The sequence below is a fragment of the Staurois parvus genome, unplaced genomic scaffold, assembly GCF_062004578.1.
Source record: "Staurois parvus isolate SC_StPar_1 unplaced genomic scaffold, SC_StPar_1.0 ptg000512l, whole genome shotgun sequence".
In the NCBI taxonomy this organism is placed as follows: domain Eukaryota; kingdom Metazoa; phylum Chordata; class Amphibia; order Anura; family Ranidae; genus Staurois; species Staurois parvus.
This window is the reverse complement of record NW_028318308.1, coordinates 142803-274396: the sequence shown is the minus strand read 5'-3', so window position 1 is coordinate 274396 and position 131594 is coordinate 142803. Positions and strand designations below refer to the sequence as shown.

Sequence of the window (131594 nt, the reverse complement as noted above, 5' to 3'; positions counted from 1 at the left end):
TCATCCCCCATAGTAATTCATCCCCCATATAGTAATTCATCCCCCATATAGTAATTAATCCCCCATAGTAATTCATCCCCCATATAGTAATTCATCCCCCATATAGTAATTCATCCCCCATAGTAATTCATCCCCCATATAGTAATTCATCCCCCATAGTAATTCATCCCCCATATAGTAATTCATTCCCCATATAGTAATTCATCCCCCATAGTAATTCATCCCCCATATAGTAATTCATCCCCCATATAGTAATTAATCCCCCATAGTAATTCATCCCCCATATAGTAATTCATCCCCCATAGTAATTCATCCCCCATATAGTAATTCATCCCCCAAAGTAATTCATCCCCCATATAGTAATTCATTTCCCATATAGTAATTCATCCCCCATAGTAATTCATCCCCCATATAGTAATTCATCCCCCATATAGTAATTCATCCCCCATAGTAATTCACCCCCCATAGTAAGCATAGTAATTCATCCCCCATATAGTAATTCATCCCCGATAGTAAATCATCCCCCATAGTAATTCATCCCCCATAGTAATTCATCCCCCATATAGTAATTCATCCCCCATAGTAATTCATCCCCCATATAGTAATTCATCCCCCATAGTAATTCATCCCCCATATAGTAATTCATCCCCCATAGTAATTCATCCCCCCATATAGTAATTCATCCCCCATATAGTAATTCATCCCCCATATAGTAATTCATCCCCCATAGTAATTCATCCCCCATATAGTAATTCAACCCCCATAGTAATTCATCCCCCATATAGTAATTCATCCCCCATATTAATTCATCCCCCGTATAGTAATTCATCCCCCATATAGTAATTCATCCCCCATAGTAATTCATCCCCCATAGTAATTCATCCCCCATATAGTAATTCATCCCCCATAGTAATTCATTCCCCATATAGTAATTCATCCCCCATAGTAATTCATCCCCCATATAGTAATTCATCCCCCATAGTAATTCATCCCCCATATAGTAATTCATCCCCCATATAGTAATTCATCCCCCATATAGTAATTTATCCCCCATATAGTAATTCATCCCCCATATAGTAGTTCATCCCCCATATAGTAATTCATTCCCCATATTAATTCATCCCCCATATTAATTCATCCCTCATATAGTATTTCATCCCCCACAGTACTATTCCCCCCCAAGTAGTAAGCCAAGTCCCCCCTGTGTCAATTCACTTACCTTTGCTCCGCGCGTTCCTCTCGCCGTGTTCCCGCGCCGTTCCGGTCTTCAGGGCGGACTGTGAGAGGAGCCTAGCTCCCCTCACGTTCGTCACGCTGCCCCGCCTACACACATCCTGACAGCCAATGTATCACGCTCCGCGGGTCGGATTAAAAGGTCCGCCGGGCCGTATACGGCCCGCGGGCCTTAATTTGCCCATTGCTGGCCTAGGCCCAGGAAACCCAACCAGGGAGAGACCAAACACACAGTTCTTAATGTTGTCATTTATCTCCTATATTGTATACAGGTTAGCAGTAACCCACATGGAAGAAAAATGTATTTGAAATATATTTTAAAAATATTCTTCCCTAATATATTGACATATATTTGGGAAGAATACAACTTTGTCCATATTCAATATATTTAAAAAAATATATATATATATATATAAAAATATATATACTGTATGATGGAATGCATTGTTATCACATAACATATGAAAAATATTTTTAAAAATACATTTCAAATATACTGTATGTCTTTAAAAATACAAATCTACATTTTTGGAGCACATTTACAAATATATGTAAAAATATATGTTAAAATTACTTTTTCATATGTTAAAAAAAATCTGAAGTATATATTTAAAAAAAAATATATATATAAAAAAATAATATTTTTAAAATATATTCTACATATTATATAAAAAAGTAATTTGAACATATATTTTTACATATATTTGTAAATGCATTCCAAAAATGTCGATTTGTATTTTTAAAGACACAGTATATTTAAAATTTATTTTTTAAAATATTTTTCATATATTTTGTAATAAAAATGCATTTCAACATACAATATATGTGTGTGTGTGTAATATATATATATATATGTATAATATGGCCAAAATTGTAGCATTTCAAATATATATCAATATATTTGGGAATAATATTTTTAAAATATATTTATCTTCAATATGGGAATGAGTAAAGATAGTTTTTGAAATATAGCTTCTGCTGGAAGGATGGCAGTTTGCTGTGTACCAGAAAAGCATTATGATGCTGCTGGGAAGATCCCCACATTACTGGTCAGGATAGTTGGATGTTTCCTCAAGACAGGCATTGTCCCTGAGCTGACTCTACTCGCCAAGAACCTTTGCCCACGCTATCCACTGTCCTTCATCAAAGGGGTCTCTGTCCCTGACCTGCCACTCTCTCCAGGTACCCTGTTATATAATGTTTCACATTAACAAGGCCCCCAGAGATCTTGAGAGGTTGCAGCATCCAATCAGACAGTTGGCTCTTCTGAGATATTGGGGGGCAATTCCCCAAATAGACTCCACTCCATCTATAATAATAGCACAGTGCCACTTACAGAATGGAAGGGGACATGCTCCTCCCTACACTCCCCCCTCTTAATGGATGCAGTCCTCGGCATTGCTAAAGTTCACACAGGAAGAGCACATGGTAAATCACCTAAACAACAAAAACATCACACATTGTAATCAGAGTATTTAACAGGCAATTGTCCTCTAGTAACCCTAGTAGGGTGACATCCTTTGCCATTGTCCAAAGAGTCAGCAAGAGGATCATCTACAGAAGATTGTTCTAGAGGCCTCAGGTGGCAGCAGGTTGTCACTGATGGGTAGACCATCCTCACCTAAACCCTTGGAATATCCACAGTCTGTAAAGCTGAATCAGATGTAACCTCCACGTTCAAAGGTTGCGTTTCAATAGGAGGTCACATCCCTTGAATCTTGACTGTCAAGATTCCTGGAGGGCAACACAGAGGAACTCATGCAAGGCCTTGGTAGCATTTCTTGGTACCTGGTTGATCCTCTGCTATACCATCGTATACCTATGAGTTTGGCATAGTTTGTTTTTCAGCACAAGAGGGACAAGGCTCCCACCAGGGCTCCAGCTTGGTGCCCCTCTCATACTTTGTATTCCTGATAAGCATCTTATCTCAGTCTCAGAGGCAGCAAGTCAACTGCAGCCTCCTTTGCTAAATTTTGATGTCATCGTAAAACTACTTGTTTAGCTTTCTCCATGATGATTCCACTGCTCGAGACAAATCATTTGGTGTATGCAGAGCCGCCGCTAGAAACCCCCTACCCCTGACAAGCCCCCCCCCAAGAAAAAATTATAAAAACAATAGTATCACAACCCCCCCCCCCACAAAATTCCTGCTAAATCTAAAAGATAAAAACTGTAATAAATAAAGCTCTATGTGTATAAATGAGGTCTAGGGGTTCATTCACATGGGCACTGTGGCCCACAGAGTGTGAATCAGTATTTATTTTTGAATGTGGCTATTGCTCCCAGCATTATGTCTTAGCGTAAATCCCTCCCCCTAAAAAAACCTGTACTAATCAGCACATCCCCCCTAAGCATAACTTTAATCTGCAAGTCCAAATTCTCCCCAAACAAATATGCAAATATTCCCCCTCCCAGCTCCAATCCCACCCCAATTTTCTCCTCCTATCAGAAATCTCCTTCACCCCAAAAATTCACCTGCCTAGCCCACATCCTCTTTCTTCTCAAATTCTCCATCCTAGCACAAATCTTCTCCCTCCCCAAATCCCCCCAATCCCTCCTCCTAGCACAAATCCCCCCCAATTCTTCCTCCCAGCACAATTTCCCCCAATCCCTCCTCCTAGGACAACCCCAACCCCCATTTCCCCATCCCAGCAAAAATTCCCCCAATCCCTCCTCCTAGCAGAAATCCCTCCCCCAATTCCCCAACCCAGCACAAATTCCCCAGTTTCCTCCTCCTAGCACAAATTACCCCTCCCAGCACAAATTCCCCCAATCCCTCCTCCTAGCACAAATACCCGAAAACAAATTCCACCACCCAGCACAAATTCTCCTAATCCCCCCTCCTAGCATAAATCCCCCCAATTCCCCTTCCCAACACAAATTCCCACCAACTCCCCCCCAGCACAAATTCCACCAATCCCTCCTCCAATCACAAATTCCCCAATTCCCTCCTCCTAGCACAACCCCCCCCTCCCAATTCCCCCTCCCAGCACAAATTCCCCCATTTCCTTTTCCTAGCACAAATCCCACCCAATTCCCCCTCCCTGCACAAATTTTCCCAATCCTTCCTCCTAGCACAAATTCCACCCAATCCCCCCTCCCAATGCAAATCCAACCCCAATCCTCCCTCCCAGCGCAAATTCCCCCACCTAACAAAAATCCCATTCAATCCCCCTTCCCAGCACAATTCACCCCAATCCCTCCTCCTAGTAGGAATCCTCCACAATACCTACACAAATCTACAAACCTCTCCCAATTAACCTTCCCAGCACAAATTCTTCCTCCCTACCCAAATCCCCCCCCCCCCCCCAACACAAATATTCCTCCCAATCCCCCTCCTGGCTCATATCCCTCATTCCCTCTTCCTAACACGATCCCCCCAAATTCCCATTACACTTCTCTGCACAGACAGATAGCTGCTCATCCCCCCTCCTGCATAAACATCCCACGCACTAACTATTATTCCCCTCCCCCCTCATTGTGCAAAATTTTCATGTAAGTTTGACCCCCCCTCAATCTACAAGAGGAAACCACTACAAAGCTGGGAAGAGGTGAGCTGTGTTGTCCTCTCCAGGCTCTCCTTCTTGTCAGAAAAGCCCTCCTCCATGCAGCACATTAGACAGGATCACTCTCAGATCACTGCGGACTGTACACACACACACAGTATGATTACCACCCCCCATCTCCTCCAAGGGCGATAATTGGGGAACCACAATCTGGTAGATGTCTCATCGCTCAGTAAGAATACAAGCTCACTGCTACAATACTTCATCCCATATCTCTAGGTGGTCCCATTAGTGAATCATCTGTCACCTCAAGGATGAAAGCTGAATGCATCCCCTATAGGTGGGCTTCTTACTCCTGGAAAGGAATCGCCACATTCATGAGACTCATCGTTGTAAGTTTGCCAATTTCTTCAAATTGTGTATTTCAGCTACTTACTGGGGTAGTTACTGAATCTGCATATCTGGCGTGTTCCATCTTTCCACCTGTTGTACATGAAAGGGAACCACTTCAGATTCCTCTTAACATTAATCAACATCTCCTTGAGGCTGTTCCAGGGGATAGCGAGACAAAGAATCCACATTGATGTATATGTTGTAGTTTTCCTGGCCTGTGTGGACTGTGTAGTTGAAACAAGTCAAATGAGCCACCCAACGCTGCTCCATTGATCTCAGTCTGGCAGTTTCCAGGTAAGCAAGGGGGGTATTGTCAGTATAAATGTCCCCATGCCATTTTATCAGTTATTCAGCAATGGCCCAGACCAATGCCAACAGTTCCAACCTAAAGCAGCTGTGGAGGTTATGTTCCTTTGGTCACAGGCTGTAGCTGGTGCAAGCAATAACACCCCCAACTGTATCTTGGAGGAGCGGGTGGTCAACTTTATCAAATGCAAAAGAAAGACCTAATATCCAGCTCTATGACACACACCGAATCTCCTGTGCTTGGGAGTGGGCTCAAAGAACACGGGTTTGGATATGGCTCCATCCTTGCTTTCATGGATAGCCCTTGCCTTGCTGCCCTCAAAGGAGTAGAAAAGTCAGAAAACACTGCAACCAAAGAACAAAAAATAGGGCACACTGGCCTAGTGCAATATCATTCAAACAAAAATGTTTACTTGTGTAAAAGTGGTAAATATTGTACTCACAAAGGAAGAATAAAACAAAGGCGCCGGACAAAGCACTCGGGACAAAATGTATGTGAAATGGTTTGATACAGGAATGTAATACTATCACATTTTAGTGTATTTAGTGAATGTCACATTTTTACATTTAATTTCCTGCCGGTTTCGTCCCCCGTACGTCCCGACGCTCGCACGGACCGGAACCTGGAAGACAAATGCCGGCATCCGCCGGAGGACATGGCCGGTGACGCTGCAGGTGACATGGCCGGTGACATCGCGGGAGCACAGGACAAGGTAAGTGCAAGAGGGATCCCTGAGCAACACTGCAGGGTATTCCCGAATGTAGTCCGGGGGGGTTACTGCTTCTGGTACTGAAAGTAAACCCCAAGTTACACTGGGGAATACCTCCGGGGGGGTTAATCATCCTTTGTGAGTATAAAAATGTAACACTTTACACAAACACCATTTTTTGCTTGAAGGATGATGCAGTAGACCATTGCGCCCTCTTTTTTTTGCTTTTTGGTAGAAAAGCCTAATAGTATGAGTAAGGAGTGGTGACCATTGGGGTTAAAGTGTAAGCAAAGGCAACATTTTTTTTTTTAGTTTTGAATACAGTGGTGAGGGATTAGAACATAGTTTCTATCGCTGTCTGTGCCCCCATCAGGGAGATTTACACTCTGTCTGTTGTGTTTACCATCATAGTTAAAAGTGATAGTGTAAGAAAATCCCAAATTTTGAGTTGACTTCAAAACACTAATAGATGGGAAATCTTCCAGTGAGGAACCTAGTTCTGGTGACCTTGGTGATACACCGGAATTGCCTTACTTTGGAGGGATTTAATTTCTCTTCCTGTTTTGGCCATGGGGTAGGAAGCAAAGGGAAATCTCCCTAATGGGACACAGGTGGCAAAAAAAAACTGATGGGGGTTATAACCCTTCATTAAGGTATCCAAAATGTTTAAAAAATTGCCTTAAGTTACACTTAAAAGGTTAGTAAGTCAATTTTTGTAGGACTGTTTCAGTGGAATGTTGAAGTCAGACTGTAAGTGGTCAGGGACATAGTTATCAGTGAGGTAGCAGCTCAGATGGTTATAGACAAGGCATTCTAGAAGACTGGAGGCAAATAGGAGCAGAGATTTTGATCTTAAATTTTTCAAACTGGTGCGGTCCAGTGAGGGTTTTTTAAGCATAGGGGTAGCCAGTGCATATTTGAGAGGGGTGGGGACAATACCTATGGAGGGTGAGAGGTTAAAGGTGTGAGTTAACCTCCCTGGCGGTATGATTATTTCAGATTTTTGGTGCTGAAAGCGGTACCATTATTTTGCATGGAAATATGTAGTTTTTTTTATTGTAGGCTGTAATTTTTAGGAATAACTCACTGAAATCTGTCCGAACAAAAGTCTATTAAACATCCCGGGTAGGATAAAACTTGAAACACGAAATCATAAATTATAATTTAATAAATAATCATAAAAAATAATAATATAATAATTAGAGATGAGCGAATCGAACTTGGCGAAGTGGAATTCGTTTCGAATTTTAGGAAAAATTCGATTCGCATCGAATCCGAATTTTAGCAAACTTCGGATGCACGAATCGAATTTTCCCCGATCAGCCGGCAAAGGTGTCACTGCAGGGAGCTCCGCTATTTCTGACAGTTCTCTGACAGTTCATTTACAGCGGTTGAAACATTGTATCTATTTGTTTCCATTTAGGATACAGATGTTTTTATTCGGAAATAAATAGATACAATGTTTCAACCGCTGTAAATGAACTGTCAGAACTGTCAGAGAACTGTCAGAAATAGCGGAGCTCTCTGCAGATACACTTTTTGCTGTACTGGAATTCTTCTTCTTTTCATTCTTCTTCTTCTTCTTCTTTTCATTCTTCTTCTTCTTCTTTTCATTCTTCTTTTCATTCTTCTTCTTCTTCTTTTCATTCTTCTTCTTCTTCTTTTCATTCTTCTTCTCATTCTTCTTCTTCTTCTTTTCATTCTTCTTCTTCTTCTTTTCATTCTTCTTTTCATTCTTCTTCTTCTTCTTTTCATTCTTCTTTTCATTCTTCTTCTTCTTCTTTTCATTCTTCTTTTCATTCTTCTTCTTCTTCTTTTCATTCTTCTTTTCATTCTTCTTCTTCTTCTTTTCATTCTTCTTCTACTTCTTTTCATTCTTCTTCTTCTTCTTTTCATTCTTCTTTTCATTCTTCTTCTTCTTCTTTTCATTCTTCTTCTTCTTCTTTTCATTCTTCTTTTCATTCTTCTTTTCATTCTTTTCATTCTTCTTTTCATTCTTCTTCTTCTTCTTTTCATTCTTCTTCTTTTCATTCTTCTTTTCATTCTTCTTCTTCTTCTTTTCATTCTTCTTTTCATTCTTCTCATTCTTCTTTTCATTCTTCTTTTCATTCTTCTTCTTCTTCTTTTCATTCTTCTTTTCATTCTTCTCATTCTTCTTTTAATTCTTCTTTTCATTCTTCTTCTCATTCTTCTTTTCATTCTTCTTCTTTTCATTCTTCTTCTTCTTTTCATTCTTCTTCTTTTCATTCTTCTTTTCATTCTTCTTCTTCTTCTTTTCATTCTTCTTCTTCTTCTTTTCATTCTTCTTTTCATTCTTCTTCTTCTTCTTTTCATTCTTCTTCTTCTTTTCATTCTTCTTTTCATTCTTCTTCTTCTTTTCATTCTTCTTCTTCTTCTTCTTTTCATTCTTCTTTTCATTCTTCTTCTTCTTCGTTTCATTCTTCTTTTCATTCTTCTTCTTCTTCTTTTCATTCTTCTTTTCATTCTTCTCATTCTTCTTTTAATTCTTCTTTTCATTCTTCTTCTCATTCTTCTTTTCATTCTTCTTCTTTTCATTCTTCTTCTTCTTCTTTTCATTCTTCTTTTCATTCTTCTTCTTCTTCTTTTCATTCTTCTTCTTCTTTTCATTCTTCTTCTTCTTCTTTTCATTCTTCTTTTCATTCTTCTTCTTCTTCTTCTTTTCATTCTTCTTTTCATTCTTCTTCTTCTTCTTTTCATTCTTCTTCTTCTTTTCATTCTTCTTTTCATTCTTCTTCTTCTTCTTCTTTTCATTCTTCTTCTTCTTCTTCTTTTCATTCTTCTTTTCATTCTTCTTCTTCTTCGTTTCATTCTTCTTTTCATTCTTCTTCTTCTTCTTTTCATTCTTCTTTTCATTCTTCTCATTCTTCTTTTAATTCTTCTTTTCATTCTTCTCTCATTCTTCTTTTCATTCTTCTTCTTTTCATTCTTCTTCTTCTTCTTTTCATTCTTCTTTTCATTCTTCTTCTTCTTTTCATTCTTCTTCTTCTTTTCATTCTTCTTCTTCTTCTTTTCATTCTTCTTTTCATTCTTCTTCTTCTTCTTCTTTTCATTCTTCTTTTCATTCTTCTTCTTCTTCTTTTCATTCTTCTTCTTCTTTTCATTCTTCTTTTCATTCTTCTTCTTCTTCTTCTTTTCATTCTTCTTCTTCTTCTTCTTCTTCTTCTTCGTCGTGCCCCGTGACTGCCCAAATGAGTGAAGTGTGCGGTGATTCTAAGATCGACGGCACTCATCTGCATGTCATACTGACTGACAGTATTATTTCTCTTCCCCAGCAGACTCCAAGGGCATTTAAATTAAAGGTACAGTGTTCTGCACTAATATAAAGGCTCTCTGAAGCCTAGAAACCCTTTTAATAAGTTAAATTTGCGGCAAATAAATTTGCATCAAATCGAATTTCTCCCGCAAATTCGGCAAATCAGCCGAATCGAATTTTTGAATAATTCGCTCATCTCTAATAATAATAATACATTTAATTCAATAATATAATCAAACCAAAAACACTGAAATGTGAAATATAGCGCCAAGTTGGCACATCGCTGAGCAAAGTCGCAAAATCGTTTTCACTGTCTGATGAGGAATTTCCCCCACCAATCATTATCACTCAATTCTGCAAGTGGTTCTGATTTACTATCGCTGTTCTCTAGCCGATCTAAAACCGCTTTTGACCTAAAGGGACACTTTTTGGACGCCATGGATTTTTCTAAGTTTCCAGGCAGAAAGACAGACAAAATGTAGGCAGGGCGCCGGACAAAGCACTAGGGACAATATGTATGTGAAATGGGTTGAAACAGCAATGCTTTACTGTGAAAAATGTGTTTTGAAAAAAATGACATTTTTTAAAATTTTCAAATTTCCCGCCGCCGCCGCCCGTACGTCCCGACGTCACGGGGATCGGAACACAGAAGCCGGATGCCGGCATCGGCCGGAGGAGATGGCCGGGGACGCTTCAGGGGACACATCGCGGGAGCGAAAGACAAGGTAAGTGCTGCAGGGACTCCCTATGCAGCGCCGCATGGTAAGCCCGAGTGTAGCTCGGGGTTACCGCTTTTGGTACTAAAACTCTACCCCGAGCTACACTCGGGAATACCGCCAGGGAGGTTAAAGAGCATATAATAAAGCAGGATAATGGCCATAGTAATTCTGAAAGAACAGGATCCAAGGGGCAGATGGTTAGGTCAGCTTCCAAAAACATTTAATGCCTTTCTTAGTGGTAATAGGATCAGAAGGGGAAAGTTACAGCTTTGAACTTAGGTTCAGCTCAAACATAAAGCCCATCACTATTAGCCAGGAGCCAGGATAAGCCTTTAAGAGTAACTGAGCCTGCCCAGCAGCAGGGGAGTTCAAGTGGAAGATGGAGAGGAAGTGAGTCTGGAGATCCTGGAAGGGGGCCCAGATGGAGAGGGGCTCACCTCCAGGCAGGAAGCTTGGAAGGAGGAAAGCTTGGGACTTCATCAGCTCCCAGAGGGATGACCACCTGTGTAGCAGGGAAGGAGTGGCCCAGCTAGAAGGGCTGGTAGCAGCCACTAACCCAAGAGCAACACAGAAGATGGACAGAGTGAGTAGATAGGTGAAGTAGCACTCTGGTGGGAAACCAGATTAGCAACTATCCAGAACTGTCTTCCGTTAAAGCGACAGGCACTAGATCCCCTGCTCAGGGATTCACCCAGATTGGCTGGATTAGGAGAATCTAGGGTCTGGGGTGGTACAACCGGAGATGCAGGCTAGTTTTCCAAGAAGAGGATTTCTACTGTATATAGTTTCAGGAAGTTGTCCTCGGTTTCACAGTTCCATTGAGCATTTCGTACATCCCTAACCCAATCCCAGTTCAAATCCACTAATAAAACTTCAAAACAAAGCTCAAGGAATGGTTACTGTCTCCTGGATGCAAGTTAATGTGGAAATGCGTGTTGCCTGGCTGTGAAGGACTATAGGGGAACCAAAACTACTGCAACTCCTAAGGTGATAGTGCTACACAGGGATGAGGGTGTTGCCAGCACAGTGAATAGGAGTATGTGTTGATTGCATTAGGCCAAATGAGGTCAAGGTTGAGTAGAAGAGAGTTAGCAGGGCTGTTAACGTTAACCTGAATGGTAAAGTCACTGAGGATGATGGTGACCAGGGGCGGACTGACCATTGGAGCACTCAGGCACTGCCCGAGGGCCCGGGGTCAGTAGGGGGCCCCATGAGATGCCCCTGGTACCTTTCATTGGCTTTTTCATAGTCTTTTTTGGGTGTTGGTGAGGACACAGGGGCCCCATGATCCCCTATTGCCTGGGGGCCCCATGAGTTGTCAGTCTGCCCCTGATGGTATTTCAGAGGAGAGAACATAGTATTTAGGCAGAGAAATTACTGAAGAAAACATGACACCAGTCCAAAAGGCCAACACAGCATTGCAATTTTAAGAGAAACAGGAGAAAATAGATGAATACAGTGAGCTTCAAAGGAGGAGAATGATAAGGAGGGAGATGGTGGAAGAACATGAAAGGTGGTTTTTGATCAAAAGAGAGGTCAAACTCCACCACCTTTTTTCCACTGGCTCTGGGTAAGTGATTCCAATGAATGCCATAATTGAAAAAAGCAGCTGGATAGGCAGAGTCAGATTCCTGAGGTCAGGTTTTAGCAACAACAAAGGAGTTGAAGATACAAAGGTCATGAACAGAGGTGAGTTTGATACAGACTGAGAAAACATAAAAAGAAGGGGCTGGCTTACAGAATCTTAGGAACTAAAAAGGGAGTGTGAGGTATGTAGCTGCTACCAGAGGAAGGGGGTGATGGTTCTAGATGTGAAAGTTAGATGGTGGAGGGCCAGGGTTAGGTTCAATACTCCCAGAAATTAGGAGAAGCAGGAGGATAACGGAGGTGAGATGGGAGAGATATTTATATGCCCCCAGTGTCTTGGAGGTTATGGCATTGTGTGTGCTCAGAAAGAGGAGAAGGTGATGAGTACAAAGATAGTAGGAGGGCAGGAATTGGGGGGTGATTTGTGCAGACAATGGGGTGGTGAGGAAGGGTAAAGGATTGAGAGGTTGAGGAGAGAAAGCCCTATTGTGAGAAGGAAGGTCAATGGGAGCAGATTGGAGGGTGAGGAGAATGGGAAGCAGGCTGTGAGAGAGAAAGAGTTAGATGGAAAAATACAAGTGCACTTGCAGACTGCTTGGAATGGAGCACTGATGTTTGTACTTTCCTTCGTTGTTGTACCTTAGTTAAAGTGCCGTGATAAACTTGCCACACACTTATAGCAGAAAAAGGCACTTTATACAGAAATGACCATGACTACCCCCCTTATCAATGTCATCCCAGGAAATGATTGAAGTCAGTGGTTACCAAAGGCAACAGCAAGGCGGATATCATCCTTAGTCATGTGCAGTAGATTAGTGTTGGAGAAATGAGTGAAGTCAGTGGTTACTTAAAGGAACAGAGTAGAGAAGACACAACGACAAACCATAAGAGGGTGATGATGTATCTCTGTGTTAAAGGTGCTGGCCACCTAAAGAAGAAAATGGCTTTTTAGGCCATGCCTGACCCCCCCCCCCCCCCCCACTGATCAGTTGGCTCTTGGTCTGCTTGCAGAAGGGACTAGTGGCCAACCCTCACTATGTTCCTTCAGCACTCACTAGAGCATGAGGCTGGGGTGGGGGTAGGTGCAGCTGAAGTCCCCACTCTGCCACAACCTGAAAGGTAGAGCCAGCTGTCAATCAGGCAGCTGGTTCCATCAATATTGTTGGCATCCTTCCTGAACTTGGTACGGCTCTGTCCCTTGACTATGTGACGTGTCTTGACTGCGTGCTACGAGTCGTAGTCAAGGGGCACGTATAGTCAAGAGTTGGCTACTTTGTGAGGACATTCATATTTTAACCACTTGCCCTCCTGAGGATTTCCCCCCCTTCATGAGATTTCCCCCCCTTCCTGACCAGGCCATTTTTTGTGGTACGGTGCTGCGTTACTTTAACTGACAATTGCGCGGTTGTGCAATGCTGCACCCAAATTAAATTTATGTCTTTTTTTCCCAAAAAACCTGAGCTTTCTTTTGGTGATATTTGATCGCCTGTGCGTTTTTATTTTTTGCGCTATAACCAAAAAAAAATTCCGACAGTTTTGAGAAAAAAACAATATTTTGGACTTTTTGTTATTAAACATGTCCAGTAAAAAAAAATTAAAAAATCAAATTTCGTCATAAATTTTGGCCAAAATGTAATCAGCTCCGTGTCTTCGCTGAAAAATAATTCCAATACGTGTAAATTAATTGGTTTACATGAAAATTATAGCGTCTACAAATGGCGGTATAGATACTGGGATTTTTTTTGCTAGTAGTAATGGTGGCTATCAGAGACTTTAACCGTACTGCGGTGGACATTCTGACATGGGTGGGGGGAAGTAAATTGGTGTCACTGACACACCAGTGACACCAATACAGTGATCAGTGCTAAAAAAAGGAGTGACATTGTACTAAAGGCACTGGGCAGGAAGAGGCTAATGTTTTGGGTGATCAAAGGGGTAACTGTGTGCTGGGAGTGTTTTACTAGGGGGCGGGGGGTGTGTGCTTCACTGTAAGTAGACTGATCAGGATGGCTGTACTGCACACAGCCATCCCGACCAGTGTGATCGAGCTGACAGGGAGGAAGACGGTTTGTAAACAAAACAATCTTCCTCCCTGTCAGAGATTCTCAAAAAAATCACTGGGCACCAGCGCATAATTACTGGCTGGGATCAGGTGATTGACATCCGCAGTTGCAAACGGCGGCTCGCATAGGATGCGCACGTGACTCACATGCTCCTCCTACTCAGAAATGCGAAATGATGTGTATAAATACGTGATTCTGTGCACAGGTGCCGCTCTGTTGCAGTATATCTGCTATAGGGCGGTCCTTAAATGGTTAAAAACAAAGAAACTGGTTATACAATATATCAGTCTGTAAGTTGTCAGGTTCTGTGGCTGGAGGTATACTTCTCTTCTCCATCTACACCTCCTCCCTGGGCCAACTCATACACTCTCACGGCTTCAACTACCACCTCTATGCCGACGACACACAAATCTATCTCTCCACCCCCCACCTCACCCCCTCAGTCTCCGCCCGAATCACACACCTACTGAGTGACATATCAGACTGGATGTCGCTCCACTTCCTTAAACTGAACCTCTCCAAAACCGAGCTCCTAGTCTTCCCCCCAGCCCAGACACCACCCCCCAGTGACTTCTCCATCATGTCCAACAACGCCACCATCAGGCCCACCCCACAAGCCAGAGTACTTGGTGTCGTTCTAGACTCCAACCTATCCTTCCAGCCCCAAGTCCAATCACTAACAAACTCGTGCAGACTCCACCTCCGCAACATCGCCAAAATCCACCCTTTCCTAACCCCAGAAACCACTAAACAGCTCATCCACTCCCTCATCATATCACGACTCGACTACTGAAACTCCCTCCTCACTGGCCTGCCTCGCCACAGGCTATCCCCGCTTCAGTGTATCCAGACTCATCCACCTTGCCAACTGCTCCGTTTCCGCCACCCCCTTCTGCCAATCCCTCCACTGGCTTCCGATTGCGCAACGGATCAAATTCAAAATCCTAACACTGACGTACAAAGCCGTCCACCATACTGCCCCGAACTTCATCATCGACCTAATATCCAAGTACCACCCAACACACACTCTCCGCTCCTCACAAGACCTCCTTCCCTCTAGTTCCCTGGTCTCCTCCTCCCATGCCTGCCTCCAGGACTTCTCCAGGGTGTCACCCATCCTCTGGAACTCCCTACCCCAATCCATCAGACTATCACCTACTCTCCTCTCCTTTAGGCGCACCCTGAAAACCCATCTCTTCAGGGAAGCCTACCCCACCCCCTGCTAATTGCCAATCTCCTCCACTCCTCCTACCACTCCATCCCCCTACTGCTTTCCCTCCCGTACCACTATACCCTCCCTCTTAGACTGTAAGCTCCAAGGATCAGGGCCCTCAAACCTCTCACGTATCGTATTGTATTGTCATTGTACTGTCTCATGTATTGTCTCCCATTATAATGTACAGCGCTGAGCGAACTATTGGCGCTATATAAATACTGTATAATAATAATAATAATATTAGGATTTTTATTGGTTGATTACAGCCCCTGGAACCCAATACTGGAAAATGCCAAATATCTTCTTTAAAATGTTCATACTTCTTTGGCATCATACTGTACGGTAGGTCTCAAATCCTGGTCATTTTTGGGGTCCCTGTAATCAGGACAAATAGGAGAATATTGTTTAGTTAAAATATTTGGATCAGTATAACAAAATACACGACACATTATGAAAGGCCCGTCAGTGCAAGAATAAACAGAAAGTAATGTTGGTTGGCATAATACTTAACTTATTTTATGACCTTCCTTGTGGAATCTTGATCTCATTAATGGAGAACAAGGAAGAGATTTAAAAGGAAGATTTACTGTATGTTTGCCTTCTCGGGAATTTCCCAGTCTGTAGTTCTGTTGGGGTGTTTATTAGTAGATATCCAGCTATTTAATTGAGGAACCAGAGAGAAGATTAGATTGGTTGTCCCTAAGATTATATTACACATTGCGTAACTTTTTACTTCTGTTCAGGGGCGGACTGACAACTCATGGGGCCCCCGGGCAATAGGGGATCATCAGGCCCCTGTGTCCTTGCCCACACTCAAAGCACACCCAAAAAAGCCTATAAAAGGTACTAGGGGCATTTCATGGGGCCCCCTACTGACCCCAGGCCCTCAGGCAGTGCCCAAGTGCTCGAATGGTCAGTCTGCCCCTGCTTCTGTTCTTGTGTTGGACTATTGCTACGCTTGTTATGTAATTTAATGTCTTTTAAATGGCGATCTCATTGATGGAGGAGGAGTTATGAATGCGTTATAGAGACATTAAAACACCCTTCCATCCTCTCGTCTCGCCATTGCTTAGGTGGATCTTCAGTGGGCTGAGACTGGACAAAAAGAGAAAGTTTCAACCAGAACCAACAACACCGTACTCAGAGATCGCAGGTAACGCACAAATCTGGGGAAGTTGAATATGTTTGATTGTCCCGGATAAGTGTGAAGATGATAAAAATCAGAAATCCTACTAATTCATGATTCTGGTCAGTGACCAACAACATTAAATTTGGAGGATCAGTCAGGAACTCAACACCTTTAGAAGGAAGTAATAATAATAATCAGCAAACTTAGATAAGTAAATAAACAAAAATATAAAGTCCCATAAACCTAAAGTCCAAAGTAAAGTCCAAGTGTCAAAAAAATCTTTGCAAGTGATTTCCCAATAAATCTTTATCCCCGGATCAGATTGGTGGTATATTCCAGAAAATCTTCCAATACCTCAAAGAAAAAATCTCAACATAGTATATTACCCCAAATATTAGAATAAAGTGCCACACGTGTCACATGCAGGTACAAAACCAAAAAGTGCCACAGCAATCGTGAGATCTTAGAGTTAATAATTCAATTAGTAACTCCACTGCACACAATAAAAAATGCATAATTACCCCAACATAGATAAAATCAGCATAGAATCCATAGTATAGATGAGAATGCCTCCAAACATAGTTCTAATATCTTCTCCAGCCATTGCCCATAGACCTCATAACCAGACCCAAAATGGCCGCCACGGCACTTCTGGAAAAAACGTCACCACGTCACGTGCCCCGGACGCGTTTTGTCACATCCGGACTTTTTCAACAGGGATCCCTTTTGATCCCTGTTGAAAAAGTCCGGATGTGACGAAACGCGTCCGGGGCACGTGACGTGGTGACGTATTTTTTTCCGGAAGTGCCGTGGCGGCCATTTTGGGTTCTGGAACACGCGGTTGTTCCAACCCTGGAAACTTCCATGTGTGCCTGGCTTTCCTTCTGAGGTGATAAGTGGCTTTAAATAAGAGTTACTGTCAAGGAGTGGGGTTTGTCTGGACTATCTCACTACAGGAAGCTGTTCTCATCAAATTTTAATGTAAGTTGCTACAATAAAATATGTTTATCTTTTAATACATATACTGATCCCTGGTCTGGTTATGAGGTCTATGGGCAATGGCTGGAGAAGATATTAGAACTATGTTTGGAGGCATTCTCATCTATACTATGGATTCTATGCTGATTTTATCTATGTTGGGGTAATTATGCATTTTTTATTGTGTGCAGTGGAGTTACTAATTGAATTATTAACTCTAAGATCTCACGATTGCTGTGGCACTTTTTGGTTTTGTACCTGCATGTGACACGTGTGGCACTTTATTCTAATATTTGGGGTAATATACTATGTTGAGATTTATTCTTTGAGGTATTGGAAGATTTTCTGGAATATACCACCAATCTGATCCGGGGATAAAGATTTATTGGGAAATCACTTGCAAAGATTTTTTGGACACTTGGACTTTACTTTGGGCTTTAGGTTTATGGGACTTTATAATTTTGTTTATTTACTTATCTAAGTTTGCTGATTATTATTATTACTATTTTTGTACTTCAGGGGAAGGAATGTTAAGCAACTTATTGGGGTTTTGGTAAAGAAAGTGAGTGCTATTTTTTATATTACCTTTAGAAGGAAGGTCACCACTGAGCTCAGCCACTGCTGGGATAGGAGAAGGACGGCTGGCTTTTATAGCAGGCAAGCTCCCTCCTGTGATGGTAAGGGAGGGGTCCAATATCTGCCGTGTCTTGGAAATAAGTCAGGATGTAGGAAAGCAAACATTGGGAGTATTTCATCCAGGCTTCATAGGTGAAGAAAAAGGTTTCCTTAGCCCAGGGGCGGACTGACAACTCATGGGGCCCCTGGGCAATAGGGGATCATGAGGCCCCTGTGTCCTCGCCCAAACCTAAAAAAGCCTATGAAAAAGCCAATGAAAGGTACCAGGGGCATCTCATGGGGCACCCCACTGAGCCCAGGCCCTCGGGCAGTGCCCGAGTGCTCAAATGGTCAGTCCGCTCCTGCCTTTGCCCATGACATTTATCAATATCGAACTCTTACTGACCACTGCACCATCTCATCACTCCCTATTAGTGGAGTCATCCCAGCAGGGCAGACATTTGAAGATCATTCTAGTCTCAGAGATGGTGTCCTGTAATGGTGCCAGTCGGTGGGCCCTTCACTACGATGATTCCTCTGTCAGTGTGACGAACCGTGTTTGTTGATGTAGAATGTACATCTGTCCAGGTATACATCTGAGTCTGCAAAGCCATTTCCACTCATTGAAGGGGATGTCCAGGTACCTTTGGCCATAAAGTCCCATTCTTTGTCTACTAAACAAATGCTGAATTATTGCTCAGTAGTGATGGGCCGAACACCCCCCCTGTTCGGTTAACGGTCGAACATTTGAACCTAATGAAAGTTTGACCGCAAAACCAGGGGACAATTCACTAAGCGGTATCTTACAGCATCTGAGCATTGGCAAAAAATTGGCATTCGCTAAAAAATGCTACTAACATACGGCATGAGTTATGTTAAGTCATGAGGTATTTTAGCAGTGAAAACATTCTTTAATGTTTCAGCTGTCAGTGGGATTCTCCGCTGACAGCTGAATGTAAAAAGAATTGCTGACAAATAAAAATTTAGCAAAAAAATGGCATGGGGTTCCCCCTCATCCATACCAAGCCCTTTGGGTATGGTATGGATTTTGAGGGGAACCCTCATGCCAAATTTAAAAAAAAAATGTCATGGGGACCTACCAAAATCCATACCAGACCCTTATCCGAGCATGAAGCCCAGCAGGTCAGGAAAGGGGGGGACGAGTGAGCACCCCCCTCCTGAACCATACCAGGCTAAATGCCCTCAACATGGGGGGGTGCTTTGAGGTAAGGGGGCTCCCCCCCAAAGTGCCTTGTCCCCATGTTGATGGGCACAAGGGCCTCTTCCCCACAACCCTGGCCTGTGGTTGTGGGGGTCTGCGGGCGGGGGGCTTATTTGAATCTGGAAGACCCCTTTAACAAGGGTGCCCCCAGATCCCGCCCCCCCATGTGATTGAGTATGAGGTACATGGTGTGACGTTTGCGGCATCAGATCCCTGACCTTCTCACAAAATTTGTGACCAAAGGACCAGCCAATCTAAAACCGCGATGTCACGTTCATAACAATGCCATGCCCAGCTACACCCTGCACAAAGATTTTCCAGCTAATGGACCACAATCGATGTACCGGCAGCCTGGGCGATTGTTACTGGGTCAAGTTAATTACACAATTAACCCTTCACACTGCCATCACTGCCTTTTTGTACAGAGAAAGAGGAAACTCGGCAATACCAGCAATAACACTATAATGATTGAGATAATCATCTGTATACCACTGTCACCGCAGACAGGTTATACAGAGGGTTAAACACACATAGTAGCACTCTTCAGCTGCAGGAATTCGTAAGTTGCATTGACGAGCTATAGAAACAGTTCAACACTTTCAGAAGAAAAGATTTATTACTAAAAGGTCAAAAGGATGCAATGAAAATATTTACAGAAAAAAGATGTATATATTTACAAAGAACAACAGCACAGCAAAGAGGTAACAGAAAGGAGGTTAAAGGGTTAAAGTACTTGCCAATCAGCCTTGGGTTAAGCAGATCAAGTTTCAGAGCAAAAGGGCACGGTCTCCCAGGTTGGTTCTGATGTTAAATGGGAGAATTCTTCAACTTTCACTCTTAGGCCTGACAGCCTATTTTGTAGTCCCCCAGCAGGGGGTGTCTCTGAAGCCAAGGACCAATGCCTCATTTGGGGAGCGGTGTCTGGGTGGAGACCCAAACTAGAACCAAAATCTCTCCTAGCTCATATTTTGGCTCATAACTTTTCCTAGGCACAAGTAACATTCCACCCACGGGTAGATTAATATGCAGACACATCTGAGGAACGGTTAGATATGAAATATAAAATACATACTTGAATGGTTCAAGAGATGAAATTTTCTGCTTTCCTATATATTCCAGCCAAGGAGAGTGACATATCAAACTGTTTGTCTTCTCGTTGCCAATCTGAAGTATTCCAAGATATGAGACACAGGGGAAAAATGGATTTTAAAAGTGTTATCTATTTTCTTACTCCTCTGGAATGTCTTTGAACTCAGGGGAAGGCTTGGGTTATCCACCTTGAGGTGCCAGATTGCACAGGTTTTTTAGACAGGAGGCCCCAGCTCCCTTGGGGGTTTTATAGCTCGGAGCGCCCTGCTGTGCTCTGGCCTTCTGTGACACTCCTCATCACTCAGGCCACATGTCACTGTAAATGAACAGAGAGGGAGGGGGATGATGGGACAACATGGGGAATTCTTAACAAAATGGAGGGCTGGAGCAAAATGGTTGAACTGCTTGCTACACATAGTACCGCTACTCATTCACAAAAAAAAGTGTCAGGCTCAGCCCAACGGGATCTCTAGTGGTCCACAGCACGGGGTTTCCCAGGACGCGGAGTCTAAGTCCCAGTCTGCCTTTTCACCAGGGCCCCTGATGGTGGGGATGGACTTGGTGCAAGACTGGAACCAGGTCGCGTCCCTGGGCACCCCCGGCGGTGGCAGAGGGGTCCCGCTGAGGGTATGTGCCCGGGATGAGCCTGCTGTGAAGGGGATGACAGACCCCGATCCGAGCGGGATGGATGGGATGACAGATCCCGATCCGAGCGGGATGGATGGGCGACTGCTAGGGGTGAGCGAGGTCAGACTAGCCGGGTCGGTATAGTGCGGGCAGCGTGGTACAGGGGGAGCAAGCGGAGAATGGTCGGGGTCACAAGCCAGGTTCAGCAGGTAGCGGGCAGCGTGGTACCGAGGGTCAGGCAGAGGGATGGTCAGGAACGAGCCGGGGTCAGAGCAGGAGAGGGTCAGCGTAATCAGAACAGGCAGAGTTTGGCAACAAGGAAACGTACTAGCAGGGACACAGGAACAGGAACAAGACCTTGCGGCAATTTGGAAATGCACAGGGCAGATTTAAATAGGGCGCCCTGTGTTTCCATTGGTGCGGCCGCGATTGCTACTGCGCATGCGCGGCCGCCGCCACGATCTCTGTGTTCGCCGGCCAGGAAGAATCGGCGATCTGCGCATGCGCGCGACGCTGAGCGGCCGGGATCCCTGACAAAAAGTGTAGTGTAAAAAACGACAGGAGACAGTCTCTGACAAGTCCTTTATTTAAAAAAAAAATGGTTCCATCTTTGTAATCCATCGTCAATCATGGCGGCCAGCGTTGTCACGAAGAAACTGACTTGCCGAAATGTTTAAAAAATGACGCCCACAGACCCATTTGCATGCGCCGAGCACTCGCCACATCTGACATTTGCCAGTCAGATGTAAACAATTGAGTGGCGCTAACAATGACGTCACCGCTAGCTCCTACCAATTGTGCTATGATTGGCCAAAGCATCAGGTGCATTGCTTTGGCCAATCATAATGCACTGTCAGAGTGTCGAATGCTCTGAAGGTTCGTGTGTTCACAGAATATGTTCGACTGGAACGTCAAGGACATCTCTATTGCTTAGCAGTGATTAATTATAATTAATAATTATTTTCTTTAATTTTGTAGGTCATTCAAGGAGATGGAGCTGAGTGTGCTGGTGGTGTTGCTGTTGGTGGTCCCCGCGTCTCTTGCACTTGAAGGTAGGTGGTAGAACCTGCATATACCAACTGCTAGTGGAAACCAGTGATGCATAAAATTCCATCTTCTCTGCTGTTCAAATGCTCCTCTTGCTTTTCCATTTCGACTTTGTTTAAAGAGGTTCAACAAGAAAGAGCTCAGCTACTTCCATTTACTCACCGAAAGATCTGAATTATAGTCCTTAGATCACCGAGTTCCATAGGAGAGCCAGGGGGGCTGGGTGAGGTCTGAGCCATGACCTGAGTTCAGCTCTACAGACACAGATGACTTGTTAGGGGTGGAGCTGTACAGATGCCCATTTGGATCACTCAGCACATAGTCTGAGTGGAGTGATGGGCTGGGATTGGACACTTCTGTCCTGTTTAGCAGTTCTCTGCGAGGACCTTTTTGGAAGCAGAGACAACTTATAAAGATAAAATTCCCCCAAAATGTCCTTCAGGTGTTTTATTAGAACTTTTTTTTCTAGTTTTGGATGGATTGTGGAATGGTTATAAGAAAATCGTACGAAAAATTTCACGGAACCACGATTTTCTCTTCGTTGATGAGCAGGATGTTTTAACCGATAACGATATTGTGAACGAAAAAATCCGGTTGAAAAACAGTGAAAAATGTTGTCGTTTCGCATACAAACGACTGATTTTCTATGCGGTGGTATGACGGTCGTACGAAAAATATCTATCAAGAGCCATCACGCATGAGCGGAAACAGGAGATGACCCGGATGGTGATGTCCAAGGAATTTTGGTAAACACGAATGAAAAATCCAAATGTTAAAAGTAATGAGATCATGAAGCCAGAATTCTGCAGATTATATTTTATGTATCACTCATTATGTATATAGATCATGTAATAAACAATATTATACTCATTGCTGGTAATTGTATATCGCTCGTTCTGGCCGGACGGGCGTGGCTACAAGGTCAAAAGCACACCGCATCACTTTCACTTGTACGGAAGACGTCAACACTATGTATTGCCCAACGAACAATTTTTTTAGATTGGTTAATGTGAGCCACGGTTTCGACCAATGAACGAACGCCTCTTGGTCGTCGGATGACCGATCGGTCGATTTTCTGATCATGTATTCCCACCTTTAGACCCTATGTCATGTTTATGTTGCTGTTTGTATCCCCTCATATGATCTGGAGACATCACAGGCCCTATTTATGTTTTTTTGGTAACAGTGTGTTACTCCAATACTTTGCTCATGTATTGTCCGGCACTGGATTGGATAATATTGAGTTACCACCAAGAGGAGGTCTGTTTTGCGTCCAGAGCTTTATGACTTATTTATTTATTTTTACGTGTAGTGCAACTAATTGTTTTTTTTTTTTTGGCAAAAGGAGAATTGAACTTTAGAACGATCACATTACATCTTACTCAATGTGCTTTATCTGGTAATGGTTTTACAATGTTTGATAAAGAAACTTTTCAAATGATCCTGGAGGTTCCGATTATCTTACAATTGGACTACCATGCAAAGGAGCCCAAAGATTGCACTGGTACTTATAAGACTGAGGGGGACAATCTCTTACAATCTTTGAGACAAGTCCCCATGTGTCATTCTCCGCATGTTTCTTTCCAAAATTTTTTAGATTGCTAAGATTGGTGGTGTCCAGTGAGGTCTTTTTAAGTATGGGGGTGACTGGCGTATATTTTAGAGAGTTGGGGAAGATGCCAGTAGAAAGGGAGAGATTGAAGATATGAGTTCAAGAGTGAAGGATAGAGCCAGAGGGTGACCAGAGTACTTGAACAGGGTCCAGGGGGCAGGTGGTTAGGTGGGCTTTAGAAAACAGTTTACCAACCTCCTCTATAGTAGCTGGATTACACAAGGGAAGTATAGATTGTGCAGGTGGACAAGGGGTGTAGGGTGAGGGAGATGTCTGGTGGACAAAGAGTGTAGGGTGAGGGAGATGTCTGGTGGACAAGGAGTGTAGGGTGGAGGGAGATGTCTGGTGGACAAGGAGTGTAGGGTGAGGGAGATGTCTGGTGGACAAGGAGTGTAGGGTGAGGGAGATGTCTGGTGGACAAGGAGTGTAGGGTGAGGGAGATGTCTGGTGGACAAGGAGTGTAGGGTGAGGGAGATGTCTGGTGGACAAAGAGTGCAGGGTGAGGGAGATGTCTGGTGGACAAGGAGTGTAGGGTGGAGGGAGATGTCTGGTGGGCAAGGAGTGCAGGGTGAGGGAGATGTCTGGTGGACAAGGAGTGTAGGGTGAGGGAGATATCTGTACAGTAGAGATCTTGTCACGAATTGTATCAATCTTATTTGTGAAGTGATTTGCGATCTCCTAGGCAGTGAGTGAGTTAGTGGGTGGAGTTAGAGAAGGACGAAGTAGGGGATTGTGTGAGAGGGTGTTAATGAGAGGGATAAAATAGGTCTGTTTGGCAATGTGGAGACAAGTATTGTATTTTTGAAGGGCAGATTTATATTGGTCTGTCACGGAGTGCCTGCTCCTCTTCCAGACCCCCCCCTCATTCTGTCATGGCCCTTTGAAGCCGGGCCGCACAGGATGAGAGGTGTGACTCTCATCTTCCCCTGTCACTCATCTTCCCCCATCTGGAGCAGCTGGAGGGAAGAAGATGGTCCCCTGCAGTGAGATTCGCACCTCTCCGGCCATGCGGCCAGAGAGGGGCAAGTCTCCCGCAGGGATGTTCCGGGCCACGACAGTCAGCCTGACGCCGCACGGCCCTGGCGACTTCAGCGCGGGCACAGGAGATTCCCGCGCCTGCACTCGCCGACAGACAAAGGCCGCACACTCGAGAGTGCGGCTCATGTCAAGGGGGCGTGCCTCGTTGCCCGGAAACACAGCGTTGGGCCGGCCATTGTCGGGGCTACCGGGAAGCGTCCTGGGCAGCCTAAAATGGCCGGTGCAGGACCCAACGCCCATCCATGACTGTGTGTGTGCTCGATCCCCGCTCGGGACAGTGTACTGTGCGGGGTCTGCTCTGAGGCCAGACCCCACAGCCAAGAGTCTGCCAAGCCCCTGAAGCCTGCTGTGTTCCTATCTGCAAGCCTGCTGTGTTGATCTGCGCTCAGGAGAAGTGTTGTGTGGGGTCTGAGCTGAGGCCAGACCCCACAGCCAGGACTCCCGCTGCTGTCCCTGGAAAGTTGACCGCTGTGAGGGCCCCTGCCTGCTGATCGCTGTTGTCCCTGGAAAGCTGACTGCTGTGAGGGCCCCTGTCTCAACCTGACCACTGTGACGGCCGCTGCTCGCTGCTGTCCCTGGAAAGCTGACCACTGTGAGGGCCCTGTCCACTGATCGCTGTTGTCCCTGGAAAGCTGACTGCTGGGAGGGTCCCTGTCCACTGACCGCTGTGAGTGTCCCTACAAGCCACCTGCTGCTGAGTGTCTGCAAGCCGCCTCCCGTGAGTGTCCCTACAATCTGCCTGCTGCTGAGTGTCTGCAAGCTGCCTACCGTGAGTGTCCCTACAAGCCGCCTGCTGCTGAGTGTCTGCAAGCTGCCTCCCGTGAGTGTCTGTCAGGGATCCCCGCGGCGCTGGTCCCGGCGCAGGCGCAGTGCGCCGCTCTCTGCAGGGACGTGGGCACCAGTTCCTGGCCGACCGCGGCATTCAGGCTTGCGCATGCGCAGTAGGAACCGCGGTCGCGCGCCGGGCACCAATGACAACGCAGGGCGCGATATTTAAACGGCCCTGAGCTGTCATTCAGTGCCTTCTGGTCTCTTCTGCATACCTGTACCTGTGATCCTGTTTCCTATAAGTTGCTGACCCGGATTGGACCTGACCCTTGCTGTATTCTCCCACTCTGACCCCTGGCTTGCCTGACCTCTCTCCTGGATGTCCCTTACTAGATCTGACCTCCTGTTGCTGACCTGGCGTGTGACCCGACTATTCTCTGCCCGCTGCTTTGTACCGCACCGACCCCACTGTTACCGACCCGGCTTGTCTGACCTTGCACCTGCTCATCCATCCATCCCACCGGGGCCTCCCGACCTCCTCACATCAGGCTCTTCCCCGTGGGAGCCCCTGGCGAATACCCCTACCACTGACAGGCGTGCTCAGGAGCCACGACCTGGTCTCAGGGTACTCCAAGTCCATCCCCACCATCAGGGGCTCTGGTGAACAAGTACCCTGGGGCTAAGACTCCGTGCCCTGGGAGCGCCTAATCAGTGGAGCGCTAGTGGTACCGCCGGGCGGTCCCTTACAGTGTCCCTACAAGTCGCATGTTGTGGAGTGTCCTGAACTAACCCCATTGTGTGCCCAGATTACCCTTGCCATGAACTGTCCCATTGTGTGCTCAGACTACCCTTGCTTGAACTGACCCTATTGTGTGCTCGGATTACCCTTACCTGAACTGCCCCATTGCGTACCCGGATTATCGCTATCTGGACTGCCCCCCTGAGTACTTGAGCCATCGCTACCCGAATCGGATTCCCCAGCCAAGATCCCGCTGAGTCCCCTTGAGTCAGGTGTTGTCCCTAGAGAGCTGTGTGGGAGTTGTGCTGAGGTCAGACCCCACAGCCAAGATCCCGCTGAGTCCCCTTGAGTCAGGTGTTGTCCCTAGAGAGCTGTGTGGGAGTTGTGCTGAGGTCAGACCCCACAGCCAAGATTCCGCTGAGTCCCCTTGAGTCAGGTGTTGTCCCTAGAGAGCTGTGTGGGAGTTGTGCTGAGGTCAGACACCGCAGCCAAGGTCCCTCTGAGTCCCCATGAGCCCACTTACCGTGAGTGTCCCTACAAGCCATATGTTGCAGAGTGCCATGAACTGCCCTGATTGAGTGTCTTCCATAGTTCAATAAAGCTTTGTGTGTTTACCATCGTCTTTGTGTGTTCTGTCCTGCCTACGCTTCTGTCACATGGTCAAAGTCTTTCTGGGCCTTAGTCTTGCACCATAAACGCTCCAGAGCACAGCTACATTTTTTGAGGCATCTGGGATTGTCTGTTTGCCAGAGCTGTAGTGGTTGGGGACTAATTCTGTGTGTAGTGAGGGGGGCCAATGTGTCGACGGAGGATGACAGTGAACTGTTGTAGACATAAGTGGCCAGGTTGGGGCAGGACAGGGCTGAGATTTTGTCATAGAGACAATCTGCTGCCAAAAAAAAGAGAGGGGTTAAGATAACAAAGGTTTCTATGGGTAACTGTTTGGTAGTTGGAAGACAAGGAGGAGGAAGCCAAGGAGAGAGTGAAGCTAATAAGGGAGTGATCAGAGAGAGGAAGAGGAAAGTTGGTGAGGTTGCAAGGAGTGCATAGGTAGGAGAATACAAGGTTGAGGCAGTTACCATTGGAGTGAGTAGAAGCATGCGCCCATTGTTTTAGGTCAAAAGAAGTGGTTAGGCTCAGAAGTTTAGAGGTAGCAGGAGTGTTAAGAGTAACAGAGATGTTGAAGTCACCGAGAATGATTGCGGGAATTTCAGAAGAGAGAAAGTAGGGCAGCCAGGCAGAGAAGTCATCAAGGAAGCTTGATACCGGTCCAGGAGGATGACAGATCACAGCAATTAATAAATACACTGGAGAGAACAGATGAATAGAGTGAGCTTAAAATGAGGAAAGGGACAGAAAGGGAGGTGAATGAAAGACCTTAAAAGTGCTTTGAGGGGATAGGAGGATTCCAACTCCACCTCCTTTCCCTCCGCTAGACCTGGGAGAGTCCAGAAGAGACCACCATGGGAGAGGGCAGCAGGAGAGGGAAAGTCAGATTCATGAAGCCAGGTTTCCGTAATTGCAAGCAAGTTTGTAGGAGTTTGTGACAAAAAGGTGGTGGACAGAGGTGAGATTGTTACAGACAGAGCGGCATTTCAGAGGACACAGGAAAAGTGGAGGCTGGTTCTAGGAAGAAGAGGAATAGTAACTAGATTGTGTGGATTGCGGCTGCTGTTGGAGGATAGGGGGTGCCGGGTGTGTTGATCAAAGGAAAAAGATGGCAGCTCAGGATTTGGGGAAATGTCTCCAGATGTCAGGAGAAGCAGAAGGGTGAGGGAGGTAATATGGGAGTATGACTTATATGGAGGGACAGGCTCCAGTGTCCTGGTGGTTTTATTAGTATGTGGGTTCAGAATTATCAGTTGATGAGTACAGTAATACGGTGAAGAAAGGAGTGAGGGTGATATATATAAGCTGAGTGGTGAAGGAGAGAGAGTTTGAAGAGAGGATACAATTGTGAGAAGGAGGAGTGGGGGGGTGCATGTTAGATTAGTGAGATGAAGAAGCAGACTAGGTAAGAGATGAAAGAGCTGGATGGGTAAACTGGTCACCTGCAGTCTGATTAGTATTTGAAGTTGTCGGCTTCTCGCTTTGTGCATTTGCTGAAATGCAGAGCCGAGCAAAGCTCAATACTTAATCCAAGATCAATACTTTATTCAAGATGATAGTCGCCAATGCTACTCCTGCCTAGTTTAGAGTTGCAGAGGAGGTCTAGCGCTGGAATTATCGCTCTCACTCTAACGTGTGTGGTGCGAACTCCGTTTACATACTGTATGCATGCGCAACTTATGCGTTTGTTTATACACATGAGCACAGAGGAATGTGGTGCTTTAAATTTTATCATTATTATTATGTGTTTTACTTTTTATATATTTGTTATTTTAAATTGTCCCTTTAATTTTGTTTTTTTATTCCTATCACAAGAAATGTAAACATCCTTTGTGATAGAAATATGGAGTGACAGGTCCCTTTTTATGGAGACATCTTGGGTCTAAAAGAACTCAGACCTCTCCTCTACTCTTGAAAGCATCAAATAAAAAAAAAATTGTTAACATTCACCCTAAACCAGAAGAGACGTCACTCCTGACCTTCTAGATCATAGAGGTGAGGAAAGATGATCTGGTCTCTCCTCACCTCTATGGCCAGCTGCATGGACCACCAGATCGTATCTCAGCCTCTCCTGCTGCTTCTGAAAGCGATACAGTGGCTAATTGGCCACTCAGATTGCTTTTATCAGAAACAATCGCCAGCTAAAAAAAAAAAGGGGTTATGGCTGTCAGCTTCAGCCATAGCCCTGGTAAACCACTTCAAAGCTGCAACATATATATACTGATTGCAGTGTTGAAGTTGATACCAGGGGCGGACTGACGACTCATAGGGCCCCCGGGCAATAGGGGATCATGGGGCCCCTGTGTCCTTGCCCAAACTCAAAAAAGCCTATGAAAAAGGTACCAGGGGCATCTCATGGGGCCCCCTACTGACCCCGGGCCCTCGGGCAGTGCCCGAGTTCCCAAATGGTCAGTCCGCCCCTGGTGGATACTCCCTGGCAGGTTTTGACCCTCCTCCCCCAAGCAGTTTTTTTTTCCTTAAGAATAATGCATTTTTAATGTTGCCCTTTCAGAATTACAGTGGTCAGGTCACTGATCCCCACAAAACTGTATTTATTTCCATTTTTATGCAGGCATATGTCCTCTGGGGCAGTTCCCAGCCCCCCACATGCACTTTCTGTTGGCCAAACCCTTGGCTATTCACCTGAAAAAAGAGAGAAATTTGAGTTGACAGATTTAGCTTCCATTAACTTCATTGGGGTTTGGATTTGGCATCTGAGCTTTTGATATGTTCAGCGGAACCTCCAAGGATTAAACTAGAATGTTTCAGCTCAGCCCTGCGAGCAAGAAACTTCAACTTGTATGATATACAGCACATAGCACTAAAACAATACTGAAGCAGAGTGTCATCTTATGGAGTACTCTACTGAATAGAAAAAATACATGATTGTCACATTTGTCCAATTGTTTGCATGGTACAAGGAAACAATCCTTTAACAGTTGTTTATTGTGGAGAGAACTGAACTTTCTCCTCATTTTATTTTATGGAAAGCACCTTTGTCCACAGAACTTTATGATAGAACATTTGTCCTTGCAGTCCCAGGATAATACTTCTGCTATAGCTTTTCTATGATAAGACCTTCAGATGTGGCTGGGGTTCCTTGAGCAGTGGCTGATTGACCTACCTTCTGGTGGTGCCTATATAGTTCCAGGGCCAATGTCACTTGGAAGAGACTACACACAGAAAATCGGTTTTCAGCTTGCACACTAAAGAACCTTATCCCAGCATCCCATCATAAAATCATCAAGAAGGGCTGCACACGCTGACAGGAGGGACACCGATGTATCTACATCTAGAAGGAAAGTTGTGCACACTGTGAGACCAACGTTGTATCTACATCCAGAGAGAGAGAGTGCTATGCAGAGTGATAGAGGAAGTGCGGAGGTCTCTGGAGGGGATTCTCATAGTGGTCACCTTGGTTTGGATTAAGATCACTGCTTTTCTACTCCTCCCCAGCCATTTCTCAGGTGAGTGTCTGAGATAGTGATCCTCCAATATCTCCCCAACCTTGCACACCATACAATCTTGTCACTGAGATTTCTATGCAAAGTCAGCAATATAGATTTTATAGGATTGCGATGAACACACAATCCACTGACAGTCTATGTTGCCCCACTACCATCATCTATATCCGGTCGGTGTCTCTTCCAACATCACCCATGTCCAGCTTTTGTGCCCCCACTACCACTACCTATGTCCTGTCTGGTCTGGGTCCTTCCACTGTCATCTGTGCCTGGTCTTTGCCTCCCCACCTTCACCACTTACAGTATGTCTGGTGTGTGTCCCTCACCACTTGTGTCCAGTCTGTCTTTCCAACAATCAGTACCTGATCTGGGTCATACAATACCACCAATGGTGTCTGATTTCCCCTCCATTGCCACCACGTGTATCCTTTATATGTTCTCCCCAACACCAACGTTGCCCATCCTATGTCTCCCAACCACCTTCTCTGGTTTGTGTCCTTTGCCATCACCATAACCATCATCTGAGGCTAGTCTGTGTCCACCCCTACTGCCACCACCTATGTCTGGTCCGTGTCCCCCCTACTGCAACAACCTGTGTTTGGTCTATGTCCCCCCACCTCCATCAGCTATGCCTGGTCTATTCTCCCCAACCTGTGTTTGGTCTTTCCCCCTACTGTTAGCTGTGTCCTTTGTGTATCTTCCCCACCACCACCTTTTTCTGGTCTTTATCCCCCTACCATCTCCATCATCGTTGTCTGGTTTGTGCCCCCTCATCATCTCCACCTGTGTCTGATTTGTGTTGTTCAGCAAATTGGCACTGATAACGAACTATCTGAGAACCATGATGATCCATGAAATACTAAGTGTTCTGCGCCTACTGACTGTGGAAAGCCGTGTCCTCAGGATGATACAGTTTAATGAGTAAGGTAAAGATTTTGCAGATGCTGAGTGCAGGAAGAAAGACTTCTATAAATTGTAGTGTATTGTACGGCTTGCCAGTTCCAATTACCTGTGTCATGTGGATTCCTACAGTCAATAAAATTGAGAACGTTCACTTGTTTATTTTTCATATAATTTAATTTCTATGTTGAGGGTCCCCCAAACTTGATGTGCCCCCCCAAGGTCTAAATCCGGCACTGCCTATATCTGATATGCGCCCCCACTCACCAGTGCCACCTACACCTGGTCTGTGTGTGTCCCATCACTACCACCTGTGTCCAGTTTGTCCCTCCACCACCACCTTTGCTTGGTCTGTGTTCCCACCACCACCATCATCACTATCACCTTTATCTGGTCTGTGTTCCCACCACCACCACCACCTTTGCTTGGTCTGTGTTCCCACCACCACCATCATCACTATCACCTTTTTCTGGTCTGTGTTCCCACCACCACCATCATCACTATCACCTTTTTCTGGTCTGTGTTCCCACCACCACCATCATCACTATCACCTTTATCTGGTCTGTGTTCCCACCACCACCATCATCACTATCACCTTTATCTGGTCTGTGTTCCCACCACCACCACCTTTGCTTGGTCTGTGTTCCCACCACCACCATCATCACTATCACCTTTTTCTGGTCTGTGTTCCCACCACCACCATCATCACTATCACCTTTTTCTGGTCTGTGTTCCCACCACCACCATCATCACTATCACCTTTATCTGGTCTGTGTTCCCACCACCACCATCATCACTATCACCTTTATCTGGTCTGTGTTCCCACCACCACCACCTTTGCTTGGTCTGTGTTCCCACCACCACCATCATCACTATCACCTTTATCTGGTCTGTGTTCCCACCACCACCATCATCACTATCACCTTTATCTGGTATGTGTTCCCACCACCATCATCACTATCACCTTTATCTGGTATGTGTTCCCACCACCATCATCACTATCACCTTTATCTGGTCTGTGTTCCCACCACCACCACCTTTGCTTGGTCTGTGTTCCCACCACCACCATCATCACTATCACCTTTATCTGGTCTGTGTTCCCACCACCACCACCTTTGCTTGGTCTGTGTTCCCACCACCACCATCATCACTATCACCTTTTTCTGGTCTGTGTTCCCACCACCACCATCATCACTATCACCTTTATCTGGTCTGTGTTCCCACCACCACCACCTTTGCTTGGTCTGTGTTCCCACCACCACCATCATCACTATCACCTTTATCTGGTCTGTGTTCCCACCACCACCACCTTTGCTTGGTCTGTGTTCCCACCACCACCATCATCACTATCACCTTTATCTGGTCTGTGTTCCCACCACCACCATCATCACTATCACCTTTATCTGGTCTGTGTTCCCACCACCACCATTATCACTATCACCTTTATCTGGTATGTGTTCCCACCACTATCATCACTATCACCTTTATCTGGTCTGTGTTCCCACCACCATCATCACTATCACCTTTATCTGGTCTGTGTTCCCACCACCACCACCTTTGGTTTGTGTTGCCACCACCACCAACATCATCACCACCACCTCTGTCTGTTGAGTGTCGGTACGTTGTCCTGTGTCACCACTGCCAGTATACTGCTCTGTCAGTTAGTGATACATTATATCACGGCTCTCCAGTAAATACTTCATTCCAGAGATGGCTAGATGAAATTTTCTGGAATCTCTCATCCAGTGTGCGATCTTCACTTGGAAATGTACATTGTGTCTGTGTATCAGTATGCGTTACATTACCTGTTCACCTCTGAATTAGCAGTTGAAACAGTCTGTCAGTAAAAGTCCAAGGGAATATTTACACATATTGTGACCTCTGAAGATGATCTGTGTGATCACTTTTTAGAGGTTATTTGACAGGTGGTGAGGAGGCATTATGTCGGCTCCTCACCTCCTCCTCCTTCTTGCAGCGCACCATCTGTCTGTGTTCTGAGTCTCTAGACCAGGATTTGTCAATCAGGGTTCCTCCAGAGGTTACTAGAGGTTCCTTAAGCAATGAACAATTTCTGCCTCCCGCATCACCTTTGTAGCTATCTGTAAGAGGGGAATTCTTCCCACTAACCACAAATATAAGGAGCATTCTTCCCACTGACCATCACACTAATATACTGTGAGCTGTAGATATAATAAAGATTAGTAGGCATTCCTAAAAAAGCCAAAAAGTTATTTCAAGGGTTCCTCCATGTTTTTTTTTAAAAGAATATTTATTGGGTTTTAACACGGTAAAACAAGAACAAAATGATGAGGCAGTTATGACACCAATGTTTTTTGTTCCATAATGACACCAATGTTACATCATTTCTAGTCAGAGAGATAATGTTGCGGCAAATAAAATGTCCTTAGCGTGATGATAGCAGTTACGAAAAGGCATTGATATGATACTAAGGTATAAAGTTTGCGTAGATGAATAGCGAAGAAAGTGATGTGAGGAAGTGGTAGGCAAGAAGTTTGTGTGTAGAAATAATAGCCAGTAGGAATTATGCATTCAAGACTTGATATGATGTTGTGATTTGCCAGTAGATGATGTTGAATGGTTAAGATGTACACAGATGTCATCTGTTACCTACCAATAACATGTCAAAAGAAGGTAGAGAGAAAGGAAATATCTGAGAGTTTGGGAGTTGGGAGTAGGTGAAAAGGATAAAAGAGAAGTAAGAAAAGAGAAAGTTGGAGAGGGGGGGGGATTATGAACAGATGAAGTAATCGGCTTGGATGAGATTGTTGAAGAATGATGATAGGAACCTTATGGAAGCTGGAGTAAAGGAATATAGAGGAGTAGGGACTTGACTCGAACCTCTCCTTCCAACCGCATGTCAAATCACTCACAAACACATGCAGGCTCCATCTTCGCAACATCGCCAAGATACGTACCTTCCTCACCCCAGACACCACCAAACTTCTAGTACACTCCCTCATCATCTCACGCCTTGACTACTGTAATTCTCTTCTCACCGGCCTACCCAAGTGCAGGCTCTCCCCGCTCCAGACCATCCTGAACTCAGCGGCTAGACTCATCCACCTCACCACCCGCTCCACCTCTGCCACCCCCCTCTGCCTCTCCCTCCACTGGCTCCCGATTGCCCAACGCATCAAATTTAAACTCCTAACCCTGACCTACAAAGCCGTTCACAACACTGCCCCTGACTACCTCACCAACCTGATCACCAAGTACCGCCCTACCCGTACCCTTCGCTCCTCACAGGACCTCCTTCTATCCTGCTCCCTGGTCTCCTCCTCCCATGCACGACTGCAGGACTTCTCCAGGTCCTCCCCCATCCTCTGGAACTCACTGCCCCAATCCATCAGACTGTCGCCTTCCCTCCCCACATTCAGGCGCTCCCTCAAAACCCATCTCTTCAGGGAAGCCTACCCCACCCTCACCTAACAGCCATTCTCCCTCTTTCTTCCCACCCCTCATTCCCCTCAGCCACTTCCTACTGTACCTCTACCCCCTCCCTCCTAGATTGTAAGCTCGAAAGAGTAGGGCCCTCTTACCCCTCGTACGTTGTTTGTTGTTGTTGTACTGTGCCATGTATTGTCCCCCCTATTGTACAGCGCTGAGCAAACCCTTTGGCGCTATATAAACTCCATGTAATAATAATAATAATAATAATAATAATAATAATAGGGAGAATTGTACCTAGGTAGATTGAAGAGAGATGAAAGAATGAGGGAGAAGAAGAAAAGGGAGATGAAAGTCAGTGATTAGTAGTTGAGGGGTTCCACCATGAGTAATGTGGAAGAAGTGTCACCCTCCAATTGACTGGTGTGGGTCTATGTTGTGATGATAGTGTCGAGTGGGTATATAAGCCTAAATTAAGAGATTAAATAGTGGGTCAAGATACAGTTGAGGTGAGGATGGAGAGGGAGTAAAAGAGAAGAGGAGAAGGTCAGTGAAAGTAAAACATTGCACTTTACCAACTTAGTAATTGAATCTAAAGTCAACTAGTCAAATAGATGATAGTTCCGATACCACCGGCTTCGTGGGAGGGTTTCATTGGACGAGTTAAAATGTTAGAATTCTGGATAAAGGAGGCCTGCTCCTGTACGGATAGCGATCCTGTAAGATAGGAGCCGGGGAGGTGATTAGATTGAGTCTATCCAGACGTAGAAGGTAGTTGAGTTCTTGTTTGATGTCCGTCATAGTTGGATGGCAGTTGGAGACCCATTTTTGGAGAATGACCCATCTTGCTATTAGGAGGCATGTTGATATCCAAGATTTATTATTTCTGAAGGATGACGTTTGACAGGAGAAGAGACCAATGACTGGCTGTTCCATATAGCGGAAGAGTAATGGTAGCGGGTGGATGGGTAGCCGGAAGGTAGTGATAACGGATATGAAATTTACCACTTGATTCCAGAATGTGGAAATAGCAGAGCAGAGCCAGAATCTATATTGTATTGACGGTTTTTGAGTTCTACATAAAGGGCAGGTAGACAGAGCTGGGTCAGTCTTGGAGTAGAGACAGGGCATGTAGGCACGGTGTAGAATCTTAAGTTGTTGCTTATGCCAGAATTCATTGTGATTGAAGGCAAATGTGGAATTGAAGCCTGATAGTAATTGGTCAGCTGTGAATGCGTTATTGAAATCTTTGAACCAGGATTTCACAGCATTGAATGTCTCAAAAGGTTTGGCATATAGAAGGTTCAGCGGTCTATATATGTTTGAAAAGTATTTTCGAGAGTTCGCCAAGACATCAATAAATGTCGACTGAAATCTGGTAGATTTAATAAGTGCAACGGAGTTGACAAAGTTCCTTACTTGAAGCATATAGAAAAAGTGATGTGCTGGAAGTCCGTAGGTTTGTAGGACACTGTTGAGAGATTTTGGGGAATCCGTAGAGGTGTCGTATAATTGTTGTACCAAAGTTAGGTTTTGAACTCTCCAAGTGTCATAAGCATCATGGGATTGTGGGGGAGGAAAGGAAGGGTTTTGGTGAATAGGAAGAAAGCGTGAGAGCCACGGGGAGACCCCTAGTTTACGCCTGACTTCCCTCCATGTAATAAGGGTATCACGGATGAGGAGGTTATGTTTTAGGCGGGGTGGTAGTGACATTGGAGTGTAATAAGGCTGAGAGATCATAGGGATGTGCTAGTGCAAATTCAATGCGGTAATTGGAATATTTGGAGGATTGGGTGAGCCAGTCTAGGCCTATACGAAGCAGGCATGAGAGATTATAAATTTGAACGTTTAGGAGGCCGGAGCCTCCCTCGCATCTTGGTAGGAATAATTTAGCAAGTGCTATGCGGGGACGTTTGCCTTTCCATAAAAATGTTGATATTGCCCGATTTAGCCTCGTTATGGCACTGTGTTTAAGGAGAAGAGGTATGGTTTGAAGCGGGTAGAGAAGTTTCGGAAAACTTACCACCTTAAAAAGGTGGGATCTGCCCAGGAGAGAAAGCGGTAAGTCCTTCCACATTTCCAATCCCCCAATAATTTTAGCGATTGTGGGCGTATAGTTTAGCGTATATAAAGATGAAGCTAGTTTCCCTATCTTTATGCCTAAATAAGTGATATATTTAGTAGCGATTTTAAAGGTCGAGTTTTGCTTCCATACCGGGAGGCGGGAGTGAAACAATGGAAGCACCTCACTTTTAGAGAAATTTATGCGGAGCCCTGAGCAAAAGTGGAAGGAGGAGAAAATATGTTGAATATACGGTAGGTCGAGGTAAAAATTAGAATGTCATCTGCAAACAAGACAAGCATCAACTCCTGTTGCCTGATTGTGATGCCATGAAGGTCAGAGTGAAATAAGAGGAAGCGTGCTAATGGTTCTAGGGCCAAGTTAAAAAGTAAAGGGGACAAAGGGCACCCCTGTCTAGTGCCCTTGTGGAGTTGAATAGGGTTGGATATGTGACCTGCTGCCATAACTCGGGCTGTTGGGGATGAATACATGGTTTGGATCAGATGCATAAAAGGGCCTTCAAATCCAAACTTCTTTAGTGCTAAGAAAAGCCATTCAAAATTGACGTTGTCAAATGCCTTTTCAGCGTCTAATGAGATTATTGCTGCGTCTAGGAGTGTGCTGTTAGAAGCTTGACTCAGGGCGGATATCACCTTCTGAATATTCAAAGCTGCTGAACGTCCCTGCACAAAACCCGCTTGGGAAGGATGAATAGGTGGGTAGAATAGTTGCTAGGCGAGAGGCGATAATTTTTGACAGGAGTTTTGCATCGAGATTCAGCAGTGATATTGGACGGTACAATCCAGGTTCCATCGGGTCTTTATCTTTTTTGGCAATCAGTTTAATGTGGCCTTGGAATCCGGAGGGAAGGTAGTCCCCTCCTGCCTGAATTGATTGGAACACTGATTGTAAGGTAGGGGAAAGGGTTTTGGCCATGAAATTGTAAAATTTGGCTGTATAGCCATCAAGCCCCGAGGCTTTACTGTTCGTGAGTGATTTAATAGCTAGCGATACATCCGCCTGAGTAATGGGAGCGTTTAAAGCCTGGAGTGAGGTTGGGTCTAACTGTGGCAAAGTTATAAGGTTCATGAAGGAGGTGGCTTTAGTAGTGTTGTCAGTATCCATCGTGGCGCGGCTCTGCGCAGGCGCGGTGCGCTGATTTGCACTGGCATGCGGGCGCTGGGTCCTGGGCGGCCGCGATGGCGACTGCACTCGCGCATGCTTACTCAGGATCGTGGGCGCGCGCCTGGCATCAATGACAGTGCAGGGCACGCTATTTAAATCTGCTCTGCACTGACACAGGTTGCCGTATGGTCTAATCTCCCTGTTCCTGCTTCTGTGTACCTGTTATTGATTGCTGCTGACCCTGCTTTGATCCTGGAACCTCAAATCAGGATACCTCAAAAAAATATAAACTCAATATAGTGCATTATCATTACAACAGAAAAAAGCACTCGTGAAACTAAAAGTGATTCCTCCTAAACTCCCACCCGTGACAAATCAACACTCCAAAAATGTGATTTAGTGCAACACTCCACAACCAGTGTCACCATCCAAATGTACTAAATACCATTACCCTCTCATGGAAGATCACATGCATCAAAATGAAATAGTGCCATCTCTCTTGTGATATAAAATACCATTACCCTCTTCCAATGCAGACCAAGCAAAAACTCCTTCAAGGCAGTCCAAAATTTCCCCCTCTCCGGAAGCTTCCTGCTGCTTCCAATCCACCTTCCCCGTTCCTCAAAGGGGCAGATAATACAAGACTCAGTGGAGTATATAAAAAGGAATTCACAAATTTATTCACAGCTTACATAGAGAACGCCAGCGTCCATCCTCTCCCACAGTCCATATAGCTGAACTCCAGTATCCAAGATGGCCGTGCCGCTCCTTCCGGTTTGAAGTTGTAGTGTTACGTCCTTACGTCCCCAACGTTTGAAAAAGCACTATATATTGAAAAAGCACTATATATGGACTCATATGTGGACATTTGCTGATATATGTTGTTGCACTGTTGGGGGTGGTAGAGGGAGCATCGAAAAGATATTATTTATATTTTGTTTACACTTTCAAGGGTGAGAGTGATACTTTTCGTAGGGATATTTAGAGTTTGTATTATATCTGCTTTGATCCTGACCTCTGCTGACTTCTCCTGCCCTGACCCCTGGCCTGTTTTGACTTCTCTTTTGGATACCCGTATTGGATCTGACCTCCTGTTACTGACCCAGCGAGTGACCCGACTACTCTGCGCCTGCTGCCTTGTACCACGCTGTCCCCACCGTTACCGACCCAGCCTGTCTGACCACGCTTCTACTTCACCATCCATCCATCCTGCACGGACCTATCCGCCTCTTCACGTCAGGCTCTTCCCCAGTATATACCTCTGGCGGATCCCTCTACCAGGGTGGTTTGTTCTCAGGGGCCGTGACCTGGTCTCTCTCTGCTCCGAGTCCATCCCCACCATCAGGGGCCCTGGTGAACAAGCAGACTGGGACTTAGACTCCGCGCTCTTGGGAATCCTATCCCGTGGGTTGCTAGAGGTGCCGCCAGGCGGTACATTACAAGTGTCTATAGGATCTGAGCCATATAGAGTTTGGTAGAAGTTTTCTAAAATGGAAATAATGTCTAGAGGATTGTTTTTCAATGTTCCCTGTGCATCTCTCAAAGATGTAAAGAGAGTAGGTGTGAAAGTTTTTTTACATAGTCGTGCTAGTCCTCCATGTTAAAAAGCGTGGGAAGGCTTCTCTAGAACATTTTGGCCAATTCTCTTTCATTAAAACAGTTCTGCTGTTGGCAGGGGCATATTTACCACAAGGCAAACTAGGGTGGCATTTTTCAGGGGGGCAGCTCCTCCTCCCCAGAAGAAGGTATGAAAGAAGGGACACGCATGCCATGGGGACCAGGTGGGATCCGAGAGAGGTTGCTTGATGGTGTATGCAGAGCCTGACTCTCGTTCCCTGGGGTGTCCGGAGCTGTGAAGATGAGTGTCTTTCTCTCTATTGCCGGGGGGGGGGGTAGTGGAAGGCTCTCCGAGGTGGGGGGCAGGGGTGTTGTTGGTCAATGTCAGGTTTTCTCTGCAGGAGGGGGAAGGGGGGGTTTGGTCATTGTCCGTGGGGGCAGATTTTTGTGTTGCCTAGGGCAGCACAAAACTTAAGTACACCACTGGCTGTTGGCCCAGTTTACACTGCTGTGTCCTCTGCAGGGTCTTCATTCTTGTAGCCCAGGATGGACTCTTTGTCTCCAGTAGATGTGGGCCTAGCCGTACTATTCAAAGTTGTCTTGCTGCTGGACAGTTTTGCATTGCTGTGTTATCTGCAGTCTTCTAAATATAATAAAACTGTATTTTGTCTCTAGTGTACTTTTGGCCAACTCTATTTCAATCAAAATGTCCCGCTGCTTTCCTAAATCATTAGTATTACTGTTATTTAGGATTTCTATAGAAAACAGTTTTCGTATAGCTTTATAGAGAGAAAACAGGCGGCGCACACACCTAGTGCATTATCCAAGGTTTATTGTAGGAATGAGATAATAAAAACATACTCACAGACAAAGCATGGATCTAAAAAGCATAGAAAAATGACGATGGCCACAACGGCAGGCAAGGTGTTCTCACTGTCAGTGCGGTCAAATGGCTGACGCATTTCGGGGACAAATCCCTTTCCTCAGAGCTGATGACCAACCTCTGATGCAGATGTATGATGTATGGACAGAAAGAGCCTCGCTGTTGATGCCTCAATCGTATCGCTTTACACTGAAAAGGGAGACAATACAGTTACAGTGCAAAATTACTAGAATTATTAGAAGGCTAGATGGGTAACTGTGAAAAGCTATCAGTTGGCCCAGGGAGAAGGTGTAGATAGAGAATCAGTGACAGAACTACTAGGGTCGCAAAGGTCGCACACTTTGGGGGAGCCCCAGGCCATCTCACTCCCCTGACAGGTCACTTTCAAATTTACGGGAAAGGCACCAAGTGGCAAAATGTCTCCACGCACTTGACTAGCAGACCAGAATGCTCAGTTCTGGAGCTGGTCAATTAGTAATCGTCTGACCTTGGCTCGGTCTCGGCTGGACAGAGCTCAGGCTGCTGGTCAGGTGGATTTCAATGCGAGAGGTCAGGAGAGAGGAAACAGTGGGGCCAGGAGAGAGGAAACAGTGGGGCTGGGAGAGATCAAAGCAGGGTCATTAGAGAGGAAACATCATGGCAGGGAGAGAGGAAACAGTGGGGAGAGGAGAGATCAAAGCAGGGTCAGGAGAGAGGAAACAGTGGGGTCAGGAGAGATCAAAGCAGGGTCAGGAGAGAGGAAACAGTGGGGACGGGAGATATCAACGCAGGGTCAGGAGAGAGGAAACAGTGGGGCTGGGAGTTATCAAAGCAGGGTCAGGAGAGAGGAAACAGCGAGGTTGGGAGAGAGGAAACAGCGGGGTTGGGAGAGATCAAAGCAGGGTCAGGAGAGAGGAAACAGCGGGGTTGGGAGAGATCAAAGCAGGGTCAGGAGAGAGGAAACAGCAAGGTTGGGAGAGAGGAAACAGCGGGGTTGGGAGAGATCAAAGCAGGGTCAGGAGAGAGGAAACAGTGGGGTTGGGAGAGATCAAAGCAGGGTCAGGAGAGAGGAAACAGCGGGGTTGGGAGAGATCAAAGCAGGGTCAGGAGAGAGGAAACAGCGGGGTTGGGAGAGATCAAAGCAGAGTCAGGAGACAGGAAACATTGTGGCTGGGAGAGAGGAAGCAGCGTAGTCAGGTGAGATGAAAGCAGGGTCAGGAGAGAGGAAATAGGGGGACCAGGAGAGAGGAAACAGTGGGGTTGGGAGAGAGGAAACAGTGGGGTCAGGAGAGATCAAAGCAGGGTCAGGAGAGAGGAAACAGTGGGGTTGGGAGAGAGGAAACAGCGGGGTCAGGAGAGAACAAAGCAGGGTCAGGAGAGAGAAAACAGCGGGATCAGGAGAGATCAAAGCAGGGTCAGGAGAGAGGAAACAGCGGGGTCGGGAGAGATCAAAGCAGAGTCAGGAGAGAGGAAACAGCGGGGTCGGGAGAGAGGAAACAGCGGGGTCGGGAGAGATCAAAGCAGGGTGGCTCGTTTTGACAGGACGACATATGATGCCCAGTCACAATGGCAAATGCCCCGCCCGGCCATCAATCTGCTATAGGTGTTAAAGATATTCTGTTTTTTTCTTTTCTATTCTATTGTAGTTTATGCTATTCTATTCTTTTATTTTCTATTATTTTATATTTTTTATTTTATTTTTTATTTTTTTTCTACTCTATTCCATTGTTTTTTGTTCTATTCGGTTTCATTTCTATCATTTGTATTCTATTTTAGTCTGTTCTGTTTTATTATTTTCTATTCTTTTCAAATTTTCATTTCTATTTTGCTCTATTCAAATATATTCTGTCTTTTTTTCTCTTTTATTTATTTCTATTATATTGTTTTTTTTCCTATTCTTTTATTTTCTATTATATTATTTTCTGTTATTTTCTATTTTTGATTTTCTATTATATTCTTTTCTACTCTATTCCATTGTTTTTGTTCTATTCGGTTACATTTCTTTATTTTGTGTTCTATTTTATTCTAATCTGTTTTATTCTATTCTATTCTTTTTAAAATTTGCATTTCTATTTTATTCAATTCAAATATATTCTGTTTTTTTTTCTCTTTTATTTTTTTCTATTCTATTGCATTTTATTCTATTTTATTTTCTATTTTATTTTTTTTCTATTATTTTCTATTGTTTTATTCTATCCTATTATTTTTGAATTTCGGAAAATGGCTATATTCTTTCTATTCCATTCAAATACAGTGCATTCAGTTATTTTTTTCTATTCTATTCCTTTCTATTCTTTTATTTTCTGTTTTATTCTATTATTGTGAATTTCGGAAGATGTATCTATTCTAATGCCAACACACACTTTGAAGGAGATCAGCAATATGTTTATATTTCAAATCTGTTTTCTAATTTGATTTCATTTTTTAATGCAATTCAAATTCAATCCGAATTTCAAACAAAATTGAGTTTTGTTATTACGGATTCCATGAAATTTATTACTATTGTTATTCCGGAATTCGGATTGGTCTGAATCACCGAAAATTGCGTCCGAATTTCGATTCGGAACAACACGAGCCGCACACGCTGATCACATGCTATAAGGAAACCTAGGAGTGGATTTACTAAAGGCAAATAGATTGGGCACCTTGCGAGTGCAGTTGCTCGAGAGCTCAGTAAATGAGGTGCAGCCCTACTGACTTCCACTGTCCAATCCCGTGCATCGTGTTTTGTCATCTGTTTTGGGGTGTCATTCATTTATCATTGACACCGGCACCAGATGGCACGAACGCGATGTGATTGCAATCCGGTGTGGGAAATGCACAGGATTCACAACGTTTCCCGCACCCCATTGGTGTAAACCGGGTCTACATGAATTTGGAGGATCTGCAGCCTTGAACCCTGTTATGTCTTTCAGCTCAGAAGAGGATCTTTGAAGCTATAAAGTGGAAAAAGCCCCCCGTCTGTGCCAAACATTGGATATGCAAGGTGAGCTTTCTCCCTCCATATCTCCCCCCATTGTGGGAGGGGCAGAGACACAAACTACTATAGGGAATCTCCCCATTGTGGGAGGGGCAGAGATACAAACTACTACAGGGAATCTCCCCATTGTGGGAGGGGCAGAGACAAAAACTACTGCAGGGAAATCTCCCCATTGTGGGAGGGGCAGAGACAAAAACTACTGCAGGGAAATCTCCCCATTGTGGGAGGGGCAGAGACAAAAACTATGGCAGGGAAATCTCCCCATTGTGGGAGGGGCAGAAACAAAAACTACGGCAGGGAAATCTCCCCATTGTGGGAGGGGCAGAGACACAAACTACTGCAGGGAAATCTCCCCATTGTGGAAGGGGCAGAGACATAAACTACTGCAGGGAAATCTCCCCATTGTGGGAGGGGCAGAGACACAAACTACTGCAGGGAGATCTCCCCATTGTGGGAGAAGCAGAGACAAACTATTGCATGGAAATCTCCCCATTGTGGGAGGGGCAGAGACACAAACTACTGCAGGGAGATCTCCCCATTGTGGGAGGGGCAGAGACACAAACTACGGCAGGGAGATCTCCCCATTGTGGGAGGGGCAGAGACACACACTACTGCAGGGAAATCTCCCCATTGTGGGAGGGGCAGAGACATAAACTACTGCAGGGAAATCTCCCCATTGTGGGAGGGGCAGAGACACAAACTACTGCAGGGAGATCTCCCCATTGTGGGAGAAGCAGAGACAAACTATTGCATGGAAATCTCCCCATTGTGGGAGGGGCAGAGACACAAACTACTGCAGGGAGATCTCCCCATTGTGGGAGGGGCAGAGACATAAACTACTGCAGGGAAATCTCCCCATTGTGGGAGGGGCAGAGACATAAACTACTGCAGGGAAATCTCCCCATTGTGGGAGGGGCAGAGACACAAACTACTGCAGGGAGATCTCCCCATTGTGGGAGAAGCAGAGACAAACTACTGCAGGGAGATCTCCCCATTGTGGGAGGGGCAGAGACACACACTACTGCAGGGAGATCTCCCCATTGTGGGAGGGGCAGAGACACACACTACTGCAGGGAGATCTCCCCATTGTGGGAGGGGCAGAGACACAAACTACTTGGGGAAATCTCATCATTGTTATCTGAGTGATCAAAGTAGACCGCAGGTGATTGAACCACATGTGGCATCTGGTAAAACAATTTTCTGTTTCTTCCCCTCTATAGATGTTCAGACACAGAAACTCTGAGAGCCCTGAATCACCCTCAAATTTAGACGTCAAATCACCCTCCTTCACATCCCCCTCTTTCCTTTCACCCACCTCCCATCAGGAAAAAAGTGACTTTGCCTTGACGTGTCTCATCAGTGACCGAGACCTGCACCTGTTGGAGCACCTTGGGGAGGGCTGCTTTGGAGTGGTCTGCAGAGGGGAATGGAGGACTCCCAATGGAAGGACAGTTAGTACCTCCTTACATTGTCTGCCAGTTCCCTGAGCTTTTGGCTCCATACCATGTCCTGTCACTCTGCAGCGGTCTCATTCACCTGCTTTGTCTTTCCAGGTGAATGTTGCAGTGAAAACCCTCCGTTCAGATGCTGACACCGATCCTAAAATTCTTCAGGATTTCCTGCATGAAGTGAATGCCATGTACGCCCTGGATCATCCACACCTTATCCGTCTCTATGGGGTGGTTCTGACCCAGCCAATGAAAATGGTGAGCAATTAGTTCTCAATGGAATGATTTAGGCAACAGTACTGTACATTTCATGCATAGCAAGTAAACATAAAAAAGGTCTGAGTCTCTTCTTATTCCACCAGGAAGGCCCAATGGAACCTCTGAATCTGTCCATCCTCCACCAAGGTGGCACAGTCTTCCCCCTTCACCGGGGTTATAAAAAAGGGTCCCTAGGTCTACCCAATCTCTGGCAGTGTGATTTGTGTATCTTAATAATTACTGCCTCTTATCTTTCTTTCTTACATCTCAGATCACAGAGCTGGCACCTCTCGGATCCTTACGGGATGCTCTGCGTTCTAACTATGGTGAATATCCTCTGAAGCTCTTGTGGTTGTACTGCATCCAGATTGCCTCAGGGATGAGCTACCTCGAGAGCCACAAGTTCATCCACAGGGACCTGGCAACACGGAATGTCTTGCTGGTGAGCGAAGAAATGGTAAAGATCGGTGATTTTGGCCTGACAAGGGTACTGACTGCGAATGATGAATATTACCTCATGTCTGCTCAAAGCAGGATACCCTTTCCATGGTGAGGATAGAAGGCAGCAATATGGGAGATCAAGAATGCTAATCAAAATTAAACTTGGGTGATAACCGGGAATCCCAGATCACTAGATGACCAATTATCTGTCTTTTTTGTGACAGGTGTTCACCAGAAAGCTTGAGAATGGGCACCTTCTCACTCCCATCGGATGTCTGGATGTTTGGGGTCACCATGTGGGAGATGTTTACCTATGGACAGATACCCTGGCGAGGCCTGAGTGGGGAACAGGTAACCTGAAGCTCTCATAAAGAGTCATTTTCACCATTCATCAGAACCAAAACTGTATAACTGTGTTCATGTCTCCAGATTTTAATGAAGATTGACCGAGAGGATGAACGGCTGGAATGTCCAGATGATTGTCCTCCTGCTTTGTACAATATCATGATGAAGTGTTGGGCACACACACCTGAACAGAGGCCAAAGTTTGCTACTCTCATCAGACTTCTGCAGAATGTGAGTGAATCCAATATTCAATATCACCCTTACTGTCCTCTGGAGACCTTTGTCTGACATCACCTTTATTGTCATCTACAAACTCTTTTATAGATATGTTTCTGATTGTGTACACGATACAGCCAAAAATATATGGGCAAATCAGTGAAAGGTACTGTTAATGCGACAACATACAAAGACATTGTAAACATTTGTGCTCTTCCAATTTTGTGACAACAGTTTGGTGAAGACCCTTTTCTGTTCGACCATGACTGTGCCCTGTGTACAAAGCCATCTCCATAAAGACATGGAGGACCAGATTGGTGTGGAGGGACTTGAGTGTCCTGCACAGAGGCCTGACCTCAACTCTACTAAATATCTTTGGAATGAACTGGTAAAACTTGTGGAAAGCCTTCCCAGAGAAGTGGAGATCATGGTTTTGGAATGAGCTGTTAAACAAACTCCAAGCCCTGACCTCAACCCTTATGAACACCTTTGGAACACTGATTGTGAGCCAGGTTTTCTAGTTCAATATCAGTACCTGACCTCACCATTGTGTACAATTCCCAGACACCCTTGATAATCTTGTGTAATGTCTCACCAGAAGAGTGGAGGCTGTTGAGGCTGCAAAGATGGGGGACAACTCCATATTAATGCCGAGTGTTTTTGAATCACCTGCCCAACAGGAACACAGATGTCACGTTCAGGTGTCCAAAACATTTAGCTATATAGTGCACCTCCAATTAATTCTGGAGATCTATCTCTCTTTAAAGTTTTATCATCTGACTAGCTATTTACTCTTTCTTCAGGTGAAGCCACTAGAGATTCAGATTCTTCATGAAGTGAACAATCCCTCCTGGCTGCCTCTGGATGCTGGGGACTTTGTCACAGTCATTGATGTTGGGTAAGAAGGAATTTAACTCATTCCCATGTACCTTCATCATCCATCGTTTATCTCCTGTACTTCATCATTTATCTCCTATCAACAAAAGTTTGTTATTGTAAATTCAAACTTCTATTAGGATGGAAATAACTACACGGCTAAATTATTGTAGCGCTATAATACGGTAAGGTTCTAGATAGGAAATGTGACAGTAGGCAGGTGAGATCACCTGGTTGTGTCCTGGATGGACGATATATTTGTCCGAGGTTCAGGCTTTATGGGGATTTGTACCACTAGAGGGAAGTGCTAAGTCCTTCAGCACTGAGGTAATGAGCCCAGCTGAAGGTAGTCGGCTCATTAACACCTGTATAAAACTTCCCAGAGTGCTCAGGGAGTTGCTCCAACCTGGAACCAGATCTGTGCCTGAACTGTCTGGGGAGTTGACCTGTTATCTGTGTGCAGAGAGACCAAAGCCTGTGTGGCCGGCCTCCAGTACTAGCAACTAGGTATAGCAGCAGGCTGTACCTAGTGGGTAGCTAGGGAAAGCTGTTGTTGCAGTAAGTAGCCAAGTTGGCCAGGATTTATTTTGATGTTTCTTTTTGGTTTACCATTTTTCTGTACATATTGTAAATAAATTGCACCTGTTTGTTTTCACCTCCACTGTTGTTGTGCTGTGCCTGTCTTTTTGTGTTGTGCACCCTTCCAGGGGGTCACACACACCCGCTGCCGAGCTAACCCCGTTCCAGAAAGAACATTCTGAAATTGGACTTTACATTATAGCACTCAAGAATGCATCTCAGGAAAGCATTTCCTATACAAACTACAGTATAAATATTCATAATTTTCATTAACTAACAATAGTTATTCATATAAAACATTCAATTGAATCAAGGTACAAAAAGTGTGCTTGAGGCATTGATTTGACCATATACACCATGTGCCCACTGTGATATCCTGGGATTCAGATCACCAGCCAGCTGACTTTTAAAAAGCAGTCTTTTTTTTTCCCAATACAAGTGAACAAAATGGCTTTTTTCAGTACACAGAAAAAACATATAGCATCCCGTGAAGCATCTACCTCAAGGGTAGATCACTTAGGCGTAGTGGGACATACAGACAGATGGGCGCCAGTCACTTTTAGGTAAAAACACAAAAAGGATTTTATTGCTCTCAGTCCATGGGAGAGAGGGTTATGATTGCACATGCTCAAGACATCAGCAGAGCTCCATCACTTCACTTAGCACAAGACAGGAAAAGACCCTTTAAGTCAAGCCCATCAGTCCTGTGTTACAAACCTTTAGCAATCATTATTGGCAACAACATCCTTTTTCTCCAGGAGAATCAGCCAACCGCTATGGAACTAAACCAACCTCCATGGGACTCCATCATGTCTCCATTATTATCCAGGAGAGTCAGACAATCTCCATAAGACTCCATCTTGTCTCCAATCTTCTATAGGGGAGTCAACCAACCTCCATGGGACTCCACCCTGTCTCCAATCTTCTGCAGGAGAGACAACCAACCTCCATGGGACTCCATCATGTCTCCATTATTATCCAGGAGTGTCAAACAATCTCCATGGCACTCCATCTTGTCTCTAATATTCTGCAGGAGAGTTAGCCACCCTCCGTGGCACTCCATCCTGTCTCCCATATTCTTTAAGAGAGTCAGCCAATCTTCATGTGACTCCATTCTGTTTCCAATCTTATGCAGTAGAGTCAGCCAGCCTCCATGGGACTCCATCCTGTCCCCAATATTCTCCAGGAGTTTCAGCCAAACTTCATGACACTCCATCCTGTCTCCACTCTTCTTCAGTCAGCTTCCATAGGACTCATCCAGTCTCCAATTTTCTGCAGCAGAGTCAGCCAGCCTCAATGGGACTCCATCCTGTCTCCAATATTCTGCAGCAGAGTCAGCCAGCCTCCATGGCACTCCATCCTGTCTCCAATCTTCTGCAGGAGAGTCAGCCAGCCTCCATGGGACTCCATTCTGCCTCCAGTGAGTATCAGTAGCACCAGGTCTTAGTTTTAAGCCTAATCACATCCCAAGCCCCTCATGCATGAAAGGCCTAAAGAAGAAGCTCCATCACATGCAATCACCTCAGGCCAGAGCTTGGGAGAAAGGGAGCTTGCATCAGCCAGCCCCAAATATTTACCCTGTTTTTAATCTTCTGCAGCAGTCAGACAACCTCCTTTGGACTCCATCTTATCTCCAATATTCTCCAGAAGAGTCATCCAACTTTCATGGGACTCCATCCTGTTTCCAATCTTCTACAGGAGAGTCAGCCAGCCTCCATGGGACTTCATCCTGTCTTCAACATTCTGCAGGAGAGTCAACCAACTAATGGCATTGCAACCTGCCTGAAGTGAAGATCAACAGCACCAGGCCTTATCACATCCCAGGCCCCTTCAGGCATGACAGGCCTAAAGAAGCAGCTCCATCACATGCAACTTCCCCAGACAAGAGCCTAAGAGGAAGAGAGCTTGCATCCGCCAGCCCAAATATTTATACCTCTTCCCACAATGCACCACTGGCACGGGAAACTCCTAGTGTTGGGCTAGGAAAAGATATTCATATTCATAATCCAGATCTACTTTGTGATTTCACTCTAATACTACTACACTATCTCAAGCACTCCAGAGCTGCAGCCTGGAACTCTCATCAGTTTTCAGTGCTTTTATCACCACCTTGCCTACTGCCACCCCACTATTCAGAAGCTGTTTTGGTCATGTCAGCCTTGTTTAGTGACAACTCTAAGGATGAGTCAATTTCATGGTGCCACTAATATTGCTGTGAGCATTTGCACTGGTGTTACCTATGATATGGATATTCTGACATTTATATTATTTTGAGATTGTGTATCTATGACCTTGATGCTGTTCTACAACTGAAACAACTGCTGTAACAACTGAATCAAATAATAACACTGCCACTTTGTGTGCATTTCCTCCATCTTTGGTACCCACCAACTGGCCCCACCCACAAGCAGATTAATAAACACAGAGTTCTATTTTCCTGGCCACATACCTCACCACCTTCCAAAAGATTCCAAAGTATTGCAAGGCAAGCTTGCAGATAAAATCCCACCAGCTTGGTTTGGGTTTGTCCTGGAGCCTCCTGGCAGTTCAGTATGTTTAAAAGTGGGTGGTAATCATAGATCACATGGCTCTGACTTTCTTCCCCTAGGTCGGACTCTCAGCCCTGGAGAGGACAGAATCAGCAGACTCTTAAGATTGGACCATTCCCTTCTGCCGTCATATCTCCGGAGGACTTAGTGCATGCCCGTAGCTCTGTACACATGTCGGGCAGTTTTAGAAAAAAAATCTGTTCTGTGGATGCAGAGAAGGAGTAAGTGCTTTATTGCCTGTGAAGCATAGAGATAATAATCCACATCACCTCAAGCCCCATACTTGTGAGCCTTGTTGTTTATTTCAGCAAGAGAATCAGAGGAAGAGGAGGTCAAATAAGTGAAGGGGGAGCCAGTGCCAGTGGAGATGGAAGGATGCATCTTCTACGTAAGTGTCTCCTAGTAGCAAACATCACCCTCATCCTTTCCCTTTAACTTTCACTTTTCCTTTTTCCTTTCTTCTTTTCTTCCTATCCTTGCTTTCATAATTAATCAGGCTGAAAACCGATACATGTTTATCAATTGTCCACATTCATCCTCTTCTTACCTTGATCCTCTCTTTATTTTCACCACCTCCACTGTCCTTTCTCTCTTTTTAACATAGTATTGTATTTCTTAATTTTTCCCAAGTTTCCCCAATCTCTCCTCCATGTCTTCCTTCTCACCGTCTCTGACTACTTCCACCCACAGGTCTGTGTTTGGGTTTAAAACTCCTTTTAGACTTAGATGAGCAGATACAAAGCCACCACACCAGGCAAGATGAGAACGATCTGGAGGACCCTGGGGATCAGTTAATCACTCCTCCTACAGTGGATCACCCCAGTCAGCAGATAAGTAACAATAACAAAGCTACATTCTCAACTTCTCCAGACCTGGTTCCAGAAGAAAAACACCCCATCCCTTTTCTGACACCACAAAGTAAATCTGCAGGGTTCACAGTCAGCGATGACTGTTATCATCAAAAGAAAATTACCCAGGTAAGGAGCCTGAGAGGGCTATGTATTAGCAGACAGATCAGACGGTGTAGACTTATGGTGGTCAGAACTCATTTGCATTATAATGTCCCAAAAACTTCCCTCTCCATCACTCTTCAGGTCCACTGGCTAGTATGTTGCAAAGGCTTTCTGTATACTTTTTGTTGAGACCCAAGACCATCAGGAGTGGCTGGAGGAGATCTATAATGGGATGTACTGTTCATGGTAGCAAACAAATTTAGATTGCTGGTCATATCCACTCACATGCCCCTCACCCAAGACTCAGAGCCATGTCACTAAGGGTATTTCTCTTCATAAAAGACACCCTGATTGGCTCTATAGATGATGATTCATTTTCTGATTACTGAGAACTATGGCTCTCTGGAACTACTATTAAAGCTAATGTAGCACCACCCCTGCTGTTGGTTTCTCTGTTCATACCGTGACCTTGGCAAGTTCTCCAGCACCATTGCCATCTTGGCTATGAATAATAACAGAAGTAAACTAGTGATATTTGTTAAAACCTTAGGGTCACCCTAAAATGAAACTCAAGATCTTGAAGTAAATAAAGTATATTGTCAAATAATGCTCATATAAGCAGAGTATAGCATCTAGGATTTGTGCAGCATATACTACAACAGGACTTGACTTAACGTGGAGCTCCAGCCTCCTCTACAAAAAATAAAAGTCAACAGCGACAAAAACTGTCGCTGCTGACTTTTAAAAAAAACTTGCCTGTCCCTCGATCTAGCAGTGTGCTCACCGCGTCCAGAATCACCGGCCATCCTCTGTGCCCGACCCCGACATCTTATGTGTGGGCACCCAGCTGTGACAACTTGCAGCATCACAGCTGGGTTCCCACTGCACATTGGAGAGCAGTGTTGAGCCTTGTGAATGGTCCCACTGTCTTCTGTGACCTATCACGTGTCCCAGAAGACTGCAGGAGGGAGAAGAACTCTGAGCAGAAGCTGGAGCGGGTATTTGTCAAAATTGGGTACCTACAACCCCCCCCCCCCACACACACACACACACACTCCTCAAAGGTGCCAATCCTTAATGGAGTTTGGGGGACAAGTCCTTAAAGCAGAACTTCCCCTTTTGGGTGGAGCTCTGCTTTAATGTGATTAGGGAATTACCATACAATTAGACATACCAGCATTCTCCTCACAAAATTAGCAGCACAAGGCAAACACAAACTGATACCATCAAAGATCAAAACCAAGGTGCCTATGGACTTCTGGTTTGAGGGAATTAAGCCTAGTCCTTTGCAAAAGAGAGTTGGTAATGTGCTGAAAAGTGCACTCAGTCACAGGTAAATTATGTAAGTCTCTAAGTTTTGGTCTTCTGTCGGCTACGTTGGGGCCCTTAAAGAACAATAAATGTTCCTAACAGATATGCATGGAGCCAACAAAAGGTCACTTATGGGTCAATGACCTGCTCACCAGCTCCAACGTGTCTGCAGCACTTTCTTCCAAGAGAGGGGGCCCCGTTTAAGATTATATTGGTTCCAGTTGGCTTACTGCAGTAAATCAAAATATTCAAAATATATGAGCGCTGAGTAATATGGTAAAAAGCAGCCAGCATCCAGAGGAAACCTCAAATACCTCCAATATGAAAAACAAATACACAAATATATGATGCGGCGCTAAGAGGGTTCACATGAATTATCGTGGTAAAGTTCTTACATTAGGAAAATAAGTCCTTGAAAAAAAAACCTATAGGTGCAGCGTGACAATGGTGATGAGAACAGCATGAAGATAGTGACTTTCGTGGCTGTCGTGGCTTATAGCAAATGAATGTACATTGTACTAACCAGATAGCACAAGTAATTGTGCATTGGAGTAAATAAGACCTACTCCACGGTGCTCAGGATTTGGGAACTCTGTGTGAGGATGAAGTCAACAGGCAGGAATCAACCACCAGGTGTCATCTATCCAGGACAGGTTACCACTCTCAAATATCTCCACATCAGGCAGACCAGGTATAGCAGTATCCAGCAATATCTGTCTTGACCACCAGAGGGATCTCACAAGCAGGCATGAATCCGAGATAACAGAGCACCTTAAGGGAAGGGGGCTCAAAATTGCCAATAATGAGCCCAAAAGAAAAATTGCTCCAATAGTATAGTATTTTAATTCATATGTATGAAGTATTTAGCAGAAATCTCCTCCAATTAATTCTAGGGTTACATCTCTAATATTGTCCTTTTTGTGGATATTAGACTAATTCAATCATGGTAGTATCTGAGGTCACGGAGAAGTCTCTATTACTGCCATCTCTATGGTTCTAGACCAGCCTTTTTCAACCAAGGTGCCCAGGGGAGCAGGGGACAAGCCCTTAAAGTGGAACTTCCCCTTGTGGGTGGAGCTCCACTTTAATGTGGTTAGGGTATTACCATAAAATCAGACCCGACCAGTATAAACTGTACCTCTCCTCACAAAATGAGCAGCACAAGGCAAAAACAAAAATTGGTACCAACAAAGATCAGGACCAAGTTGCTCATTGGCTTCTGGAATGAGGGAGTAAAGCCTAGTCCTTTACAAAAGAGAGCTGGTTAATGTACTGAAAGTTGCACTCAATAGCAGGTAAACTATGTAAGTCTCTAAGTTTGGTTTTCTGCCGGATACGTTGGGGCCCTTGAAGACATTGGCATGCTGATGGTGGATATCCCTGCACTCTGTTATCATATTCTATGAAACAATGGGCTCTTCGGAACACTGATGTGGTAGGGGACAGATGAAGGTTAGAGTTCTGTGGTATAAATATAGATGTATACTCTGACCAACAGAACTAACGGTGCTCAGTAGCAAACAGCGAGAAGTAACAGAAGAGGCAAAGGGCAATCAATCCTACTAACAAATATGGAGCCAACAAACCGGTCACTAATAGGTCAGTGACTCAACCTAGAATTATTCAACCAAGGTGCCCAGGTACCCTGGTGTTCCTTCAGGTTTCTTCAGGGGTTGACTTGGCAAAATGCAAAAAAAAAAAATTTCCCCAAAACTTTACAAGCCAGAGTTTGGATTAATCCTGCCTTTTAGTTACACAAAGCGTGAGGCTTTCATTGTGCACCATTACAACCTTCTAGCCGCTGGCATCCTAACATCCAACGGCGTCATCAATTGATAAGCAGGAACGTCAGGCGCCTGCACAGCATCCTTGGTTTTCCTTTCCCCTGTCCCTTTCCATCATGACTGGGGTCACATTAGATGAGTGAGGGAGAAGAGAAACTTTGGAATACTGGTCAGTACCATTATGGAAATTGTATTGGCTTTGGAAGAATAAATCATCTCGAACTTTAAGGGTTCTACGTGTGTGAATGTTACTGTTATGTAAAACGATTAGTTTAGTTTTTTACATTTTAGAATGGGGTGCCTCAAGATTGTGCAAAAGGGTGCCTTGACTGGAAAAAGTTTGAGAAACACTTCTCTATTCCTCTTATATGCCCATATTTTATGACCTCCTAATTTCTTAATTCCTCATATGATGGGACATTTCTTCCTTCTGCAGTTAAAATCAGTAGATGTTCCAGTTCTTCAGGAAGTGAACAATTCTTCTGGACTGCCTTCGGAGGACGAGGACATTGTCACTGCCATAGAACCTGGGTAAGAAGGAATCTAAGTTATGCCCATAGAACTTCATCATCTACAGCACATATGTCAAACACAAGGCCCGTGGGTCGAATCCGGTCCTGCAGACTATTTTATGAGGCCTTGCACATCTACTGTAGCTGCGGCACCCCCTCATCTCTGCCCCCAACTTGTTTCAGCAGTCGAAAGCAGAAAGGAGGACAGACCTCCTCCTACAGATCCCTCACCTTTCTGTGCAGCCACAGCACCCCCTCGTGTTCACCTCCCCTGGTCTCAGCATTCAACAGACTCTGGCAGCTGACTCCAGCCCTCCTCTGGTTCTCCTCTGCACCCTGCACTTTCTGCTTCCCAGTTCTGTCCCCAGCTTCTTCCTGGCAGCAGCATAAGGTGAGGGGGGTGCACTGTTATGTGAGGGAGGGTGGGGGGCTCTTGACTTCTGATGCTGGGGAGACTCTTCACATCTGATGTAAGGGGAGATGGGGTGCTCTGGACATATAGTCTTATGGTTGCCCTCAAAGGGCCGATTGTATCTATAAGGCTGATGTGGGCTACGATGAAACAGAGTTTGACACCCCTGATCTACAGTATCATTTTATCTCCTGTAATGAGTTCTTTATCTCCTACCAACAATAGTTCATGGCCATTTATAGGACTAGAAGTCAGTCATTCTTGACTGACAATATATCCACCATTCACCATTGTTATACATAATTTTAGGAAGTTCATGGGGGCAGCAGGCTAATAAACCCAGAATTCAACTTTCCTGGCCACATAGGCCAGCCCTTAATAAAGGATTCCAAAGAGTTTCAAACAAGATGGCAGAAAATAAAATCCATAAGGTTTGTATTGGGTTTGCTCTGAAACCTCTTGCTGGTTCATTACATTTGGAGGTGGGAGTAATCCAGGTGACATCTATGTATAATACCCAGGCAAATGTTGCAATCTTGAGTTGGGACAAATGGCTCATTTATTCACAGTTTCATCTACTTGGCATTCATAGATCAGTTGGCTCTGATTTTTCTCTTCTAGGTCCAACTCTCAGCCCTGTAGAGGACAGAATCCGAGAAGTGTTAGGATTAGACCGATCTTCGCTGCCAACATCTCTCCGGAGGACATGACATGTGACCCTAGTCCTGTGCACTCATCAGGTAGTCTGAGAAGAAAAGTCTCTTTTATGGAAGCAGAGAATAAGTAAGCTTCTAACTGCCCCTGGAACACTGAGATAATAGTACATGTCACCCCCAACCACATACTCATCAGCTCTTGTTTCTTTCAGTAAGAAAATCCAAGCAAAAGAAGGTCAAGGGTCGGCAGGGGTCACCCGGGCTGATAGCATCAGAGCAGAAGAGGGGATGAGACGTATGAAAAGTAAGTGTTTCCTGGTAGCAAACATCACCCACATCCTTTCCCTTTCCTATTTTTCTTTTTATTCTCTTGTCATCCATCCTTTTTCCTTCTCCCTTCTTTCATAGTTAAGCAATCTGAAAATGGACACGTGGCACATGCTTTGTGTGTTTTTTATGCTTATGTGACGCTTTAGAGATGCTTTTTTGAAGCTTGGCAGGCGCCCTCTGTGTGTTGATTTCTATTTGTTTTAAAGGGACCCAGTAATACCCCAGATTAGCAGTACCCCACTCAGCAGATCCTCAGCTCATTAGTACCCCTGTACAACAGATCCTTAGCTCCTTAATATCCCTGTTCAGCAGATCGCCAGCTTATTAGTACCCTCATTTAGTGGATCCCGTTCTCAGTAGTATCCTCAGCTTTGCTGATGCCCCACTCGGTCGTACCCTCAAGGTTTGCTGATCCCTGCTCAATAGTAACCCACAGCTCTGCTGATCCCTCACTTAGTAGTAGCCCCCAGCTCTGCTACTCCTCTGATTTGATGATCCTCTTCTCTCTGTGGTCCCTGCTCACCTTCCACTATACTGCTTCCACACTGAGTGACATTGCTAGTTTCTCTTGCTCCAGTCTACCAGATCTGCTAGTTGCTCCGTTCCGGACCCCGCTCACCTTCCTGCTGCTCCACGCTGTACACCAGATGTGACATCTGCACCAGACACTCCCAGAATATACAGTATACACGTGAACTGGAAGTGACTGCTGATGATGTCTTTTTGGTTTGCTTGTTGGTTTCCCAGTGCATCCTGGGATATCTCATATCTGAAATACCTTCAGAACAAAGCACAGTTAACTCTCAAAAGCTGCAGGTGCTGTTAGTGTGCGTTGTCATAGACTTCTATGGAGGCTTTGGAGACACTCTGAAGCACCAAGAAAGTGACATGGGACATCATTTGTGAAGTAAAGCAAACACAGCAGTGTGAACAGGACTGTAAGCTCACAATTACTTAGAGACAGTGGCTTTGATTGGCATTTAGAGTGCTGTAAAAAGCTTGTCCAATTCCATGTTTTAAAGCAAGTCTAAATGAGGCCTTACTCAGTGTAAAGGATAAGTTTGCTGGTTAAAAAAATAATTATGCTTATGATTGTGCAGGTGAAATTTATTTATTTTATTTTTTTTACTGGAGCCTGCAGAACATTGCACCCACGATGAGAAGATCACAGTTGCAATGTCAGGCTCCTGCAAAGTCTTCCTCCAGCTTTGTGCCTGCATCTCCATTTGGGCTTTCTGTTCCAAAGCTAGAGGAAGAATAAATGAACTACATTGGGCAGACAGGATTTGTATTTTCTTTATCATTTGCAGATTTCTGAATGAATGTGTGGGTGGAGTCCTGCACATCCGTGCTGTTTTTAAAAAGTGACAGTGGGGCAGGCAAAGGAATCCCTATCAACTGTCATGAGGGTGGGAGGCGGGGGGGGGGGGGGTGCTTAACAGGAACATGTTACATGTTACACCCTAGATACAGATATAACCTGCTACATGTTACCAAAGGTGAACTTATCCTTTTAAGACTGAGCCACAGTCCAACTTCATTGTGTTGTTATGTACATATCTTCTTCAGAAGCCCTATCTTAAACAGTTTCTTCCCAATACTACGTTCACCATTCAAAGATGTGTATATTGCAACTATATATCCTTTTAAGCATCTCTTCTCCAGGAAGAACACGTTTTATTGTTTGTAGATGTTCCCCATAGTTGAGGTTCCTCATCCTCATAACTGAAATCCTCCATCCCCCATAACTGAGGTCCTCCTTTCTCTATAACTGAGGTCCTCCATTCTCCATAACTGAGGTCCTCAATCTTTATAACTGAGGTCCTCAAGCCCTTTCAACTGAGGTCCTTCGTTGCCAATAATTGAGGTCCTCCATCCCCCATAACTGAGGTCCTCCATCCACCATAACTGAGGTCATCCATTCTTACAACTGAGATCATCCGGCCCCCCTTATTAGTTTTGTTGCCCTTCCCTGGACTCTCTCCTTTTCCGGCACATCCTTCCTGAGGACTGGTGGCCAGAACTGGATGCCATACTCTAGATGTGGCCAAACCAAAGTTTTATAAAATTGTAGTCTTATATCTTGAGTAAATGCCCTATTTAATGCATGCTAGTAGTCTGTCGGCCTTGCTTGCTGTATCTTGGCATTTCATGCTGTTGCTGAGTCTGTCATTTCCTAGCACCCCCCTTTTCCATCCTTTATCCCCCCTTATGATCTCTTCCTGTGGAACAACTTGCATAATTACTTAACTTTGTATTTTTTAATTTTACCAGTTTTCTTAGTCTCTCTATATTGCTGTTGTCTCATCCATTCTTACATCTACCCACAGCTCTGTCTACAAGTTTGCAATCCCTCTCTGACTTGGACTCAGATAGCAAGCCACAAAGTCTCCACTCAATTAAACAACATTGGCGAGTTCTAGAGAGCAGAGCACCACCACCTCTGGAGCCAATCCGAAGAAGAATAAGTGACCGCCCCCTGCATGGAAGGGTCCGCCCAGCACCTCCTTTAAAACCCAAAATACCAGCCCCTAAGGATCATTTCCTCACCCCACCCACAGTTGATAACACCATTCAGCAGGTAAGCCACAGTAATAAAGATAAATTCCCTTCTCCTAACTTGGATCTTGGAGAATTGCACCCGTTACCTTCTTTGATGCCAGAAAGTAAATCTTCAGGGATCAGAGTCATCAGTGCAGTGGGTTCTCTTCAAAGGAATGTAGCGCTACCCTCTTGAGAGCCGCTGGTTTTGGGTCCCCCTATTTTCCTGTATAGATAGGCAACATGCATTTTCTGCTCCTGCATTCAAAATCAGTAATACGTCCATGAGCTTGTTTTTTGTTGTTTTATTAGGAGTTAACAACTTGGATGGGGTCTAGGGGTATACGGGATGCCCAATGGAACTGAAACAACTTGGAGGATAAACTTCCTATGTACAAAGAGCAAAACATGTGATCCTGGACTTTCTACTCCCTCTGAAGTGGCTCTTGTCTCTTAATGGATCAGCTCACAGTCCTTACCAGGAGCACTCATTCCCCTTAAATGAAACTCTTCAGACCCCAGAAGAAAATCTCCTCATCCACCTGGCTGTTGTAAGAGTATCTCAGGCCAAGATATTCAGAGACAGATAAGTGTACTGTTCCAGGGAGTGACTGCCCTCTCCCTTGTAGGCACAGGGGGTGTAGAGGTACTGTCCTATTCATGTAGCTTTAAAAGGTGAAGCTGCTTTCAGGCCTTACACTGGGCTAGTTTCTTCCCCTGCTGACATGCTGTCCTTTCCTGTAGAGTGGAACAGTGGAGGTCCCTCTTTCCAGCTCCCAGCATGTAGGAAGACCCCCTTTCTCAGTGGACCCCTCCCAGGCTCCACACCAGCAGCACTTCCTAACTGGCCCTCCAGCCCTAACCTAGAGTAACCTTGCTGAATCATACCCTGGCTTCTAGCAAGCCTGTAACTGCAAAGAATCTATACTAGAGGGCATTATAGGAAGATTAAAGAGATGAGGAACCTGAGAGGTTTGTGTTTTAGTGAAGAACTAATGCAGTGTATGCTGATAGTGGTCTGAACTCATTTTCATTCTAATTTCCAGATAACTTCCCCCTCCATCACTCCATGGGGCTACTGGCTGTTCTTTGGCTGGTGTGTTGAATGTCTTTCTGTTTATTTTTGACTTACAAGTGTTGCACCCTCTGAGTTAGCTAAGTATAGCTAGACTACAATTTTTAGACAGGGCCTGAATAGCAGCCCAGGTGTAATAGCCAGAGTGGGTCCAAATTGTGGTCAGAGCTGAGAGGATTTGTAGACTGGCTCTCTGAGACTTCCCCCTGCATTAGAACTTTGGAGAAAGATCTAGAAGCAGTGTGCGGAGGTAAGGAGTGGTTGGTCTGTACTCTTAGAGGATCCTGGCCTAATCCCCAAAAGGAGGCTTGGCAAGGGGCTGGAACAGCCTTTAAGAGTACTTGAGCCTGCTCAGTGAGGAGGAGAGTGTGGGTGGAAGATGGAGAAATAGGCTGGAGAGCAGGAGCCTGGGAGAGGGCCAAATGGGAGAAGGGCTCATCTCCAGGCAAGGAGTCTTGGAAGGAAAAAGCTTGGACCCTCACTGGCCCCCTGAGAGAAGACCACCTGTGCAGCAGAAGAGGAGCGGTCCAGCTAGAAGGCCTGGTAGCAGCCACCTTATCAACAGCAGAGCAGGAGAGGGACAAGCGAGTAAACCTGCACCCCCTGGGCCACATAGGGGAAATAGCACAACTATCTGGGACTATTGTCTTTTAAAGGGACAAGCACTGGACTTCCCTGCTCAGGGATTCCCCCAGCACAGCTAGATAAAGGAGTATATGAGGTCTGGGGTGGTACTGACTAGCTCTCCAAAGAAGAGGATTTTTTTTCAGCAAAAATTTGTAAATAGTTATAGGAAGTTCCAATTCCCTCGGGCATTCCATAAACCCCTTACCCTATCCCCATTCAAATCCCCTAATAGAACCTCAAAACAGAGCTCAAGGATTGATTACTGTCTCCTAGATGTAAGTCTGTATGGAAAATGTATGTTGGTTGGCTGTGCAGGATTATAGGGGAACCCAAAACTATTGCAACTCCTAAGGGGGTAGTGCTACAGAAGCAAGACCATCAGTAGTGACTGAAGGAGAATTATAGTGGAATGTAGTGTTTATGGTAGCAATGGAGATCTTATGGCCAGATCCACTCACCTGCCTCTCATCCGAGGCCCAGAGCTATGTCAGTTGGGTGGTATTACTCACCACAAAATAGACCATGATTGGCTTGATAGCTAATAACTCATCTTCTGATTATTGAGAAACATGGCTTTCAGGATCTGCTTTTAAAACAAATCTGGTTGTCACCTTTTAATTCACCTACATTTCCATTCATACCTGGATTAAAGATATATCCAGTTGCTGTAAGAGGTCAGGAAGGCTTTGGGTTTTTTTTTGGCATGTTGATACAGATTGGACTTTGTTTATAATTTTATTTCTGCCTTCCTCTGGATTGGTTGGAGTGTAATGGGGTGTAGGCCTCTCCAGTTTTTTTCTTTGAGGATGACCTTGATGGAAACAAAGTATTTTCCAAGTGTAAGAGTCTGTATATATGGGTTCCAGGCTCAGAGGCAAGTCAAAGGCAACTTTCTCCCAGGTTCTTTCAGGGAATTGTGGAATGCAATTGAAATGCTTCCTGAGATGCTTGAAAAGCCTTTGTTGCCTTCCTAATGACCTGTATATGGCAATAAACATACCCCAGACATAGTAGAACTGGTTGCGCCACATTAACAATAACACAAAGTGCAACACAATCACACATTTCCACAAGTGGTCAAAAATAAAGACTCCTCAGATGCCTCAATGAATGATATCTTCATCAATGTGGTGGCATTGATGGATGGTGCTAGTTGGGACAGAAGCTGGCTTGTCCAGCTCCGTGTAGACTACAGAAATATGGCACCAGTCTGCACTCAGAGCTGGAACAGTGTAAACAAGTTGGTATATCCAGCTGTAGGTATAAAAGGCTACAGCTCTCGCCCACCACCCATGGGAGAATCCAATAACATGTTTCACCCTTCTTAATCATAGAGACCATTGTGACAAAGTCCCACATGGGCAAAACATATTAAAGGATTCTCCCACGGGTGGGGATGTGAGCTGAAGCTTTTTATACCTACACTTAGATTTACCAACAGTCCACACATTTCCACAGACACACGCAATCTGGAAAGCCTTCTAGGAAGAGTTGGAACTTTTATTGCTGTAAAGGTGGAAGGGGGGAGGATGCAACTCCATTTCAACTGCTTCCTGTCCTCCCAAAACCTATAAATGGCAAAAGGGAAGCAGTGCCGGTGCGGGCTGGTGTACCTGTATGTCAACCTTCATCAGCGGCTCCTGCACAGCTCACAAAGCGAGCACCAAGGAGCCCAGTGTGTCACCCGGACACAGTGGATCACATTACTGCTGTGTCTGGGTGTTTTACCTTGTGATGGTTGCATGCAATCACAGAAAGTAATTGAAACCAAATGGAAATATCTGCTGTGAGAGCAGAGAGGACTGTTGCTGCAGCCAGTGAGTGTACAGAATCATGTTACAGTGCATGTACACTCACAGACTGTAGTGCCAGCTGTAACAATCATTCACACAGGGAGAGGCATGGTTCTCCATTTTGCTCCAAACTTCTGCATTTTGGTATTTCTCTTAAACTTCTATGCAACCACCTGAGGGGGGAGGTGTAGCAATCGTGCACACAAGAGCCAGGCACGGCCCTCATTTTGTTAAGATTCTTTATGTATCCCCTCATTCCCCCTCCCTCAGGAATGCGTTCAGTGTACCTTGCTAAGGGGGTGTCTATACAATCCTCTTCCCAAATAAGGTATTGGCTTGTCTGTTGTAAGAAGATGCCAATTGATTTTTGTAGAAATAGGCTGTTATGCTTTGGGTGTAAGAGAGAGAAGTGAGGATCTCCTGCGTTTTAATATCTCGCAGAGAGAGAGAGAAGAGGATCTCTCTGCCTTAACATTGAAACTAGCAGTGGGAGATCAAACCATCCTTTTGGTCATGAAACTTGAAGCTGCTTAAAACCAAGGCTGACTGGCAAGTACTTTAACCCTTTAAACTCCTTTATGTTATCTCTTTGCTGTGCTATTGTTCTCTGTATATTTATATATATATATATATATATATATATATACTGTATATTTATTGGTTACATCTTTCTTCTGTAAATATTTCTACTGCACCCTTTTGACCTTTTAGTAATAAATCTTACTTTCTGAAAGTGTTGAACTGTTTCTATAGCTCTTTAATGTAACTTATGAATCCCTGACGCTGAAGAGCGCTACTATGAGTGTTTAACCCTCTGTATAACCTGTCTGCGGAGATAGCGGTATACCGACGATTAACCAATCATCCTAGTGTATTGCTGGAGTTTCCTCTTTCTCTGTACAAAAAGGAGGTGGTGGCAGTGTGAAGGATTAATTGTGTAATTAACCTGACCCAGTAACAAACGCTTCCAGGCTGCAGGTACATCGATTGTGGTCCAATTAGCTGGTAAATCATTGTGCAGGGTGCAGCTGGGCGTGGCATTGTTACGCACGTGACATTGCGGTTTCTGATTGGCTAGTCCTTCGGTCACGAGTTTGGTGAGAAGGTCAGGGGTCTGACCGCAATCGTCACACCAGCCACCCCAGTGTCCCTGATCACTGCCCCAGTGTAATGCCAATAAACAATGCAGCCAGCCCTTGTCACCTGTCCCAATGCTCACAATAACACCATCATACACCATACCAATGTCCTGATCACCACCATATGCCATACCAGCACCCTGATCACTACCATATGCCATACCAGTGCCCTGTTCACCACCATACACCCTTCCAGTGCCCCGATGAACGTCATACACCATACCAGTGCTCTGATAACCACCATACACCATACCAATGTCCTGGGGACAAATCTCCTGCTGGATCTCTATACTGATATGGACGGGGTGATGTGTGAGGAATGTAAGGACGCCCCATTGTTTGATGGAAATTAAAATTATCAACCTACAGAGGACTGAATTCAAATACACCTTGAAAATCAAAGTGAAAAAATTATGTGACAGGCTTGTCCATTTTGCTGAAATTTCAATGCAGCAACTCAAAATGGTATTCAGTAGTTTGTATGGCACCCAATAAACATTAAACCTGCCATGTAGTTGCAATGCATTATTTCTAGTCAGGGCATCTACCAATTGGCACTTGAAGTTATCCTGTCAGACATTTAAGAAATGACGGGTCTTTAATGAGTGAGCTGTTCCTTCTGCCCAGTCAATGCCCTACCTCGTTACCATTTCTACCTGTGACAGGAGAACAGACTCCTCCTCATCCTTCATGTTAAGGTGCCTGTAACATACCCCCAATATCAAGTTCCCATTTGTTCCTATTCCTTTGAAGCTCCACCCACAGAGACTCTACCTCCTCCCTTGTCCCATTTGTAATGTCATCCTTCACATTCACCAATAAATCATTCTTGATATACAGGCAAGCCCCTCCTCCTCTTATACCCTCTCTGTCCCTCTGATACAAGGAATACCCCTGGATAGTTGACAGCCAGTAATGTGAGCTGTCAAACCAAGTTTTTGATATTCCCACAAAGTCAGAATCTATCTCATGCATCAGCAGCTCCAGTTTGTCTACTTTAGTTGTTCTGTGTGTAACATAAATGTAAGATTCGAGTAGCTGAGATGTGACGTGATCAGTAGAAATACGTCATTGTATATCTAGTTTAGTTCCATGTTATTGAAGATAAGTGATTAGTATTCAGTCAGAGACATGTGTTCACCAATTAGCATCCGAAAGGACAGAGCAGCTTCTAGGCTGGAGGTGACACCTAGATGCCAATAAAACGTTGTCACCTATGTAGACAGAGTTTGCCACCTTCTTGAAATCTAAAAGAAGAGCTCCAGCCTTTTTGGCTTCGGGAAGCAACAGGAGACCAGGAGAGGACTCTGATCTGTCTGCCAGCTCTGACTTATACCCACAGATCAGAAGGAAGTATTTTCATCTCTCTGCAACTAATATTTTAGCTTTTATGAAAGATGAAATAGATTCCTTTTATCTGACTTGGTGATTCAAACCATTCCTGGTCCAATCGACTTTGGGCACCTCAGAACCCAGAATGTCCTGTGGGCTGGTACAGGAACACCCCCCAGGGTTGATTGGCCAAAGGCTAATGTCCAGCCTACGTCCATATTTCAATAAATTGAGGACCTGAAATATGGACGGTGTGATTCGTACGGAGTCTGTTCTATTTGACTGGCGAATCACAGACTTTCTCTGACTTGCTCCAGTCGCAGGATAACTCGTGGTAAAATTTTTATTTCTGTTTTTATTCCCTTTTATTTTATAGTGAATAGCCAATTGTGTGTCTTTTTGTATATTCTGTAACTCTTTATACTTTGTACATATTTTATGCACTGCCCACTTTCGGGATATTAAATCATAAAATTAATAAGTGACTTCTGGGTACTAAGCTCGGGCTCATATCTCCGGAGAGATAGTTGTATTGAAGTGTCTTTATATTCTCGGTCAAGCTCATTGCCAATCTGTATGTAATTGCACTGTGTGTTGGAAGATTGCATGCAGATTGTAAAGTAGCGGTTCTGCCAGATGGAGATCTGTGTGTGTGTGGTGGCCCAGCAGACCAGTCTGCAGATAAACTGTTGGGTGGTGGCAAGCTACCGTTTGTGGTGTGTCTGGTGTGGGGGTGTGTGGACAGTGGAAGAGTGATTAACACCGAGGTTCTAGCTTGTAGGATAGCTGGAGGAATTCTAGAAGGGTGTGCCAATTACTAGACTGCTCCCCAACCCTTAGAGTGCACCATATTGTATATAAGATTCGTATCTGCCTGTGTGTGGTCAGCCAGCTGGATTGGAGTGGAGTCTCCCTCTAGTGGTAGCCAGAGGCAGTGCGGGCTGTGAAAGTGTATCACAGCCAGTCTTATATGTTCAAAGTAAGTCCCCCTCATTCCCTCTTTACCCCAAGCCTCGGTTAGCTAGTCGCCATGGACGTGCATGTGTGGATCCGTGACACTGTGGCTGTAATTTTGTCCTGACAAACTACTAACCCAGTGTTTAGGTGTTATGGTTATACTACCGCTAATGCCTCCATTAGCACCCTCTGACCTTCGCTCACTGCTGGCTACACTGTTCAACAAATTTTTATTTTTTGCCAGTTTTGGAAACAAAAGGATCCATTTCTTAATGAATTTCACATTCTGAGTTCAAATATAACAATGAAATTTGTCAATTGGCTCTAGTTTTTCTGTAAACGGAAAGTTTTCTACTATAGGCGTAATGACTACATAATGCACAATAATTATATAGATAGATGTCTTTCCACAAATATAAAGCAAGTGATATGACTACATAACAAAGCCTAAATGGCAGAATATATTGCATAGGATTACCAAGAAAAATGATAGCCATAAGCTAAGTTGAATCATTTTAATACTTAGGATTCTCACTAGTTTTGTCTTCAGTTTGTGTCGGTTTTGCTTCTCTTGGCTTTTCTCTTGTATTCGAGGAAAGGGCTATCTCTTACAACTGCACGTGACTACACGCTTCAGGTTCTTCCTCACTTGACTCAACCACGAAGGATTCTGGTGCTTTAGGAATTGGTAGCCCCTCTCCATGAGGAACTGGACGTATTGCCGATGGAATATTTGGATAGTGCACAGATAACTTTTTCTTCTTATTTAGCCCTTTTACAATTGGAGGCACCATACAAAAGTAACAATTACTAACATGATCTGTTGGCTCTCTCCAAATCATTGGCACAGCGAGAGGCATAGATGCCTTTTTTCCATTCAACCATTGCTCCAGTGCCGTCCCACAAGAATTGCAGCATATATGTGGTGCCCAGCTCTTGTCCTGGTCTCCTATCTTGCAGCCAAAATACAAGTTGTAGGCTTTCTTAATCATTCCTGTTATCCTCCTTTTTTGTGAGATAAAAGTTATTTCACCGCAGATATTGCAGAAATTATCTGCTTTATTCACACAAGTTCGAGGCATTACTGAGTAGCCTATATAAGCAGAAAACGAAATGTAAAGACGAACTCCAATCAGCTACAGATACTGCAGCTTTTATGCAGTGAAGTGATGCAATTAAAGGCTAATATTGCATCATCTCAGTATACATGACATTTTCTATTGGTCACCAGTATCAATTGCGCAATATGCAGCTGAAGTTGCATCATCATTTTGAATGGCTTACGTCATTAGATGGGTGAATATATCATGGAAACTAGAGCCAATCAACATTTTTTAGGGTCATTTTCGTTTTCAGCACCCCAAAATTATGTAACATTAGCTAATTTTATGCCCAAAACCTTTTACCTGTTGAACAGTGATCGCTTCCTCTGATCCCTCCCCCCGACACCTAGTTTAAGGATCTGCTTATAAAAATAGTATATCAGACTAATCTGGATGTCACCTTTTAATATACTTACATTTCCATACCTGGAATAAAGGTGTATCCAGCTGCTTTTAGAGGTCAGGGAGGAAGGAGGGTTTTATGGCATGTTGAACTTTGTTTATAAATTTCTCTGCCTTCCTCTGAATTGGTTGGAGTCTAATAGCGTGTTTTCAGTTTTTTCTTTTGAAGAAGACCTTAATTTAAAACAAAAAAAAGTATTCTATAATTGTGTCTTTGTAAATGGGCATCAGGCTCAGAAGCAAGTCAAATTAAACTTTTTTCCAGGTTCTTTAAGGGAAATGTTGGATGCAATTGAAATGCTTCTAAGATGCTTGAGAAGCTGTTTTTGGTTTCCTAATGACCTGTGTAGCGCTCACCACCCGAAGGAGCCACTGAATACTGGGATCCCTTTTCCCTGTACAGCCAGTCAACACACATTTTCAGACTTCCACTCAGAGACCAGTCCATGAACTTGTTTTGCTGTTTCATTTAGGGGATAAACAACTTGGATAGGGTTTAGGGACAAAAACTTCCTAATTCTGTACAACGAAGGTAGATCCTGATCTTTCTACTCCAGCCAGAGTGGCACAGTTACTTAACTAATCAATAGCACAGTCTGTGTGAGGAGCACTTGATCTCCTCTAAGGGAACTCTCTTCAGATCCCAACTTAGGAAATGCCCATCCACCTGGCAGTCTCTTGAAGAGTACCCTGGAGCAAGAGATTCCAAGACAGGCATGCAGCACTATCTCAGGGACAACTGGTTAAGTATTGCACCCAGAAACCCTGTCTCCTATTGGCCCCATGGATGTAGAGGTACTCATACTGTCCTTGTGTCCTGTAGCTATGGGTAGACTGCGTTCAGACCTCTCACTGAGCCTGTACTGTAAGGCAGTAGAGCTCCCTCAGTAAGCTTCTTGTTTTCCAGTTGGCAGCCTGAAGGCTGGCCCCCTTTTCTGGTTTTCCTTCCCAGGCAACACAGCAGCACCTTCAGTAATCCATCTTCCACTCGACTCTACACCCCTGTTGAGATGGCTACCACACTACCAAAACCTCAAGCCTGGGATTGGTCAGACTCCTATGAATATGCAGATTCAGGTCTCACTGCTCTGCCCACTAGCTTCTGGAAGGTTCCATGGACCTCCAGAACCAGGTGGAAGCAATAGAGGCACAACCTGCTGAGTCATCGAGCCTAACCTGGACTGACCTGGACTTGACCCCACTGAGACATGCTCACTCCAACTACTGAGTGAGCCATTAAATTCAACTAATTCTCTTGCGCCACTAGAGGGTGCTACATCTGTATATGGCAATAAACATAATCCAGACAAAGCAGGGCTGCTTGTGCCACATCAACAATAACACAATATAAAGTGTCATGTCATCACAAACCTCCATAGACACACTCCAAAGTCATGTGGAAAGTCTTCCCAGAGGAGTTGGAGCTTTGGAATTATGCTTACAAAGGTGGCAGACAAATCCAAATGAATGCCCGTGGTATGGGAATGGGATGCCCAAAAAGATCATATAAGTGTTATGGTCAGGTGTAGAGATGAGCGAATTATTCAAAAATTCGATTCGGCTGATTCGCCGAATTTGCGGGAGAAATTCGATTTGATGCGAATTTATTCACTGCAAATTTAACTTATTAAAAGGGTTTCTAGGCTTCAGAGAGCCTTTATATTAGTGCAGAACACTGTACCTTTAATTTAAATGCCCTTGGAGTCTGCTGGGGAAGAGAAATAATACTGTCAGTCAGTATGACATGCAGATGAGTGCCGTCCATCTTAGAATCACCGCACACTTCACTCATTTGGGCAGTCACGGGGCACGACGAAGAAGAAGAAGAAGAAGAATGAAAAGAAGAAGAAGAAGAATGAAAAGAAGAAGAAGAAGAATGAAAAGAAGAAGAAGAAGAAGAAGAAGAAGAATGAAAAGAAGAATGAAAAGAAGAATGAAAAGAAGATGAAAAGAAGAAGAAGAAGAATGAAAAGAAGAAGAAGAAGAAGAATGAGAAGAAGAATGAGAAGAAGAATGAAAAGAAGAATGAGAAGAATGAAAAGAAGAATGAGAAGAATGAAAAGAAGAAAGAGAAGAATGAAAAGAAGAATGAAAAGAAGAAGAAGAAGAATGAAAAGAAGAAGAAGAATGAAAAGAAGAATGAAAAGAAGAAGAAGAAGAATGAAAAGAAGAATGAAAAGAAGAAGAAGAAGAATGAAAAGAAGAAGAATGAAAAGAAGAAGAAGAAGAAGAATGAAAAGAAGAAGAAGAAGAAAAATGAAAAGAAGAAGAAGAATGAAAAGAAGAAGAAGAATGAAAAGAAGAATGAAAAGAAGAAGAAGAAGGATGAAAAGAAGAATGAAAAGAAGAAGAAGAAGAATGAAAAGAAGAAGAATGAAAAGAAGAATGAAAAGAAGAAGAAGAATGAAAAGAAGAAGAAGAAGAATGAAAAGAAGAATGAAAAGAAGAAGAAGAAGAATGAAAAGAAGAATGAAAAGAAGAAGAAGAAGAATGAAAAGAAGAAGAAGAAGAATGAAAAGAAGAATGAAAAGAAGAAGGAAAAGAAGAATGAAAAGAAGAAGAAGAAGAATGAAAAGAAGAATGAAAAGAAGAAGAAGAATGAAAAGAAGAAGAAGAATGAAAAAAAGAAGAAGAATGAAAAGAAGAAGAATGAAAAGAAGAATGAAAAGAAGAAGAAGAATAAGAATGAAAAGAAGAAGAAGAATAAGAATGAAAAGAAGAAGAAGAAGAATGAAAAGAAGAATGAAAAGAAGAAGAAGAATGAAAAGAAGAATGAAAAGAAGAAGAAGAAGAATGAAAAGAAGAAGAAGAAGAATGAAAAGAAGAATGAGAAGAAGAATGAAAAGAAGAATGAGAAGAATGAAAAGAAGAATGAAAAGAAGAAGAAGAAGAAGAATGAAAAGAAGAAGAAGAATGAAAAGAAGAATGAAAAGAAGAAGAAGAAGAAGAAGAATGAAAAGAAGAAGAAGAATGAAAAGAAGAATGAAAAGAAGAAGAAGAATGAAAAGAAGAAGAAGAAGAATGAAAAGAAGAAGAAGAAGAATGAAAAGAAGAATGAGAAGAAGAATGAAAAGGAGAATGAAAAGAAGAATGAGAAGAATGAAAAGAAGAATGAAAAGAAGAAGAAGAAGAAGATGAAAAGAAGAATGAAAAGAAGAAGAATGAAAAGAAGAAGAAGAATGAAAAGAAGAATGAAAAGAAGAAGAAGAATGAAAAGAAGAAGAATGAAAAGAAGAAGAAGAAGAATGAAAAGAAGAAGAAGAATGAAAAGAAGAAGAAGAAGAAGAAGAAGAAGAAGAAGAAGAAGAAGAAGAAGAAGAAGAAGAATGAAAAGAAGAAGAAGAATGAAATGAAGAAGAATTCCAGTACAGCAAAAAGTGTCCCTGCAGAGAGCTCCGCTATTTCTGACAGTTCTCTGACAGTTCCTTCACATTTACAGCGGTTGAAACATTGTATCTATTTGTTTCCGAATAAAAACATCTGTATCCTAAATGGAAACAAATAGATACAATGTTTCAACCGCTGTAAATGTGAAGGAACTGTCAGAGAACTGTCAGAAATAGCGGAGCTCTCTGCAGGGACACTTTTTGCCGGCTGATCGGGGAAAATTCGATTCGTGCATCCGAAGTTTGCTAAAATTCGGATTCGGTGCGAATCTAATTTTTCCTAATATTCGAAACGAATTCCACTTCGCCAAGTTCGATTCGCTCATCTCTAGTCAGGTGTCCAAAAGATTTGGCCATGTAATGCATCTCCATCACTGTCACCTCCAATGAATTCCAGAGATCTATCTCCAATAAAGCCTTCTTTTTGAATATTTTAAAAAATCTCATGCTTGCATCTGAGAACACTCCTATTACTATCATCTCTACACCTTCACATTCCTCCACTTTGTCTATCTCTTATGACCTATCTTCTTCTTAGTGCATCATCTGACTGGCAATGTATTCCTTGTTGTAAATCACTACAGATACAAATTCCTGAGGAAGTGAACAATTCCTCCTGGCTGCCTCCAAAGGCTATGGACATCGACACTGTTGTTGATTTTCGGTAAGAAGAAATTTAACTTGTGTCCCACCAGCAATAGTTCATGATCTGTCTTCTGTTATTTTTTTTTTCGATCATTTAAGACTGACCATTCATCCTATGTTGCACGATGGGGTGGCAGTTAAAGTTCATTCAGCTTTTTTGAGGTTTGTTCTGTAGCCTCCTGCCAGCTTAATATGCCTGGTGGTGAGCGTCTCCCAGGGGGCATCTATGTACAGTACTCAGTGAATCAGAAAAAGACAAAGTGGTTCATTTTTAATACTCTTTAATCTGCTTGGTAGTCACAGATCACATGGCTCTGATTTTTCTCCTATAGGTCCAACTCTCTGCCCCGGAGAAGACAGAATCAGCAGACTTTTAAGACTGGACCAATACCCAAACCCCTCATCTCTCTTGAAGATTTGACACATGCCCAGAGAAATCTGCGCTTGGTAGGAAATAAGTCTTTTGAGAATGCTGATAATGAGTAAGTGCCTTGCTGCTTCTGGAACGTGGGGATCATAGCCAACTTCACCTCCCACCACATACTTGTGAGCCTTTTTTCTTTCAGCAAGAAAGATGGAGCCAGAGAAGGTCAGTTGAGCAGAGTGGGAAGAATCACTGTTGGTGGAATAAGAGGAGAGGAGATGAGGAATCGTACGCTACATAAAGGTCTCCTTAGAGCAAACTTAAGCCACATCCTTTTTCTTTTCCTTTCACCTTTGTTTTTCCTTCTCCTTACTTTCCTAGTTAGTTGGGCTACAAACTGCCACAACTATGGATTGTCCACAATCATCTTCTCTTTATTTTATTCCTCTCCTTTATTTAATCAACTCTGTCCTTTCCCTTTTTTTTACATTGGTTATTTTTTTCAGTCTCTCTTCTCACCGGCCCTGACTTCCACCCACAGGTCTCTCTGGAAGTTTTCATTGCCTTTCTAACTTGCCACAAAGCCACCATGCACCCAAGCAACTTGGTCAAGATCTGGAGACCAAAGCATCGACACCTTGTGCACCAACCCCAAGAAGTATGAATGACCTTTCCCAGCAGCATCGCCTGGTCAACCTCCGCCCTGTAGCTCACCCCTTTCAGCAGATGAGCCACCATAAGATAGATAAATTCCCATCTTCTCTTCAAGAAGTGCACCCAACCCCTCTTCTGACACAGGAAAGTAAATCTGTGGAGTTCAGAGCTGTCACTGAGGACAATTATCTTCAAAACAAGATTAAAAAGGTGAGGATATCAAGAGGTCTGTTTTTTAGTGAAGAACTCAAAGTATGCCCATAATGGTCCGAACTCACGAACTTCCTCTCCATCACTTTTTGGGGACACTGGCTGTTTTTGTTCTCTCGTTGGTATGTGCTTGAGCTCCCTGTATGCTTTAGTCCTAGATCCCAGACCAGGGGTTTCCAAACTTTCTAAGCAGAGGGCCAGTTTACTGTCCTTTAAGGGGGCCAGGCTTTGGCCAATGGGAGAAGAAAATGCCCCGGCATCAGTGCCCCATCATTGGTTTTAATGGGAGGAACAGTGCTCCATTGTTGGTGTCAGTAGTGGTAATGGTGGCCATCATTGGTGTCAATTGGTGCAATAGTGCCCCAAGGGACAAATAAAGGCAAGAAAAGGGCCACATCCAGCCCCCAGACCGCAGTTTGGAGACCACTGTCCTAGACCATCAGGAGTGGTTGGGGAAGAAATTGAGTTGTATGTGCTGTGTACATTATAATTGAGGGAGCCCGAGATCACCAGCCAGCCATTTTGGTAAAAGCACAACAGTCCTTTTATTTTCAAAAAAACAGGCAAACCGAAGGTAACTTATCCTCACCATGGGAAAAAATAAACAAGAGTCCATCAGTTTTTGGTATACAACAAAGTCTCAGCTCACCACCTGTAATCCCTAAACAGGATTCTTTTTTTAATATGTTTATTAAATATTTGATGAAAGTTAAAAGGGATACAACAAAAAATGCTTATCAACAATGTATCAGTATCAGTAATGACCGTGACCGGTATACATCTCAACAAGTCTAACATACAGAAAGATTACACCCAGTTTATGAGGTGCAATATAGGACCCTGTACATATTGACTAATCTTTAACAGGCATGTGACTAGTCTATCAGAACTATTAGAAGAAGATCCCAATCTTAGCTAGAGGCTTGGACATGTATCCCGGTCACTGGTCAGATAGATATGTAAGGTGGCTAAACCTTAAGCACATAAATTGCAATAGCGGGATAAGAAACAATATAAATAGAGGCTTACCATTGTAATATTTCCATTGTTTGCCATTACTCACTAGAGGCAAATAACCAAACTCAAGCAGGAGTGATATTTCCCTGATATAACAGATAACTAAACCAGAAACCAAATAACTTGACCTGATACTTGTAACATTGCCAAGATACGTACCTTCCTCACCCTTGACACCACCAAACGTCTAGTACACTCCCTCATCATCTCACGCCTTGACTACTGTAATTCTCTTCTCACCGGCCTACCCCAGTGCAGGCTCTCCCCGCTCCAGACCATCCTGAACTCAGCGGCTAGACTCATCCACCTCACCACCCGCTCCACCTCTGCCACCCCCCTCTGCCTCTCCCTCCACTGGCTCCCGATTGCCCAACGCATCAAATTTAAACTTCTAACCCTGACCTACAAAGCCGTTCACAACACTGCCCCTGACTACCTCACCAACCTGATCCCCAAGTACCGCCCTACCCGTACCCTTCGCTCCTCACTGGACCTCCTTCTATCCTGCTCCCTGGTCTCCTCCTCCCATGCACGACTGCAGGACTTCTTCAGGTCCTCCCCCATCCTCTGATACTCACTGCCCCAATCCATCAGACTGTCGCCTTCCCTCTTCACATTCAGGCGCTCCGTCAAAACCCATCTCTTCAGGGAAGCCTACACCACCCTCACCTAACGGCCATTCTCCCTCTTTCCTCCCACCCCTCATTCCCCTCAGCCACTTCCTACTGTACATTTACCCCCTCCCTCCTAGATTGTAAGCTCGAAAGAGTAGGGCCCTCTTACCCCTCGTACGTTGTTTGTTATTGTTGTACTGTGCCATGTATTGTCCCCCCTATTGTACAGCGCTGAGCAAACCCTTTGGCGCTATATAAACTCGATGTAATAATAATAATAATTTCTGTAAAAAGAGGTTCAATGAACTTTCAGTTTACTAAGACAGTTGGAGAGATTGGCCTTAAGGTACCATTCTGTATAACGGAAGGAGAACATCAGCATTGTTAGTTCAGACGGTGACAAGGTGTTTTCAATTAACCACTTGCCTACCAGGCACTTATACCCCCTTCCTTACCAGGCCAATTTTCAGCTTTCAGCGCTGCCGCACTTTGATTGACAATTGCGCCGTCATGCAACATTGTACCCATATGAAATTTTGATCATTTTTTTCTCACAAATAGAGCTTTCTTTTGGTGGTATTTAATCGCCACTGGGCACTTTACTTTTTGCGCTATAAATTAAAAAAAGTGCAAAAAATTTGAAAAAAAAAAAAAAGTTTATTTGTTTCTTTTATAAAATTTTTCAAACAGGTATTTTTTCTTCTTCACTGATTTGCGTTGATGAGGCGGCACTGATGGGCACTGATAGGCGGCACTGATGGGCACTGATAGGCAGCACTAAAGGGCACTGATAGGCAGTACTAATGAGGTGGCACGGATAGGCGGCACTGATAGACAGCACTAATTAGGGGTCACGGATAGGCGGCACTGATATGCAGCACTGATAGGCGGCACTGATAGGTGACACTGATTATGGGTACTGATAGAGGGCACTGACTGGCATCACTTCTGGGCACTGACTGGCGGCACTGACTGGCACAACCCCTGGGCACTGACTGGTGGCACTGACTGGCAGCACTGCTGGGCTGCACTGGTGGGCGGCACTGGTGGGCACCACTGGTGGGTGGGCACAGGTAGGTGGCACTGGTGGGCACAGGTGGGTGGCACTGGTGGGCACAGGTGGGTGGGCACAGGTGGGTGGCACTGCTGGCACATGTAGGTGGCACTTCTGGGCACAGGTAGGTGGCACTGCAGAGTGGCACAGGTGGGGGCACTGCTGGGCACAGGTGGGGGCACTGCTGGGCATGGGTGGGCGGGGCTAGTGGGCGCACTGCTGGGAGGAACTTGCGGGGGTCACTGCTGGGCACCGATCATCAGGGCACTGATCATCAGTGCCCTGATGATCGGTGCCGATCCCCGCTCTGACAACTGCCGGTTCTCGGCAGTACTTTCCTCACGATCTGACAGCGTGAGGAAAGTGCAGCCGAGAACCGGCACTTGCATTTTCCTGTGATCAGCGTGTCATTGGACACCGCTGATCACGTGGTAAAAGGCCGGTGGGATCGGCCTTTCACCACATCTCGTGATCAGCTGTGTCCGTAGGACACAGCGATCACGGAGATCGCCGGGTGCGCGCCCCCTGAGGCGCGCAGGAGAGCGCGTTCTGGGAGGACGTCATATGACGTCCACCCAGAACTAGCCGGCCGCGGTGCAGCCGTCATTCGGCTATGCGCGGTCGGCAAGTGGTTAAAGATCGCCATCTCTGTAAGAAGTGTTTGGCATTGGCATAATTTTGTAGCTCTGCATCTACACTCATGGGCCACTTTATTAGGGACACCTTGCTAGTGCCAAGAAAAGCTACCCCATTCCATTACACCACCACCAGCCTAAGCCATTGATACAAGGCAGGATGGATCCATGCTTTCATGTAATTTACGCTAAATTCTGACCCTACCATCTGAATGTCACAACTGAACCAGTCTGCCCATTCTCCTCTGACCTCTAGAATCAACAAGACATTTTCCTCCACACAACTGCCACTCACTGGATATTTTCTCTTTTTTGGACCATTCTCTGTAAACCCTAGAGATGGTTGTGCCTGAAAATTCCAGTAGATCAGCAGTTTTTATAATACTCAGACCAGCCTGTCTGGCACCAACAACCATGCCATGTTCAAAGTCAATTAAATCCCCATTCTTCCCCATTCTGATGCTCGGTTTGAACTTCAGCACGGCGTTTGCCATGTGATTGGCTTATTAGCAATTTGTGTTACCAAGCAACTGAACAGGAGGACCTAATAAAATGGTCAGTGAATGTAATTTCTCTTTGTAATGCAGATTTGTAAGGATGATATCACAGGTCACCTTGTAAAACTCCATTGAGTAGCTGTCAGGGCCAGGGGCTTTGCCATTAGCTGATTGTTTAGTAGCCCTAATTATTCTGAACTGATAGGGGCATTTAATTTTGATAAATAATCCTGAAACATGGCAGGGAATTGGAGCGGAGCTAAAAAGGATTCCGCAGCAGCCTGATCTATTGCATCAACAGAGTAAAATTTCTCATAATAGGATTCTAAAATATTTAAAATTTTGTGGAGTGAATTTTGTCTCTTGAGCATCCCTCAAGGCTGAAATGTGGGTCGGTGAGTGGGGGCCTTTACATAAGCGCGCTAGAATTTTCTCCATTTTAGTTCCGAATTTTTGGAGTTGAAGGTCAAAATACGATCATTGAAATTGTTCCTGTCATTCTGCCCAGTGGTCGAATGCATGTTTGGCCTCATGCTAGGCTGTCTTATGAGCTGTCTTAGGGGGGGGGGAAGAGAGTTGTACATGAGAAACTCGTAGCATGTCTCTGGCTTTCCGACATTTAACTATAGAATACTTTTTAAGTGTAGAGACGTAGGCTATGACTTTACCGCGAAGATAAGCTTTACCCACCTCCCAGGACAATTGGACATGTTCTTTATTGCCAGATTCATAATCCCACCAGGCTGATCGTAAATCATGGAGTAAATCTTCCTTCCTACTAAGGTACGCTGGGAATTGCCATAATTTTGTGTGGTCTGAGGGGTCAAGTCAAGCAACGTTAAGGAAGTGGGGCTATGCTCTGAAAAGACCAAATCATGGATAGTGGTATCTCAAGCACAAGGGGGAAGGGAAGCTGTGCAGAGAAGGTAATCAAGTCTAGCATAAGGGTCATGGCATGGAGAAAAAAAGGGTATTCCCTGTAGAGACAAACGCCATACATCTACCATATTTAGAGCCTCATTCATAAGAGAGAGAGGTTTAGGGGAGAGGACCTAAGAGTGGGTTGTAGGTTTGACTTTCGGTCTTCAGTTGATTGAATCACTAAATGAAAGTCCCCCCATCTATGTGAGATGTATGGGGGTTTCTGTACAATCCAGGCAGGGGTGTCTGCAAAATAAGTAGTGCCCGGAGTGTTCCGAGTGTATATGTTGGCTGACTGAATAGTACAGGACGCAAAGTGCAAGCATAGTGAGAATCTACGACCCATGTCATCTTTGTTTAACTCTATGGAGTAAGATAGCCACTCCCACTTTGCAACCTACGGCAGGGGAACCAAAAACCTCACCCAGCCATAATTTATGCATACGGTGAAAGTCTGCCTCTGCCTAATGCGTTTCTTGTAGCAGAGCAATATCTGACCCAAGTCATTTTAAGTGAAGGAGAACCATCATGCATTTCACGGGGAACACAACCTTTTGATGTTCCAAGAAACAATTTTTATGTTATACTAGAAGGGAAAAATATGGGCTTACACCAGCGAGAAATGATAAGAAATAGGAGCTCTCCTCCCATACAAAATAGTACATGATAGATACCAGTCCATATATCATAGTCCCCTAAGCAATTAGTGTAGACAAGAGTTAGGGTGAAGGGGATGGCAAACTTAATAGAGAACCATAAACTCAAACTAAGTAACATGTACATAATTGGAAGCAGCAAGAACTTCACTTTTTTCTGCATAGATGCCAAAAAGTGTCACAAGCACCCAACAAGCCTGAGTTCAAAGCAGCATAGAAAATGTATGGCAACAGAAGCCCTGGGAAGGTTAGCTCCCTAGATTGTAAGAGACCCAATTGCTGTTCCTTCCTGGCACCCTGAAATTATCAGCCTGCCATATAACATAACGGAAACAGACATGATGTGCTCTGCCAAGGCCAACCCAGAAGCAGGAAGGAGCTCGGTGTTACATGGCAGAGATAAAAAGACAACTTAGAATCAAAGTAATAAATGGTCCACAGTGAATACTTCAATGCCACAGCCATGGCTCATAAGGAACAGAGAAATGTCAAGTTCTGACATAAGCTCAGGGTAATGCAGTAGTAGAAGCTTCCGGAATAGAGTGCATTCTATAGCGGATCCTTAGGAGCTTCTGTTCCTGGGCTAAGATGCACTTTGCGGGAGAGAAAGGCCTTACGGGCTGCAGAGTTATCAGCAGGTATTGGAATTTGAGTGGAGAAACTGATCAGCTTCCACCAGTGAATGGAAAGTATGGCATTCCCCATCTGGAGTGGTTAGATGAAGTACCGTAGGATATGCAAACATGAACTTGAAATGGTTGTGAAACAGTGCAGAGCAGATTGGGGGGAAAGCCTTTCACTTTCGGGACCCTTCTTGTGAATAATCAGTGAATAATAACAACTTGCGGCCGTCAACATGCAGAGCAGATTGGCGGCGATAACGATGCAATATCGCCTGCCTATTGGCACAATTCAAATATCGGACGATGAACGGGCGTGGAGACTTTTTAGTATCATCCATCCAACCAAGCCTGTGTGCTTGCTCCACCATATATCTCCCGTCTATTCCTAGTTCCTCCAGAATAGCTACTGAGAACAGAGCAGTAAGGGAACTGGAGTTACTGTATAGGATTCAGGCAATCCCACAATATGCAAGTTGTTGCAACGAGGCTTTCCTGGTCATTCAATTAGTCCTGGATGGAATTCTGGCACTGATCATGTAGCTTCAACATTTTAGTGGTATGATGCATCTCATCCTCCAATGAAGATACCTTCTGCCCAGATTCAGCCAGCCTCTGAGCTTTGTCTCCCAATTCTTTATGTAGCTGTGTTATCCCCAAGGACACTGCTTTGTCCACTGCCTCAATGATAGTGGGAGTGAGGAGGATAGCTATTGCCTCAGCTATGAGGGCATGACCAGGGGCGGACTGACCATTCGAGCACTCGGACACTGCCCGAGGGCCCAGGGTCAGTAGGGGGCCCCATGAGTTGTCAGTCCGCCCCTGGGCATGAGAGAGCTCCAAATCAGCAGGGGGATAAGCTGGAGAGGGAGGAAGAGTGCTATCACACTATACAGCTACAGCACCGACCGCCATACCTGTGTCCATGTGCTCCTCTGTACATAGGGCTGTTGTGGCTGAGGGACAGAGTGGGATTGAGATCGCTCCACAAATCGATTCATGAAGATTCCCTAACCTGTCAGCTACTGGATTGCCTGTAGAGGAGGCTTCTGTGCAGGGTCTGGAGGCAGATGTATGTTGGCTGAGCGGGAGCTCTTCTAGCTTACCATCACATGCAGTGCCAGAACTGGAAGCCAAACAGGGTTCTTAACGTTTCCAAAAGGAAAACAAAGAAACCCAGCGCCTCTAAGTGTGTACTGTGAAGGTATTTAATAGAAAGATAAGTAGTAACTCACATCTTAGAATTTAAAAACCGGCTCATGGGTAGGAGGGTGAGACCTCTGTAGCCAGATGTAGTTGTATGTCTGATCCAGAGAGGAGATCGAATGAGTCCGCCAGCAGGTGGTGCTGTGCATGTGCAACATGGATGGTAAGCCTGGTGGAATCTCCAAGGTGTCTGCCAGCAGATGGTGCTGTACATATGTAGCATGGATGGTGGAGCCTGGCAGAGTCTCCAAGATGTCCGGGATCAGCACATGTGGTGTCTGATGTCATCAAAATGCAACATGTTTCTGAGCATGTGCAGGACGAGATGAGTCCAGGCGCGCTCTTTCATCAGGCAGGCTTTTTTTACCCATGAGTCTGTTCTTACCCATGAGCCGGTTTTTATATTCTAAGATGTGAGTTACTACTTATCTTTCTATTAAATACCTTCACAGTACATACTTAGAGGCTCTGTGTTTCTTTGTTTCCCTTCTGCAGAGTTATGCGTCGCTCCTATGCAGCTTGCCCTTAGTGCCTACTGGACTACCTTCACCCCTGCCCATTTGGAACTCATCAAACATACATGGACTGTCACACCATGCGCCTGTTATCCCTTTCTTAAAGTTTCTGCCTGCCTCAGGGATCCCGAAAAGGTGGTCTCCAAAGCTCAGCAACTGTGTCTCAGTCACATGCCAGACTCCACTGTTCACACAGCTATCCTGCTCCACTGCACTCCACAGATGTCGGTTGACTCCTTCCTGCTCCTTTTCAGGCCTCTCCTTAACCCTGTGGTCAAAGTTGGAGACTGTTTCTCATCCAAAGTCTTTTCGAGAATTTCAGGTTACATAGTTACATAGTTAGTCTGGCTGAAAAAAGACAAAAGTCCATCCAGTTCAACCATTAAAAAAAAAAGTTATAATCCTACACCTACAGTTGATCCAGTGGAAGGAAAAAACCCAGCAAAGCACGATCCAATTTGCTCCTGCAGGGGAAAAAATTCCTTCCTGATCCCCTGAGAGGCAATCGGATATTCCCGGGATCTACTTTCCCTATAAATGTTATATCCAGTTATATTCTGTGTATCCAAGAAAGAATCCAGGACTTTCCTACAGCAATCCACTGAGCTGGCCACAACCAACTCTGGAGGGAGTCTATTCCACATTCTCACAGCTCTTACTGTGAAGAAACCTTTCTGTGTTTGGAGATTACATTTCTTTTCCTCCAGACGTAAAGAGCGCCCCCTTGTCCTCTGTGATGACCTTGAGGTGAATAACTCCACCGAGTTCACTATATGAACCTCTGATGTATTTTACATGGAGATCATATCCCCCCCTTATGTATTATACATGGCGATCATATCCCCCCTTATGTATTATACATGGAGATCATATCCCCCCCTTATGTATTATACATGGAGATCATATCCCCCCCTTATGTATTATACATGGAGATCATATCCCCCCTTATGTATTATACATGGTGATCATATCCCCCCTTTTGTATTATACATGGAGATCATATCCCCCTTATGTATTATACATGGTGATCATATCCCCCCTTATGTATTATACATGGAGATCATATCCCCCCTTATGTATTATACATGGAGATCATATCCCCCCCTTATGTATTATACATGGAGATCATATCCCCCTTATGTATTATACATGGAGATCATATCCCCCCTTATGTATTATACATGGAGATCATATCCCCCCTTATGTATTATACATGGAGATCATATCCCCCTTATGTATTATACATGGTGATCATATCCCCCCTTATGTATTATACATGGAGATCATATCCCCCTTATGTATTATACATGGAGATCATATCCCCCTTATGTATTATACATGGAGATCATATCCCCCTTTATGTATTATACATGGAGATCATATCCCCCCTTATGTATTATACATGGAGATCATATCCCCCCTTATGTATTATACATGGAGATCATATCCCCCCTTATGTATTATACATGGAGATCATATCCCCCCTTATGTATTATACATGGAGATCATATCCCCCTTATGTATTATACATGGAGATCATATCCCCCTTATGTATTATACATGGAGATCATATCCCCCCCCTTATGTATTATACATGGAGATCATATCCCCCCCTTATGTATTATACATGGAGATCATATCCCCCCTTATGTATTATACATGGAGATCATATCCCCCCTTATGTATTATACATGGAGATCATATCTCCCCTTATGTATTATACATGGAGATCATACCCCCCCCTTATGTATTATACATGGAGATCATATCCCCCTTATGTATTATACATGGAGATCATATCCCCCCCTTATGTATTATACATGGAGATCATATCCCCCTTATGTATTATACATGGAGATCATATCCCCCCTTATGTATTATACATGGAGATCATATCCCCCTTATGTATTATACATAGAGATCATATCCCCCCTTATGTATTATACATAGAGATCATATCCCCCCTTATGTATTATACATGGAGATCATATCCCCCCCCTTATGTATTATACATGGTGATCATATCCCCCCCTTATGTATTATACATGGAGATCATATCCCCCTTATGTATTATACATAGAGATCATATCCCCCCCTTATGTATTATACATGGAGATCATATCCCCCCCTTATGTATTATACATGGAGATCATATCCCCCCCCTTATGTATTATACATGGTGATCATATCCCCCCCTTATGTATTATACATGGAGATCATATCCCCCTTATGTATTATACATAGAGATCATATCCCCCCCTTATGTATTATACATGGAGATCATATCCCCCCCTTATGTATTATACATGGAGATCATATCCCCCCTTATGTATTATACATGGAGATCATATCCCCCCTTATGTATTATACATGGAGTTCATATCCCCCCTAATGTATTATACATGGAGATCATATCCCCCCTTATGTATTATACATGGAGTTCATATCCCCCCTAATGTATTATACATGGAGATCATATCCCCCTTATGTATTATACATGGAGATCATATCCCCCCTTATGTATTATACATGGAGATCATATCCCCCCTTATGTATTATACATGGAGATCATATCCCCCTTATGTATTATACATAGAGATCATATCCCCCCTTATGTATTATACATAGAGATCATATCCCCCCTTATGTATTATACATGGAGATCATATCCCCCCTTATGTATTATACATAGAGATCATATCCCCCCCTTATGTATTATACATGGAGATCATATCCCCCCCCTTATGTATTATACATGGTGATCATATCCCCCCCTTATGTATTATACATGGAGATCATATCCCCCTTATGTATTATACATAGAGATCATATCCCCCCCTTATGTATTATACATGGAGATCATATCCCCCCCTTATGTATTATACATGGAGATCATATCCCCCCTTATGTATTATACATGGAGATCATATCCCCCCTTATGTATTATACATGGAGTTCATATCCCCCCTAATGTATTATACATGGAGATCATATCCCCCCCTTATGTATTATACATGGAGATCATATCCCCCCTTATGTATTATACATGGAGATCATATCCCCCCTTATGTATTATACATGGAGATCATATCCCCCCTTATGTATTATACACGGAGATCATATCCCCCCTTATGTATTATACATGGAGATCATATCCCCCCCTTATGTATTGTACATGGAGATCATATCCCCCCCTTATGTATTATACATGGAGATCATATCCCCCTTATGTATTATACATGGAGATCATATCCCCCTTATGTATTATACATGGAGATCATATCCCCCCTCTTATGTATTATACATGGAGATCATATTCCCCCTTATGTATTATACATGGAGATCATATCCCCCCTTATGTATTATACATGGATATCATATCCCCCTTATGTATTATACATGGAGATCATATCCCCCTTATGTATTATACATGGAGATCATATCCCCCCTTATGTATTATACATGGAGATCATATCCCCCTTATGTATTATACATGGAGATCATATCCCCCCTTATGTATTATACATGGAGATCATATCCCCCCTTATGTATTATACATGGAGATCATATCCCCCTTATGTATTATACATGGAGATCATATCCCCCCTTATGTATTATACATGGAGATCATATCCCCCCCTTATGTATTATTCATGGAGTTCATATCCCCCCTAATGTATTATACATGGAGATCATATCCCTCTTTAATCTCCTCTTCTCAAGAGAGAATAAATTCAGGTCCCAAATGAGGATTTATCAATCCTGAGAGAACTGCAAATCATTTTTCTGCTCTCCAACCAGACTACCCAAAAAAACTCTCATCCTGCATGGCTGAGAACTCCGGAGCACTCAAAAAATTATTTTTTTTCATCCCCCATCTCTGATGTCTTGTATGATGTTTACAGATTGTCATGGTATGGTGATCTCATACCATAAAAATAGACCCTGACTAGTTATTTATCTAATGACTTATCTTCTGAATGAACTCTGAAATACGACTGTCGGGATCATCTTATCAGTTTGTGGTGTATCTGGTAGACCCCTCAGATTTTACCTACTTTTCCAGCAATGCATTGTATAAAGATCTATCCAGCTGCTGTTAGAGAGGAGATTTGTGGCCTCTTGATGAATGGACTTTATATTGATTGTGTTCACCTTTCTTTGGATCACTTGAGGTCTAATAGAGTGTTGGGATTTATATGGGTGTATCACTACCCCCTTAGGAGTTCAAAAGTATTTGGGTCCCTCTATAGTCTTGCATAGAAGGCAACATGCATTTTCACATAGACTTGCATCCAGTAGACAGTAAGCAGTACTTGAGCTATGTTTCAAAGTTTCGTTAGGGTATTTCAATGTGTAAGGGGTGTATGGGAAGCCCAAGGGTTAAGGCAACTGAGGAAAATCTTCCTGAATGATGTACAAGTATTTTTTAGAAAATGAAGAACATATCCTTCATTTATGGAGAGCTAGTTAGCATCTCCTGTTGTACCAACCCAGACCCTAGATGCTTCTAGTCCAGCTGTTTTGTGTGAATCCCTGGGCAATCGATCCAGTATCTGTCACTTTAATAGAAGACAGCTCCGGGTAGCAGTTAATCCAGTTTCCCAGCAGAGTGCTCCTTCACCTATCTGGCCCAAGGGATGCAGGTCTTCTCACTCAGTCCTTCTCCTACAAACGGAGGGGGTTAATGACTTATACCTGCTGAAATCCTGAGCTTTCCTCCTTCCAAGCTTCCTGCCTGGAGGTGAGCCCTTTCCCACCTTGGCTCCCTCCCAGGCTCCTGCTCTCCAGCCTCACTTCTCCATCTTCCACCAAAACTCTTCCTGCTGCCGAGCAGGCTTGGTTACTTTTAAGGGCTTGTCCTGGCCTCTTGTCAAGCCTCCTGTTGAGGATTTGCCAGGATCCCTTAAGAGTACAGACTAGCCACTCCTTACCTCTGCCCACTGCTTCTAGATCTTTCTCCAAAGTTCTAGTGCAGGGGAAAGTCTCAGAGAGCTACAGCAGTCTGCAGAGCTTCTCGGCTCTGACCACAATTTGACCCCACACTGACTGTTGCACCTGGGCTGCTACTCAGCCCGTCTAACAATTTGAGTCTAGCTCCCCCTAGCTACCTAGGTGGGTGTTACATGGGTTACATTTGAAATGCTTCTGAAAGGCTTTGAGAGGCTTTGCAAGTTTCTGTTGCCTTTCCACTGACCTCTATATGGAAATAACTGTAGCTACAACAAAGCAAAAGTGGTTATGCCAGATTAACAATAACACAACCATACAATCACAAAATTAAACAGACACACTCCAAATTTTTCTGGGTCCTTCCTAGAAGAGTTGGAGCTTTTATGGCTGCAAAGATGGAAATGGGTGGGGGTGGGGCAACTCCATATTAATGGCCATGGTTTTGGAATGGGATGTCCAACAAGATCATATAGGTGTTATGGTCAGGTATCCAAGCTCTTTGACCATATATTTCTATAACCTCCAATTCCCGAGATCTACAGTATGTCCTATTTTTGGAAATTTGAATAATCTAATAATTCTTGTATCTAAAACTATGTGGAACCCTCTAGTATTGCTATCTCTATGGCTTTCTATGACTCTACACTCATATTCCTTCACTGTTCATCTCCTATGACCTCTCTTCTTAGTTCCTCAACTGACTGGCATTTTTGTTTCTACAGTTGAAACCAGTAAAGACTCGAGTTCCTGAGAGCGAGGACACTTCCTCCCGACTGCCTCTGGAGGCTGAGGACATTGTCATGGTCACTGATGCTGAGTAAGAAGGGACTTAAACCAATGTACCTTCATCACCTATCATTTATCTCCTGTGATTTGTGACTTGGAACACATGGTTTCCTATGTATAATTTATGCCTATGTGGGTGGCAGACCGTCTGAGGTGGGCATTGTTGGTGATAATGTGATTAGCTCTTATCTGATGGTTTTCTGTAAAAATTCAGTGTGTTTCTCTAATAAATCAATTCTTCTTGTTTACTTCAAAAGCTGATTTTGTCTAGTTCTTTGGGGTAGCTACAGCTAAAGTTACTTGCCTCATGTCCCAGAGCTTGCGAAGCAGTTTCTTGGTGGAGATATCCGGTGTGGGTGTCAGGAGCCCATTACAGTGGCAGCAGTGGGATGCTTCCTTGGAACATCTAAAACATCAATGGGACCTTGTCAGATTGAGCTTTGCTACTCCAGCCCTACGTGAAGCACACTCAAGGATTCGCTGGAATCAAGGGGATAGAGTGCCAGCAACAACTCAAAGGTCACCCTAAGTGCTGAGTTGATGGAGATTGACTGGACCAGCGACCAAGTCAGCAAGCCAGCTATGGAAGGATCTGGTATGTCCAAGGTCTAGCGAAAGATCCAGTGGCATCTGGCACTCTACAGCAGTACTCCCCCAAGAGGTGATAACCCAGGTAATTGTAGACATGAATCACCTGAAAATATTGAGGTCCAGGAGATGATTGGGGGCACCAGGGTAGCTGCAAGAAACTTCCCTATGCTTATTCCGACCCTTCCAGGATGGGGTGGAGGACATCGACCAGTACCTACAAGTCTTTGAGACCCAGTGCGGCTTCCTGGGAATCAACAGAGCTGACTGGGTCACCATCCTCATCAGCAAGCTGTCTGGATGCTTTTGAAGCCATACCTGTGGAAGACAAGAAGGATTGCGAGTGAGGGGGATGGAGCCTAGCCATGGGACAGTATGGTTGCCTAGGCAGGGAGCTCCAGTGGGGACAAGGAACAGATGAGTGGCGCCAAGCACCAGACACACTCATAAGCAGCCAGTACAGCTCCCCCTCACAAATGGGATGACAGGGCGCTCCTATAACTGCTGATCAGCAGGCTCCACACAACCCAAAAGGCTCACAGATTTCTTTCCTGGAGCCAGCAACATGGCTGCCTTGGGAGGAGGAGAGGAGTCAGACATGGAGCATGCTCACTCCTCACAGCAATCTCTCCAGAGCGTTCCCAGACTCCAGCCTACAGCAGCTTCTGCACAATCTCTGCAAAATGAAGATTAAAGCTCACAGAAATGCCCTGATTTTTCTCCAGCTGCCTCCCCAAAACCCAAAGGTCCGGTGCGTAAAAGTTAATGTCTAGCAATGGGGATACAGAAGCAGTCTGCCCTCCCGAAACACTGCAAACTGTAGCAGAGTTCCCTGCCTCAGATCAACCGGCACCTCCTAGATTGTAAGCTCCAAGGAGCAGGGCCCTCAAACCCCTCGTGTATTGTATTGTTACTGTACTGTCTTGTGTATTGTCTCCCATTATATTGTACAGCGCTGAGCAAACTGTTGGCACTATATAAATACTGTATAATAATAATAATAATAATCTGCTAACACTATCAAAGAGATGCTGCTATCTCTCCAACACGACATACAAGAAGATCTGCGCAAAAACCTTTCCAAACTTCAAACACACGTTGAGCAAGTGGAAGAAAGGGTGGCCATTGTGGAAAGAAAAATGGGGGAATTAGCAGAAGCACATAATAGCTTAGTGGATGGATTTCAAGAACACGACACAGCAATGCCCCATGTTATAAACACAGCAGCATCATGAATGGGGACAATCCCTTCAGACTGGTCTGTAGGCTAATAAAGGGGCTAAATGATGGCAGGAGGGCAGGATGGTGAAGGGGCATGATTTTGGATTGTGGTGACAGATTATTGGTAGGAGGAAGAAAAAGGAGGGGGCTCCTGCATCACGTTAAACGGGAAGTTCCGCTTTAAGGACAGCTCCCCTGAATTTGACAGGTACCCACTCCTACTTCTGGTCCGATCGCCTAGGCTTCCTCCCTCCCTTTAGTCTTTTGGGACACATGACAGGTCCCAGAAGACTACAGGACCATTCATGAAGTGCAGCGCTACTCGCGCATGCGCAGTGGGTGCCCGGCTGTGAAGCCGCAAGCTGATTGGTACAGTCTTGACATTTTGGGGGATTTGTACTGTCCTAACATTTGGGGGGGATTTGTACTGTCCTGACATTTGGGGGGGGGGATTTGTACAGTCCTGACATTTGAGGGGGGGATTTGCACTGTCCTGACATTTGGGGGGAGTTGTACCATCCTGACGCAAGGGGGAGTTGTACCGTCCTGATATTTGGGGGGGATTTGTACTGTCCTGACATTTGGGGGGATTTGTACTGTCCTGACATTTGGGGGATTTGTACTGTCCTGACATTGGGGGGATTTGTACTGTCCTGACATTTGGGGGATTTGTACCGTCCTGACATTGGGGGGGATCTGTACTGTCCTGACATTTGGGGGGGGGGATTTGTACTGTCCTGACATTTGGGGGGATTTGTACTGTCCTGACATTTGGGGGGGGGATTTGTACTGTCCTGACATTTGGGGGGGGGGGATTTGTACTGTCCTGACATTTGGGGGTATTTGTACCGTCCTGACATTTGAGGGGATTTGTACCGTCCTGACATTTGGGGGGATTTGTATTGTCCTGACATTTGGGGGGATTTGTACTGTCCTGACATGTGGGGGGATTTGTACCCTCCTGACATTGGGGGGATTTGTACTGTCCTGACATTGGGGGGATTTGTACTGTCCTGACATTGGGGGGGATTTGTACTGTCCTGACATTGGGGGGATTTGTACTGTCCTGACATTTGTGGGGGGGGGGGGGATTTGTACTGTCCTGACATTGGGGGGATTTGTACTGTCCTGACATTTGTGGGGGGGGGGGATTTGCACTGTCCTGACATTTGGGGGATTTGTACTGTCCTGACATTGGGGGGATTTGTACTGTCCTGACATTTGTGGGGGGGGGGGGGATTTGTACTGTCCTGACATTTGGGGGGATTTGTACTGTCCTGACATGTGGGGGTATTTGTACCGTCCTGACATGTGGGGGTATTTGTACCGTCCTGACATGTGGGGGTATTTGTACCCTCCTGACATTGGGGGGATTTGTACTGTCCTGACATTTGGGGGGGGGGGGGTATTTGTACTGTCCTGACATGTGGGGGTATTTGTACTCTGCATTTTCAATCTTTCACTTTTAAATATTACTGAAATCACTGCTTCCAGACAAATAAATGTTTTAATTTTTTTTTAATAGATTTTGTACATTTTAGCCCCCCATGCGATTAGTTTGACAATCCCAGGAAATGCAGTAAATGGGCAAAAAATTTTTTGTAACACTCTGCTCCTGTTGATTTCTATGGGGTTGGGGTTCGGTACCGGAACTTTAGTCATGTTTGCTGAACCCGTCTTCACCGGAATCCAGGAGAGTTTGGCCAATCACTAACTGAGGGCCTATGGCCTGGCGTGGCTCAGGAGGCGGGAGGACGCACGCTCCCTTCCCTTTCCCTCTTCTGGCCGACCCTCTGATATGCATTTTTGGAGAGGGGAGGGGCTACCCAGGTCTCAAACGGGCTCAAATAACACCACTCTGAATAGCAAGTGATCATATAACTGATGTGGGGGTGATCAGGGACACTGACTGGTGACAGGATGTAAAGAAAACAATGTATTATTATTTTAATATAATAATTTTAATGATATTTGTTTAAAAATGTTATTAATGGTTTCTTTTTTTCTACATTTTTACATACAGTGACCAGAGCAATACGATGTTCTTTTTTTTTCACACACTATGATTGACTTTGATTGGCCCTGTCTGTACCATGTGATCACTGTGACCAATCACAGAGCTCATCACAATAGTACAAAATGGATGGCATGAAACAAAGCTATTCATTGTGTACAATTGTCATGTGATCTGCTGTGATAGGCCACAGTGATCACATGGTACCGACAGCGGGCCGGTGGACAAAGCAGATGACAGATTGCACCGGAGTGTTGCCCATGGAGCTCCCGTCCGGCCTATTGTAAGGGGTTCAGGATGCTGTACTAGACAATTGGGCAATGCCCTATAGGCTGGCAATAACTTTAACTGTAGAAATGTTAAACCAAATTGTAATGGAAACAAATAGAGGTAAAGTATTGGCATCAACTAAACCGAGAAAACAAATGTCCTTGTGTGCACACCATCCACACAGCCCCAATAGTGAGCAAGCATACTGTATGTTTTTGTGATAAAAGGGTACCCCTGGAGGTGGCTATAAAGTATTGGAGCCTAATTGTTAGTGTTGGCCAGCTATCATTGGGGCCCTTCTGTAGGTGGTGCATGTGTAGCTGTCTCTTTTAGAATGTGCAGTAGATGGCTGGTGGCCTGCTGAACAAAGAGCAGTCAATATTGCCTTAACTGTGTTGGGATGAACACGGATGGTCAGCTCACCTCTCCTTGTACACAGAAATCCAATTCAGATCATCAGCTCAGTGTCTCAGATCTGGTGTAGTCACTCACACAGGAGCAGGTCTCTCCAGCATTTGATCCCGGCATGGCAGAGGGACTCTCAGCCTCTCAGTCCTTTAGTCCTTGCTGTGGGCACAGACACCCCAGCGATTGGACTGCACTTTTCCAGGTTCCCCCACACGAGGGGCTCACGGTGGCTCAGTCTGTTGGCACACTGGTGAGAGCGTATATATAGAGAAAGTGTCAATTTATCCCTGGTTCACACTAGTGCTATGTGGGAAATGCTGCAAACCTTATACATTTACTGCACTGCATTTTGAGATCTGCTGAGGATGTCAATTCAAAGTTAACGACACCCCAAAAGCAGATCGCTAACGCAGTGCGTTTGCCTGAACTGCAGTTCTAGTGCTGCTAAAAAAGAAGGTGCCGGCACGTGTTTTCTGCAGATGCAGGGTGATTTGAACCATAAAAAATTAATGGACTCAAATCACACCACTCTGAATAGCAAGTGATTTGCACAGGAATGCAGTGCGATTCCCATGCGGTTCGCAGTGTAAATCTAGGCAGAATGGAAGGATTTTTGAGGCACAACTCACACAAAATATATTATATTACCATTTCATATACTTTATTCCAGAAGAATCATGAAGTTATAAATTCATTGAGAACAAAGCTTTCAGATAACCTCCATTTGTCATCATTATTTGTACATAATGTATCCATTTCCAGAACGTATGGTCATCTCCACCCCCACACATTCATTTCTACAAACTCCTCCCATTTTTATTCTATGACTGAACTCGACACGTTTCCTGGATTGGGATCCACTTCTTCAGGGAGAAGAATAATGGAGGATTGTTTAAGAATCAACACAACAAAATGTTCCAAAAATGAAGAAAACACAGAAATGTATAGATTGCTACATTTGTATACAACAATGTCAGAGTGCCCATGCTGTGGCTGCAGATACCTGGAAACCACCAGGGGAGCCGCTACACCATGAAATTCTATTGGGGGGACCAACACGGGGCCGAGGCTAGCCCCGCCCTCTAAGATGATCCTTCTCTTCCATAGAAATGCTGGAAGGAGCCCCCTTCCATAGCTATCTTGTGTAACACGGCAAGTACTAGAAAGAGGAGAATTCTAAGATGAAAGCAGAGATAGATTCAGAACATCCATGTCCTCCATCTCTAAAGACCATTTCCAATATCTCATAGAATCCAACATCGTTTCTTCACGACTTCCCGCCCACACCGATTCTCACATTCCCCCCTACATATACAAATCACTTTTTTGTAAAGAGAAAATTACTTTGAATCCCCAAACATTATATATAGTATATCTATTATCTATATATTTTATATATATATATATATATATGATTTTTTTTTAAGAAGAGGCCGTAGAGAATAAAATGGTGGGTGTTGCATTTTTTTTGTCACTTAGTATTCATGCTGAGATTTTTCAAATGCAAATTCTGGGAAAAAGTACACTTTTGTTGCAAAAGAAAAACACAATATATAGCCCGATTTTTTGGAAACATATAAAAGGAAATAGAGACCTAACATGTCACACTTTAAAAGCGCGCACGTTCGTAGAATGGCGACAAACGATGGTACCTAAACACCTCCATAAGTGAGGTTACCAGTTTAGAGTTACAGAGAAATGTAATTATTGCTCTCACAATGATGTCCGCGGTGATACGTCACATGTGTGGTGGGAACGATTACATATGTGGGCACAACCTACGTATGCACGTGAGCACGGGGGATGGGGACACTTTAAAAAAAAGTATTTTTTTTCTATTTTTACAATGTCCCTTTATTTATTATCACTTTTATTGCTGTCACAAGAAACGTAAACACCCCTTGTGATAGAAATCAGGCATGACAGGTCCTCTTTATGGAGACATCTGAGATCTATGAGACCCCAGATCTGTCCTCTACCCTGGAAAGTAGGAGATACAAAAAACATTGATCTCAGCTTTCCAGAAAAAAAATGTCTGTGTTGACATCTGCCAGAACCCGAAGTGACGTCATGGCATTGCTTCCAGCCTCCTAGGACCATAGAGATGACCGGGGACCATCCAGTCCACAGCCAGCTCTATGGTAATCAGGTGGCATCACCGAATTAGGTACCAGTCTCCCCGATCACAAAGGAGATGGTGGAGAGGCCCCAATGGGTGTGGGGGGTTTCCCTCCAACTGCCTATAAAAGCCATCCAGCAGCTAATTAGCCACTAGGATGGCTTTTCCATGACAAGGAATGTCCAGCCTGGAGCTGCAGTCATCATCCCAGTACATCCTACAGGCAGGAAGGGGCTAAAGTCTAAACCATCAATGAGGTGGATAGTACACGGTACTGCAGAGTGTGAGAGCCGGAGCAACCAATCAGAGGGGGGAGTGCAGGCAGCACTGTGATGTCTATTACTGATCAGCATGTTCCCCGCTCTCACCCTCTTCATCTTCCCGTCTATTCTACATATTAGCAGCCTGATGTATGACGGCTCTCTGTAGAATATCGTCTTCTCTGGTGGGGAAGATGAGGAGGGTGAGAGCGGAGAACACGCTGCACAGCAACATCCATCTCAGTGCTGCTTCCACTGACACCGACACCCACACTGCTCCAATTCTAGGAAGGAGATGTTCTATTACAGTCCATGCCAAGACAAAGACTTGATTTCTAGTTGTGGATGGTGTGGGGAAGGAGGAGAACCCCGGCTGGCTTTTCCTACTATAGGGGGCTCTGGGACAAGGAGTGAGGGCCAATCTGTACCAGGGACACAGACATAGAAAGATCTGACAGGATCCCCAAACCTTCCCCTTCTTTACTCCATTAAACATAGGATTCTTATTTCACTCTGTGTTTCTGTTGGAGAGTTCCCCTCATTTCCTGTCTAGGAAAATGTTGTCACCGGGACAGGAAGTGAGGAGAAATCTCTCTAACAGAGCCCCAGATAGGGAACACCTGACCGGGGATCTAATCCTGACCCACTCGGCCTACAAACTAAGTCTTCAGTCCCACTGGATCCCACTTTGTAATCTGGAAATGTCACTTGAAGTCGCTCGATTCCAAAGTGGGATGTCAGTGCGACTTCAGGTGCGACTTGCAGGACATCTGTGTGACTTTATATACAAGTCTATGCAAGTCGCAGCTGAACTTGGAAAAAGTAGTGCAGGAAGAACTTTCATAATCGGTGCGACTCGGATGGAGGGGGATTTGTACCGGTATGACCGCTTCCATTGTGGACAATAGAGTGCGACTTGTCATGTGATGAGAAACTATCAACTCACATGACGAGTCGCACCGCTGTGACCGGGGACTAAGAAACACAGTCTGGGCTCTCTGGTACATCAGATTATTTCTTTCAGTAGTAAATCTGTAGAAGACGTCTTCATATATTTCCTCTCAGATTGTTACATTGATTTCCATCTCTTTGTAGTATAGATTGTATGGAGGAGGGGGAGGGGCAGAGAGGAGGGGGAGGGGCAGAGAGGAGGGGGAGGGGCAGAGAAGAGAGGTGACCCCATCCTATCCCATCACATTGACCGCATCCCACCCTTTGCCTGATCATGGTGCCACCCCATACAGAGGAAACACATGGGGGAGGGGCAAGAAGGAGCAGGGAGGAGAGGTGATCCCATCCTATCCCATCACAGTGACTGCACCCCACCCTCTATATCTGATCATGGTGCCACCCCACACAGGGGGACCACTTGAGGGAGAGGCAGAGAGGTGGGGGAGGGGAAAGGAAGAGGGAAAGTTGCAGAGAGGAGTGGTGACCCCATCCCAGTGACCACACCCCACACTCTATGTCTGATCATGGTGCCACCCTATACAGAGGGACCACATGGGGAAGGGGCAGGGAGGAATTGTCATAGGATAGATAGATAGATAGATAGATAGATAGATAGATAGATAGATAGATAGATAGATAGATAATAGATAGATAGATAGATAGATAGATAGATAGGCCACACCCATCCTCACTGACCAATAGGAACATGTTACTGTTACTCCAGTAATACTCCACAGGGATCAGTAAGACATCTCAACTTTAGTTACTATAGAAACATTTGTGGAGACTGAAGCCCCGCCCACCTCTTTATACTATTGGATGAATATTAAATGAATTCCAATTCTTCAGCTGACATCACCAGACTGTGGGCGGAGTTCTCACATCTCCCCCCTCCCCCCACATATCTTTATACAACCTCTCCATACACATACCCCAGCATGGAGGGGCTCAGTGAAGGTGGTGGTGAAGGTGTGGAGGTGTCGGATCGGGTCACACAGATCATAGAAGGAGATCCGCCCCGCTTCATAATCCAGATATATCCTGACTCTGTTACTGGAGGGATTGGGGGGTAATGGGATCCTATCACCATCATGCGTCACTGAATACTGATCACCAGACCTGCCCAAACCCCAGGACTTGTTATTCCATCCAATGGCTGACTCCCCTCCTCTCCGGTCTATACTGGGGTAACACATCCCAACTCTCCAGCTCTCTGACCCCCCGACTTCCACTTCCCAGTAATGTCTCCCTGAGGAGAACCTCTGACTGCTCATCACCTGAGAACACTGGAATCTCTCTCGTGTTTCTGGGCGATTCTGGTTTCTATATGACCTGGATACAGTTTTCCTGTCATCTGATATCTGTAGATAATTATAAGCTGTGTTTCCATCCAGTAATATGTCTGCAGCCCCCTGTATATAGAAGGATACATTTACCCCTGTTATTATATCAGATAAACCTGTGTGTAAGACCCCCGCCACATCCAGCCCCCCTCCATCATGGAGGAGGTCCTCATGTCTCTCTCTGTCCTCATTATCTCCATCCTCAGTATCACACAAGTCACCTGTGTCTGATTCCTGTAGGACAGTCAGTGGATCCGTCATGTTACACATCTCCTCAATGTCACGCATCTTCCTGGACAGCTCCTCCTTCTTTATTTCCAGATCCTGGATGAAGATGGAGACCCGCTCTGCCCTCCCGGAGATGTCCCTCAGGACTCTCTTCTCCAGGACTTTCAGACGTCTCCTGAGATCTATAAACAGGGCAGTGACTCTCTTGGTGTCACCAGCTGCTTCTTCTTCTACTTTCCTCCTGTGTTCCTGCAGACTCTGGACTCTTTCCTCCATCTCCTCTCTCTTTGTCAGAAGTTTCTGCAGAACATTCCTCAGTGTCTCCTTCTTCTTCTCAGAAGCCCCATCCAGTGACACCATCTTATGTCCTGTGTGTTCTCCAATCACATAACAAGACATACAGATACAGGTCTCATCCTCAGTGCAGTAATACTCCAGGATCTTTTTATGGACGGAGCATTTCCTGCTCTCCATGGACAAGGTGGGGTCAGATAAGATGTGTTCTGGGGACTTTTTGTGGACTTTCAGGTGTTTATCACACAGAGAAACCTCACAGTGTAGACAGGATCTAACAGCAGGTACAGGAGAGTCCACACAGTGAGTACAGAAGACCCCGGAGTCCTCCTGATCTGGCTGAGCAGGCAGCAAATCCTCTGCTATGTTACGTAGTTTCATGTTCTTCTGCAGTGTAGGACGACCCGGAAACTTCTCTCTGCATTCAGGACAGGAATATCCTCCAGACCCCTCCTGTGTATCCAGCACACCATCAATACAGACCCGGCAGAAGTTGTGTCCACATTTCAGGATTACAGGATCAGTATAAATGTCCAGACAGACGGAACATTCCAGCTCAGCTCTCAAAGCAGCAAACGCCATCGCTGACAGCAGAAGAGAAATGAAACTAAAAGTCTCTGACACCGAAGTGGAATGCAGTGGGGGAGGGGTGACACCCTCCTACAGGGGGGGGAAGCTGGGCTGGGTGAGTATTATAGGACACGGAGATCAGAGTACAGAAGGAAGAAGATTTTATTTGCAGTAGTCATGATAATCGTACCTCCCAACATTGCAGGACAGAGAATGAGGGAAAGACGGATGTGGGGAGACGTGAGGAGCACTAAGTGCATTGAGATGGGAAGTGGAGGTGACTACATGATGCTGAAAAGGGATTTGGTTCTATAGAGTCTGAGCTTACTCATGTAGTTCTCTGTGTACACTCTTTGCAGCTACTGCCCAAAAAATTAACACACACATAGACTTATCTAAAAAAAACTTTAATAATTCAAACATAAAGAACTGGTCCACACTCACGGATTGGTTGCTAGAGGTTACAACACATTACCTCTCACTGATTGGTTGCTAGAGGTTACAGCACATTACCTCTCACTGATTGGTTGCTAGAGGTTACTGCAGTTAATACAGAGGAGGGTCAGAGACTGTAGACATAGTAGAGGAGACGGTCAGTGTACAGTATGCTCCACAAATATTATAGATGTTGAACCATAAATATCACAGGAGGCTCCACCATACTACACCTCCCACACATCACCCCACCCCCCCACACCCCCACACCTCACCTCACACACACCCCGCCCACTACACACACCCACCCCACATACAACCCACACACTTACCTGACTCCACACCGGTCATCCGGTCACCGTCCGACTTGACAATAAGGCTAGTTTCCCTGGCCAGAACTGCACCTCCTCTGATCCTCTGCTGAAGTGTGTGTCCTCTCTGCTGTGTCAAGACTCCTCCTGAGTGTCTGCAGGCCTGAGTCCTCTCTCTGCTGTGTCCAGACCCCTCATGAGTGTCTGCAGGCCTGGGTCCTCTCTCTGCTGTGTCCAGACTCCTCCTGAGTGTCTGCAGGCCTGAGTCCTTGTTAGAGAATGCAGATGCTTGGTTCCCATCTGCAAGGCTGAAATACATATCTTGGTTCTCATCTGCAAGGCTGAAATACATGTCCTTGGTTCCCATCTGCAAAGCTGAAATACATGTCTTGGTTCCCACCTGCAAGGCGTAAATACATTTCCTTGGTTCCCCCCTGCAAGGCTGAAATACATGTCCTTGGTTCCCATCTGCAAGGCTGAAATACATGTCCTTGGTTCCTACCTGCAAGGCTGAAATCCATGTCCTTGGTTCCCATCTGCATGGCTGAAATACATGTCCTTGGTTCCCATCTGCAAGGCTGAAATACATGTCCTTGGTTCCCATCTGCCTGGCTGAAATACATGTCTTGGTTCCCATCTGCAAGGCTGAAATACATGTTCTTGGTTCCCATATGCAAGGCTGAAATACATGTCCTTGGTTCCCACCTGCAAGGCTGAAATACATGTCTTGGTTCCCATCTGCAAGGCTGAAATACATGTCCTTGGTTCCTACCTGCAAGGCTGAAATACATGTCCTTGGTTCCCATATGCAAGGCTGAAATCCATGTCCTTGGTTCCAATCTGCAAGGCTTAAATACATGTCCTTGGTTCCCATCTGCAAGGCTGAAATACATGTCTTGGTTCCCACCTGCATGGCTGAAATACAAGTCTTGGATCCCACCTGCATGGCTGAAATCCATGTCCTTGGTTCCCACCTGCAAGGCTTAAATACATGTCTTGGTTCCCATCTGCAAGGCTGAAATACATGTCCTTGGTTCCCACCTGCAAGGCTGAAATACATGTCTTGGTTCCCATATGCAAGGCTGAAATACATGTCTTGGTTCCCATCTGCAAGGCTTAAATACATGTCCTTGGTTCCCACCTGGAAGGCTGAAATACATGTCTTGGTTCCCATCTGCAAGGTTGAAATACACATCCTTGGTTCCAATCTGCAAGGCTGAAATACATGTCCTTGGTTCCCACCTGCAAGGCTGAAATACATGTCTTGGATCCCACCTGCATGGCTGAAATACATGTCTTTGGTTCCCACCTGCAAGACTTAAATACATGTCCTTGGTTCCCATCTGCAAGGCTGAAATACATGTCCTTGGTTCCCATCTGCAAGGCTTAAATACATGTCCTTGGTTCCCATCTGCAAGGCTTAAATACATGTCATTGGTTCCCATCTGCATGGCTGAAATACATGTCCTTGGTTCCCACCTGCAAGGCTTAAATACATGTCTTGGTTCCCATCTGCAAGGCTGAAATACATGTCTTGGTTCCCATCTGCAAGGCTTAAATACATGTCTTGGTTCCCATCTGCAAGGCTGAAATACATGTCTTGGTTCCAATCTGCAAGGCTAAAATACATGTCCTTGGTTCCCGTATGCAAGGCTGAAATCCATGTCCTTGGTTCCCACCTGCAAGGCTGAAATCCATGTCCTTGGTTCCCATCTGCAAGTTTGAAATCCATGTCCTTGGTTCCCATCTGCAAGGCTGAAATACATGTCTTGGTTCCCATCTGCAAGGCTTAAATACATGTCCTTGGTTCCCACCTGGAAGGCTGAAATACATGTCTTGGTTCCCATCTGCAAGGCTTAAATACATGTCCTTGGTTCCCACCTGGAAGGCTGAAATACATGTCTTGGTTCCCATCTGCAAGGCTGAAATACATGTCCTTGGTTCCGATCTGCAAGGCTGAAATACATGTCCTTGGTTCCCACCTGGAAGGCTGAAATACATGTCCTTTGTTCCCATCTGCAAGGCTGAAATACATGTCTTGGTTCCCACCTGCAAGGCTTAAATACATGTCATTGATTCCCACCTGCAAGGCTGAAATCCATGTCCTTGGTTCCCACCTGCAAGGCTGAAATCCATGTCCTTGGTTCCCACCTGCAAGGCTAAAATCCATGTCCTTGGTTCCCACCTGCAAGGCTGAAATCCATGTCCTTGGTTCCCACCTGCAAGGCTGAAATACATGTCTTGGTTCCCACCTGCAAGGCTAAAATACATGTCCTTGGTTCCCACCTGCAAGGCTATAATACATGTCTTGGTTCCCATCTGTAAGGCTGAAATACATGTCCTTGGTTCCCACCTGCTAGGCTGAAATACATGTCCTTGGTTCCCATATGCAAGGCTGAAATCCATGTTCTTGGTTCCCATCTGCAAGGCTGAAATACATGTCTTGGTTCCCACCTGCATGGCTGAAATACATGTCCTTGGTTCCCATCTGCAAGGCTGAAATACATGTCCTTGGTTCCCATCTGCAAGACTGTAATACATGTCTTGGTTCCCATCTGCAAGGCTTAAATACATGTCTTGGTTCCCATCTGCAAGGCTTAAATACATGTCCTTGGTTCCCACCTGGAAGGCTGAAATACATGTCCTTGGTTCCCATCTGCATGGCTGAAATACATGTCCTTTGTTCCCATCTGCAAGGCTGAAATACATGTCTTGGTTCCCACCTGCAAGGCTTAAATACATGTCATTGATTCCCACCTGCAAGGCTGAAATCCATGTCCTTGGTTCCCACCTGCAAGGCTGAAATACATGTCCTTGGTTCCCACCTGCAAGGCAAAAATCCATGTCCTTGGTTCCCACCTGCAAGGCTGAAATCCATGTCCTTGGTTCCCACCTGCAAGGCTGAAATACATGTCTTGGTTGCCATCTGTAAGGCTGAAATACATGTCCTTGGTTCCCACCTGCTAGGCTGAAATACATGTCCTTGGTTCCCACCTGTAAGGCTGAAATACATGTCCTTGGTTCCCACCTGCAAGGCTTAAATACATGTCTTGGTTCCCATCTGCAAGGCTTAAATACATGTCCTTGGTTCCCATCTGCAAGGCTTAAATACATGTCCTTGGTTCCCACCTGGAAGGCTGAAATACATGTCCTTGGTTCCCATCTGCATGGCTGAAATACATGTCCTTTGTTCCCACCTGCAAGGCTGAAATCCATGTCCTTGGTTCCCACCTGCAAGGCTGAAATCCATGTCCTTGGTTCCCACCTGCAAGGCTGAAATCCATGTCCTTGGTTCCCACCTGCAAGGCTGAAATCCATGTCCTTGGTTCCCACCTGCAAGGCTGAAATACATGTCTTGGTTCCCACCTGCAAGGCTGAAATCCATGTCCTTGGTTCCCACCTGCAAGGCTGAAATACATGTCCTTGGTTCCCACCTGCAAGGCTGAAATCCATGTCCTTGGTTCCCACCTGCAAGGCTTAAAAACATGTCCTTGGTTCCCACCTGCAAGGCTGAAATACATGTCCTTGGTTCCCACCTGCAAGGCTGAAATACATGTCCTTGGTTCCCACCTGCTATGCTGAAATACATGTCATTAGTTCCCATCTGTAAGGCTGAAATACATGTCCTTGGTTCCCATCTGTAAGGCTGAAATCCATGTCCTTGGTTCCCATCTGCATGGCTGAAATACATGTCCTTGGTTCCCATCTGTGAGGCTGAAATACATGTCCTTCGTTCCCATCTGCAAGGTTGAAATACATGTCCTTTGTTCCCATCTGCAAGGCTGAAATACATGTCATTAGTTCCCATCTGTGAGGCTGAAATACATGTCCTTCGTTCCCATCTGCAAGGTTGAAATACATGTCCTTTGTTCCCATCTGCAAGGCTGAAATACATGTCCTTGGTTCCCACCTGCAAGGCTGAAATCCATGTCCTTGGTTCCCACCTGCAAGGCTTAAAAACATGTCCTTGGTTCCCACCTGCAAGGCTGAAATACATGTCCTTGGTTCCCACCTGCAAGGCTGAAATACATGTCCTTGGTTCCCACCTGCTATGCTGAAATACATGTCATTAGTTCCCATCTGTAAGGCTGAAATACATGTCCTTGGTTCCCATCTGTAAGGCTGAAATCCATGTCCTTGGTTCCCATCTGCATGGCTGAAATACATGTCCTTGGTTCCCATCTGTGAGGCTGAAATACATGTCCTTCGTTCCCATCTGCAAGGTTGAAATACATGTCCTTTGTTCCCATCTGCAAGGCTGAAATACATGTCATTAGTTCCCATCTGTGAGGCTGAAATACATGTCCTTCGTTCCCATCTGCAAGGTTGAAATACATGTCCTTTGTTCCCATCTGCAAGGCTGAAATACATGTCCTTGGTTCCCACCTGCAAGGCTAAAATACATGTCATTAGTTCCCATCTGTAAGGCTGAAATACATGTCCTTGGTTCCCATCTGTAAGGCTGAAATACATGTCCTTGGTTCCCATCTGCAAGGCTGAAATACATGTCCTTGGTTCCCATCTGCAAAGCTTAAATACATGTCCTTGGTTCCTACCTGCAAGGCTTAAATACATGTCCTTGGTTCCCATCTGCAAGGCTGAAATACATGTCCTTGGTTCCCATCTGTAAGGCTGAAATACATGTCCTTGGTTCCCATCTGTAAGGCTGAAATACATGTCCTTGGTTCCCACCTGCAAGGCTAAGAAAAACATGCCATTATTTAAAACTGCAAACTTGCTAAAATACTTCCTTGTATGAGAATGCAAAGTTACTTATTAGAGTCTGTAAGACTTGGCTACACCTTCTACATCTTCTACATCTTCTACACCTTCTTCCAGGATTTGACCAATAAAGGTAAAGCTCAGACTGAAGTCAACCAATCATATCCAGAAGTGGTCGCTAAGTCCTCATCTTAGACATAAATCAGGAAAGAAACAGTCTATAAAAATGTAGATTATTGTTGTCAGGCCGACAAGTCAGGATAAATGTCATTGTACTGTATCTTGTCTCCTCGTACGAGAAAATAAACTCTTTAACTTGAATCCTGAGTGCGGTCTGAGGTGGATTCCTCTCACAAACCTTGGTCCTTTGAGCCGGGACCCAAGATCCTGTGACGGGACCAGAACACCGGTGACCGTTACCGTAGGGGAATTCCAACACACGGAATTCTTTACATCAAAAGTCCTCCGTCTGAATTGACGTCAACAGAGACCGGCCCACCGACTGGTCCCGATCAGGTGACGGGTTCTGAAGAATTGGCAGAATAAAGACCCACTCCGGGTCAAGGTAAGAGTAGCTGTGAGTCTGTGATTGAGAACATAAGAATACAACATTTTTAGTGGAACACAGAAGTAGGAGGTTTGAAGACGTACAGTAAACCTCTCAGGGAATCTGCGTTTGTCTGCGAGATGTATTGCGTGTAAAGTGTCTATGTGAGAAGACCAACAATAACTCGGTGTACAATAGGGCCAGAGATGTGTGAGACAAGGCGTCATGAATGATGGTACCAAATATAGGTTCTGAATTAGAAAAGAATAATGTGAAATATCTTAGTAAATGAATGATTATGATTTTGATGCATCATTAGATAAGGAATTTTGTGTTAAGTTATGTAGAAAAATTAAAACTAAAAAGTATAGGAAACAGGTGTTCATGAATGAAATGAAAATAGAACAAACGGGTTGTGTGAGTCTACTACTGACTATGAGTGTTGTATATGAATACATAACATATCTGTTGAGACCACAGACTGCTATGAAGTCATAGAGAACCATAGAGACCTGGTAAATGTTTTACAAGCTTAATGGTTTTGGAAAGTAGATATGCAGATTTTGTTGTTTCTTACTAACATTTGTATTCTATGTTGTTGCTAAACGTTGCATGTGCATTTGTAACACGTCTTTAAAGAACCCGGGTTTATAATCTAGATGTATGAACAGTTAGTTTCGATTTTGTAACTTCTCTCTAGTTTCCTTGGATTAGTTTCATTTCTCTAACCGGAACTTCCTTATATGGTATCCCTCCATTATTTGCAGTTTCTGTTCTTCACGTAACTATATTGATAAGAATGGGAGAAGTGTTTAATAATAAGAAAGAAAAGGGACAGGAATTTACTGTGGGGGATGGAACGGTGATGTACGTTGTTGAGAAAGATACAAGGAAGACAAGAGACCCCCAGCGAAGGCCTCGCATCAAAGATTATGGGGGCAGGAGGAAAAGGGTGAATGTTTCTTGTGTGGCAAAAAGGGCCACTTTATTATTATTATTATTATTATACAGGATTTATATAGCGCCAAAGGGTGTGCTCAGCGCTGTACAATAGCGAGGGGGACAGAACATGAGACAATACAGTAACAATACAATACACGAGGGGTGCGAGGGCCCTGATCCTGGGAGCTTACAATCTAGGAGGGAGGGGGTAGTGGTACAGGAGGAAGTGGCTGTGAGGGATGGAGTGGTAGGAGGAGTGGAGGAGATCGGCTGTTAGGTGAGAGTGGGGTAGGCTTCCCTGAAGAGATGGATTTTTAGGGTGCGCCTGAAGGTGAGGAGGGTAGGTGACAGTCTAATGGATTGGGGTAGGGAGTTGCAGAGGATGGGGGAAGTCCTGGAGAAGTCCTGCAGTCGGGCGTGGGAGGAGGAGACCAGGGAGCTGGAGAGTAGGAGGTCCTGTGAGGAGCAAAGGGCACAGGTAGAGTAGTATTTGGGTATCAGGTCAGTTGTGTAGTTAGGGGCAGTGTTGTGAATGGCTTTGTAGGTCAGGGTTAGTAATTTGAATTTGATGCGTTGGACAATCGGGAGCCAGTGGAGGGATTGGCAGAGGGGGGTGGCAGATGTGGAGCAGTTGGTGAGGTGGAGGAGTCTGGCCACTGAGTTCAGGATAGACTGGAGTGGGGATAGCGTTTGTTTGGGTAAGCCAGTGAGGAGGGAGTTGCAGTAGTCCAGGCGTGAGATGATGAGGGAGGCCAGTGTGGAGGGAGTTGCAGTAGTCCAGACGTGAGATGATGAGGGAGGCCAGTGAGGAGGGAGTTGCAGTAGTCCAGGCGTGAGATGATGAGGGAGGCCAGTGTGGAGGGAGTTGCAGTAGTCCAGGCGTGAGATGATGAGGGAGGCCAGTGAGAAGGGAGTTGCAGTAGTCCAGGCGTGAGATGATGAGGGAGGCCGGTGAGGAAGGAGTTGCAGTAGTCCAGGCGTGAGATGATGAGGGAGGCCGGTGAGGAAGGAGTTGCAGTAGTCCAGGCGTGAGATGATGAGGGAGGCCAGTGAGGAGGGAGTTGCAGTAGTCCAGGCGTGAGATGATGAGGGAGGCCAGTGAGGAGGGAGTTGCAGTAGTCCAGGCGTGAGATGATGAGGGAGGCCAGTGAGGAGGGAGTTGCAGTAGTCCAGGCGTGAGATGATGAGGGAGTGTACGAGTTGTTTGGTGGTGTCTGGGGTGAGGAACGTATCTTGGAGATGTTGCCGAGGTGGTGGCCAATTGGCAAGGGATTGCAAGTTGAAGAAAAACGAAGAAGCAGGACTAGGGGGAAATGAGATGAATGAAAGAGAATGTATGGGAAGTGAAATTAAACCAGGTTCAGGGGAACCTGAAATGTCGGATATATGCAATGATGGAATGTATTTACAAAGTGAGATAAAACCTGAAATAACACTCACTGTGAAGGGGAAACAAGTCACCTTTCTGTATGACTCAGGGGCATGCGGAACCTTGGTACATCCCCGGGATATGCCTGGAGGAGTTAAGAAAAAAGATACAATTTTTGTAAAATCAGCAAACGGGTTAATGTGTGAAGAGGAGGGCTCAGAAAACCTTCCAATAGAAGACCCACAGACGGGTAAAAAAACTGAATGTAAAATTGTGATTGTGGTTAACCTGTTAGGCGGGGACTTGCTGCATGCACTTGATATTTCAGTTGTACCGACGAAGGGGGGGCTTAAGAGCCCACCGTGTTTACAACATTCGGGTTCACAAATTGGGTTCACATAAAAAAAAACAACTTTTTTTCTGACTTGTGTGATTTGCAACAAATATCATGCGCAAGGGGCGCTAAGACTTCTAAGAGGCCAATTCCCTAAGCCTCCTTACCCCTTTCACATGATATGTATGGATTTCATTGAATGAAACAAAGGAAAAAGTAAGAAATATGTAATTTGGCATTTTGACAAATTTTTTAAAATAATATATTTTAAGATAAGAAAGTGATATAAAAAAAATGATTTTTGGGGGTTGATCCTCAAGTGCCGGGGGATGTTCGTGCAAAATTTGGTCATTTGGCTGATTGCCAAGTGTCACGGACTGCCAGGGCCTCTCCCATCCCCCGCCATATCCCTCCATCCCTCCCTCCCCCCTTGCACATTCCGATGTCTGTGGAGCTTCCATGGACAGGGCTGGGCCTGCCGTTGCCGAGGCAACCTTGCCACGTCCCACATGGTTTTCAAAAGACCTGCACAGGAAGCAGCCCTTCTCTCTCTCTTCCTGTCCATGCTGCTGGAATCATCTTGCTCCCAGAAAGATGCTGGGAGGCTAGGGTGAGGGGGACCGAGCCTCCCCAGCCATCCCCGCTGCACACTCTGCAGACCCCCAAAAGGTCAGGACTGTAGCCCTCTGCAATACCCCAGGGTTGGGAGTCTCCACAGCTCTGCATGAGCCTTCTCCTCAAAGGTCAGACCCCACAGCTGAGACCCTGCCAGTCTGTAAGCCTGTCTACTGGGCACCCTTGCACCCTGTCTGCTGCTAAGTGCCCTGGGAGCTGCTGCTGAGGGACCCTGCACACTATCCATGACTGCATGTCCCTGGAGGCTGTCTGCTGCTGAGTGCCCTGGGAGCTGCTGCTGTCTGCTGATCGCTGGTTGTCCCTGGAACGCTGACCGCTGGTCGTCCCTGTCTGGAGCCGCCTGCTGCTGAGGGTCTGCAAGCTGCTTACCGTGAGTGTCCTGAACTGTCCCCGCTGTGTGTACCAACCACCCGTGTTCTGAACTGTCCCTGTTGTGCGCACTGAACACCTGTGTCCTGAACTGTCCCTGCTGTGTGCACTGACCACCCGTGTTCTGAACTGTCCCTGCTGTGTGCACCGACCACCCATATTCTGAACTGTCCCCGCTGTGTGCACTGACCACCTGTGTCCTGAACTGTCCCCGCTGTGTGCACTGACCACCCGTGTTCTGAACTGTCCCTGCTGTGTGCACCGACCACCCGTGTCCTGAACTGTCCCTGTTGTGCACACTGACCACCTGTATCCTGAACTGTGCCTGCTGTTTGCACCGACCACCTGTGTTCCGAACTGCCCCGCTGTGTGCACTGACCACCCGTGTCCTGATGGCATGCCCGGAGTATAGCTACCTGTGGTGCCCCTGAGTGCTTGAGCCATCGCTACCCGTTGAGTCCCCCGTGAACCCAATGTCCCTAGAAAGCTGGGTGGGAGCTGTTCTGAGGCCAGACTCCACAGCTAGAGTCCCGTTGAGTCCCCGAGACCCCTGCCCAGGGGTAGGTTGACGCCTGTTGCCCAAGGCCCCTGCCCAGTGGTAGGTTGCTGCCTGTTGCCCGAGGCCCCTACCCAGTGGTAGGTTGCCACCTGTTGCCCGAGGCCCCTGCCCAGTGGTGGGTTGCCGCCTGTTGCCCAAGCCCCTGCCCAGGGGTAGATTGCTGCCTGTTGCCCGAGGCCCCTGCCCAGGGGTAGATTGCTGCCTGTTGCCCGAGGCCCCTGCCCAGGGGTAGATTGCCGCCTGTTGCCCGAGCCCCTGCCCAGGGGTAGATTGCTGCCTGTTGCCCGAGGCCCCTGCCCAGTGGTAGGTTGCCACCTGTTGCCCGAGACCCCTGCCCAGGGGTAGATTGACGCCTGTTGCCCGAGACCCCTGCCCAGTGGTAGGTTGGCGCCTGTTGCCCTAGGCCCCTTCCCAGTGGTAGGTTGCCGCCTGTTGCCCGAGACCCCTGCCCAGTGGTAGGTTGGCACCTGTTGCCCTAGGCCCCTGCCCAGTGGTAGGTTCCCGCCTGTTGCCCGAGCCCCTGCAAAGGGGTAGATGGCGGCCTGTTGCCCGAGACCCCTGCCCAATGGTAGGTTCCCGCCTGTTGCCCAAGACCCCTGCCCAGGGGTAGGTTGCCACCTGTTGCCCGAGTCCCCTTCCCAGGGTTAGATTGCCGCCTGTTGCCCGAGGCCCCTGCCCAGTGGTAGTTGGCTGCCTGTTGCCCGAGACCCCTGCCCAGGGGTAGATTGCCGCCTGAGGCCCCTGCCCAGTGGTAGGTTGCCACCTGTTACCCGAGGCCCCTGCCCAGTGGTAGGTTGCCGCCTGTTGCCCGAGGCCCCTGCCCAGTGGTAGGTTCCCGCCTGTTGCCCGAGGCCCCTGCCCAGTGGTAGGTTGCCGCCTGTTGCCCAAGGCCCCTGCCCAGTGGTAGGTTGCCACCTGTTGCCCGAGGCCCTTGCCCAGGGGTAGATTGCCACCTGTTGCCCGAGGCCCCTGCCCAGTGGTAGTTGGCCGCCTGTTGCCCGAGACCCCTGCCCAGGGGTAGATTGCCGCCTGTTGCCCGAGGCCCCTGCCCAGTGGTAGGTTGCCACCTGTTGCCCGAGACCCCTGCCCAGTGGTAGGTTGCCACCTGTTGCCCGAGACCCCTGCCCAGGGGTAGATTGCCACCTGTTGCCCGAGGTCCCTGCCTAGTGGTAGGTTGCCGCCTGTTGCCCGAGTCTCCAATCTGCTGTCCAGTCACAGAGGGAGCTCGGCTGAGGCCCCAAGCCTAGGGGGGAGATTGCCTGCCTGTCGCTGAAGACCCCCCGTGCCTGGAATCCTCCCTGGTTTGCGCACACATCACCCTCCCTGCCATTTCCCCATTGAGTGTCTGTCATTTTGTTGCTTCAATAAAGTTTTGTGTGTTCCCCATCTTCTCCGTGTGCTCTGTCCTGCCTACGCTTCTGTTACACCAAGTTTTGGAGATTTTTATATACCTGGCATCCTAACGAACCTAATATGTTTAAACGAAAAAATCAGATAAAACAGAGGTTGGAGTGGAGATTCCCGGCTGCACCGAGGCTCCATATGATGAGTTGTCAGGGTTGGCAGAATCGTGGGATAGGAAGTTTAAAGGAATCGAACCCCTTGATGTTAGGCCTAATCCGTGTATTAGTGAGCGATTGTAGTAGTGTTAAAAACACTTTGTTTTGAGGCAAAACATAATTTTGGCGTAGTGGGCAGGATGCCAGGTAGGTATAACCTCCTATAAAGTAAGATTGCTTGAAAAAGTAATATTTACATATTGGTCCTCAGGCATAGGGGAACCTCTGTACAAAATACTGCCGGACAATTGTCCATCTCCACGCAAAATGGGTGGAAGCTTTCCCACTGATACACCCTGATGGGCAGTCAGTTGCCAAGGCAACTATAAAGGAAATAGTTCCAAGATTTGGGATCCTTTCTATCATTTACAGTGATAATGGTTCACATTTTGTAAACCAAACATTTCCTTAGGGTAAGAGTTAGTAACCCTGTCGAAGTTTAAGTTGAACCCAACTTTTACATTTAGCTGTTTGGTCAATCTGGAGAATCCTGGATGAACCCTGTATGGGGTAGATTAGCTACATGAATAAAGCTGGCCAATACACTGTAGGATTTTTCTCGTTTTGGAGACCTAAAGTGATTGGCGCCCAATTTCTGTTCTAATCTCCCCATTGTAGCCCTGGTGTAATTGCTAGTCCACTCCCTGCCCTGTGGAGGTAATATCTGTTTTCAGGGGAATTGTGGGGGGGGATAAAATCTATATCATACATGTCCAACATAGAGCAGAAGTATACAACATACTAACCCAACATGGACATTACATAGATTGGGAGAATAGAGGTAGGTTGTCACTCTTGACCTGAATCAGTTCACACACAGGGAAAGGTGTAACACACTATACAGGGAGGAGTTCATAACCACCAGATCTATTTTGGGGAAAAAGCTGAAAAACAGGCCCCATACCAATCCTTACATCGGTATTTCCACACATACCTTGTAGGACCTGTCAGGGACCATTAGTAGCCGGGTGTTCATTGCTTCCACCTCCAGGCCAAAGCTGTCTATTCAGATGTTGAACATCCGTCTACTCTGATAACTGCGGAATTCATTAAATATCTGCAATAGATGAATAGAATATCTGTGGGATCATCCAATTCCTATATTTTCATGTCACAGCAGCCATAACATCCTCCACTCCTCTGGGAAGGCTTTCTACAAGACTTTGGAGGGTCTCTGTGGGAATGTTTGCCCATTTGTGAGGTCAGGTACTGATGTTGGATGAGAAGACCCGGCTCACACATTGGGCTCCATGTTGGGCACAAAATAATTAAAAAAGACTTGGCTTGGAATTCATCCCAGAGGTGTTCAGTAGGATGAGGTCGGGGCTCTGTACAGGACACTCCAGTTCCTCCACACCAAACTGTCATCCATGTCTTTATGGAGTTGTTCCTTCAACATGGACATTTATATTGAGTTGTCCACCCACCATGGCCAGTAATGTGACCTGATAAATTAACAAAATAAAAACAAAAATAATAATAATGCATTAATAATGAAAAACATTAATAAAGAGGGATCCATTAGATGGATGTAGGATATCATGAAGAGGGATCCATTAGATGGATGTAGGATATCATGAAGAGGGATCCATTAGATGGATGTGGGATATCATGAAGAGGGATCCATTAGATGGATGTAGGATATCATGAAGAGGGATCCATTAGATGAATGTAGGATACCAGGAAGAGGGATCCATTAGATGGATGTAGGATATCATGAAGAGGGATCCATTAGATGGATGTAGGATATCAGGAAGAGGGATCCATTAGATGGATGTAGGATATCAGGAAGAGGGATCCATTAGATGGATGTAGGATATCATGAAGAGGGATCCATTAGATGGATGTAGGATATCAGGAAGAGGGATCCATTAGATGGATATGGGATATTAGCAAGAAGGATCCATTATATGGATGTAGGATATCAGGAAGAGGGATCCATTAGATGGATGTAGGATATTAGGAAGAGGGATCCATTAGATGGATGTAGGATATCAGGAAGAGGGATCCATTAGATGGATGTAGGATATCATGAAGAGGGATCCCTTAGATGGATGTAGGATATCAGGAAGAGGGATCCATAAGATGGATGTAGGATATCATGAAGAGGGATCCATTAGATGGATGTAGGATATCATGAAGAGGGATCCATTAGATGGATGTAGGATATCATGAAGAGGGATCCATTAGATGGATGTAGGATATCATGAAGAGGGATCCATTAGATGGATGTAGGATATCATGAAGAAGGATCCATTAGATGGATGTAGGATATCATGATGAGGGATCCATTAGATGGATGTAGGATATCATGAAGAAGGATCCATTAGATGGATGTAGGATATCAGGAAGAGGGATCCATTAGATGGATGTAGGATATCAGGAAGAGGGATCCATTAGATGGATGTAGGATATCATGAAGAGGGATCCATTAGATAGATGTAGGATATCAGGAAGAGGGATCCATTAGATGGATATGGGATATTAGCAAGAAGGATCCATTAGATGGATGTAGGATATCAGGAAGAGGGATCCATTAGATGGATGTAGGATATTAGGAAGAGGGATCCATTAGATGGATGTAGGATATCAGGAAGAGGGATCCATTAGATGGATGTAGGATATCATGAAGAGGGATCCCTTAGATGGATATGGGATATCAGGAAGAGGGATCCATTAGATGGATGTAGGATATCATGAAGAAGGATCCATTAGATGGATGTAGGATATCATGAAGAGGGATCCATTAGATGGATGTAGGATATCAGGAAGAGGGATCCATAAGATGGATGTAGGATATCAGGAAGAGGGATCCATTAGATGGATGTAGGATATCATGAAGAGGGATCCATTAGATGGATGTAGGATATCATGAAGAGGGATCCATTAGATGGATGTAGGATATCAGGAAGAAGGATCCATTAGATGGATGTAGGATATCAGGAAGAGGGATCCATTAGATGGATGTAGGATATTAGGAAGAGGGATCCATTAGATGGATGTAGGATATCAGGAAGAGGGATCCATTAGATGGATGTAGGATATCATGAAGAGGGATCCCTTAGATGGATATGGGATATCAGGAAGAGGGATCCATTAGATGGATGTAGGATATCATGAAGAAGGATCCATTAGATGGATGTAGGATATCATGAAGAGGGATCCATTAGATGGATGTAGGATATCAGGAAGAGGGATCCATAAGATGGATGTAGGATATCATGAAGAGGGATCCATTAGATGGATGTAGGATATCATGAAGAGGGATCCATTAGATGGATGTAGGATATCATGAAGAGGGATCCATTAGATGGATGTAGGATATCAGGAAGAAGGATCCATTAGATGGATGTAGGATATCATGAAGAGGGATCCATTAGATGGATGTAGGATATCAGGAAGAGGGATCCATTAGATGGATGTAGGATATTAGGAAGAGGGATCCATTAGATGGATGTAGGATATCAGGAAGAGGGATCCATTAGATGGATGTAGGATATCATGAAGAGGGATCCCTTAGATGGATATGGGATATCAGGAAGAGGGATCCATTAGATGGATGTAGGATATCATGAAGAAGGATCCATTAGATGGATGTAGGATATCATGAAGAGGGATCCATTAGATGGATGTAGGATATCAGGAAGAGGGATCCATAAGATGGATGTAGGATATCATGAAGAGGGATCCATTAGATGGATGTAGGATATCATGAAGAGGGATCCATTAGATGGATGTAGGATATCATGAAGAGGGATCCATTAGATGGATGTAGGATATCAGGAAGAAGGATCCATTAGATGGATGTAGGATATCATGAAGAGGGATCCATTAGATGGATGTAGGATATCATGAAGAGGGATCCATTAGATGGATGTAGGATATCATGAAGAGGGATCCATTAGATGGATGTAGGATATCATGAAGAAGGATCCATTAGATGGATGTAGGATATCATGATGAGGGATCCATTAGATGGATGTAGGATATCATGAAGAGGGATCCATTAGATGGATGTAGGATATCAGGAAGAGGGATCCATTAGATGGATGTAGGATATCAGGAAGAGGGATCCATTAGATGGATGTAGGATATTAGGAAGAGGGATCCATTAGATGGATGTAGGATATCATGAAGAAGGATCCATTAGATGGATGTAGGATATCATGATGAGGGATCCATTAGATGGATGTAGGATATCATGAAGAGGGATCCATTAGATGGATGTAGGATATTAGCAAGAAGGATCCATTAGATGGATGTAGGATATCAGGAAGAGGGATCCATTAGATGGATGTAGGATATTAGGAAGAGGGATCCATTAGATGGATGTAGGATATCATGAAGAGGGATCCATTAGATGGATGTGGGATATCATGAAGAGGGATCCATTAGATAGATGTAGGATATCATGAAGAGGGATCCATTAGATGGATGTAGGATATCATGAAGAGGGATCCCTTAGATGGATATGGGATATCAGGAAGAGGGATCCATTAGATGGATGTAGGATATCATGAAGAGGGATCCATTAGATGGATGTAGGATATCATGAAGAGGGATCCATTAGAGGGATGTAGGATATCATGAAGAGGGATCCATTAGATGGATGTAGGATATCATGAAGAGGGATCCATTAGATGGATGTAGGATATCATGAAGAGGGATCCATTAGATGGATGTAGGATATCAGGAAGAGGGATCCATAAGATGGATGTAGGATATCATGAAGAGGGATCCCTTAGATGGCTATGTGATATCATGAAGAGGGATCTATTAGATGGCTATGTGATATCATGAAGAGGGATCCATTAGATGGATGTAGGACATCATGAAGAGGGATCCATTAGATGGATGTGGGATATCATGAAGAGGGATCCATTAGATGGCTATGTGATATCATGAAGATGGATCCATTAGATGGATGTAGGATATCATGAAGAGGGATCCATTAGATGGATGTAGGACATCATGAAGAGGGATCCATTAGATGGATGCAGGATGAGAACATTTCCTGGGTAAGTCATGTCTGTGTAATTAGGGGGCGCTGTAGCCCCCAAGTAGTAAAGGATCCGGTATGGAGTAAGGTGCAGGAAGTGGAGGTAGAGGAAGAGCGCACCAACAACAGTGACTGATGGTTTCCTTGTTGTTATGTAATAAATGTTCTGTCCATGAAGCTCTATGACAGGACACACGTCTTAAATTGTAACTGAATACCGGGGAGGCAAAAGAGATTGTGACACAAAAAGGTGGCTGGAATATGACCCCCTGATGGAGAGGGGGCGCTATCACACTTTGCACTGACACCCAAGCTAAACTTTTATCATTTTTATTATACATATTTAATCATCACTGGGGTTTGTTTTTGCAAATAAATAATCTTCATTCATAAATTTCGGCCAAAATATATTTTGATCCGTTTCTTTGGTGAAAATACCCCAAATCAGTGTTTATTATTTAGTCTGTAGAAGAGTTATAGAGTCCACAAACTATTCTATATTATATAAACAGAACAAGACCGACACCCCGATATTCTCTACTTTCTGTTATAAAACATTTTTCACAAAATCAAATTTCTTATAAATTGAAGACAAAATGTATTCTACTCCATGTCTTTGATGTAACCCCTCCCCCCCCACACAAGTGTATAGTGATTGGTTGTATGAATGTTATAGAGCCTACAGACTATGGGAGATATAACTGATCAATCCTGATGTACTGACAGCCGATCTCATATCTGGAGGCCCCAAAATGTCAGGACGGTACAAATCCCCCCAAATGTCAGGACGGTACAAATCCCCCCCAAATGTCAGGACAGTACAAATCCCCCCAAATGTCAGGACGGTACAAATCCCCCCCAAATGTCAGGACGGTACAAATCTCCCCAAATGTCAGGACGGTACAAATCCCCCCAAATGTCAGGACGGTACAAATCCCCCCCAAATGTCAGCACGGTACAAATCCCCCCAAATGTCAGGACTAGAGATGAGCGAATCGAAGTAGGCGAAGTGGAATTCGAGTCGAATATCGGAAAATTTTCGATTCGCGCTGAATCCGAAAAATAGCCTACTTCGGACGCGCGAATCGAAATTTTTCCTAAAATGGCGGCGACATGTGCGGCGACGGAGCGGGGATGTCTGGGAAGGCGCGCAGACAAGGCGCGCTGACCCATAATGCATTCCTTAATGACATGTGATCGCATTAGCCAATCAGCAGCCAGCCAGCCAGCACTGTGTAATGGTCGAGCTATAAATAGCGGCCATTTTGGAATTCTTCATTTGCCTCCAGTCATTGAACAGAGGCAGACCTCTCTGTATTAGGGACAGAGTTAGGGCCACAGAAACGTTACTTGGGGACAGAGAAACGTTACTTAGGGACAGAGAACCATTACTCAGGGACACAGAATTGTTAATGAGGGCCACAGAATCGTTACTTAGGGCCAAAGAAACGCTAGTTAGGGCCACAGAATTGTTACTCAGGGACAGACAGAATTGTTACTGAGTGCCAGAGAATTGTTACTTAGGGCCACAGAAACGTTATTAGGGCCACAGAATTGTTACTCAGGGACAGACAGAATTGTTACTGAGGGCCAGAGAATTGTTACTTAGGGCCACAGAAACTTTAGTCAGGGCCACAGAATTGTTACTCAGGGACAGACACAGAATTGTTACTGAGGGCCACAGAACTGTTACTTAGGGCCACAGAAACGTTAGTTAGGGCCACAGAATTGTTACTCAGGGACAGACACAGAATTGTTACTGAGGGCCACAGAACTGTTACTTAGGGCCACAGAAACTTTAGTTAGGGCCACAGAATTGTTACTCAGGGACAGACACAGAATTGTTACTGAGGGCCACAGAACTGTTACTTAGGGCCACAGAAACGTTAGTTAGGGCCACAGAATTGTTACTCAGGGACAGACACAGAATTGTTACTGAGGGCCACAGAACTGTTACTTAGGGCCACAGAATTGATACTCGCACAGACACAGAATTGTTACTCAGGGACACAGAATTGTTACTGAGGGCCACAGAACTGTTACTTAGGGCCACAGAATTGTTACTCGCACAGACACAGAATTGTTACACAGGGACACAGAATTGTTACTGAGGGCCACAGAACCGTTACTTAGGGCCACATAAACGTTAATCAGGGACACAGAATTGTTACTGAGGGCCACAGAACCGTTACTTAGGGCCACAGAATTGTTACTCAGGGACACAGAATTGTTACTCGGACAGACACAGAATTGTTACTCAGGGACACAGAATTGTTACTGAGGGCCACAGAACCGTTACTTGGGGCCACAGAAACGTTAATCAGGGACACAGAATTGTTACTGAGGGCCACAGAACCGTTACTTAGGGCCACAGAATTGTTACTCAGGGACAGACACAGAATTGTTTCTTGAGGGACACAGAATTGTTACTGAGGGCCACAGAACCGTTACTTAGGGCCACAGAAACGTTAATCAGGGACACAGAATTGTTACTGAGGGCCACAGAATCGTTACTTAGGGCCACAGAAACGTTAATCAGGGACACAGAATTGTTACTGAGGGCCACAGAACTGTTACTTAGGGCCACAGAATTGTTACTCGCACAGACACAGAATTGTTACTCAGGGACACAGAATTGTTACTGAGGGCCACAGAACTGTTACTTAGGGCCACAGAACTGTTACTCGCACAGACACAGAATTTTTACTCAGGGACACAGAATTGTTACTGAGGGCCACAGAACTGTTACTTAGGGCCACAGAATTGTTACTCGCACAGACACAGAATTGTTACTCAGGGACACAGAATTGTTACTGAGAGCCACAGAACTGTTACTTAGGGCCACAGAATTGTTACTCGCACAGACACAGAATTGTTACTCAGGGACACAGAATTGTTACTGAGGGCCACAGAACTGTTACTTAGGGCCACAGAATTGTTACTCGCACAGACACAGAATTGTTACTCAGGGACACAGAATTGTTACTGAGGGCCACAGAACCGTTACTTAGGGCCACATAAACGTTAATCAGGGACACAGAATTGTTACTGAGGGCCACAGAACCGTTACTTAGGGCCACATAATTGTTACTCAGGGACACAGAATTGTTACTGAGGGCCACAGAACCGTTACTTAGGGCCACAGAATTGTTACTCAGGGACACAGAATTGTTACTGAGGGCCACAGAACTGTTACTTAGGGCCACATAAACGTTAATCAGGGACACAGAATTGTTACTGAGGGCCACAGAACCGTTACTTAGGGCCACAGAATTGTTACTCAGGGACACAGAATTGTTACTGAGGGCCACAGAACTGTTACTTAGGGCCACAGAATTGTTACTCGGACAGACACAGAATTGTTACTCAGGGACACAGAATTGTTACTGAGGGCCACAGAACCGTTACTTAGGGCCACATAAACGTTAATCAGGGACACAGAATTGTTACTGAGGGCCACAGAACCGTTACTTAGGGCCACAGAATTGTTACTCAGGGACACAGAATTGTTACTGAGGGCCACAGAACTGTTACTTAGGGCCACAGAATTGTTACTCGGACAGACACATAATTGTTACTCAGGGACACAGAATTGTTACTGAGGGCCACAGAACAGTTACTTAGGGCCACATAAACGTTAATCAGGGACACAGAATTGTTACTGAGGGCCACAGAACCGTTACTTAGGGCCACAGAATTGTTACTCAGGGACACAGAATTGTTACTGAGGGCCACAGAACCGTTACTTAGGGCCACAGAATTGTTACTCAGGGACACAGAATTGTTACTGAAGGCCACAGAACTGTTACTTAGGGCCACATAATTGTTACTCGGACAGACACAGAATTGTTACTCAGGGACACAGAATTGTTACTGAGGACCACAGAACCGTTACTTAGGGCCACAGAAACGTTAATCAGGGACACAGAATTGTTACTGAGGGCCACAGAACCGTTACTTAGGGCCACATGAACGTTAATCAGGGACACAGAATTGTTACTGAGGGCCACAGAACCGTTACTTAGGGCCACAGAATTGTTACTCAGGGACACAGAATTGTTACTGAGGGCCACAGAACTGTTACTTAGGGCCACAGAATTGTTACTCGGACAGACACAGAATTGTTACTCAGAGACACAGAATTGTTACTCAGGGACACATAATCGTTGAATTAAAGAGTATGTCAGACAACATGCAGAGGAGTGGCAGAGGAGGCAATGTTTTAGGAGCGAGCAGACGTGGCAGCAGAGGAAGGGGTCGAGGCAGCACTATTCGCAGCCAGAGGCCAGTGCTCCCGGTGTCATCCAGCGGTCGTGTCTCCACCGACAACCCTGCCATCATTGATTGGTTGGCTCGGTCGTCTTCCTCTTCCCAGGTCACCTCTGACACCTACAGCCAACGGTCGGTGGGTACGTCAGACACAACCGTTAGTTGGCATGGCCCGGGAGCAAGCCCACTGAAATCACATGTCCTCTACCTGCCCCTGTCCTTTGCTGCTCCCTCACCAAGCGAAGTATCGCATGCTGTGGGCTCAGCCCCACTGTACAGTGAGGAAGAGCTAACAGAGGGCGGTCAGGAACGGGGGGAGACATCCGCCTTTTCAGCAGCCAGGCGAACAAGTACTGGCGAGGAGAGTGGCTCGGTAGCCGGTCTAGAGACAGGTCTGTCTCCTGACCCAGACGCAGCCGAGGGGGCTAGTAGTGAGGCGGAGACCCTACTTGATGATGAGGAGGTTGATCGCACTTGGCTGCCTCGTCGTCATCAGGCAATTTCTTCCGCATCATCAGGAGAAGAGGGTGCCAGCTTGGCAGCGAGCGAAACAGTCGGTGGGTTGCCCAGGAGGCAGCAGGGTCGCATTAGTGTCAGTAGAGCCAAACGGCCACGGAGTAGAGCACCAGCTCCACTGCAGCCTACCACCACGGCCAGTAGTGGTGCCGGTGCGCACGAAGGAAGTAGCAGTCAGCCAGTGAGGAGTATCGGGGGCAAAGTTTCCTATTCGGTGGTGTGGCAATTTTTCGTCAAGCCGCCCGAGGAAGTAAACGTAGCCGTATGTCGACTATGTGGCCAGAAATGCAAGCGTGGCCAGGGGGCCCATGTTGGGACTACAGCGTTGCATCAGCATATGCAGCGTCACCATTCGGTGGCCTGGGAAAACCGTGATAAAGATATGGCGGTTCTGCCTGCCCCAGCCCCCGCTCCATCACCCGCTCCGTTACTTGCTCCGTCACCCGACGTCGTCAATCGCCCTCTATCAGCCAGTCAAGGCTCCAACACCTCTGCTGAGGGGAGTTGTCGCTCGTTGGCATCTTCCGCTCGTTCAGATGCTCCTTCTCCTGCTACTCCTCTTCTCGGATTCCGTCAACAGTCTTTCTTGGAATCCGTTTCCAAGAGACAACAGTTTGCGAGCACGCACCCGACGGTGCAAAAGCTGAACGTCCTCCTGTCCAAGTTGCTGGTGCTGCAGTCCCTCCCTTTCCAAGTGGTGGACTCAGCACCTTTCCGAGAAATGATGGCTTGTGCCGCGCCGCGGTGGAGAGTGCCAAGCCGTCATTTCTTCGCCATAAAGGCAGTGCCAGCCCTGCATTCACATGTAGAAGAGATGGTGGGCCAGTCTTTGAGCATGTCGGTCTCTGCCAAAGTGCACGGCAGCGCCGACGTGTGGAGCTGTAACTACGGTCAGGGACAGTACATGTCATTTACGGCCCACTGGGTGAACGTGGTGCCGGCACAGCCGCACCAGCAACTTGGACAGGTCACGACGCTTTTACCTCCACGTTTGCACGTCCTTGGTCCAGCAAACATGTCCGCCTCTACCACCTCTTTTTCCGCCGTGTCCTCAGCCGCCACCCCCGTGCCAAGTCCCATTACCCGACCGGCATATCACATGTGCAGGGCGCAATGGTGTCACGCTGTGCTGCACCTGGTATGCCTTGGCGAACGTAGTCACACAGGGGAGGAACTTCTGAGTGTAATGAACAGAGAAATCGACAGATGGCTGTCTCCGCGCAAACTGAAAATCGGAACCATGTTGACCGACAACGGAAAGAACATGGTGTCTGCTCTGCGTCAAGGAAGGTTGTGCCATGCGCCATGCATGGCTCACGTGTTCAATCTGGTTGTCAAGCGGTTTCTAAAATCCACCATCCCACTGCAAGACATCCTTAAAATGTCACGTAAACTGTGCATGCATTTCAGCCATTCCTACACCGCAAAGAACACCCTCATTGAGCTGCAGCGGCAGAACGGAATTCCACATCATCGCCTGATCTGCGACGTTGCAACAAGGTGGAATTCAACCCTACACATGTTAGACCGCCTTTACGAGCAGCGAAAGGCCATCACCGATTTCCTGATGTTACAAGCGGATAAAGGTACTCCCCTGTGTAACTTCGATGTCAGCCATTGGCAGCTCATGCGTGACACCTGCCGCTTGCTCAGGCCCTTTGAGGAGGCCACGCTATTCGTGAGTCGGCAGGACTATGGGATGAACGACGTCATTCCTCTGTTGCACGTCCTGGAACAAATGCTGTTAACAATGGCTGGTCAGGGTGCGGTAGACGTGGCGCACAGATCTCAACGCCACATGACCCCTGTGGGGGCAGGACAGGAAGAAGAGGAGGAGGTAGAGGAGGACATTTGTGCTCAGGAATTATTGAGTGAAATGGGTGGTTTTTCCACTCAGCGGACAGGAGTGGAGGAGCAGGAGCATCTGGTAGAGGAGGAGGAGGAGGAGACAGAGGACCCAGACGCACCGTGGCAGTATGCTGTGGAGATGGAGGCAGGGAGTCCCTCGCATTCCTTGGCACAAATGGCCCATAGCATGCTCGGTTGCTTGCGTAGCGACAGCCGAATAATAACCATCAGACAGAGGGATGACTTTTGGCTGTCCACCTTGTTGGACCCTCACTACCGTTCCAAAACGGTGGCCTTTTTCACACCTGCTGAGAGGGAGGCCAAAATTACGTACTATAAAAACCACCTATGTAGTCAGTTGGTCTCTGCCTTTGTGCGCCAACGTCCATCCTCAGACACTGTGGGCCCTGTGCGCTCGCGTTCCGCTGCCATGGCAGCAGGGGAGGGGTGGGGTGGTAGGAGCAGTGGCAGCTCCACCAGCAGCGGCTGCCTCAGTCTGCAGTCGATGATGAGTAGCTTTCTTCACCAGCGCAGTGAGGAAACTACTAACCAGCCGCAGCAGCAGCAGCATCAGGTGGACCTGGAGCAGGACCTCAAACAACAGGCTTGGGCCTACTTGGACAGCACCCTGCCAACCGAGGTAGACAATCCCCTTGACTACTGGGCAACGAAACTTGACCTTTGGCCCCAACTAGCTGAATTTGCCCTTGAAAGGCTGTCATGCCCGGCCAGTAGCGTGGCATCGGAGCGCGTGTTTAGTGCGGCAGGAGGTATTGTAACTCCGCGGAGGACACGACTGTCCACCCAAAGTGTGGAGAGACTCACGTTTGTGAAAATGAATCAGGCGTGGATTAGTCTGGATTTCAAACCACCAGTTCCTGACACAACTGACTAAATCCGCCATGAATCATGCCCCTGCCATGTGCAACTTTCAGGTCTCCTCACACACTGCTGGTGTGTTCCATTTTTTGTCATAGGGTGCTGGCAGATTACGGGCCTCCCATTGCTGCTGTCTCCATCGCCACACTCTGCCATGTGCCACATTCAGGTCTCTTCACACTGCTGTTGTGTTGAATTTTTTGACATAGGGTGCTGGCAGATTACGGGCCTCCCATAGCTGCTGCCAGGCCCCTAATCTGCCATGGGCCCCTATATACCGCCTCCTCATGCTGCTGCCAAGTCCAGAGTCTCTCATGGGTCCCTGTACGGCCTCCCATTGCTGCTGTCTCCATCGCCACACTCTGCCATGTGCCACTTTCAGGTCTCCTCACACACTGCTGTTGTGTTTAATTTTTTGACATAGGGTGCTGGCAGATTACGGGCCTCCCATAGCTGCTGCCAGGCCCCTAATCTGCCATGGGCCCCTATATACCGCCTCCTCATGCTGCTGCCAAGTCCAGAGTCTTTCATGGGTCCCTGTACGGCCTCCCATTGCTGCTGTTTCCATCGCCACACTCTGCCATGTGCCACATTCAGGTCTCTTCACACTGCTGTTGTGTTGAATTTTTTGACATAGGGTGCTGGCAGATTACGGGCCTCCCATAGCTGCTGCCAGGCCCCTAATCTGCCATGGGCCCCTATATACCGCCTCCTCATGCTGCTGCCAAGTCCAGAGTCTCTCATGGGTCCCTGTACGGCCTCCCATTGCTGCTGTTTCCATCGCCACACTCTGCCATGTGCCACATTCAGGTCTCTTCACACTGCTGGTGTGTTGAATTTTTTGACATAGGGTGCTGGCAGATTACGGGCCTCCCATTGCTGCTGCCAGGAACGTAATCTGCCATGGGCCCCCGTACCGACTCCTCATGCTGTGACGTTGCAACAAGGTGTAATTCAACCCTACATATGTTAGACCGCCTTTACGAACAGCGAAAGGCCATCACAGATTTCCTGATGTTAAAAGCGGATAAAGGTACTCCCTGTGTAACTTAGATGTCAGCCATTGGCAGCTCATGCGTGACACCTGCGCTTGCTCAGGCCCTTTGAGGAGGCCACGCTATTCGTGAGTCGGCAGGACTATGGGATGAACGAGGTCAAATCTGCCATGGGCCCCCGTACCGCCTGGTCACGCTGCTGCTGGGCCCACAGTGTGACCTGGGTCCCTGTACGGCCTCCCATTGCTTCCACTCTGCCATGTGCCACTTTGAGGTCTCCTCACACTCCTGTGCTTTTCCATTTTGACATAGGTTGCTGGCAGATTACAGGCCTCCCATAGGTGCCGCCAGGCCCCAAATAGGCCATGGGCCCCCGTACCGCCTGGTCACGCTGCTGCTGGTCCCACAGTGTGACCTGGGACCCTGTACGGCCTCCCATTGCTTCCACTCTGCCATGTGCCACTTTGAGGTCTCCTCACACTCCTGTGCTTTTCCATTTTGACATAGGTTGCTGGCAGATTACAGGCCTCCCATAGGTGCCGCCAGGCCCCAAATCGGCCATGGGCCCCCGTACCGCCTGGTCACGCTGCTGCTGGTCCCACAGTGTGACCTAGGTCCCTGTACGGCCTCCCATTGCTTCCACTCTGCCATGTGCCACTTTGAGGTCTCCTCACACTCCTGTGCTTTTCCATTTTGACATAGGTTGCTGGCAGATTACAGGCCTCCCATAGGTGCCGCCAGGCCCCAAATCGGCCATGGGCCCCCGTACCGCCTGGTCACGCTGCTGCTGAGCCCACAGTGTGACCTGGGTCCCTGTACGGCCTCCCATTGCTTCCACTCTGCCATGTGTCACTTTGAGGTCTCCTCACACTCCTGTGCTTTTCCATTTTGACATAGGTTGCTGGCAGATTACAGGCCTTCCATAGGTGCCGCCAGGCCCCAAATCGGCCATGGGCCCCCGTACCGCCTGGTCACACTGCTGCTGGGCCCACAGTGTGACCTGGGTCCCTGTACGGCCTCCCATTGCTTCCACTCTGCCATGTGCCACTTTGAGGTCTCCTCACACTCCTGTGCTTTTCCATTTTGACATAGGTTGCTGGCAGATTACAGGCCTCCCATAGGTGCCGCCAGGCCCCAAATCGGCCATGGGCCCCCATACCGCCTGGTCACGCTGCTGCTGAGCCCACAGTGTGACCTGGGTCCCTGTACGGCCTCCCATTGCTTCCACTCTGCCATGTGCCACTTTGAGGTCTCCTCACACTTCTGTGCTTTTCCATTTTGACATAGGTTGCTGGCAGATTACAGGCCTCCCATAGGTGCCGCCAGGCCCCAAATTGGCCATGGGCCCCCGTACCGCCTGGTCACGCTGCTGCTGGTCCCACAGTGTGACCTGGGTCCCTGTACGGCCTCCCATTGCTTCCACTCTGCCATGTGCCACTTTGAGGTCTCCTCACACTCCTGTGCTTTTCCATTTTGACATAGGTTGCTGGCAGATTACAGGCCTTCCATAGGTGCCGCCAGGCCCCAAATCGGCCATGGGCCCCCGTACCACCTGGTCACACTGCTGCTGGGCCCACAGTGTGACCTGGGTCCCTGTACGGCCTCCCATTGCTTCCACTCTGCCATGTGCCACTTTGAGGTCTCCTCACACTCCTGTGCTTTTCCATTTTGACATAGGTTGCTGGCAGATTACAGGCCTCCCATAGGTGCCGCCAGGCCCCAAATCGGCCATGGGCCCCCATACCGCCTGGTCACGCTGCTGCTGAGCCCACAGTGTGACCTGGGTCCCTGTACGGCCTCCCATTGCTTCCACTCTGCCATGTGCCACTTTGAGGTCTCCTCACACTCCTGCGGTTTTCCATTTTGACATAGGTTGCTGGCAGATTACAGGCCTTCCATAGGTGCCGCCAGGCCCCAAATCGGCCATGGGCCCCCGAACCGCCTGGTCACGCTGCTGCTGGTCCCACAGTGTGACCTGGGTCCCTGTACGGCCTCCCATTGCTTCCACTCTGCCATGTGCCACTTTGAGGTCTCCTCACACTCCTGTGCTTTTCCATTTTGACATAGGTTGCTGGCAGATTACAGGCCTCCCATAGGTGCCGCCAGGCCCCAAATCGGCCATGGGCCCCCGTACCGCCTGGTCACGCTGCTGCTGGTCCCACAGTGTGACCTAGGTCCCTGTACAGCCTCCCATTGCTTCCACTCTGCCATGTGCCACTTTGAGGTCTCCTCACACTCCTGTGCTTTTCCATTTTGACATAGGTTGCTGGCAGATTACAGGCCTCCCATAGGTGCCGCCAGGCCCCAAATCGGCCATGGGCCCCCGTACCGCCTGGTCACGCTGCTGCTGGTCCCACAGTGTGACCTAGGTCCCTGTACGGCCTCCCATTGCTTCCACTCTGCCATGTGCCACTTTGAGGTCTCCTCACACTCCTGCGGTTTTCCATTTTGACATAGGTTGCTGGCAGATTACAGGCCTCCCATAGGTGCCGCCAGGCCCCAAATCGGCCATGGGCCCCCGTACCGCCTGGTCACGCTGCTGCTGGTCCCACAGTGTGACCTGGGTCCCTGTACGGCCTCCCATTGCTTCCACTCTGCCATGTGCCACTTTGAGGTCTCCTCACACTCCTGTGCTTTTCCATTTTGACATAGGTTGCTGGCAGATTACAGGCCTCCCATAGGTGCCGCCAGGCCCCAAATCGGCCATGGGCCCCCGTACCGCCTGGTCACGCTGCTGCTGGTCCCACAGTGTGACCTAGGTCCCTGTACGGCCTCCCATTGCTTCCACTCTGCCATGTGCCACTTTGAGGTCTCCTCACACTCCTGTGCTTTTCCATTTTGACATAGGTTGCTGGCAGATTACAGGCCTCCCATAGGTGCCGCCAGGCCCCAAATCGGCCATGGGCCCCCGTACCGCCTGGTCACGCTGCTGCTGAGCCCACAGTGTGACCTGGGTCCCTGTACGGCCTCCCATTGCTTCCACTCTGCCATGTGTCACTTTGAGGTCTCCTCACACTCCTGTGCTTTTCCATTTTGACATAGGTTGCTGGCAGATTACAGGCCTTCCATAGGTGCCGCCAGGCCCTAAATCGGCCATGGGCTCCCGTACCGCCTGGTCACGCTGCTGCTGAGCCCACAGTGTGACCTGGGTCCCTGTACGGCCTCCCATTGCTTCCACTCTGCCATGTGTCACTTTGAGGTCTCCTCACACTCCTGTGCTTTTCCATTTTGACATAGGTTGCTGGCAGATTACAGGCCTTCCATAGGTGCCGCCAGGCCCCAAATCGGCCATGGGCCCCCGTACCGCCTGGTCACGCTGCTGCTGAGCCCACAGTGTGACCTGTGTCCCTGTACGGCCTCCCATTGCTTCCACTCTGCCATGTGCCACTTTGAGGTCTCCTCACACTCCTGCGGTTTTCCATTTTGACATAGGTTGCTGGCAGATTACAGGCCTCCCATAGGTGCCGCCAGGCCCCAAATCGGCCATGGGCCCCCGTACCGCCTGGTCACGCTGCTGCTGGTCCCACAGTGTGACCTAGGTCCCTGTACGGCCTCCCATTGCTTCCACTCTGCCATGTGCCACTTTCAGGTCTCCTCACACACTGCTGTTGTGTTGAATTTTTTGACATAGGGTGCTGGCAGATTACGGGCCTCCCATAGCTGCTGCCAGGCCCCTAATCTGCCATGGGCCCCTATATACCGCCTCCTCATGCTGCTGCCAAGTCCAGAGTCTCTCATGGGTCCCTGTACGGCCTCCCATTGCTGCTGCCAGGAGGCAGCAGGGTCGCAGCAGTGTCTGTGGAGGCAAACGGCCACGGAGTAGAGCACCAGCTCCACTGCAGCCTACCACCACGGCCAGTAGTGGTGCCGGTGTGCACGGAGGAAGTAGCAGTCAGCCAGTGAGGAGTAGCGGGGGCAAAGATTCCTACTCTGCGGTGTGGCAATTTTTCGTCAAGCCGCCCGAGGAAGTAAACATAGCCGTATGTCGACTATGTGGCCAGAAAGTCAAGCGTGGCCAGGGGGCCCATGTTGGGACTACAGCGTTGCGTCAGCATATGCAGCGTCGCCATTCGGTGGCCTGGGAAAACCGTGATAAAGATACGGCGGTTCTGCCTGCCCCAGCCCAGGGTTCCATTTTGTCATAGGGTGCTGGCAGATTACGGGCCTCCCATAGGTGCCGCCAGGCCCCAAATCGGCCATGGGCCCCCGTACCGCCTGGTCACGCTGCTGCTGAGCCCACAGTGTGACCTGGGTCCCTGTACGGCCTCCCATTGCTTCCACTCTGCCATGTGCCACTTTGAGGTCTCCTCACACTCCTGTGCTTTTCCATTTTGACATAGGTTGCTGGCAGATTACAGGCCTCCCATAGGTGCCGCCAGGCCCCAAATCGGCCATGGGCCCCCGTACCGCCTGGTCACGCTGCTGCTGGTCCCACAGTGTGACCTGGGTCCCTGTACGGCCTCCCATTGCTTCCACTCTGTCTTGTGCCACTTTGAGGTCTCCTCACACTCCTGTGCTTTTCCATTTTGACATAGGTTGCTGGCAGATTACAGGCCTCCCATAGGTGCCGCCAGGCCCCAAATCGGCCATGGGCCCCCGTACCGCCTGGTCACGCTGCTGCTGGTCCCACAGTGTGACCTAGGTCCCTGTACGGCCTCCCATTGCTTCCACTCTGCCATGTGCCACTTTGAGGTCTCCTCACACTCCTGCGGTTTTCCATTTTGACATAGGTTGCTGGCAGATTACAGGCCTCCCATAGGTGCCGCCAGGCCCCAAATCGGCCATGGGCCCCCGTACCGCCTGCTCACGCTGCTGCTGAGCCCACAGTGTGACCTGGGTCCCTGTACCACCTCCCATTGCTCCCACTCTGCCATGTGCCACTTTCAGGTCTCCTCACACTCCTGCTGGTTTCCATTTTGTCATAGGTTGCTGTATGGCCTCCCATTGCTGCTGCCTCCACCGCCACACTGTGGTTTCAAACACTGGTTTTGGCCCCGTGACTGGCCAAATGAGTGAAATGTGCGGTGATTCTAAGATCGACGGCACTCATCTGCATGTCATACTGACTGACAGTATTATTTCTCTTCCCCAGCAGACTCCAAGGGCATTTAAATTAAAGGTACAGTGTTCTGCACTAATATTAAGTCTCTCTGAAGCCTAGAAACACCCTTTTTTAAGTTAAATTCACAGCGAATATATTCGACTCGAATCGAATATTGTCCACGAATTTGCCGAATCAGTCGAATCAAATTTTTCAATTCTTCGCTCATCTCTAGTCAGGACGGTACAAATCCCCCCCAAATGTCAGGGCAGTACAGATATTCCCCAAATGTCAGGACGGTACAAATCTCCCCAAATGTCAGGACGGTACAAATCCCCCCAAATGTCAGGACAGTACAAATCCCCCCAAATGTCAGGACGGTACAAATCCCCCCAAATGTCAGGATGGTACAAATCCCCCCCAAATGTCAAGACGGTACAAATCCCCCCAAATGTCAGGACGGTACAAATCCCCCCAAATGTCAGGACAATACAAATCCCCCCAAATGTCAGGACGGTACAGATATCCCCCAAATGTCAGGACGGTACAAATCCCCCCAAATGTCAGGATGGTACAAATCCCCCCAAATGTCAGGACGGTACAAATCCCTCCAAATGTCAGGACGGTACAAATCCCCCCAAATGTCAAGACGGTACAAATCCCCCCAAATGTCAAGACGGTACAAATCCCCCCAAATGTCAGGACGGTACAAATCCCTCCAAATGTCAGGACGGTACAAATCCCCCCAAATGTCAAGACGGTACAAATCCCCCCAAATGTCAGGACGGTACAAATCCCCCCAAATGTCAGGACGGTACAAATCCCTCCAAATGTCAGGACAGTACAAATCCCCCCAAATGTCAGGACGGTACAAATCCCCCCAAATGTCAGGACGGTACAAATCCCCCCAAATGTCAGGACGGTACAAATCCCCCCAAATGTCAAGATGGTACAAATCCCTCCAAATGTCCCCCTTTTTGGAAAGTAGTCACTCTGAGGTATTTAGTAAGAGGCATGGCGAGTTTTTTGAAGTTGTAATTTTTGGTCACAATACGTATTTCTTACATCCTGTCCCCATAGCAGTACAGCGCCGTCATATAACTGGTGTGGGCGTGGTCAGTGACAATGACTGGTGACAGAATATATATATATTTTTTTCTTTTTTTATTAACTTTTCTTTTTTATCATTTTTTTCATGTGTCATTTTCCTGTTACAGACTATGACCAGAGCAGTGCTGCGTTACCATAGTGACACTGTATTATTATTACACTATGTGCCCCTGCTTCTCCGGGCTTTACCCTCCCACCGGGGAGCCTGGAATAAAAGCCAGCACTTCCACCAGCTTACCATAGAGATGGTCAAGGACCAGAAGGTCCCCAATGATCTCTATGGTATAGGAAACCAGAAGTGACCGGCATTTTCATCATTTCCAGCTTCCCGAATGTAAGCAGCGCCATCTTTAAATGTGGAAAATATCTGATCCCTCCGATCTTAGTGCGGTCATGCAATGCTGCACCCAAACAAAGTTTATGTCCTTTTTTCACACAAATAGAGCTTTCTTTTGGTGTTATTGATCAACTCTGCAGTTTTACTATTTGCGCGATAAACAAAAAAAGTTTGAACATTTTGGAAAAAGTGATATTTTTCAGTTTTGCTTATACAAAATATCCAATAAACTCAAAGTTGGTCATAAATTTAGGCCAAAATGTATTCTTCTCCGTGTCTTTGGTAAAAAAAATCCCAATAAGTGTAAATTAATTGGTTTGTCTGAAAGTTATATCGTCTACAAACTATGGGATATACAGTCAGGTCCATAAATATTGGGACATGGACACAATTCTAACATTTTTGGCTCTATACACCACAATGGATTTAAAATGAAACGAACAAGATGTGCTTTAACTGCAGACTGTCAGCTTTAATTTGAGGGTATTTACATCCAAATCAGGTGAACGGTGTAGGAATTACAACAGTTTGCATATGTGCCTCCCACTTGTTAAGGGACCAAAAGTAATGGGACAGAATAATTATCATAAATCAAACTTTCACTTTTTAATACTTGGTTACAAATCCTTTGAAGTCAATTACAGCCTGAAGTGTGGAACGCATAGACATCCCCAGACGCTGGGTGTCATCCCTGGTGAGGCTCTGCCAGGCCTCTACTGCAACTGTCTTCAGTTCCTGCTTGTTCTTGGGGCATTTTCCCTTCAGTTTTGTCTTCAGCAAGTGAAATGCTCAATCGGATTCAGGTCAGGTGATGGACTTGGCCATTGCAGAACATTCCACTTCTTTGGTGTCTTTTGCAGTCTGCACTGCAAAATCATTCAATGGGTCAACGGGTCATTGTCCATCTGCACTGCGAAGCGTCCAATGAGTTGTGAAGCATTTGGCTGAATATGAGCCGATAATATTCCCGAAACACTTCACAATTCATCCGGCTGCTTCTGTCAGCCGTCACATCATCAATAAATACAAGAGAAGCAGTTCCATTGGCAGCCATACATGCCCACGCCATGACAATACAATATTTATGGACCTGACTGTATATTGGAATTTACACAGATTTTACTTTCTGACTGCCTATCCCATTTCTCAAGGTGCTAAAATACTAGGACAGTGAAACAACCCCCCCCCCCCCCCAAAATGACCCCTTTTTGGAAAGTAGACACCCCAAGGATTTTGCATAGAGCTATGTTGAGTCCATGGAACATTTTATTTTTTGCCACAATTTTTTTGAAAACGACAATTTTTCTTTCCTTATACAAAGTTGTCACTTAAATGATATATTGCTCATGCATGCCATGGGTATATGTGGAATAACACCCCAAAACACATTCTCCTACTTCTCCTGATTATGGGGGTACCACATGTGAGAGGCTTTTTGGCAGTCTAGATGCATACAGGCCCCCAAAATCCAATGACCACCTTTAGGCTTTCAAAGGGAATATTTCCTCATATCACTTCCCCACTACCTATCACAGATTCAGAGGCCCTAAAATGCCAGGATAGTACAGACACCCCAAATGACCCCTTTTTGGAAAGTAGACACCCCAAGGAATTTTATAAGAGGCATGGTGAGTATTGTACAGATCTCATTTTTGTCACAGGGTTTTGAAAAAGAAAATAAAAAATACATTTTTTGTTTTCTTTCTTCAACAAATGAGATCTGCAAAATACTCACCATGCCTCTTAGCAAATACCTTGGAGTGTCTACTTTCCAAGAAGTGGTCATTTGCAGGGGGTGGGGGGGGGGTTCTACTATCCTGGCATTTCAGGGCCAACATTAGAAGCTTCTGCCCCACATCACCCATTCTTGAAGGCCAAGCCTTTTCTGACACTTTTTGTTTACATTAAAAATATGGTTTTTTTTTTGCTGGAAAATTACTTTGAACCCCAAAAAATTATATATTTTTTAAAGCAGATGCCCTAAAGAATAAAACAGTCGGTGTTTTTTGTCACACAGTATATGCACATCGATTTTTCAAATGCAAATCTTTTGGGAAAAATACAGTTTTTAGAATTTTAATGCACAAAAACACAATATATTGCCAAATTGTTTGATACAATATAAAAGATGATGTTATGCCGAGTAAATAGATACCAAACATGACATGCTTTAAAATTGCGACAAAGTACATACATTTTTATTATTGATAGGCGATGCTTTAAAACCATTACAGGTCACCAATTTATATTTACACAGGAGGTCTAGTGCTAGAATTACTGCCCTCGATCTGACGTTTGTGGCGATACCTCACATGTATGGTGCAACTGCTGTTTACATACTAACACGGGGTCAACGCTTGCGCATGCAGGTGCGTGGTGGTGAGGGTGCTTTTTATTTTCTTAGTTATTTTTATTTTTTAAATTATTTTTACACTGTCCCTTTCATTTTTTTTATCACTTTTATTGTTATCACAGGGAATGTAAATATCCCGTGACTGCAATAGGCAGTGACAGGTACTCTTTTCTGAGAAATCTGGGGTCTATCAGACTCTAGATCTCTCCTCTGCCCTTCCATCATCTGATCTCTCCAAGATCGCTGTGATCAGAGGCTTTCCCAATTTACAAATGGCGCTGTTAAAGTGCGGTGAAAGGGAAATTATGAAATGCTCTTAGCTTCCGATTTCTTAGACCATAGAGATGATTGGAGCCATTCTGCTCTCTGATCAGCTCTATGGTCAGCCAGCAGAACTGCTGGCTGCATTCTCAGATATCCCCTGTGGGACAGGAGAACCCAAGAAAACTGTGGAAGGCGGCAGGGGGAGGGGGAGGGGGGGTGGGGAGTGATGTCCCTTCCTGCTACTTGTAAAAATAATTCAGCAGATAATTGGCCACTAGGATTTCTTTTACATGAAAGCCAACCGCGAGCTGAAAAAAACAATCCAGGATGACGTCTGTAGCTGCAGCCATCACCCCGGTATAACCACTCAAAGTCCAGCGACGTACCCAGGGGCGGACTAATCATTTGGAAACTCGGACACTGCCCGAGGGCCCGGGGTCAGTAAGGGGCCCCATGAGATGCCCCTGGTACCTTTTTCATAGCCTTTTCTGAGTTTGGGCAAGGACACAGGGGCCCCATGATCCCCTATTGCCCGGGGGCCCCATGAGTTGTCAGTCTAGTGACGTACCAGTACATTATTGGTCCATGTTGGAGATATATGTACCAGCAGAGAACACGGACATACGATGAATCGGGTCTGTGGACCAATATGTCCGCCATTCATTCTTTTCTGTAATTGAGAAAAAGGAGAGAAGCGCCTCTAAGTGCAATAAGTCTTTTAATTCAAGTCTGAATGTAGAAACACTCACATGTGTGAAGGAATCATAAGCTTAAAAACCCTGGTTAACAATAGTTACCGGTGGGGTGGTGACCCGGGTGAAGAGCCGTCATCTTACTGCGATGTGGGGAGGTCAGCTCTCGGCTGGAACAGCGTGGTGGCTGGAGGGGAACAGCGGTGAGGCCGGCCGGCGTGCACGTCCTCCCTCAGAGCCGGATGGAACGCACGCTGGAATGTAGCGTGATGACGTCAGATCCCAGGGTGCACTGCGACGCGTTTCGGAGCATGCACTGGCCGTGGAAGGCGGAAGGCTTACAACCCTTCCTCATTCTTTTCTGTAACGCCCATGTTAGGCCCCAAAAATGTTTTAAATTAAGAAGCTGTGATAGGTTTCCATGTGAATTGTCCAGCAAGAGCTGAATTTGGGTGGCAGCCATGTATTGTTGTGTATAAATTGCCTTGGCCCACAACCCATTGGTACAAATCTTCTGTGAAAAACAGCGGAGGGGCTAAACACTAGTGCTGACCGGGAATGGGGCCCATCCTGCTAACTCTGCATTTTTGGGGACTCTATACTAAGCCGGCACTAGTATAATTCTGTAAGTGATCATTATATTGATCCGTACAAACACTATACTAGTAATGGGGGAGATCAGCGACCTATAGCGTGAGTGCGATGGTGTGCGGGCAATCTAACGCTAACTGACCCTGGCTGGGAGGGGCGCTAACTGACCCTGATGTCATCTGATGTCACTAGTGGCAGGAATACATTCTATATACTGACACTGTACTAATGGCACTGGCTGGGTGACGGGGCGATCAAAGGGTTAATAGGGGCCATCAAAGGGTTAAATGTGCTAATCTAACGTGTGTGTAAAATCTAGTGCTTACTCAGTGCCGTGTTCATTCGTCTCCCCTTGAACCGACTGGGGGGCAGCACGCGGGTGCAAGTGCGTTCACACCCCAAAGTAGGAAGCGATGCAAGATTACGTCACTTTGCCAAGAG

The 131594-nt window shown here is 45.8% G+C and overlaps 2 protein-coding genes and 1 long non-coding RNA gene across 3 annotated transcripts; 1 reads left to right on the top strand and 2 right to left on the bottom strand.

Annotated features, from left to right (window-relative positions):
• Nucleotides 1-29568: 29568 nt before the first annotated feature.
• LOC149451867 (uncharacterized) lies at nt 29569-85466 on the top strand. The gene is made up of 20 exons (XM_089690044.1): nt 29569-29947; nt 42774-42844; nt 44059-44289; nt 44392-44544; nt 44816-45093; nt 45210-45336; nt 45415-45561; nt 46350-46444; nt 49610-49771; nt 49859-49938; nt 50241-50527; nt 54035-54129; nt 55144-55305; nt 55391-55482; nt 57839-58089; nt 70448-70527; nt 70841-70990; nt 71075-71175; nt 71414-71736; nt 85147-85466. Exons 3-20 carry the CDS (start codon nt 44059-44061, stop codon nt 85243-85245), a joined length of 2913 nt encoding a protein of 970 aa, XP_089546170.1. The 5' UTR covers nt 29569-29947; nt 42774-42844; the 3' UTR covers nt 85246-85466.
• LOC149451866 (uncharacterized) lies at nt 70773-86046 on the bottom strand. The gene is made up of 2 exons (XR_016314973.1): nt 85905-86046; nt 70773-71124 (listed from the first exon to the last, which is right to left on the bottom strand). It is a non-coding gene; the product is annotated as an uncharacterized LOC149451866 (long non-coding RNA).
• Nucleotides 86047-90350: 4304 nt separating this feature from the next.
• On the bottom strand, nt 90351-95505 carry LOC149451865 (E3 ubiquitin/ISG15 ligase TRIM25-like). Its single transcript, XM_089690047.1, has one exon. The coding sequence runs from the start codon at nt 95486-95488 to the stop codon at nt 93920-93922; it is 1569 nt and encodes a 522-aa protein (XP_089546173.1). The 5' UTR covers nt 95489-95505; the 3' UTR covers nt 90351-93919.
• Nucleotides 95506-131594: the final 36089 nt, after the last annotated feature.

What these genes read in the sequence shown, in the direction of transcription:
- LOC149451867 (XM_089690044.1), top strand. Translation starts at nt 44,059, where the DNA reads ATGTTCAGACACAGAAACTCTGAGAGCCCTGAATCACCCTCAAATTTA. An exon ending in GTCACAGTCATTGATGTTGG is followed by an intron (nt 46,445 to 49,609) that starts GTAAGAAGGAAT and finishes TTCTTCCCCTAG; the next exon opens with GTCGGACTCTCAGCCCTGGA. An exon ending in ATCAAAAGAAAATTACCCAG is followed by an intron (nt 50,528 to 54,034) that starts GTAAGGAGCCTG and finishes TTCCTTCTGCAG; the next exon opens with TTAAAATCAGTAGATGTTCC.
- LOC149451865 (XM_089690047.1), bottom strand. Translation starts at nt 95,488, where the DNA reads ATGGCGTTTGCTGCTTTGAGAGCTGAGCTGGAATGTTCCGTCTGTCTG.